At 41.3% G+C, this 122,018-nt stretch overlaps 5 protein-coding genes across 21 annotated transcripts; 3 read left to right on the top strand and 2 right to left on the bottom strand.

The window, feature by feature from the left end:
- The first annotated feature begins 4,229 nt into the window (after positions 1 to 4,229).
- pttg1ipb (PTTG1 interacting protein b) lies at positions 4,230 to 7,983 on the top strand. The gene is made up of 7 exons (XM_061724493.1): positions 4,230 to 4,417; positions 5,152 to 5,207; positions 5,301 to 5,409; positions 5,727 to 5,829; positions 6,387 to 6,452; positions 6,751 to 6,797; positions 7,343 to 7,983. The coding sequence occupies exons 1-7, from the start codon at positions 4,300 to 4,302 to the stop codon at positions 7,384 to 7,386; spliced, it is 543 nt and encodes a 180-aa protein (XP_061580477.1). The 5' UTR covers positions 4,230 to 4,299; the 3' UTR covers positions 7,387 to 7,983.
- A 1,817-nt stretch (positions 7,984 to 9,800) lies between these two features.
- Positions 9,801 to 17,068, top strand: sumo3b (small ubiquitin like modifier 3b). Its single transcript, XM_061723648.1, has 4 exons — positions 9,801 to 9,935; positions 12,768 to 12,896; positions 13,039 to 13,110; positions 15,930 to 17,068. Exons 1-4 carry the CDS (start codon positions 9,915 to 9,917, stop codon positions 15,990 to 15,992), a joined length of 285 nt encoding a protein of 94 aa, XP_061579632.1. The 5' UTR covers positions 9,801 to 9,914; the 3' UTR covers positions 15,993 to 17,068.
- Positions 17,069 to 21,625: 4,557 nt separating this feature from the next.
- On the bottom strand, positions 21,626 to 22,466 carry LOC133446464 (gamma-crystallin M3-like). Its single transcript, XM_061724491.1, has 3 exons — positions 22,374 to 22,466; positions 22,036 to 22,275; positions 21,626 to 21,944 (listed from the first exon to the last, which is right to left on the bottom strand). Exons 1-3 carry the CDS (start codon positions 22,404 to 22,406, stop codon positions 21,672 to 21,674), a joined length of 546 nt encoding a protein of 181 aa, XP_061580475.1. The 5' UTR covers positions 22,407 to 22,466; the 3' UTR covers positions 21,626 to 21,671.
- A 6,978-nt stretch (positions 22,467 to 29,444) lies between these two features.
- fmnl2a (formin-like 2a) lies at positions 29,445 to 92,378 on the top strand. 14 transcript variants are annotated; one of them, XM_061723634.1, is made up of 30 exons: positions 29,445 to 30,063; positions 47,500 to 47,583; positions 52,493 to 52,573; positions 59,777 to 59,853; positions 64,235 to 64,318; positions 66,915 to 67,070; positions 68,107 to 68,142; positions 69,497 to 69,526; positions 70,971 to 71,079; positions 72,665 to 72,741; positions 73,371 to 73,464; positions 74,583 to 74,657; positions 75,489 to 75,599; positions 75,798 to 75,947; positions 76,895 to 76,996; positions 77,114 to 77,414; positions 77,509 to 77,691; positions 79,499 to 79,519; positions 80,531 to 80,655; positions 81,600 to 81,802; positions 81,978 to 82,212; positions 82,303 to 82,371; positions 82,459 to 82,539; positions 82,630 to 82,759; positions 82,870 to 83,033; positions 84,664 to 84,765; positions 84,836 to 84,931; positions 85,342 to 85,462; positions 90,141 to 90,187; positions 90,585 to 92,378. In XM_061723634.1, the coding sequence occupies exons 1-30, from the start codon at positions 29,950 to 29,952 to the stop codon at positions 90,588 to 90,590; spliced, it is 3,264 nt and encodes a 1,087-aa protein (XP_061579618.1). In that variant the 5' UTR covers positions 29,445 to 29,949; the 3' UTR covers positions 90,591 to 92,378. The 14 variants fall into 14 exon arrangements, with proteins under 14 accessions (XP_061579618.1, XP_061579614.1, XP_061579613.1 ...); XM_061723630.1 differs by lacking the exon at positions 90,141 to 90,187 and adding an exon at positions 88,799 to 88,908 and having other exon boundaries at positions 90,585 to 90,710; XM_061723629.1 differs by having other exon boundaries at positions 90,141 to 90,240; positions 90,585 to 90,706.
- Positions 92,379 to 93,456: 1,078 nt separating this feature from the next.
- prpf40a (PRP40 pre-mRNA processing factor 40 homolog A) lies at positions 93,457 to 109,717 on the bottom strand. 4 transcript variants are annotated; one of them, XM_061723623.1, is made up of 26 exons: positions 109,664 to 109,717; positions 107,456 to 107,599; positions 105,506 to 105,589; positions 104,954 to 104,972; positions 104,843 to 104,862; positions 103,189 to 103,230; positions 102,927 to 103,037; positions 102,442 to 102,562; positions 102,147 to 102,171; positions 101,800 to 102,048; positions 99,655 to 99,760; positions 98,531 to 98,595; positions 98,267 to 98,431; positions 97,299 to 97,407; positions 97,062 to 97,212; positions 96,792 to 96,925; positions 96,566 to 96,680; positions 96,189 to 96,280; positions 95,584 to 95,712; positions 94,982 to 95,119; positions 94,802 to 94,897; positions 94,632 to 94,718; positions 94,437 to 94,527; positions 94,283 to 94,344; positions 94,039 to 94,194; positions 93,457 to 93,940 (listed from the first exon to the last, which is right to left on the bottom strand). In XM_061723623.1, the coding sequence occupies exons 1-26, from the start codon at positions 109,664 to 109,666 to the stop codon at positions 93,851 to 93,853; spliced, it is 2,604 nt and encodes an 867-aa protein (XP_061579607.1). In that variant the 5' UTR covers positions 109,667 to 109,717; the 3' UTR covers positions 93,457 to 93,850. The 4 variants fall into 4 exon arrangements, with proteins under 4 accessions (XP_061579607.1, XP_061579608.1, XP_061579609.1 ...); XM_061723624.1 differs by having other exon boundaries at positions 95,596 to 95,712; XM_061723625.1 differs by having other exon boundaries at positions 101,800 to 102,015.
- Between the last annotated feature and the right edge of the window lie 12,301 nt (positions 109,718 to 122,018).

Genomic DNA, 122,018 nt, shown 5'->3' with positions numbered 1-122,018 from the left:
ATCCATGGCATCACAGGTGCTTATTAAGGAAAATGACGGCCTTTCACATCCTTCATCCATCTATCTATCTATCTATCTATCTATCTATCTATCTATCTATCTATCTATCTATCTATCTATCTATCTATCTATCTATCTATCTATCTATCTATCTATCTATCTATACATCTATACATCTATACATCTATACATACATCTATACATCTATACATACATCTATACATTTATACATCTATTAAAACAACCAGGGATGACCAAATTGTTTAGATTAGTCAGATTTGAATTGAGGCGGGTCACTGAGGGCCCGTAACTCGGGGAAACGTGATCCAGAGTTTGGGACTACTGCAAAAGAGCGATCACCCCACTTTTTCAATCTCATCCATGAAACCTCTAGCAAGTGCTGGCTTGCTGAACGCAAAGTTCTGCTGGGTTGACAGAAATTTAAAACATCCCAAAGGTATGAGGGAGCGAAGCCATTTATAGCACTTAAAACAAACAAACAAAAGCTTGAAATGAATTCTAAATTCGACGGGAGCCGGTGTGAGGAATATAGGACAGCTGGGATGTGGTCGTGTTTCCACGTACTTGTCAGCAGGCGGGCAGCAGTGTTCTAAACCAGAAACAAACGATGCAGTAAAGTTTGGTTAATGCCAAAGTAAAGGGCATGACAATCATCAAGCTGGGTACGGTACTAATGAAAGTATGAACGGCTTTCTCAAGGGCTCACGAATGGCTTTACTTTTGCCTGGAGCCGAAGTTGCCAGAAGCTCTTCCAAAAAACAGAGTTGATCTGATTGTCAAATTTTTAAATGTTACCAAAAGCTACAGCCATATTTCTGACTACCTGTGTAAAGTTAGGGACAAGGGCATCAAGACCTGGGACAAATGAAGATACTGTACAACTGGAGGGCTTGGAAGCATCAAATACAATGCATTCAGTTCTCATTTAAACAGAGGAAGTTTGAGACACCCAGAGTTTAAATTATCTAGGCATCTGTGGATGGATTCCAGGGCATTTGATGAACCAGGATTCATTGGCAGACAGATCTGCAGATAATCTGCATACAGATGAAGAGAGATATTATGGTTGGAAATGATTGACCCTAATGGCAGCATGCATAATAAAAATAGCACAGGCCCCTAAATGGAACCCTGTGGCACGCCAGAAGTCAAAGGGCCTGAGGATGAGAAGAGGTCATTAATCATACCTGTTAGAACTGTTAGATAGGATTTGAACCACTGCAGAACAAGACCCTACAGGCCAACCTGCTGGTCCAGATGTTTCAGGAAGACTGAATGGTCAACAGTGTTGAATGCTGCAGTGAGGCCCAGCATCACCAGTTTAGCATCCAGAGACAGGAGGATGTCATTCTGGCCCTTCAATAGAGAAGATTCAGTGCTATGTTGTGTTCTAAATCCTGACTTTTTCTAAAACCATGGGTAAAAAGGGTAAATGAGACACTGGTCTAAAATCGGAGAGGAATGTAGGATCAAGATTAGATCACAACAGCTTCCTTAGATCCTGAACCAAGACAGCTGTTCAGGAACGAGAGGAAACAAGGATCTACTTTGTGAAAAACCTGTTTTAGGAGTCGAGGTGGAATAGTGTTGGTCTCAACTGTTGGACCACTTCAGAAAGGTTAAATACAGCAGAAGACGCAGGAAAAAAACCTGTATCGGCTGTGAGAAGTATTATTAATATTTAAACTAACAGAAGACACTTTATCAATAAAATACTGCAGAGAGTGATCACTGGTGGATTTTGACAAATTTTTTAGGACATTAGAGAATGGATTTGTAACGCAGGCTGAATTTTGTGAAATAACACCCGACGCCAGCTAGAGCTGGGGGAAATGATGTTTGCCAGATATATTGCCACTTGGCTTCTCTAGGATAATTTTGATCATTAGAAAGACTGTCCTTAAGTATGGCCAGTGATACATGTAACTTGTACTTTTTCCACCTGCGCTCAGCCAGTCTCCAGCGCTGCCTGAGAGCACAGGTGGTGTCATTGATCCAGATGCTTTGTACTTGAAAAAGTACAAATCGGTGAGGAGGTGGAATGGGAAGAAGAGATCGAATCTTCAGGGCACAGAGGGGAAACAAGGTCATCCTGAATGAAAAAAGCTGGTGTTCACAAAAGCAGCAGAAAACAGAGCAGCAGAAAGCTATGACAGGGAAGTGGTATCACACATTTCTACTATATGATCCGGGAGTCCCTGGGAGATTATAAACTCAAGTACATGATTATGGGGACCACTCTTTTCTCATTTGGATGGACGACTCCACACTTCAGCATATTGATTTGGTATAGGTTTTATGTCTGATGCACTTCTTAGAACACTAGATCAAAACTGAGGTGCTCAAAAGGGACAAGACCACCAAGAGCAGCTTTTGTAATGAAATACTTTTACAACAAAGCCATGCTGCTGTGATACATGTAGAATATGGTGTAGCTCTGTATTACTAAAATAAACAAAGGCTTCCTGAATTGAATATTGTCTTGCTGACACTGTGACTTATTTTACAGAAAGTGAATCATCTTTTGAGTTTTTACGATTCATAAATAGTTGTATGTTTTACATGTGTTTATTTTGCAACAACAAAAAATGTGCATTACAATAGTACCCACAATAAGAGTACTCATCAAGCAGCACAAAATTGTGTGTTTAATGCAGTAATTGTCAGGGTTTGACACCCCCCCCCCCCCCCCCCCAGCCTTTCAGTTTCTGTTTAGCCCCGCCTGTGTCCCATCTGCCCTGATTGTCTGCACCTGTGTCTCGTCGTGTCTCGTTATCCCCTGTGTATATCTGGTCTTGTCATTCCCTTGTTCCCTGTCGGTCCGTACTGTTTTGTCCTCCATGTTTCCTGCCACGTTTTTCCTCCTCAAGTTTTTTGATCCCGGTTTAGTTTCTTTTGATCCTGCCAAGCAGCGCTTTGTTTCTGGTTTTCTGGAATAAATCCTGGTTTTTGCAACTCCTGCCTCCTGCTCTCCTGCGTTTGGGTCCACACCATACACCAGTCGTGACAGTAATAATAAAGTAAACTTGACCACCACCTTGATGCGACCACTGGTCAAAGTTTGGTTGCCCTATCCCTCTTACATATATGTTTAAAAAAAAAGATTAAAGAGATTAAGAAGAATAAACTGCATATATATGCTTCCGGTTTTACCAAACTTGGTATTAACCATTAATATAGGCAGTGGTGGACAGTAACGGAGTAAATTTACTTGAGTACTGTACTTAAGTACATATCCAGAGGATTTGTACTTTACTTGAGTATTAGATTTCTTTGGTACTTATTACTCTTACTTGAATACATTTCCAAGACAAATATTTTTACTTTTACTCGAGTAAATTTCTAGGAAGGCTGAAAAGTACTCGTTACTTTCAGGTCTGCTCTTTTTTCTTCTTCCCTAAAATCCTATAGGACACAAGCTGTTTTTGTCAAAGGAGGAGACCTATCACAGTGCACGCTCTCCACTGGGATGTACGTAAAGCGGAAATACGTCAAGCCTCCTCAAAGCGATACCACCAAAGTAGCCTGCGTTTGTCAAGACAGAGCCGCAACAAGTCAAGACATACTGTAGCCGCAACAATTAATTTAGAAAAAATATAGTAATTTACTGATGTGGAAAATAAGAAATTTACTCTTACTCTTACTCTTACTTTTACTTAAAGTAAATTTAAAAGCATTTACTTTTGGATACTTAAGTACCTTTAAAAGCAAGTACTTTTCTACTCTTACTCGAGTAATATTTTGACTGAGCTACTTTTACTTGTAACGGAGTAAATTTTGACCAGTAGTACTCTTACTCAAGTTCTGGGGTCGAGTACTCTGTCCACCTCTTAATATAGGCTATGCAGACAAGATGTGGAAAAAAAAAAAAGAAAAAAAAATGTTTAGTTGCTTTGCTGCTGACCAGAGGAGTTTAAGGACTCTAAATGGTTATAAAGTCCTAAAGTCTGAATAGAACTGGTAGTTATCATTGTTGTTTTTGAAATTGAGTGAAGTAAAACGGAAAATAAGCCTTATGCTGACCCCGTAAAACACCCCTCCCGGACAGATGTGTCAAGGCTGATTTATGGTCCTGCGTTACACCAACGCAGAGCCTACGCTGTAGACTGCGTCGGTTTAACGCGGAACCATAAATCAGGCTTCAGTCTGCGGCCGCTACTTGGCGCAGGCGTCAGGGGTCCGTGACGTCACTCCTCGTAAAGCAGAGGTCCAGCCTTCACTTGGAGAGCCTTCACATAGTTTTTTTTTTTCCTCTCCTCGCAGTATCGGATTTTCACCATGTTCAGATTATCCACACCGTCCTCCTCTCGTCGGGCCCTTATATGTTACTGTGTTCTTCTTGTTGTTATTATTAATGCAGCAGACGCGCAGACTCCCACTCCCTCTCCGGCTCCGGGTAAGTTTCAGATGTTCTGCTTTGTTTTATGCGCTCACAGTCGGATCAGGAGTTTGTCACATGACATCAACTCTAACCCTCACCAAAAAAATCAAAGATAAATCAATTTCGATTCAGGATTCGCCCAATTAGTCTAATAAACCAACATTTGTCCCACATAACTGTACTTTTGCCATATTTTCCATGCGCGTTTCTCACTCACTGTAAACTCACACTGCAAAAACTCAAAATCTTAACAAGAATATTTGTCTTATTTCTAGTTAAAATGTCTCATTTTTAGTCAAAAAAATCTCATTACACTTAAAACAAGACTCATCACTGAAAAAAACAACAATTTTCACCTCTTTCAAGTAGATTTTCACTTAAAATAAGTAGAAAAATCTGCCAGTGGAACAAGAATGTTTTGCTTGTAATGAGAAGATAAATCTTGTCCCACTGGCAAATTTTTCTACTACTTTATTTCAAGTGAAAATTTACTTGAAACAGGTGAAAATTGTCAAATATTATATGTTATTTTTCTGGTAATGACTCTTGTTTTAAGTGTGATGAGATTTTTTTTGACTAAAAATGAGACATTTTAAGAATTAAGACAAATATTTCTGGTAAGATTTTGAGTTTTTGCAGTGCATATCTAAAAATCAGGGCTGCATTTAATAATTATGGGGGGGAAAGGTAAGATTTAACAATTTTGGTTAAATTATTGTATCTACATTTATACAAAACCTCTGTTTCAGCTCCTTGTGCCCTGAAATCCAACAGAAGTTGCGCTGAATGTCTGGAGGATGTGGCCGTAAGTTTTCTCCACACGCGACTCACGCGCTTTTGTGCCGTTCAGTGATCATAAATACCAAAAGAAAAGTGCTCGTGTCTGCATTTGTTGCAGTGTTTGTGGTGCATCCCGACCAAACAATGCCTGGACTACCCGGTGAGGAACATCCTGCCCCCCAGCAGTGTCTGCCCCCTGAGTGATGCACGATGGGGGGTTTGTTGGGGTAAAACACCAAACTGTGATTTTAACATTTACACTTGGTAGCCTACATGTTTGGGTGAGATTAAAGGGCAAATATATCAGTTAAATAGGAACTGTAAATATGCCAATGGTTTGTAGTCTTTTTTACTAGATAAAAGAATAAATTATTAGATGTAAGCGCTTATGAGAAGACTTTTTCAAGGTAAAACATAAATCTACAGAATGGAACTATCATTAATGTTGGTTACATGTACTATGTCAGATGCTCCTAAGAAGATTTGATGATGATTCAGACATTTCTTGCATGCATTTCCACCTGTTTATTTTCCCCCCTTACAGTCGACTTCCAGATATTGATCATCACGATGTCGGTGCTCGCGGGTATCGTCATCGTTGCAGTTCTCATTTGCTGCTTCTGCTGCTGCAAGTGTGAAAGGAAAGGGTAAGCGTTGAGTCACATGAAGCGCCTAGAGTGAAATCTGGTTCACCATGGCAGTAGGAGGAGGAGAAGGAGGAGGACGTCACAATGGCTTGTTATTCTGTAAAGCCAAGCTGATACCGCTATCCCCAAAGGCCTGCCAGAGTTTAGCTTTGACAAAAGCCTTCTTTGCGCCTTCCATATACATTTAAGTTTCTTTTGAAAAGATTACGGTAAAAGAAACAACAACCTCCTAAAAACATGAGGGTTTTCTGATTGACTGGTTACATTTTTTTTATGATCACCGAAACCTTTCTTTGTGAACTTTGGATGCAGATAAAAACACATGACAAACGCTGGAGAGCTTAAGCCTTTGGCTTTCATTGTAAAATCTGTAAAATCATGAGTATGCTCTTGAAAAGCTTAAATTACATTAGACTTGAAAGGATAAATGTGCATATTGTCATCCTGTGTAAAGGCTATCTTTAGAAGCAGTGCTTTCTATTTAACGGAAAAATGTTCTGTGTACAAACATATATTTGTGATTAGTTTTGACATGAAGGCATGATCCTATTCTCCAGGAACAAGAAAGAGGATGCACAGGTGGCGCGACAAACCCGAGCGAGGAAGTCTCGTCAGAAAGCGAGGTGAATGCCTGTTGAGTACGTGTCTACCAAGAAGAGTCACATTAAATATGCATTTTTCTTACTTTGTCCCTGTCGTAATAGAAACAGCTGAGAAGTGAACAGCGTCATTTCTTTTTTGACAGGACTAGGAATTAAAGGCATATTCAGATTGAGTATGAAATTAGGAATTTGTGGATACAGCGACACATCAAAGCGGAACTTTATGTCCATCCTTGGGCTTTAGTTCAAATACGATAGGCACGAGTGCTGCCATTGTTCTCTGCTGTGAAACAACATGTCTTTGTTTTCTCTCACTCAGGAGCACAGAGATGCAACTGAGACATGATGAAATCAGACAGAAATATGGTGAGACCCGTCTCTCGGATGTGTGGTTTAAAGTTTGTTCTGTTGTTGTTTTTGTTTGTTTAAAATCCACATCTGGATTATGTAAGAATGTTGTTGTAATGTTGCTGTTTTATCCGAGTAGTGACCACACAGGAACAAAAGGGAAAACTTTTATTGGATTTTAGAATCTAATAAAGTAAACTGTAATTATTTAATAAATATAAAGTTGAAACATGGATTCAAATATCATATATATGTATATATATATATATATATATATATATATATATATATATATATATATATATATATATATATATATATATATATATATATATATATATATATATATCTTTATATAAATACATAAACAAACCCAAAACCTGATCACTAGTGCCACCTCCTGGAGTAAAGTTGAACAACACTGGCTCTGATTTCAATATTATTTTCCTTACATTTTTGAACTATTTAACCACCAAAATCGACTCATCAGAATAACTTGTATTCCTAGTTGCTGTTTCAATTTTCTAAAAATGACATAATTTGTTCTGTATCGTTTTTTTCAGGTATGGCGAAGGATAATCCATATGCCCGTATGGATGATCGTTAGGAAGTAACTCGGTGATGACTACTAAGATGAAGTGGATGCAAGTAACAGAGATGTGGTTAATCTTATGTTATACAGCGATGTTCTGGATTCAAAATGTTTCTGTTTCTTAGGTAAATGATGCTCTCTGCTGTGATTGTAGCTTAATAGTTCTAACACTTTGATTGGATTGAAATGACATCGCAGCTAACACGTTTTTCTGTCTTCAAATGAAATTTGATGTTAGGACAAACATGTCAAAGCATATTGTCTCACATGATAAGCATCCTTTTTTTCTGTCAACATACAGTGTTGTCACATAACAAAACCCACAGTTGAATGAAACATGCAGCGCTTCTTTTGCAGTTCACTGTTTCATTTTCACTCTGCCGTGGGAATACTGGTTTAATTTTAAAGTTTATCCCTTTCTCCTTTTTTCAGTATTAGTGTAACATATGTTTATTTTTATGATTTTTAACTTTTTTAGTTTTAGTTTCACAACTTTGTAGGATATGGGGGAAGATGTTATTGAATTACACATGAATCGTAAAAACTTTTTCAGGAGCTGTTAAAAACAAGTTGTGATCTTATATTTGAATAATAAATAAGAAAAAAATGTCATTTATTTCCATTTGTGAAACACATACATATTAGCTTTCTATGTTTCATTAAAAAAAAAATCAAATAAAAAAAAACTTTCCAAGTACACAACTTCCCCAAACTTGGACAGTATCATCATCACACTTTGAAAAAAAAAACACATAAAGCCTATTATTTAAATTCATGTTTAAACTGTAGTCACACATCAAAAATGAACTTCTTTCATTACTGCAAAGCAGATATGTTTCTGTTAATGCTGCTTCTGGTTCAGTCCATCAGTGATAAATAACTACTATACGTTAGTAGATAAAATAACTACTATACTAGGGTAAAATGAGGAGGTAACTTGGTTTATTATTTTCTTGGGCTACCTTTATACTTGATTACACCCTCACACTGACATCGTTCTGATAAATTCACACAATTGTCGCTGTCTTGATCCTGCATTGTTGATACTGTATGAGTGTCTGACTGACTTGAGTGTTCTCAGTTGGATTAATGTCTGGACTCTGTGGTGGCCAATCAGTGTGTGAAAAAAAGGAGCCTTGTGAGCCTGATGAATCTTGTCATTGTTATAACAGTACGCCAAAACCTCCAGACATAGAGACAGTTTCTTCCCCCAAGCTGTTGCTCTGATGAACTCTCATCACTCATAGAGGCTCAGAGTAATCAACCACTGTGCAATAATAATAATAATAACCACAATCATATGCTGTAAGAATACACCTTTCAATAACCATGTCTACCTCATACTGCTGCAACTTTCAATGTTTTTTCTAAATTGTATAGATGTTAATAAGAGCTGCCATTTGTCTATTTACTGTAGAGTGAGCGGAAATAACCAGAGTCAAATTCCCTGTCTTGGCCAAATAAACATGATTCTGATTCTGATTCTGATAAAGCATTATGATCTAGGGTTGCTCCCAGTGATTGAAGCAACCCCAGATCATAATACTGCCCCTGCATGCTTTGATGTTAAGCACTAGGCATGATGGGTAAATCAATCCATCCGGTGTTCCTCTTACGCTCACCCAAACTGTAATAGTTTCAATAAAGTCTTTTTGTTTTTATTTTTTAACATCTTCTCAAGAGAATGCTGTCTATGGAGGTAGATTTGTGTCTTTATTATTCAATCAAAAAAAAGATTGCAAAGATTGGGAAAGAAGGCCTTCAGGTATGCTGCGCCTTCCTCCTGGAACCAGCTGCAAAACACCTTGAATCTCAGAGAGCTGGTCTCACTTAATGCTTTTAAATCGCTCCTGACGGATCTTGAGATGTCCAATTCTGCCTGCAAATGCTATGAGTAATGCCACCATTGTTTTGTTTTGTTATGTGTCGTGTCATATGTCATGTTACTTTGTTGCTGCGTGTCTTGGCCAGGACCCTCTTGTAAAAGAGATTTTTAATCTCAACGTTTTTTGTTTTTTTGTTTCCTGGTGAAATAAAGGTTAAATAAAATAAAAAAATAAAATTGCCTCAATCAAAACATATATTTTCAATAAAAAAAATGTTCACTTCAATCAAAAAAACATTTCCAATCAAAGAAAAACAGTGTTCAAATGCATTTTTTTGAGTCTCAAATATTTTTTTTGCATTCAAACACTTTTTTTCTTTGATTGAAATCATTTTTTTTTTATTGAAGTTAATTCTTTTTTAATTGAAAATATATTTTTCGATACTAGCAATCTTTTTTTTTTGATTGAATAATCAAGACACAAATCTACCTCCATAGCTGTCTCTTCTAACATGGTTGTCGAGGGGAATCGCGGGAGTGCGCGGCCCCGCAGGATAGTGTCGTCACGTGACCCTCCCGGGTCCAATCAGATTTCGTATTTCAGGACCCGTGCGCGCTCCCGCTCCAAACGAAAGAGCCGGAGGAACCTGAGAAATCCCGCTCCAGCAGCAACAACCCCGCACCACGCTGCCAGCAGACGCCGCACAAAAGTAGGAGAATGTCGGAAGAAAAGCCGAAGGTCAGTCCTGGGTTTCCCCACATTGCGGCTTGTGTCACTCCCGTCCGTCGTTACGACGTTTCAGTTTGAAGTTAGCGCTGTTGCTAAGCTAACCCCGCTCCCAGGCGTTTGAGCGCGTAACCGGGATAACAAAAGGTTTGCGGATAGTTCCCTTTAAATGCCCGGTTTGGTGCGTTTAAAACTCTTACGTGATAAATATCACGTCCTGCTACGGGAAACGTTCATTTGTTTAGGTTGAGAGAGGTTTCCAGTGAAATTAATGATGTTTTTCTTACGATGGTTTGCGCCATTATGGCTCTGTGCGCCATTATGGCTGATTTATGGTTCTGCGTTAAATCGACGCAGAGCCTACGGCGTCGATTTAACGCAGAACCATAAATCAGCCTTTACGGCTCTGTGCGCCAGTTTCATTATCAGGGGTCTGCAATGCAAAATGTTTTAGAGCCATATTGGGCTAAAAACACAAACTAATATGTCTGGAGCCGCACAAAATGAAAAGTCTTGTATGAGCCTTAGAATGAAGGCAGCACATGCTGCATGTTTATATATTAGAACTGGGGGAAGATTTTTTTTTTCATTATGCACTTCGAGAAAAAAGTCGAAATGTCAAGATTAATGTTGAAGTACAATCTCGAGAAAAAAGAAGAAATGTTGAGAAAAAAGTCGAAATTTCGGGAAAACAGTCGAAATGTCGAGATTAAAAAGGAAAGGAAGAAAAAAAAGGGAATAAAAGAAGAAAAAAAAGGTCAAACATTTTTGAAAAAGCTCCAGGAGCCACTAGGGCGGCGCTAAAGAGCCGCATGCGGCTCTTAATGTTGAAAGAGCCATATTGGACTAAAAACACAAAAAACAAATATGTCTGGAGCCGCAAAAAATTAAAAGTCTTGTAGCCTTAGAATGAAGGCAACACATGCTGCATGTTTCTATATTATTAGTTATAACTGGGTCCTCGGCTGCAAATGTAGCATTCTAAAATAAAGGATATATCTTATCTTATCTTCTAATGTCTTTCCACTTTACTCTTTTTGTTACGCAAATCTATGGAAGAGTATTAGGGCCAGACAGGAGAAAAGTCAAAATAATATTTTAGAGGAGGAAGATTTTTTTTTCAATATGCACTTTGAGAAAAAATAAAAGTAGAAATCTTGAGAAAAAAGGCAAAGTTTTGACTTTATTCTTGAAATTGTATTTCAACATTAATCTTGACATTTTTACATTTTTCTCGAAGTGAACAATGAAAAAAAATCTTCCCCTCTCAAATATTTTTTCTCCTGCATGGCCCTGATACTACTCCGTACAAATCTTCGTTAACAGAAATGTTGAAATATAATATTTCGACACATTTTTACAGCATTGGAAAACGTTAAGGATGTTTGTGTCATGTTTGTCCTCCTACAGAAACCACATTAAAACCAAACATATATTTCTCTCCCCATCTATTTCCATTTTCAAACATTTTTGAAAAAGCTCCAGGAGCCACTAGGGCGGCGCTAAAGAGCTGCGGGTTGCCAACCCTTGGGCTGTATTATACCTGACAAGTTTGGGATTTAAAAATACGGGACATTTTCCACCACCAGCCCAACCGAGGTCCAGTATCTTACATTTTAAGACAGATTTACGAAAAATCTTAAATAACTACCTGTCAACCACTTACAAACTTACTCAGAATCTGATAGGCCGACCTTTTGTTGACTGAAATGCTGTGGACATTCCTATGTATGTGATTCCTGTAATAGAGCCTAAATGAAAACACAAAAGTGGATTAAAGCACATTTATTTATTTGAAATATTTTCATTTTATATACACTAATTGTCTTCAAGTGAAACATTTACATTTTCTTTTAAGTTGTCATTTTCACTCATGTGGCTCTCAGACCCATTGTTTCTGCATCTCCTCTTTAGGAAAGTAAATTTGGTTTCCCATTTTTAGAGATATTTACACAGTCTTCTTTTTTGTGCAGAAATCTCTTCTCTCTCGTTACATCCATCCATCTCTCTGATTTGATGTTCCGAGTTCGCTCCCGTCGTCGCCACTAATCTCACGATAACTACCACCCAGGCTACAGCAGGTGGCAATTCTCGTGAGACTAGTGACAATTCAGTTTGCAGTTTAAAAATAATTATATTATAAAACTGGAAAGAGGGGTCAAATACGGTAGTTTCCCGGCCGAAACGGGGGACTTGACAGGTATGGTCTAAAGTAGGGTTGCCAACTCCCTGAAAAATAAGTAAGGGTCAGCCAACCCTTTCTGGCGTGGTGATTATTTTATTTTTTTTAAGCCCCTTTTTTATAAGTGAAACGATTTTTAACTATTTGACTCGAACCTGAATTAGATGCATATTTTTGAATGCCATGAACACATGGAAAACAAATTATTATCCAGCAATTCACTTATACAAAATAACAAAATGAACTGAATAAAATAAGTATCTCTCTTAAACAGAAACTTGTCCTGCTTAACTTAAAATTGTATAAATTAATATAAAATAGAAAAAAAGCAGAACATCCATTCTGTAATAGTGCAATAACAAAAGTGCAAACAGAAAGTCTGTCGAAAACCTGTAAACATATTTTTTGCCTCAAAGGCCATGACTGTAGGCTACAGTTTTAGTAAAACAGAACAAATAACCAACTCAACAGCTCAATGCCATTTTCCATTGGCATTTTATGACTATTTTTTGACTGTCAAAGTAATACGGGATGCGTAATTTAGTTTATAAATACGGGACGATTCCGTTTTTCAGGGGACGGTTGGCAACCCTAGTCTAAAGTGAAGTTGTTCCCTTTTAACTTGACAAGTGTCCTCCTAACGGATCTTTGTTTTGTTGCAGGAAGGGGTGAAGACAGAAAACGACCATATTAACCTGAAGGTGGCCGGCCAGGACGGATCGGTGGTGCAGTTTAAAATAAAGAGACATACTCCGCTCAGCAAACTAATGAAAGCGTACTGCGAGAGACAGGCAAGGACCATCCTGGGACCGAGACCGACCGATCATTTCCGGGGGGCGCTATGTCAACAAACCTTGTTGATGCAGCTGTGTTGACTGTAGCCGATACTCCGTGTCACTAAACTGCAATTTATTTTCATTCTGTCTTTTACAGGGTTTGTCAATTCGCCAGATAAGATTTAGATTTGATGGGCAGCCAATTAATGAAACAGACACACCTGCACAGGTTGGTTCATTCTGCACTGAAGACTGATTTACTCTTGTGTCATCCTCACAATAATATTTACTACTTTTTTTTCATATGCTGTAACAATGCACCTTTCAATAACCATGTCTACCTCATACTGCTGCACCTTTCACTTTTTTTAAAATTGTATACATGTTAATAAGAGCTGTCATTTGTCTATTTACTGTACAGTGAGCGAAACAACCCAAGTCAAATTCCCCATCTTTTTTGACCTGTCTTGGCCAAATAAACCTGATTCTGATGTAGTACTAGACTGTAATCTGAATTAAACATGGCTGAGCTTCAGCACAAGTGTGCTTGATTTAAAAACCAGAATAAGCACATTTAAGAGTGGTGGTGTGTATGAAGTCCTCAATCGTTTATTCATACTTGTATCAAAATACAAATCTCTTTTGAGTTGGCCCATGCTTCCCCAGTGGTACATTTTAAAGAAGAAAATAAAAGTCCCAGTGTAAATCAAATTCCAGTCCCAGAGGACCACGGTCCTGCATGTTTTAGATGATCGGATCCTCATCTGTTTGTCATCAAGGTCTGCATGAGTCTGTTAATGACAGACATTTGTATCAGGTGTATTGAAGCGAGCAGTAGCCACTGAACCAACCTCATATCCGTCTTTATGGAGATGTTTTTGTGATGACTGTCATCAATTACCTTACTGAAGATGACAATTTTGTCTATTTATTTGCATATGATATGCATCCTCATCTTTCAAAATAAAACCCTTTGTAAAAATAGGAGGGTTTTATCTAACTAAATTATAGGGTCTAATTTGATGTGGTACAAAAACAGTCATTGGTAGAACTGGCTTAATGACGTAAGTTTAAACACTTTCTGCAAAGATGTAAAGTATGTGGATGGATGATTAGTTGATGATTAGTTGATTACAGTTATGGAAAACGTGTATTTTAGCAGAATGTAATCAGAATAAATTGTAATGCCACATTAATATTACAAGGAGATAAACAAGTAGGAGTTTGTTCTGCATGGAAAGTTGTCAGTTTTGTGAAAATGCAGTTAAAAGATCTAAATTACATTCTGTGCAAGTACATAACTATACATTTTCCCTAATATTAATACAAGTTCTAACTAAATGTTTCAGTTGGGAGTATTACTGATATATCAAATGTAGATTCATTTCACTGTCGGGCTAAAAACCTACTAACCCGTTCACCCAACTTTTAACAAACAGTGAAGGGTCTCTGAAAACCACTGCAATGGTGAAAAACTTTTAAGTTCTCTCCGGGTAAATCCTGTAAACCTGCAGAGGGCAAGGGGAAAGCTTGAAAGAAGGCAGTTTGGTGCATCTAATATAACAGAAATGTTTTTACTTGTATACATATGCATAATGTAGGAAATGCATTGTAAAAAAAAAAAAAGGCCTGTGATACCAGTAAGAATGGGGATGTTAAATATGTAGCCCAGGGGTCGGCAACCCAAAATGTTGAAAGAGCCCTATTGGACCAAAAACACAAAAAACAAATATGTCTGGAGCCGCAAAAAATGAAAAGTCTTGTATAAGCTTTAGAATGAAGGCAACACATGCTGCATGTTTCTATATTAGTTATAACTGGGGGAAGATTTGTTTTTCATTACGCACTTCGAGAAAAAAGTTGAAATGTTGAGAAAAAAGTCAAAATTTCGAGGAAAAAAGTTGAAATGTCGAGAAAAAAGTCGAAATTTCGAGGAAAAAAGTTGAAATGTCGAGAAAAAAGTCGAAATGTTGAGATGAAAAGGGGAAAAAAGAGAATGAAAAAAAGTTTTAAAAAGAAGAAAAAAAGGTCAAACATTTTTGAAAAAGCTCTAGGAGCCACTAGGGCGGCACTAAAGAGCCGCATGCGGCTCTAGAGCCGTGGGTTGCCGACCCCTGATGTAGCCAGTTCCAAACAAGAAATAGCTGTACTTACTGGAGATCCTCTTCACGCTGCCTCCACCCTCCGGCTGTGCATTCACAGTGATCCCATGAAGGCACAGTAAAACCCTCCCCAGTGTGCTCTTTCACACAAAAAATTATGGAGTTCCACGTTCTGAAGATGGTCTTGTTCCTCTAGTTTGTATCCACGTTCATCAGTCTAATGTCTCTGGCTAATGACCACTTTATTCAGCCTGTGCTTAAAAAGATACATTTGCTGCAAGAAGTCCAAGCGTCATAGGCTGCTGTGCCCTTGATGCATTTTCATTCTTGCCAGAATAATGATGGACCTAGTGCTGAGTTTGACTCCTTAGAAACTTCAGTTCCACCGGTCCATGGACAAGGTCTCCATCATCAGCCCTGCATCCATGATGCTGTTTAGTGTCTGATCTGTTCACTTGTAGAGAAAAAAAAAGATACATTTGAAAACGGTTCCTACCTGGTTGTTTCCTGTGGGACACACACTGGACCTGGTTTCCTCGTAGCTGCTGGCTATACGGCAGGAGGGAGACGTCGGTCCGACTGTAGTTGGGGGAGATCTGCGTTGCCTGGCACAGCAGCAGGGTTTGGCCAATAGCTAGTTCATCAAGTTGAGCAGCAAAGTATCGGGGTACGATTGGGTGTCTGGAGTTACTAAAAGCACAAACTTATGTATGGCAGTTTAACGTATTATTAATGACATATTCACTCTGTTTATGGTCACCTAAGACAAAATATGTTAGTAGTTTTATATTTATTGAGCTCTTCAACCTCAGCCCTGGTAGAATAATGCATCTTCCTCTTTGACTTTACTAAGTTTTAATGTTTTTCATTGGTAGTTTAAAGTATTCTATGCATCACTAAAAGAAAACATTTATTTTAATGTTAAAAATCTTTTTTTCTGTTCCAGTTGGAGATGGAGGATGAGGACACAATTGATGTATTTCAGCAACAAACAGGAGGAGTCTGTTAGGTGGCATCTGGACTGTTAGGTCACTTTTTTTTTTTTACTTTTTCCCCCCCCTATGTTTGACTTTTGTTTTCCTCATTGATTGGCTAAATGTCAGGCTCCCACGACCTACGTTTGCCTGTTGTGGGCCAAATCTCAACTCTCAGATGCAGGTTAACTCTTTTAAACAGGTTATTCATGTATGGATGATTTTTTTTTTTTTTTTTTTTTTTTTTTTTGTTGTTTAAATTATCCAAGGCAGGGACACTTCTTGAACCACGACAGTCTTTGGATGCAATGTCAACCTGCATGCCTCATAACTTATAAGCTGAATGACTTTGATATTTTTTTTTTCCTTGAAGTTTTTCAAATTATTGTAAGCATTTGAATTCACAATAGGCTGAACAATTTTAATTGTCATTTTTAGGATTGTTTATATGGACTGCTCCCTTGGTCATCTGTCCATAGATGAGACATTTTGATATGCTGTTTTTTTTCTTTATATAAAGCAACATTCATAAATACTTTGTCCATTCCCCATTTACTTTAAATTTGCAAAGTGATCATTTAACAAAACAATTTCTCTTATGGCAGATTTAACTGAATGGTAAATAAAATACAAGGTTTCTGGACCAAAAATGCTCTAAAAGGGTTCTTTTTTTTATAGAAATGTAGATGTAAAAGTTACTGTGTATTAGTGATTCATGCTATTGCAGTGTGGACTTCCTTCTACATGTGAAAATGGATTTCTTGACACACCATATCAGGATCTTTTGTAGGTGTGTTCAAAAAAAAAAAATCAACAACTTTCAGGTAATCACCTACATCTTAAAAGGTTGAATATTTCAGTGGCTGTATCCATACAGTTATAAATGCTGTGTTGCCAATTTTTAATACGTTTGTAAAAAGTCTATGAAATTGTCTACGTATTTTTGTTCGCGGCTTGTGTGTCAGTAGAAATTTTAACGTGGATGTTCGCTGGTTTTCTGAAAATGTAAACTTGTAGGACATCGTGGTGACATTGGCATTTTTTTCTCTTTATTTGTACGTTATTTGTTGTCCCTATTCTGTACAATAAATATAGTTTGATACCTCTTGAATTGTCAGTTGGTTTCAGTTTGTGTGAATTAATACGTGTGCAAAGGAATTATTGAAACATCTTCTGGATGTTATTTTTAGGTTATATATGTTAAGTTTTTGTTTCAACACTCTTGTATATAAAAACACTATAGTTTTAAAGAGTTGCATCTACATTAGGGGGCGCTATTAATCTGGAGATGGAAAAATTACTCCTTATGGTAAATCAAAATTTCCACTTGCTTCAGTCATTGAATTCTCCACTCGTACTAAAATACAAAGAAACATTTGTTCCAATCGGCCCTGTGAGGGTCAAAACTTCATGATCTTCTTTAAATGAACTTGATTTCACAGATGTTACCGAACCGAGCAGCCAAGTGAACTCCCTGCGAGGCTTCTCTCACAGTGATCCGATTGTGCCGTCTTTATTTTTGGCACCAACTTTGCATTTCATATTTCCTCGCGGAGATATCAGAAGTCGGTCATATTTCCCCAGACTGCTGAGAAACAGCTGCAAGGCGTCCCCTCCGCCCATACGTTTCACCTCCTGCTGGTGTCTACAGTCCCTTGAAAGGATATATGTTGCGTTTTGTGAAACGCAGACCTACTTTAATGCACTGATTGTTGTTGGAAGAAAAATATACATTTGCTGGTCCATCTTAAGATATGGGTATCCTAAATTATTATCCCCCGCTATCTGAGAACAGCTACCAACCCCCAGCAACGAGTCCTGATAACCTTTGTGACCCTTTATCAGAGCTACGTAGCAGAGTACCTTCTGAAAGTCTGTGTAGAAGTTAATTGAGTGATGTGTACTGTAACTAGACCAAACATCTAATGCAGACAACAGCTACAGCGATGCTGAAGAAACTGGCTTTTAGAAGCAGTTTCACTGATGAATGCTGGAAACTAAGATCCAGGCATGACAAAGAGAAGAAAGGCAGCTTTCAGAGGAATGGAAACATGCAATGGAGGAAAAACCTCCAAAGAAATACAGGAAGACCTGAGGTCATAATGACTGAAGACAAATGAATGGATTAATCATTAGCATGAAGGCAAGGTCTGTACAAGTCTGGGTCAGTCTTCCCTGAAACATCCAGGATACCAGACCCCGAGGACCGGAATTGAAGACCCCTTCCGTTCACGCTTAAGAAACTAGTTGTAGTCATATGAATGAATGAATGAATGAATGAATGAATAAAGTTTATTCAGTCATTACAACACAACACACCCAAAAACATTGTGCACAGCATTAACATTTCACACAAAACCAATAATCATGTGTTTAACCATGACTGAAAAGGCATAGGCTGAAGCAAACTACTTATAAAAGCCTATCCTACATTATCAACTTTCTTTTTTTGGCTACCGACCTCCAGAAAACCAAAAAGAGAATAGAAAAGCAAAGAAACAACAAAAGGCAAAGAAACATTAACAGATAGTCAATCGCACTTATAAGCTTCAAAAATAGCTTTACAAACCATTTTCTTAAAAACCAAAAGAGAATGACATGTTTTTAAATGTATGTTGGCATCATTCCAGAATTTAACTCCAGTAATGGAGACACATCTCCTTTTCATACCTTTTTTAGTTTTTTGTACAGTAAAATTGCAGACACCTCTAAGATTATAACGAGTCTTGTGAATTGAAAAGAACCTCTGTATTGAGTCAGGGAGCATTTTTGATTTTGCTCTGAACATAATTTGCATGATTTTATAATAAAACAAATCACAAAATTTCATAACATGAGAATTTAGAAAAAGTGGCTCTGTGTGAAGTTTTATTATTGAATTTAAGGTGGTTTTAAAGGTGGATCCCCACAATTCCACACAGTAAGATAAATAGGGAACAATCAATGAGTGGTAGATCAAATGCAAGGCCTTGGAATTCAGTACATTTCTGGATTTATACAGGATTGCGAGTGATTTTGAAATTTTCCCTTTAATGTATTCAATGTGTTGTTTCCATGTTAACTTTTGGTCGATGACAACCCCAACAAATTTAGTCTCAAAAACCCTTTCAATATCAACATTACAGATTTTTAATTTAATATTACCATCACTTTCATTTTGATTCCCAAAAACCATGAATTTTGTTTTCTTAATATTTAAAGATAATTTATTAACATCAAACCAAGTCTTGAGATTTTCCAGCTCCCTTTCTACACAACACAAAAGTTCCCTTAAATTTGTACCAGAGCAAAACAAATTGGTATCATCTGCAAATATTACATATCTAAAAAAATCTTTTACATTGCAGATGTCATTGCTATAAAGAATAAACAGTATTGGACCAATCACTGATCCTTGAGGTACACCACAAGTAATCTTTCTAAATGCTGACATAGTATCATTAATTTGTACACACTGTTGTCTATTACTTAAATAACTTTCCAGCCAAGAGTGAGCAACCCACTCAAGACATAGTGGCAAAAATAATCACGCTACTAACAGATGGGACCCAAACCGAGAGTGGTTGACTCCATTCTTATGTTGAAAGATCATAAGAGAGCAACATCGTCCAATAATAACCCGCCCCTGCACAGCGTAGAAGCTCCATAGCAGCCAAGGTCAGTCGGCACGTGGCGTGATCCGCTGGCGGAGTACGACCAGGGACCAGAAGAGAGCTGGGAGAGCACTTTTAGCCAAGCACTTGCTAATGCCCTTATGACTGGTAAATCTGACGCTACTGATGATAACTAATTAAGAGTCGTGGCAATATTTACACTGCAAAAGGACCCCCTCTAGAAATAGGTCTAATATCCATAAATCAAGTCAAAATGGTCTTATTTTAAGCAAAAACATCTCTGCTAATGGGAGTAAGGAAATCTGTATGGGATCCCTCCCAAGGACGCCTTGCTATGGAGGTTTTCCAGGCGTGTCCCACCGGGAGGAGACCCCGGGAGGAGACCCCAGGGAAGACCCGGGACACGCTGGAGAGACAATGTCCCTCGGCTGGCCTGGGAACGCCCGGGAATCCCCCGGAAGAGCTGGAGGAAGTGTCTGGGATGAGGGAAGTCTGGACATCTCCGCTCAGACTGCTGCGCCTGCAGGTCCCAGATCAAGCGGATGAGAACGGATGTAAGGGATGGATACTGGATATGCTTTTTCCCATCAACTATTATCTGTGTTGTTTCACCCATTTAAAAGAAAAACAAACCTTTTGTAATATCAGTAAATGTAACCCATGTCTTACCAATGGATCCAAGGTTTTTTATTCTGGGTATATACCCAACTACGCCAAAATTACAAAATAAAGAATCTAGACTTGTAGATATGTGTATATTACAAGCGAAACGTATCATTTCCCTTAATTGGAAAAATGTTGATGGACCAAGAATTGGAAGGTGGATTAAAGAGATGGCTTTAAACATGACAATGGAAAAGATAACTTATATTATTAGACGGAGGCAACATGTCTTTTATATGTTTTTTAAGACATGATACTAATGTTGGTAACTTACTTCAGCAGGAGGAGGCTTAGAGGGAGTAGAATATCCATGTGGGGTGATATAATGGCCTGAAAATGTTCTTGAAATACATCAATGTCATAATTGATTTCAATATTTGTATGCATGTATTTGTATGTACCGTATTTTCTGGACTATAAGCCGCTATTTTTTTCATAGGTTTTGAACCGTGCGGCTTATACAAAGGTGCGGCTATTCTGTGGATTTTTCTTCCACTGCTCGGGGCGCTCTAAACGGAATTAGAATAAAAACTAAGACAAAATAAATGCAAAGAAGAATACGCTACTTTTTTCTTTAGCAGATAGAAGTAGGTAGAAGTAGATTTCAAACAGATAAATATATAAATAAATAGCGGTTATTTTCTCTTGGTTCTGTCCCGTTTTAATCAGCAAAGTTGCTGCCGTGTTAAAAGACACTGTTAGGAAAGGATCTATTTAGGTACAAACATGTACATCATTTACAGTTCAAAATCCTGATGTACATGTAGTAAATATCTAATCTAACAACATAAATATCTGCGGCTTGCACACCTTTTTTTTTTAATAGAGTGGATGCGGCTTATATACAGGTGTATATCTTTTTTCTTTATTATTTTTTTTAAAATAGAGCAGGTGCGGCTTATGTACAGGTGCGGCTTATAGTCCAGAAAATACGGTATGTCTGTATTCACACAGGCATGCGTATACTGTATATCACATCCAGGGTACTTATTTAGTGGATATCTATGTTTAAGGGTTTCTTAATCAATACTATATCCATTAATGTTTTTCCCCCTTTTGCTCTATTATTATTATTATTATTATTATTTAATTTTTTAATTTATTAATTTATTTTAATTTTTTTTAATTTTTTTATTATTATTCTAACCCATTTTTCTTATTCTTTCTAGGGGACGAGGGGATGGGAGGGTGAACGGGGAGAAAAAGTTTGCTTTGTTGCCTGTAACAGTGACTGATGTTTGTCTTGTTGGATACTGCAAACAAAAATCTAATAAATACATTTAAAAAAAAAAAATGTAACCCATGTCCGTATAAAATATGTATGCTTGACACAAGGTCAGCGACTCAGTCATCTACTGAAACACACAAAATTGGCTGAAGCGGCAACAAACTTTTGTTAAAAAGTTTTATTTGGTTTGGTTACATTGATGTTGGTTTTTACATGTCCATGATGCGCTTCATGCTCATGAACCTCATGTTGCTCATGCCCATGTCCCTGAAGCTGCGGTACTCTCCGGGCCTCATGTACATCATCTTGCCTCTGAAGTGGGGCTGCTCGTACATCAGCCAGTGGCCGTCCATCACGTTGGCGGACATGCAGTCGGACATGCTGTAACGGTCCATGATGTTGTCGCAGTCGTCCATCAGCTCATGACTCATGCCCTGGAAGTTCTCCCTCTCGAAGATCTTCATCCTGAACTGGCCTCTGTGCTGTTTTTGGAAGAAGATCAGAATAATGAACTTCCAAAAAACTGCGATCGGAGTTGTGTTGGAACATCGGGACCTTTTGTGTTGAACCTACCTGGGGGATCATACGGCAAGACCTGATGCCACTCATTCCCATCATGCTCATGTAGTCGGAGTACTCGCCCATCCTCATGAGGTGCTGGTTTCCCATGAAGTTGGGGCGGTCGTAGACCATGAAGCGGCCGCTCTCCACCCTGCAGGAGTGACACCTGTTCAGGTAGGAGGACATGTCGGAGCAGTCGCTCATGCACTCGTAGGAACGGCCCTGGAAGTTCCTCTCCTCGTAGAAGATGATCTAGAGGAAGAACATGTTGCATTGATTAAAAAAAAGTGGTCAATTTACAAATGTAAATTATCTTTATCACATAAAGATTTATTTTCTTTTTTTTTTACCTTGCCCCTCATGTTCATGCCGGTGTTGGTCATGTTGGCTGTTGGTGAGTTGATGCTGTTGCTCCTGAACTGCTTGCCTACCTGCTTTAACCGTTTCCTTTTATACCTGACTGAACGTAAAGAACTGCGGCGCCCCCCATCCCGAAAGCCCTAACTCAGCAGCTTACCATTGAGCTCCACAGAATGACAATGTTACGTCCATTTCTTTCAGTCTTTAGAAAGGCCTTTCATGACATACAGCACTTTCAACAGTGCCTGTATTGTATGTCGTGAAAAGGCTGGACCATGTGTGTTTGTGACCCGCTTGGTTCATATGTTTACCCAATTTCTCTAGAAATAGGTCTAATATCCGTAAATCAAGTCAAAAATGTCTTATTTTAAGCAAAATACATCTGGTAATGGGATTAAGAAACAATTTTCTGACTAAAACTAACAGAATAGTCTAAAATAATCTAATTTTCTTGAAAAAAAAAACACTTTTGACTTTCATAGCAATGAGTTTTGTAGTGTATTCTCAAACTTCACGGTGGGACAGTGTCTTGAAAATGATGGATGTGTCAAAATTTTGTTTGTGACTGTCATACCGTCTTTAATCCGATTACCACACAGTGAACAAGGAGACGCGGGGGATTCCAGCGGAAGAATACTGCCGTTTTATTGTGGGACTTTACACTGAGTTACTCCAGAAACACCACATAAACGCTCCAAGTCCTACATGATTTTCTTATCACTCGCTAGTTTGTATTATAGCAATAGTATAGTACTATAGTATGTTATGTGCAACGATTCACATGTCACAAACAAATGTAGGGCATTGTTTGGATATTCACACAACCCCCCCCACGTTTCTTAAGTTTTACACCTCGTGACCACTTGAAAAGTAGGACATGAGTGGAAATGTTTCATGGTCCCGTATAGTTTGGACGTATTACAGGGGGGTTGGGACTGATCTTTAGGATCTTGTATAGTAGGAGGATACTTAATGTATAATCAATTTTAAAAAGAATGCTACAATGGCCAACTCACTGTCTGTAAGTGAAATCCATTAAGTGGATAAAATGTGGTACAAAGGCAGGGGGGAGGGGGTTCCCAGACAGGACAAATCAACTTAACCGGGAACACATAACGATCGCACGAGGCCTGTCAGCTGTGTTTAGCATCCTCGCTGTGTCCCAGAAGTTAACCTCGGATGCAACACCCTCTCCTATGGAATCTGTCCAGAGTGTGTGTGTGTGTGTGTGTGTGTGTGTGTGTGTGTAGGGGGTGATAACCTCTGGATTACCTCCGGAGCTGTGCTGTGATGTCACGTTCTTCTGCATAATACTGTCCTCATCCCACAGAGGCCAGATTTCTTGGTGATGCATTGTGCAGATCTTAAAGGAGGAGTGAAAGCAATTACTGTCACTGGAATCGTTCAGTAAGTGCAGCAACGGATGTCTAGAGGTTCTCAGAGGAGCTTCCTGAAGGTTCAAAACTTGAGCCAAAAGAGAAATATTACCAAGGATGAGAAATGGGAATAAATCATCACCAACAACAGACCTTTTTTGTGTGTATGTGTGTTTTTTACTTATTTTAAGGTGTCACTTTTCAAACAACGGCACAAACAATTGTTTTCTTTAACAGATTATTTAGATATTTAGGTTATTGATTAAATGTCGGACTTTTCAGTTAATTTGTAACAGATGAAGTCTAAACTTTTCACTTTTCATGGAATAGAAAGAAAGACATTTTTTCGTGCGGGCAGTTTCGATGGAACTTTTAAAATTAATATGTTTATAATGAACGGGTCTACGTGTGTTAGATAAAAGGAAAGTGTAAACACATTTTATACGAGTAACTTGATTGTGTCCCCCTGTCTTATTTTACAATAGAGACATTTTAAACTTAATCTAGATTCTTACCCAGTGTGTCATTTCCCACCCTGTTGGATTGTTAAGAGTCGTTGTTACTTGTTGATCGCGTAGCTTCATCGGTCATCATGTGGAAACAGTCACATGAATTAAGGTGAGGATGGGAATAAGAGCGCCTGGGGAGGTTCTCAAGGCTCAGTTTAAGTCCTGATAAGCGATGAAGGCCACCGCCTCTGTTTACAGATGTTTCCTCGGTCGCTCGGTGTGTTGTGAGTGACTCCCACCAGAATGTAAACATCTCTTACTCCCACAAGTGGAGGAATAGTCTTTTCTTTGGTTGCACAAGTTCACTATAAGTTCATTTAAATAGAGTTCAAAACAAGTCAATCTAGCTTAGTAGTTATCCTGAGTATTCACAGGGATCCAGGCAGGGGCGGATGGAGGGAGGACGGAAACAACGAATACTAAATCATTAGGTTAGGGATACCCCTGATGGGGAAATAAAACCAACAAGGTTAATGTAAACCATGACGACCAGAGACTGTATAAGAAGAACTGGACAAACCTGCTGCGAGGTCGTCAACAGGCTTCCTGAAGAGTACTGTTGAAAAACTGCGTGGTACCATGTTGCAAATGAGCAGAATGGGGAGGTCTGGGAAACTTTGGGACACGCCCACCTCACTTCAGTCATAGTAAGCAATTTTAGCTTGGATGACTTAGCTTATCTTCACCTATGATGCAAATTAATGGTATTTTACACTCGTTTTGATCAAATCTGTCCAAACATCCTCAGCTTAGCTTCCAAGCTAACCAACATTGGCTAAACACCACCAAATCTATATTTGATATGGTGGGGGGGGGTCCCATTGAAAATGTTCACCGGCGGTTCTGCAGCTCGGTGGGGATTGGTCAAGGGAGCTGGAAGCTATGGCAGATCATTTTGGGAGCCTTCCAAGCAGACATCTGCTGGGATCTGTAGTATATCAGCCCCCAGTCGTAGGATCAAACCCTGCTAGCCGTGAGCTAAGAGACTACAGGTCCCAGTGGAGCGCTGTCCGTCCTCATGGCATGTCTGGTTACACGGAATAAAGGATGCTTGAATTATGCCATGACGTGAAAAATAGTTTCAAAATATATGAAATATTTTCACAGCACCAGCACACTCCTCAAAACATATTATTTTAACAAACTACGTATAAAACGAACACGCAAAACGCGCACAGTCCACACACAGGGGACAGTGTGTGCATGAATAAACCTGTTTCTCTTGATTTTGTCTACATTTATTGGGTTTATAGCAGGGGTATTCAACTAGATTTGGCCGGGGGCCACATCTGCAAAAGGACTGCATGGAGAGGGCCGCACAATTTGAAAATGTGGGGGTTTTCAAAATGTATTTTGCACTCAAAGACGAAGACTTATGTAAATATAATACATTTGTATTATACATTTGAATATATCTAGTTTACATATGAATTATGTATTAATTGTCTCCAGATTTAGTAATTGTGAATGTTAAATATAATATTCAGATAAAGAAATATTATTTTAAATGCAAGTTAATTTTGAAACCATGCATTGTGCAAACTTAATGAAATTGATATTGACCTACTTTTAATAAAACACGCCATAATGACAAAGCACCACTTTCCACCAAGATTTCCTTATTTGAATATTATATTAAGCATTGAGCACAAGCATTTCAGTCCATAGTAGCCAGTTATACAAATATTATAAAAAAAAAAAAAATAAAAAAAAAAATGTTTTCAACAAACACCCCCTTTTTTGAAATATGACCAGGGGCCACATAAAAGCTCCTGGCGGGCCGCATGTGGCCCGCGGGACGCCAATTGAATATCCCTGGTTTATAGTATTATTATGTTTGTAATTGCTTAATTTGTGTGTGTGTTTTTATATATAATAATAGTTTTAGATTTTTTTTATTGTAGTGATGTCAGAGCTGAGGTGGATCTGCTTCAGCAGCTGCTGGTTGCGCCGTTGAGGAACGGCGTTGGCTATAACTCTTTATTTGTGACAGTAATTTCAGATCAGGCTACGAAATCAATTTGTATCCATTTGTATGAGAAAAATATGACATCGTAGGTCCACCAACTGTGTCAGTGGACTCCCGGGGGGTCCCACTCAGTGCTGGAGCGGCCTACTGTGGCGGTCCGGGGTATAAGTGCTCAGAGCTCCTGTCTATTTTATTTCAATGACCTTTGTGAAATTGCGAAACACACATATTTAGGAGTCATGGAGTGACAGATTTTGTTTAGACACGTTTTTCCACGTAATAAAACCCCTAACCGTTCGTGAGACCGCCTCTGGGGTTCTGCAAAACAACATACCACATTTACTGTGTAATGATTTCAAGTGTAGCTGTTTTTATTTACTGTGTAACAGCGTTCTTTGCTGTCAGTGCAGTAATGTTCTGTGTAACAGGTTTCTTTTTGTTTTTTAATTGCGTAACAATATATTCAACATTGCGATCAATACATATGTCAAAAAATGCCTCTCAGTGCAAAATGTGTTCAAAAACAGGAACAACTCCCTGTCAGACAAGCCCTGTCAAACACCTGGCCATTATAGCAGGAATGTGCAAGCATTCATTTTTTCATTCATTCTTACCAGCCCCTGCAATGGCCCTCTAGGGGGCGTGGGAACCACTGTGGCAACCTGTAGTCTTTACTGATTTCCCCACCAAAATGACATTTGAAACAGGATATTTTGCTAAAAAACTATTTCCGTGGATTGGTTGAAGGAGTTTGATTGACATAAGCAATCAAACTCCTTCGGACCGCCACAGTAGGCCGCTCCAACACTGAGTGGGACACCCGGGTCCACTGACACGGCTGGTGGACCTACGATGTCATGACATTATTTTTCTCATACAAATGGATACAAATTGATTTTGTAGCCTGATCTGAAATTACCGCCACAAATAAAGAATTATAGCCAACGTTGTTCCTCTCAACGGCGCAACCAGCAGCTGCTGAAGCGGATCCACTTCAGCACTGACACCACTACAATAAAAAAATCTAAAACTATTATTATATATAAAAACACAAACACAAATTAAGCAATGTTCATTTACATGGCTTCCTGCACCCTGAGGAGAAAGGCTTCAAAACTACTTCTCAGAAAAAGGTGTGGATGACATTGGGGGGTTGTTTGGTTCTTCTTATGTCACTCCTTGTGCCATTTTGCCTATTTAAAACTGCTAATACAATCTTTATCAGAATCAGAATCAGAAAGAAGTTTATTGCCAAGTAGTTTAACACACACACGGAATTTGTTGTGGTGATGGGTGCAATACAAAAGAACAAATAATATTAAAACAAAAATGTACAATATACCCCTAGGACTGTTTTAACTATGACCCCCCCCCCCCCTTAATTCACTTCATGCAGTCTCTCAATCGTATGAGGGGTCCTTGAGGTGTATTTGAGTTGAGTTTTAAGGTAAGGTAAGGTAGACTTAAGGTAGACCCGAGAGGAAATTCATTTGTCACAGGAGCACGACACAGAACAGAAATAAACAGGACAGACGAATAATAAATAAATGACATAAAAAACATAGAAAGACTGTACTCTGCTTGCTGGATAAAAAAACATAAAAAATGCTCAGTCAAAAAAAAAAGGGTATTAAAAACAGTAAAAGTGCAGTGGTTTAAAGTGCTTTTTTTTGCAGTATGTCATGCGACTGTCACTAGATAATGACAGCAACAACAACAACAGTAAAAACTACATGGAACTGTTAAAAAGCCTGACTGCCATTGGGATTTATGACTTATTATCTGTTTCAGACTCTTCCTTCTGGCAGGAGGCTGCGGTCCATCAGGACCAAAACCTCACGCCATAAAAAACAGTTTCTTCCCGACTGCAGCTGTCCTCGTCAACACGGCCCCGGACCCCCCTCTCCCCGTCTACCACACACTGTCCCCCCACCTCACTCTACGTTACATTAACGTAAAGACTCCACTCCTGACCTTATGCTTCACATTAACGCACATCCTACTCCTGTAGGTCACCTTTGTACAGACTCGTTATTCCAGCACTTTAAAACCAACATGTTGTACATTTTTTCTTTTAATATTACTTGTTCTTTTGTATTGCACCAATCACCACAACAAATTCCTTGTGTGTGTTAAACTACTGAGCAATAAACTTCTTTCTGATTCTGATTATTGTAAGTTTTAACTAAGGCTCTGTGGCACTCTGAGATTCTTGGATGAAGAGTGCCCTACAAATAGAATGCATTATTATCTCAACTCATACTACCACTTGTTGATTATGCAGATATCGTTTATCAAAATACTCCAGATACCCATCTTAAACCTCTGACTGTATTATTTAATTCATTATGTAGATTTGTGTTACGTTGTCCTTTCAGAACACATCTTGTTTTATGTTTGATTCATTGAACTGGTTGCAACCCAAATCTAGATGGCAATTTCTTTTTAAATGTGTTTATTTTCACTGTCCTCCATATTTAAAAGAACTAATGATTACATATAGCTCTCCATACTCACTCAGACATATGAATTTTCCTTTTTTCTTGGTTCCTAGAATTTCAAAAAAGGTTGGTAAAAGATCATTTCATTTTAAAGGTCCTTCCTCTCTTTTTGCGTTCTATTACCTCTTTTCATTGTTTAAATTTGTCATTATACTCTCATCTTAAAACAAATTGCCTATGTTTTTAATTTATTTATGTATTTTTTGTCCTTTTTTTTCTATTTATTTATTTTTTCTCTCTGTTATTTTATATAAATTTTATTGTTCCGGTTATTTGTCTATTTTGTAACTAGACTTATGTGGGTAGGGGTGGTGTGTGGGAGGGGGTGAGCAAGATGTCTGTGTTTGTTTTATGTTATGTATGTCTATACTGTAATGTGATATATATATATATGTTTTCTTGGGACCCCCTTAAAAATGAGATGGCACATCTCAAGGGGCTATCCTTTAATAAATTCTAAAATTATTATTATTATTATTATTATTATTATTATTATTATTATTATTATTATTATTATTATTATTATTACTAGAGGGGCCCCTGCAGCTGGACTCAAACTACCATAATGCAACACTGCCTACATCTCATCTCTTTTAGCTACGGGGTTTTGGGAGCAACGCCCCAAGAAAGAAGTGGGAGGTTTGCCCCTGAAAGGGCCCGTTAAGTGTGTGTGAGTTTGCGTGTGTGTGTGTGTGTGTGAGGGAGAGAGAGAGAACCCCCCCTCTCTCCCTCTCTCTCCAGCAGACTGATCAGCAGCGCAGGGATTAAGCAGCTCCGCTCACTCACTCCACTACAAACAGACGCGGGCTTGCAACAAGCGTGAATCATGCCCGTCGTCACCGCAGCCGGCTGGGAGTGGAGCCGAAATTGTGCAAGATACGGATAATAACCCCGCGGAGGAGAGGAGAGGAGAGGTCCGCCTGCACGTTTGTCCCGTGAACATGCCTGATCTGCGGCTCCGCCGCTCGGACCCGCCGCCCCGCGTCCCCTCCCTCATGCGCCCGCACTGAGCTGGATACAGACCTACGAGGAGCCGAGGGCGCAAAGCCAACCAAAAAGGGCGTGTGGGATACATTTCTTTCCATTTTTTTTTATTTTGTTTTTTTTTTCTCCGATTTGGCTCAAGTTAAAAACGAAGTGGGATTTAAAAAAAAAAACAGCAACAAAACAGCAAAGTTTGTGCAGCCTGCTGGTGTGAGCAGGAGCCAAACATGGGGAACGCAGGGAGCATGGACCAGCACCCCGACTTCAGGGGCCACAACATGCCCCTGAAGCTGCCCATGCCGGAGCCGGGGGAGCTGGAGGAGAGATTTGCCATCGTTTTGGTAAGAAAGAGAGAGGGAAAGAGGGAGAGAAAAAAGTTGTGTCCATGCGTTTCCTCTTTGTTCCCCTGCACGCCGCGGCGTCCCAGGACGGAACAGCTGTGTGTAGGTCGGATGTCTGTCCGTCCAGCCGGACACCTTCTTTGTTGTTGATGGGTCCTAAACCCCATACGAAAAGCGGTGAAACTTCACCACTTGTGTCTGAAGTACGTCGATCTGTTGACGTATTGATGTTTGATCCCTTTTTCTGTCTCTTGAAAGTGGATCTTAAGTTTTTTTTTCTTCTCTTTAGTAGGACGCTGGAAGTTTGAACTCCAGCAGCCATTTCAGTCATTTTTCACACAAGTTTCTCACTCCAGTCTGACAATAAAAAGTATCATATAACTTAATCCCACATCACACACACACAAAAAAGGCTCTAAAAGTTGCAACTTCATGAGGTGGCCTGAGTAAATTTCCAAGAGATGCCTCCCATAAAACCGCTGGTTCTGATGCCATGCTGCTCTAATGAGCCCCTGGACTTTACTGAAGTTTCAGTGTCCAACTTGGAAACCTCTTGCGGCCTCATGAAGTGTGTGGACGGATCTGTCAACAAGTGTGTTACTGGGTTGGGAGGGATCCCTGATCACTCCTGATGAACGATCCTCCAAGTGCTGAGGGAGGAGAGGACATCACCTAGTTTTTATCTAATTAGTTCTGAGTGGCCACAACAAAAGCCTCAAAAAGACTCCGTTCAGCTGTTGATGCACTTTGGTCGGAGAGTGTCTCTTGCTCTAAGGCTTTATGATTATTTACACCATTATTACAGCTGAGAGTTTGGCAGTTGCTTCCCAGTACGATGCTCCCAGGTCCCCAATAAAGACCTGCAGTGAAGAACCGTGAGGTGAAATCTGAGAGCTGGCAAAATGTGGGTCAGACATGACTGTTGCCTGGCCTCATGCTCGCACGTATAAACTACCTAGGAGAACGATCTGACTGAGCAAACTGGTTTTTACTGGTACATAATTCTGTTTTATACCCAGTAAATTTACTTTAAAATAATTTATTTATTTAGTTTCAGCTACAAACCCTCCCTTCCCTTTTTTTTTTTTTGGTATTACATTTGGTGGCCCAGATTGCTTCAGCCAGTAAGCCTGTTAGGAAGGTCTGATAGGTGGAGGTCGGGTGTGATTGCTGCTTGTCAGACACTGACGGATGAGTCCCATTCAGCGCTGGAGGCTTTTGGGGGTAAGAAAGGTTTGACGTCACGCCGCTGAAGGATTTGGGCCGTCGTCTTAATCACATCTGTTGGCGGCGTTACCTTATGCCAACATCCTTTTTTTATTTTAGAGCACTGAAGTCCAAAGTTCTCCTCTCATATATGGGGTTAAATCATTAAATCATTAGGATCCATAAAGTTTAGCTCAGTACCTGAGGATTTCCTGAGATCCTCTCCTCAGGAAAACTCCCATGCTGCCTCTCTTCATCCACCCTGCTGCCAGCATGATGCCTCAGCTCTCTGCTATTATCAGTGCATTTGGTGGAAATTTGCCACATTTACACCCGAATGCATCTCAGCTGTGGCAGATCCCCGTTGTCTCTGGAGTGGCCCCGTGTGACTCTACGACCTCGCCTCATCTTGAGTAGCAGATGATTAGCACAGTCCCTCTTAGGCTTCTTTGTACCCTGAGAGGTTACCAGTGCTGATGAGTCAACTTGGCTGCTCATCTGTAGCTCTTTTGACCTGCTCATTAATCATTTCCTGTCCCCCAGACACCCACCGGGTTTGATTTATCCCCATCTGCCGCGTTAACAGTTCTGTTGTACCCCGTTCTTTCGCTCTGCATAATCTCAACGTCCCGATCAAAGAATTGCCGCAGGACTGTTTACTTGCCACTCTTAATAGGTCTGATCAACAGGAAAGCTCGGCATCGCAGCAGGGAACCACTCGGATTAAAGACTTGTGCTGCGGGCGACCACGTTCAGGCAGCCGTCTAAATTTCTTATCAAGGACACGGTGTGTTTGGGATTCCTTGCTGCGTGCTACGAAAAAAGCCTCTTTTTCAAATATTGACTCTGATCGCAGGAGACCACATCTGTGTGTGTGTGTGTGTGTGTGTGTGTGTGTGTGTGTGTGTGTGTGTGTGTGTGTGTGTGTGTGTGTGTTTGTAGCCACACATCTGAAATAAAGCTGATCCTTGGCTCGTGGTGTACAGAAATTGGCTCTGCACAGAAATGGAGCTGTCAAAAATGAAGCCGAAAAGCTCCAGGCTTTTTCTTCTAGCTCACTTTAACAATTTAATGACGGCTCCAGAAACGCGTATACAACAAAAAAACACTTGGTGTCAACTTGTTATGAATTTCTAAAATCATTTAAGGGAGTAAGGAAATGCAATTTAAGAGGCTTCGGGTTCCTCAAAGCCGGAGCAAGTTAAATTTTAACCCGCCCTATCAGGGATAAAGTCGTTTGAGTCTGCAGATTCCTCTAAATAAAAGCTCCCATTGAAGTCTGTCTCACCAATCCCCAGAGCCGAGGCTCGATCTTTGAAACAGACTTATGCTAATTGTAATGTAATTCCTCTAATGGGACTGCCCCATTCACATGCAGCCTTGACCATGAAGTGAGGCGGAGGGATAACCCAAATATTTGGCACTTTTAAAGTACTGAAGGAGGCGTAAACAGCGCAAACAGAAACTCTTTTCCCTCAGTGAAGTAAACCGAAGTCTGCTTTAAATGGCTCATCATCAGTCATGTCATGTCGGCTGTCTGAGAACAAGTTCCTTTTAAAAAAAAAAAAATGCACTTTGGACTTTGGGCATTTTCAGCACGTATGAGAAACGCTACAAAACAGACAATGAAAGTAGAACTATGAGCAGAGTAAAGTCCTTAAACGGGACATGACTCTCCTCCAGGCCTGTGCTGTTGGTAGTTTGGACCGGCCGCAGTGTCCAGGGTAAAATGTCTCCATAATTGGACTTGGAAGATCTTTTTGCCAGTCTGCTTCTCTTCTGATTTGCTTCAGCATTTATGACGCAAGTCTTCCGCGGTCGGGTTGTACATGATTATGAGTTAGCTGGCCTCTTAGTGTTTGTTCTGCAGCGGACCACAGCTTCGTCATCCCAGCGAATTTACCAAAGACATTAGTGTCCAGGTGGATCAGTTTTATGCTGCACTTACTGCCGCGTGTGCATGTATGTATGTATGAGCGTGGTTCTCGAGAGTATATACGCTCAACACTGAACCGAAGGAAGATGACTGCAGCAGGAATGAACCTCCGCTCTAGCCAACCACAGGCCTGACGTCCAATTAAATTGCACCCACATCAGATGAAGCGTCCACATGGATCTCTTTGCCTTGGTTTGGTTGATATCATGACCGCGGTTGGGGAGGTAGACAGGTTACCCTTTTCAATGCCATATGGGGGACTGGAGGCTTAGCTGCTGCTGTTGTTGTTGGTGCTCCTCTCAGTCTGCCAGATTACATCTAAGCTGCTTTGTTTAAAGGCTGCCGGAGCGCTACGAGCTGCTGCTGTTATTATTTGTGTTGTGGGGTACTGCATATGAAATGTAGTCTTCAGAATAATCACGAGAGTAGCCTTCGTGATAGAGCGGAGTGGAAGTTGCCACGCTTCAGAGGCGGAGGGCTGTGTGTCTGCACACCAGTGTAAGCGTAAGCTCTTCCCAGCCGTATTTAGCTCCACCGAACATCACCTAATGACTGTTGTAGCATCTCTTCAGCATTTCTGTCAAACGTAACCACAGAATAAGCCCATATTCTGACCCCTGATTATGTTCTGTCTCTCCTGATTAACATTGTTTCGTGTGACTTTGTTGGCATGATCTGCTATAAAGGTGAAAAGTTGCACGTGTCTGTATTTTAGTGAGCACAAAATGAGATTAAATGAATAAGCAAATATCTTAAATTGTAAGGTAATGAAGTCATAAATAGATGTAATAAATTAGATCAGTCATCCACTGGTGCGAAGACACAGTTCTGTCTTCTACACCCCTTCATGGAATCCAGGAAGTGACTAAGCTAACCCTTCTCTTTTTTTTTCTTTTTTCCATTTGGACTCTTCTTCATTAAAAAGCACAACAATGAGTATTGTCTGAGTCGCAGTGGCTGAATCCCGTGTGTCAGGCCCACTGAACAGAGCTGCTCTTTATTCTGTAGGGTGCCCAGGACGGAGCCTGGCACTGGACCCAGACCCAGCAGGCCGCAGAGGACCACCACACTTACCCATATGTGTGTGTGATGTTATGCAAGCATGCGGGTTTGTGCTGTGTCGGAGCTCCAGGGTGCTCACCCACAAATTAGCCACAGCATAGCTTGACATGAAATGCTTGTGGAGCTGTGACATCCGGTGGTTGGCGTTTTGGCCTTTGCAGGATGTTGGACAGGGATGTGACAGTGTTCAATGATAATGTCCTGTTTTGAAATCCGGAGCATCTTTCCTGGCAGAGGTTCAGCTCATTATGTGGGTACGGGGGATTTTGGCTCAGCTGAGTTGAAGCAAGTGATGCTTTCAACATCGTTGTTGCTCTTCGTCCTGTTTTAGCATCTGACTTTTGCATTTCGTGCGCGAACAAGTTGATCCCGCTCAGAGGACCAACCAAACATGACGGTGGTGACTCGAGCATAGCTTCCAGTTTAAACATACCTGGTTACAACTCGTGATAATGTTTGTTTGAGTCTTGCGTCAATACAATCTCAGGTGTCCGATTACAGGATAATAAAGCATCAAAGCTTTCAGCTGAGCTGTGTGCTCTTTATTTCTTGAAGAAGAAGAAAACAGAAATGTCCTTGCAGCTTTGACGTTCATCTGAAGCCCTTGTGTTTTGACTTGCCCACAATTATCTTTGCTGTAGTTCTTCCTGCAGGTGGATTAGGATGAAGGGCCTGAAAAGGCCCCGTCTGGTCCACTGCCAGTGTTCCCCAGCGGGACCGGTTCAGACTCGCACAAAAGAGCGTCAGAATCCCATCTCTGTGGAGAAGTGTATTATGGTCAGGATCTGTCCGGGCTCCAAAGTGGCAGCTGTGCTGCAAAGCTGGACTGCTCGGCCAAAGTGCAGCACAAGAGACGCCGTTTTTTGTCATGAACTCTTCAAGGAATCATTCGATACTCGTGCGCCGTGAATTTTATCAGAAAAACAAGTCTAGCGCGGCCCTCAGTCGTCTGTGTCACTGCGACAAACACGATTGCTTGTTGTGGCCTCAGGGTCAGCTTTATCTTGTGGCATTGAGGCTGTTTTCATTCTTGTTTTTAAGGGCCTTGAGCTTCATTAAGGGTGTTTTTATGGTTTAATTTTAGATCGTCACAGTGGAAATTCGTTGGTAATCTTATTCACTCACCATTTTGAGCTAATTTAAAGACTTCCTGGTCTACCAGACTGCACTTTGGATATATTGAACTACAGTATTTTCATTCTCACACTTTCTCAGCGCTGTCCCATTCCTTCCGTGGAAAACATACCACACAGTACAACATTTCATCTTCAACTCATAAGAATCTGGCCCAGTACTGTTCCTTCTTTTTTTAAATTAGCATGTTTTTTTCTAAAAGGTTTTTTTTAAACATATGCTGTCAGACTGTAAAAGGCAGGTTTGTCGGTTCAGAACTTGCCAGAGTTCACATCTGCGGTGCAGAATTGGGAGGTTCTGCCAGAGTTTAATGCAGAACCCATCAGGCCCAGAGAGGCTGTAGCCGTAAACAGCGTAGGCTTGATTGGACGGATGACGCGCCTCTGACTCAGGAGCCCTCGCATGAAGCTAAAGCTGAGGATTTAGATTAAATACTTCCCAGCAAACCTCAAAAGCCAAAGCAGGGATTTAACAAAATATACTATTGAAATTAGCAGGACCACGCCACCTCTGTTGGTTTTAATGGACCAGTTTAATCTTATTTCTGCTGCAGGACCCTCTAAGTGCCATTTGGATTAAGAAAAAAAAAATCCTCTGATAATGAAATTAATAAAACAGCAGATAATAAAGTTAGATGAAAAGCTGATTTACAATGAAAAGTATTCAATTGCATCTTTACGAGTCTCTTTAGGGGATTAACAAATAGAAGTTGGTGAATAGTTCATGCTTGAGGATTTGTGTTTAAGAGCCGTTTTGTATTTGTTGACATATCGAAGGGAACGTCATCGGTGGTTTTCAAGCTTCCCATCAGCTTTCTGTAGACGATGCACAGGCACATTTATGTGGTGGGTAGAGGCGTGCATCATTTCTCTAAAAGTAGCGACCTCAATGCTCTCTGTGATGGGTGCAGTGTTTCGAGGTAGGACGGCCAGCGTGAGGCGAAATCTCTCCGTGATTGCATTTAAAGTTTACTGTACATCTGTGTTCGGAGGCTTTCATTTTGCATCCATTTTCCTGTAAGAATTGAGTTATTGTCAAGAGCCCAGATGAAGTGAAGCAGAAACATATCCCGCGGTGCCAGACGTGAGTCAGTAATGTGTTGAAGCTACTGACTCTGCAAACTGGCACTGGTTTAATTTGATACCTCCAAACACAGTAAAAATAAACCATACGCACACGGCTTTGAGGATTTACCCAGAAGTTTAGAGTCATTACAGACCGGTACCGTGTTCAGGTCGAGTTTGAGCCTCGTGTCTGCACAAAAATGACGTTTCCAGACTGCTGAAACACAATATTTGAGATTTGTATCAAACTTTTATTTGTTTTCCTTGAGCTCTTTTTAAGTCACTGTTTTAACTAAACAACTTTTGTGATTCATATTTATTCTGTTGCGGAGCTGGAGCTCAATATGGACTCCACCTCAGAGCAGACTGTTTCGCAACCTCGCACCATCTGGTCTGGTCCTCTGTGTCCATGTATCACTTATTTTATTTGGACAGCGCCCTGCTGCTCCAAAACAACTCCATAATGCTTGTTCCGGTGCCTCGATGACATCCAGCACATGATGCTGTTTTATCAAGCCGAAGGGATTTATACTGTCAGTATAAACATTGCACCCACCTGCAGCTGCTGTAAATGGTTTGACTGTTTCATTCAGCATGGGTCTGTTTTTAATGCTTTCAGACGGGCACATTTCTGCTGATATGGGATCTTCTCTCAGGATAGCTGCAACAGAGCCTAAGAATACAACTCATCGCACTGCTAAATGTGTGAAAATCCATAGGAGTGCGTACGGGGATGAATAAAAAGAGCGGCAGGGACATTTGAACTCACCATTTGCTCTCCGGCATTCCAGGGAACAGCTTCACAAACATTAATGCTACTGCTGTCAGGTCGGGGGTGGGGATTACAAAGCTAATCTAGGGGCAGACAGGGGACACCTGTGCCCCCAAAGGACGGCGGGGATTACGCAGCCATGCTGCGCTAATGTGGGGAGGACGGTTCGTTGTGGTTAACGGGTGGCTCGAGGCTGCCAGACTCCTTTCTCCCTTAAGTAGGCCCTTGTTTCCCCCTGACGATCTGAACCATGAGCATGATGGATCATTGGTCAGTAGTGTCACCTTCGGTAGGGGGGGTCATCCTCAACAGGTGGATGACCCGACCCTCGCTCCCCTACATGTTGAAATAGGTGTGGACCATCCATCATTTATTCGCAAATGCTCGACACAAGGAGGAGGGACAGCTGATGTGTAACGTGTATTTGCAGCTCTTGAGTAATGTTTTTATAGCCTGCAGCCCTGTTCTCGTTATTAGTTTTAAAGACGTGAAACACCCCGTTGGTAGAGAACAGTACAGAGTTTAGTCATTTCCGGAGTATGGAGCAATGGTGTGACGAGTTGATAATCACTGATGTAATCGAAAGTTTTCTTGTTGATGCATGCTTTGGCGTCCAAAAAAAGACAAATCCGGTTGGAACGCTGATTTGGGGAGCTCCAACAAAACAGTTTACGAGAGAGAGAGAGATGTCCTCAGCTGAGGCCATGGGTTGAATTTTTTTCTATTCTGCTAACAAGAGCTTGGATGATTTGAAACGATGATTTGAAATATTCTCCATCTGTTGGCAGGAGTTAATTTTGATGGTGGGATGTTGGCAGCGAGGGGAAAAAAAAACTTAAAAAAGAAGAAACGGCACGGGTGTGTCTCAAACTCAAAGCAGCCTACGTCCCAGTGGACAACTGCGTGCTGCTCTGAGGAGAAATCTGGCTGTGAATAATTTTTATAGATCTTATAAGGGCAGAAAAACCAACTCTTTCTGTCATATAGCTTATTTAACCACAGAATGAGTGAACAAAAGAAAAAGGCCACTGTAAGCTTTGATGACATCACACATTTGTCACGGCATCAGTTTGAAAAGCTCATGCAATGTCAAAACATTTATTTCAATACTGGGTAGCATCCCCACCTAGATCTTGTAGACATGTGAGTTGGATGCTCTTCGTTCATACGAAGTCTGAGAATTTACATCCCAAAATTCTCAGTGGGATTCTGGCAGCTAATCAATAAGTGAAAATTGTGTTATAGAACAGGAAAATAGCTGAAAAGGGAACGGATCAAAGTGTTTCAACGGTCCGGGCAAACTCCAGACCTCAGCATGACTTGTTGATGTGGCCAGACTTCAAGAGAGCTGATAGGATGAAGTTGAGCAAGGTCGTAGAGAAACCCCCCCCACAATGATGTCTCTAACGCAACTGTAGAGGTTTGTATGTTATTTATGCCTCTACATTGAAACAACAATGTACGTCTGCTGTAGCGGGCAACCCCACATCATTACCTCCACACAGTAGCCTGACAACCACGACCCCTGATGTGTAACTACACCTCAGGGTAATGCAGAGCACAGTTAATGTGATTGGTCCACTTGGCAGCCTCGTCTGTCCTTGTACGTCCTTATTTTGGCACCTTCAAATTAGCTAGGAAGCTAGATTGCTACAGCATCAGTAAAAATGGCTGGGGCTCAACAGTTTTCAACTTCAGCTCAATCTGCTTTGTTTATGTCATTACCCGATTTGAGTCACACATGCGCAGTCGCGTCAACATCGTCGGCCATCTTGGAAAGCAACATACGGCAACACCACTTGGACAAACTACAGTTACGTCGCCAGACTTGATAGACAAGATCTAAACACACGCTTGTTTTGATATACACTACTCACAATAAGTTAGGGATATTATTATTTACATGACTGCTTTTCCTATTTGGTCTGAATTTTAATGAAATAAGTAAAGGTTCCCTTTGATATTACTAATGATGAATGAGAAGAAACACCATTTTCATTAGTTTAATATTACCCCAAAAATGTAGACAATAAAATTAGTCTCTCACAATATCCCTAACTTTGTGTGTGTGTGTGTGTGTGTGTGTGTGTGTGTGTGTGTGTGTGTGTGTGTGTGTGTGTGTGTGTGTGTGTGTGTGTGTGTGTGTGTGTGTGTGTGTGTGTGTGTGTGTGTGTGTGTGTGTGTGTGTGTGTGTGTGTGTGTGTGTGTTTTAACGCTCATTTTAATCAATAATCGGGTAATGACAACACTACTCTACTCTCCACTGACTGACTGATTTCCTGCTGAAATGCACAGCGAAAAGTGGTGCATGTGCGGTAGCGACTCACATCGGGTAATGACAGTTTGTCCAAGTGGTGTTGCCGTATGTTGCTTTCCAAGATGGCCAATGATGTTGGACGCGACTGCGCATGTGTCACTCAAATCGGGTAGTGACTCACATCGGGTAATGACAGTTTGCTCCGTTAACATGTAAAGGAAGTCAAGAAAAGGAAGCTCAGCGCTGCAGAGAGAAACCTACACCGCCACCTAGGGGTTGGTGGTGTAATCACAGAGCGACACAGACAACAGAAATTCTTTTTATGCCGTCTGTGTTATACATCCCAACCATGCCATAGGTCCGCTATATAGGCGGCGTGCATAAATGATGCGTAGAACCATAAATCACACTTGCACAAGATTTCCATGCTTTTCCATACTACCAATTAAGTTCTGGAGGGCTTTTTTTAAACATTGTAAATCACAACTGCCGTCAAAGAAGACGGATATTAAATATGAAGCGTCTCTTACATTATATCCAGACCACGTACAGTCATCGCATTGCCTTTTAGCTTTTCCATAATTGACGTGGGTTCCCGGCTGAAGCGGGCCCTTCATGTGGGCGGCGCGTTTGCGTTGCCAGCCAGCTGGGATGTGAAGGATGTGGCCCTGCACTGGAGACCTCCTGTAAAGTCGCGGGTGTGTAGTGGACCTTGAGACTGTCTATTTTTACCTTTTTTTTTATTACTGGTGCTGCCTAATGAGAGGATAGATGGACATTAATAACGTTTCTCTATTTTTACCAACTGTGAGACCTGATGTGAATTAAACATCGACTTAAGTTGATGTCATGGCAGGTTAGTTGCTGGTTGAAGTTGACATTCTTCTTTTCTGACTGGTTTAGTGTTGTACACACATTTTGTGGGCTTTGGAAGTTTGCTGGTACTGAGGACTGATCCAATACTGGTGTCAAGTTTAATTCGATTTTTCTTTTACCAAACAAAAATCCGCCATGTTAGCTGTTTTGTAATAATAATAATGATGATAATAGGAACATGGAACCTAAGGTCGCTTTATAATGGTCATATATTATTCATTCACTCCTCATTCATACTTGGTGGTAAACTACACATGTAGCCACAGCTGGTCTGGGGCAGACTGACGAAAACATGGCAGCCAATCCGTGCCAACTGCCTCCCCGCTAATCCTTGGTTCATTGGACGACCCGCTCTATTAACTAAGCCACTGCTGCCCCAGGAGGGCTACAGGAGGCTCCCTCCTGTATGTATTGTCACTTTGAGATTGGTTCAGTCTGGGAATGGGATGGGTACCAGACCCGTTTCAGGACAATTTTTGCAGTGAAACAGTATGGGCTATGGGCTAGGAATACTAATATTGATTACCGGTAGTTAAAAGAAAATCATTCCTGCACGTGACGATAATGGGATGTAACTGTCATCACATGCTTCATGTCCTGAGAGATTTCTTTTTTATTTAGCAGTAGACACATTTTAAGTGTCATGTCACATGTTCAGAACCCCTTTTCCAATAAAAGTAGTTGAGTTTGACAACTGTAGAAGAAATTTCTGATTCTTCAGTCAGATTTTGTTAAATAATTTGTAGCATGGCAAATACAACTTTTCCATCCCGGTCGGTCACTTATCTCTTCCTTGTAAAAAGCATTCAGATCCAAAATTCAACACAAACTATCACAGATTGGATCACTGCTAAATTTGAAAACCTGAGGTTAGTCTGGCAGGAAGGCCGTGACACCGATATGACGGATCCCGGGTGGAAAAAACCCCTCGATCAACTTCTGGGGTTGTTTAGACTGAAGCTACCATGAAACTGTGAAAACAACTAAAACTTTTTATGCTGGGTGTTTGTTGTTGGCTCAGAGACTCCAACTGGAAACCAAAATTCCCAACAATCTCGCAGAAGTGCTAGGAAATGACGCATGCTTATTTGGAGACGATTACATTATCACTCAAGGGAGATTTGAATGAATCCCATAAGGTATCGCAACATGTTATTGATTACCGAAAACAGGGAAAAATAAATGAATCCACCACACCCACAATGGTTTGTCCATGTTTCTGCATTTAGCACCTGCTTTTTAATCTTTTTTTTTTTTACTTTTTTTTCACTCTTCAAATTTTTCACAGCACGTACAAAACAAATGGACATAACAAGTGCATCATGACTTTATAGTACTTAAAAAAACAACCAAATAGAATAATACAATTTTTTTAATTGTTAATGAAAACAGAATGCAGTGACAACATGTTAACCCCATATTTGATTTAAAAAAGGCCAAATGAAATTATAAAATGTTGCACAACCTTTTAAAACGTCTGTTTTATTGCTCCATTTCAACTTTTTATAAATATTTTACTCGATTAAAATTCAATGTGAGCATATTCCGTTTAAAAGCTTGCAAGACACTATCCTTGTAGCATTTTTGATTAAATTATAGATTATGTGATTAGCAAATTACTTATGCTCCCAATCCCCCCCCTCCCTCCGTCAAATTGGTATTGACACACAGTATTGGATCATGTCATCCCCGCTCCGGTTAATCCGTGTAATATTTTGACTCGAGGCTGTTCTGTGGTATTTGAATGTCTGACAATGTCAATTATTACTGTTTTTTTAAATATCTATTTGTTCTTAAACTTCTGTGAAGCACTTTGGTCAACCTTGGTTGTTTTAAATGTGCTATACAAATAAAGATTGATTGAGGGAGTTACTCATTGGTCAAATTTAGGTGTGTGTGTATGTGACACTTCATCAGGTGTAGGTGACAAGCTGCCCAACCCTCAACGGCACCCCATCAGTAACACGGCCGCACGGATGGTGTGCTCGTAGATGTGGGGGTAACCTGACCCCGGCGAGCTGAGAGGCTGTCACAGCTCATTAGCGCTGGGATGAAATGAACAGGCTGGTAGAAGTGGCTCTTTGCTTTAGTTGGAGGCTCACCAGGCAGGAAGCCCACAGCTCGGTGCACCCACGGCAACTCTGCAAACCACCCAGGCACCCAGGCCAGCAGCCCTTACACCCAAACAAAATAAAGCAGAAGTCTGCATCCAATTTCACACTGTTGCCCCCACTGTGTTCCAGGTTTCTACTGTCTGCGAAGATGAAATAAGCTCATCTCTTCTTAGTTTTATGCAACTTAAGTGAGTGTCTGAAGAAGTGCTGAAATGTGTTTAAAATGTTAAGGGATGGAAAGGTGGTGCAAAATTTAGTCATTTTGGTGAGCAGCCAGTTTGAGTTAATAGAGCCCCTCTGAGTCGCAGCTCCCTGCAGTCGGCACAGCAGCGACGGCTTGGCCGGCGGCCGCTGCTGAATACTAATTTGATTTCCCATTCGATTTTTGTAGAGACTCCTGCGAGGGACAGAACCAACCTTTCTCTACTTAATACGTCCTAACTCCTAACTTTTATTTGAGTCATTTTTGACCATAAAACCACCAAACCTCCGTCTAGTTTATATTCAAAATAGTTTTTCTTGGATTGGGATTAACTTTTACAGGTTTAGTTTATGTGAAAGAAATCGGTTCAGCCTTGTAAATGTCAAGTTAGGGGAAACAAAAGAGACGTATCGACAAACCGTGACAGGATGAAATAAAATCCTACTAACGCGTTTCCTTTTTACAGACGAACGTCGTTTGTTTAGTCCCGTCTCATTATAGCTGTTAGTGAAATGCAAAGATGTGTCAAAGCCGTGTCCCTGAGCCTCCGGAGCGCCTCATTGATTTTCCTCTTACAAATGCACCCTTTCAAGATGAAAATGGTTTCACAGATCAATGAACTTGGGATAATATAAAACACTGGAGTATAAAAAGATTACTTCAGAGCATCTCAAACGGTAATAAAGCCGTGTTAGATGCTCAGGACGGGGCTGCTTGGGGCAGGGCTTCTCGGTCTGCGGCTGTTGGTCTGGGGCCGTCCGGTCTGGGGCCGTCCGGTCTGGGACTGTCCGGTCTAGGGCCGTTCGGTCTGGGATAGTGCTGGGCGGTATACCGGTCCATACCGAATACCAGTGTTTATTTTTCTTATGATATGAATTTTTCATATACCGTAATACCGGTGAGTATGTACAGTAGCGCACACAACGTTGGGAACGCCGCGCTACGTTCCGCTGCGCCGCGCGCCAGACCGTAGGGCCGCTGGACAGTGTTTCCCCTACCACTGTATGGGCCTGGCGGGGTATATTATTATACATTATGTATAAAAAAAAAAAATCAATGATCATTTACATTTAGGAGCGGCTCTGCAGCGCTGTTCTGCAACGGGAGTCAACCTGCTTCGTTGCCTAGTAAAGCCTGAATTACGTAGGGTACGGCGTAGGGTACACGGTGACGTGCACCGTACGGCGGCTCGCTGCGTACCCTACGCCGTAGGATCTGCGTTGGTGTAAGGCGGACCATAAATCAGCCTTAACGATGCGAGTACCACTGCTGAGAGCGCGGGCATATTATTATACATTATGGGATGTATAGAGTTTGTAGCTAGCCAACTATGGCGCCGGTCAAAAAAAGAAAAAATATTGCGGGCGACAGACAACATGATATAAAGAAATCTTTCTGCCAGGTACGTGTGTTTGTGTTTGCATGTGACGCTGCAGGGAAGCATGAAGGAAAACACAGCCCGACGACACACCATGCGTCCGCGGGGTCCTAGCGCCAGGCACACGTCAGGTCATGCAAACCTGTATTTATACTAGTGTGGACATTAATGTTTTTCCACAATATTTCCTCCTCATGACAGTAAAATAGGCCATTCTAAGCCAATTTACTGCAGCAATTCCTTTCCAAATAATTAGAAAATGTGGTTAACACCCAGTTGTGCATGAAAAAAAAAATACCGTGATATACCGTGAAACCGATGTAATTTTGAAAAATACTGTGATATACATTTTTGGTCATACCGCCCAGCACTAGTCTGGGACTCTCCGGTCTGGGACTGTTCGGTCTAGGGCCGTCCGGTCTAGAGCCTTCCGGTCTGGGACTGTCCGGTCTGGGGCCGTCCGGACTGGTACTGTCCGGTCTGGGACTGTTCGGTCTGGGACTGTCCGGTCTGGGGCTGTCCGGTCTGGGGCTGTCCGGTCTGGGGCTTCCCGGTTTGCTTCATCTTTGTGTTACTAGCTCTTGGAAATGAGTCTGATCTCGGGGTATTCCTCATCCATCTTCCTCTCACACCCCCTCTGAGTTGTTCTGGAAAAAACCATGGGAGGAAAAGTGAAGGCTGAAGGTTGAACGCACATTGATGGATGATCCAGCCCTTCGCATGAGGAGGGGAAAAAGAAACCCCAAACTAAGCAACGCCCGCTTCTCTCCCCAATCTCACAGGAACTGAAACTTTTTTTTTTTTTTTACAAAACCACTTAATAATATATATATTTTTTTAAATCTGTCATCTGATTTGTTTATGCCCACTCTTCTTTGGTGCCACTCTTCCTGTAGGTGTTACAGTAAACTGCCGGTAGATTGCTTGAAGCCTTAAGTCTCATGAGGGTGGGGTGAATCATGCTCGTGCTGCGAAGGCCTACTTAGATAAGTGCAGAGGTGTTTGTACATGAAGCAGATGTTGATGGAGCAAAGCAGGAGAAAGGAAGGAGTTGCGCAACATTTTTAGTTTTTTGTATGACCGCGGGCTGTTTTTCAGTCTCCATAATATTCCCCAGCACAAAAACAGCATTACATTCATGTGAGAAACTCTCCGCTGATCATCATCAAGCAGGAATATGTTCTCCATCACAATCGGGTGAATTGAAAAGTACAATTCTGCCAATTCTTGCCCTCTCTCTCGATCGGCGCCGAACTCGATCATCTGCTCCTCAGACTGAAAGTGGGCTCTGGAAAACAGGCGCAGACGTTTCTCCTTTTCTGCAGCAGTGTCATGACCCGACATTGATTAAAGAGAAACATCTTTTCCCCAGACATGTTGTTCTATTACTAAAGGTTTTTTTCAACGGTTCTTCTCGTTAGTGTGTCTGCCGTGCAACAAGATCGAAAGGTAATGGAAAAAGATGAGGGAAAGATGTTTTGATCAGAAACTGTTTGAGTTGTGGCAGGTTTGACATTTAAATCCAGGACTTTTTTTTTTTCCTCCCTGTTGTCTTTCCAAAAAACCCATCACCAAATCCAGAGGCTCATTCTGCAGTTTAAATGATAAGGATCTGGATCAGGACCAAGACTTAGCAGACTCTTCCTCTGCACATCATCACATTCCGCCTGCTCATTTCTGCGTTGATGCGCTGACAGACGTGCACATGGCAGCAAGCGCACACATTTTGAGGAGATGCTTGGCAGGTGTTTCAGATGGAGCGACACGAACCAGCACTCTGCTCCACGTGCACAGCTCATCAGGGTCGCACCTGAAACTGAACCGGGCACTGATTGATCCACATGTCTCTGTTTTTATCACACGTGGGTAGCTCAGGCTGAGTTTACACATAGCCGGGTATTTACAAAAACGGACATTTCCCCCTCTACATTTTGAAAAATACCATCATTTACATCAGATCGTTTTCAAAATCTCTTAATTTACACAAATCCGCATAAATATGCTGTTAATGGGAGCTATGAGCATGCCAAACCTAAAGGCGGCAGTGTAACGAGAACCATAAAGTCATGCTAGCCGATCGGAATCCTGGAAAAAAACATCAACAAATGACACGAGTAACTACAGTGGCCAAACAAATTGTAAACACAGGCCGGACACATGGCGCTGGTGACGTTTCTGTTGCATAATGTGACGTTCTGAAGCATAAATGTCCGTTTCCCTCTGTTTACAAGCAAGCGTGAAGACAGAGTTTTTGCAAATCTCCACTTTGCCCAGAGTTTTCAGAAATTATTATTTTTGGTGACTTTGAGCTTAGTTTTTTGTGTAAACGAGCAGCCGAAATGCATGAAAAAGACACAATTTTTGTTACGTGTAAACGGGGCCTCAGAGCCAGGCAGGATGGATCCTATTCAGGGAGCCTCCCCTGTACCCCCTCCCATGGACGTTTTCTGAAAAGTAATGTGCTGATTCCTGTTTTCGATCACACTTCTGTAATCAACTACCAACAGTAACACAATGGGGAAGATAGCGGCTGGCTTTGTGCTCTAATAGCTTTATATGTAGTCTCTTAGCCTCAATTAGCCTCGTAGCCTTGTGCTCTTTTTAAGTGTGGATTAAGGGTTATTTTTACAGTGCCGCTTGTACAAATGGCCTACTGATGTTTCCGTGCTCACAGTGAACAATATCCACATTAAATATACCTTTACCAACCCGTGTCACGGTGAATTTACCGACTTGATTAGCAAACCACGCATTTTGACTTTGGTCTTCTTTCTAACTCTTTTTCTGTTTTTTTTTTTTTTTGTTTTTTTAAATTGTTCACATATACACTGAAAAAATGTAAAAGAAAGAAAAAGACAAAGCTTTTAGTCTTGTTGTTTTCAGTCTCATCACTCTAAAGGTTTTCGACTGTATGCATGTAAACAATTCACTTAAAAAATACTTTATTAATCCCTGAGGGAAGATTAATGACAAAAATCATCTGATAAGGGAAATACTGTACAATAAATACATTTTCAGGAACCAAAAAGATTTAGCACCTCAGTGTTTTTTTTTAAATGAATGAATCAGCATCCAGACATTTATAAGCGGCCAGAATGATACGTTTTAGTCCAGAAACCTGTTATTACGTATTAGGACATTTTTGAACCCCAGAAGTATTTACTGATGCTCCAAATTGGTTCCTCAGTCCTAAATTCGATCTGTTTGTGTGCGTTTGCTGGAGAAACATTACCATAATGAGTGGGAATAATATGTGATGCTACTGGAGACAGTGAAACGATCAGTTGGTCTTTCACCAGGAAAAGTCTGAAGAAGCGTGCGTCTTACCAGTTATGGTTGGTTGTTATTTTAAGATACCCATCCCTCTGCTGTTTGGCTCATAATTATAGTTTATTTTGCATGTCCAGTTAACTCCGAACTTCTCATCTCTTTCAGAACTCGATGAATCTTCCCCCAGACAAGGCCAGGCTGTTGCGGCAGTATGACAACGAGAAGAAGTGGGAACTAATCTGTGATCAGGTGGGCTTAATTTTTCATTACCATGCATCTGCTGAACATCTCACATTGTTCAACTCACATGATTATTATTTTTTTTGCTACAAAAATAATGTAAGTATTTACTGGATATGTATTTCTGGGAACGGTCCTTCCCGCTGGATTGCAGACACACCTCATGTTATAGTCGCGTTGTTCTGCCCTAACCCTGCGAGTCTCCCTCCATCCTGACCCGTCTCCCTAGTAGTAGCAGTTAAAGGGGACCTATTATTAAAAACATGTTTTTTCTTGCTTTAACATATATAAAGTGGTCTCCCCTCAGCCTGCCAACTCAGAGAAGGAGGAAAGCAACCAAATTCTGCAGTGTCTGTACAGCCGCCCGGATGATCCATCCAGTGTGATGTGACTTCTATGAGCCGTTCAGATTCTTCTCCCGTCGTTACGTAACGATGGGAGCGATTTACATAAGTTGGCCTCCGATGCGTGAAACCACGCCCACAACTAACTCCGCCGACCGGAGCTTCCGCCATTTTTTCGTAGCGGTGTATCGCGTCATTCAGGCAGCCAATCAGCACAGTGCCTCATTATCATAGCCTCCCCGCCCACTCAGAATCCTGCATAGATAATGAGGTTAGAGAATGGGAAGATAAAGACTTTGGCTCAGAGGCTGAATTTCTAATTTATTTAGCAAAAACAATCAAAAGCTTGTTTTTAAGACATTCAAGGCCTGTTTAAAATAGGTATTAGATGCTATAATAGGTCCCCTTTAAAGAAACCAACCCGGGCCTGTTGCTGGCGTCAGTGCCTCCACCCTGACCCGTCTCCCTCCACCCTGACTCGTCTCCCTCCATCCTGACCAGTCTCCCTCCACCCTGACCAGTCTCCCTCCACCCTGACCCGTCTCCCTCCACCCTGACCCGTCTCCCTCCACCCTGACCAGTCTCCCTCCACCCTGACCAGTCTCCCTCCATCTTGACCAGTCTCCCTGACTCCTGTCCAGTGGGTTAAGTGGCAAAGTCGGGAGCACGCATCAGTTAAGGCTGAATTATGCTTCTGCGTCAAAATGGCGCTGTGCCTACGGCGTGTGGTTTGGATCGACGCAGAGGACACGCCGTCACCTGCGCCGTCACCGACGTGCACCTCCCGAAAATTGTAACTACGCGTCGAGGAGACGCAGACCACACGCAGACCGAGAGGGCTGTGATTGGTTCACTTGGAAGCAACGCATTTCCGGTTTACGGTTTGAATCAGTAGTGAACTTTCAGCGCTCTTTTCTTCGTTTATGTGTGATTTTTTTTGTTTTTGTTTTTTGCACAATAGTTGTCCTTATTTCTTTGATTTACTGTGACCGGAAAAAGTTGGATAAACCATTCAGAAAAAGATTGCTAACTAGTGGCCGCGGGGGGTACTGCACCGCGACCAAATGGAGAGACGGAGAAGTCCGAAGGGTTCAGCACGGCGTCACGGCTGCGGCGTGTGCTCTGCATTGGTGTGACGCAGAAGCATATTTCAGCCTTTAGCCAGTTAAAGAAACCAACCAGAGCCTGTTGCTGGTGTCAGTGCTGCGTGTAGGAAATGACAGAGGCTGCATGTTGTGCAGCGAGCAGCGGTCCAAGAGATCCACTCAGCCCACAACCTCGACATTTGGAGACTTTCAGAGCTTTTCTGCCTCTTTGAGCAGCGGAGAAAGGCGAAGACTAGATCAAGACCACCACCTACTCAAGCTGTATTGACGGCTACTGACCCTGAATGGGAACTGTGCCAAAGGGAGCCTGTCGGGCTGCTGCCCAGCGGTCGGATATCATCCCAACCGTCAGAGTGAAACTGCTGAAAATAGCTGGTTCCTTTTTCAGCGTAACAGAAGCAGCTTTCAGATAATTTCCCTGTAATTTAACTCCTCAGCTTCCCGATATTCATCCGCCTTTAACCTGAGGAAGTACAGTTTCTCATCTCACCTTTTACTTGTTTTTCTGCATCTTCCTCAACAACCAATGACCGAATCTGAAGTCTCTCAGAACTTTTATACCTCCTTTTGTTTTGCTTGTTCCTCCTCATAACAAGCGTTATACCCATGACAGAGCAAGGCAGCTCTGGGAGTAGCATACTATCTGTGTCATAGCTACAGCGATTCTCCCTTAATGTAACTATGGCAACAGAGATGGAGAGTATGCAGGTACGTCCCCTCTGAAAACCACATGCCACCAGAGGTTGGACTATTAAACATTAATTCCTGCGATTATTACGATTTCTAAAACGTTGGCAGTGCTCTTGATGTGCAGACGAGTTTAAAGAATCTAAACTCCAAAGAAAGAGACAGGAAATCCAAATCCTTCCACTATGATGTCTTTCCAGCTTACATTTATTAATTTACTGTAGATCTGTCATTTTGATCTGCTTGGAACAGATTTTTCTCATCCTCAGATGAATTTAAACAAAAGAAACTAGAATAATTCTTTTGTTTTATTTAGTCTCCTGAAATCCAGATGTGTTCTTTTATAATTTAGTTTGCGTCTTTCTATATTCGTGACCTATTTGGAGTCCTCACATTTGTTTGAACACAACAGGAAGTATCCAGCACCTGAGAATGAATGCGTGATTTTGGAGGCTGACATGAGATTTTTAAGCAGTGAAGGATACCGGGTAGTGACAGATCACTGCTGTTGGCGGAGAGGTATGCATGTTATTGACGTGATGTCATCGATTTCATCTCGGTATTGACGCACAGTAGGCGGGCATCTTCATTTGTTTTTGTTTTTTTTTACAGAATGTATTCTACAACAGTTGGTAGGTACAGTTTGTTTGCGTAGAGTCATGTGAAGCCGCGCTTTCTGGACATGCATGAGTTGAACCAAGTGTGTAAAGTTGCGTTAAGCACGTCATGCCCCAAGCCGCCACATCAAGCAGGTAGATTCTTTTCCTAATTCTTTTCCTCTTGAATACAAAGGTTAGTCCGGTTCCTCTGGATTTGGTAGACGGTACCAGCTGGCCCAGAACAAACTGCCTCTGGATAGGTGTCCAACCTGTCAGAAGCAATAAAGCGTGGGACGAGGGCAGAGCGACACCCAGACTAGTATCAATAACGGACATCTAAAATGAAGTTAGGTGGAGGAGGAGCAGCGGTGACGGCCTGTTGATGGATTTGCTGTAAAAACTTGTTGACCCAAGGCATCACTAGCAAAGCTGCAGCCATCTCTGTTGTTTTTGAAGAGTGGCTCTCTCAACACTCCAGTATGCATGGTCACAGAAGTCCTGCCTTGCTTTGATTGGTTCGGTATGTTCTGTACCAGTGGAAATAGGTGTGAATGGGAGGGGCACCAGACATATTTCAGCCCCCACTGGCCTCACTGGATTGGTGAAGTGGTGCTTCCTAAAGCAGCAGCTGAAGTTAACTGATAGTTAACTATATTTTGTTAGTTAGTTAATTACCATTCTCACCATTTTTTTCCCTCTTTATTTCTAAACTCTAAGCCATGTTTTAGTTTAGATTTTGTGATTTTGGTGCCTTTGAATACCAACTTTTTGCATCAAATCTGACAAAAAAATGTTTAAAACAATTTTTTTTTTAAAATATATTCCCCGATTTGAACCCAGGATCTTCTTGCTGTGAGACGGCTGCGCCACCGTGCCCCTATTGTTTTTTTTTTTTAAGGGTGTAAACACCGATATTTAAAAAAAAAAAACGGTTTGTAGAGATGTAATTGGTCAGCTATTGAAAAACTAAGATCCCTCAAAATGAACAGTTTGGAAAATTAAACATCAGAGGCGAATTGTGGAAAATGACAGAAAAATTGGTGTAAATGGTAGAAATATGAATGAAATAGAAATATAGTCCCATCCAGCTGTTTCCATCAAGGTGAACGAGGACCATAAAATGTAAAATGATTCGGCTTAGTTCAGAACTCAGGACTGGGGGATTATGTAATAGTTGCAGGATTTCTGACCATCAGTTTAATTTCTTGCAACATGTTAAAAATGGAGATGAACTTTTTATTTGAAGTGTGACGCAACGGTTTATCTTGATAACTCGTGAACTTCAGAATACGGTGAGACAACAACTACTGCAGATGATGGTAAAGTCTGACTGAATGCCTTGTTTTGCGACATGCTGCAACCTGTAACCTGAACAGTCTCATTTCAAGGCCGTGTTTGCAAACAAGAACTAAAAGATTGGCATATTGGGCCTTGAAGAATGTGTCTTATACATGTCCAAAATTGTAAAAAAAAAAAGAAAAGGAAAAAAAGAAGATGTCTCATACAATGAAACGCTGTGGTTCCTAAGTGGATTAATTCACGCTGCTGTGCTGTGGTTCTGAGCCAGATCCAAATGCAGTTTCCCACTCAACACACTGATCCAAATCCTGCACTAATCTCTTGTATTTATATCCAGAGCGTAAGGATGTGACCTAAAACCTGTTGCTGGTTGAACTTGGGTTACGTTTTGTACGTACACAACCACACAGGTGACAATATGGCAGAAGTCTTTTTGTAATTGAGTGTGTCTCCCTTAAAAAAAAATAAATAAATAAACATATTTTTAAAGTTGTTTTTTATACAGAATGGAAAAAGCGGAATCACATGAAGGTTTTCCCAGCTGAAGCAAGTTCTGAATATGAAATTGATCATTTTCTTTAAACTGAACATATTCTAAGATTATTATCATTAAAAGAGGATGATTGTGCGCAAAAAGCGTGTCAACCTGTTGAGATTTGGCATTAACGCTCTCTGGGGACATGCAAGATTCCCATTCTTGTTTCTCATGATACCATGTTCGGTCATGTGACTTGACATCAGGTATAAAGCTTTGGAGCTGCCATTTTCAATGTAATCGTCATTCCTATAACTACAACATTTTCCTGTTTCATTCTTGTCTCTCTCTCTTCAGATTTCCTGTCCTCACCATTGTTTTTCTTTATTATTATTCTTCTTTTGACAGGAGCGATTCCAAGTGAAAAACCCGCCGCACACATACCTCCAGAAGCTGAGGAGTTATCTGGACCCAGCAGTCACCAGAAAGGTGAGCGCCTCATCTAACCCGCCATCCTGTTCCACAGGCCCGGCTTCTCCAGTGTGGCTGCTTTTCCTTCCGCTCTGAGCTTCGGTCTCTTGTCCAGGATGTGCCCACAGCTGAGGAAAAGATTGCATGCAGTGTTTTTAGGGGAGATGGCTCAGGAACTTTAGTCTGCATAGGGACTTGCGCCCAGATTGGAGAAATCTTGGCCAATCTAGTAGTGGTGGTCTGCAGCAGAGAGAGCAACCGAGTGTAGAAACTGAGTTATTTGAAGGAAGATTACTGCAAACGTATTGCTCCATTGACAAAAAAAAGAAACAAAAGAAAAGACTTTTGTCATCTTAGCAGCCAATTCTGGCTGTTTTTCTTGTCTGTGGGGAAAGGAGCAGAGCAGGGGAGGAGGAGCTAGATGAAGACGGGTATCAGCCAGCACCCACGCTCTGCCAAAATTATGTCTTGTTGGCCTCGATGTGCAGGCTGCGGGGGAATGCTGGGAGACCGGCCCCTGTGATAAACAAATTAACCAACAAACTCTGGCAGAATAACAACAAAATCGCTGAATAATTCAATTTGCAACCGACTGGACTTAAAGTTTGAAACCACAGCGAGCCAGACGGAGCAGCAAAAATAAATTCAAGTGATAGTGAAAGTGACGAAAAGGAGAACAGCACTTTCATTATTATGCAAAAGAAAAAAAGAAAATGCAGTGCGTTACATGTTCTGTGACCTGAATAACTGTGCAACCAACGTTATCGGTTCATTATAGGTTTGGGGAGATATGAATAAGAGCAGTCTCTCAGGAGTAAATACTGGCTGGGGGGTGGAGGGTGGTGTTAGCAGGGTTATCACTGTTTAATGTGTCTCTGTCCACTGTCCTAACCTTGGTAGGGTTGGGAATTTAATCACTGAATCTGAGCAGCAAAACACCGTGTTTTTTATCCTCAGAAGTCCTCTAGCCTATTTTGAACTTTTATGCCATCAGGTTTCCATGTTAAATAAAACCCTGTCCTCATGACACTTTGGTTGCATATTTTCAACTTGTTTTTACTTTGAAGGCCGTCAAACCGTCTTTGATCGTGTTGGATTTATTTAACTAACTGGATTTATTTAACTACGGTAACTTGATGTTTTGCTGCACTAAATTACTGGATGTGTTTTTTTTTTGTATTTTACCTCACCGGAGTGCCGTATGTTTTAAATAGTGGCAGGAGAAGCAGCAGTTCGTAAAGGAACTAAAACAAGCGTGTTTTTTCTTTGGGTTTCTAGATTCAACAGATCTCAGTTTGCATATCTCTGAGAGTAAAGAAAACCGAGGCACCAGCCAGAAGCGTATTTAATATTTAACTGAGTTTATTAAGATTTATACTCTTTATTTTTAAGCTTTTTGAACAAAATTACAGTAACTTAAAAATGCAGTATGAAAATGAGTGCTTACCATGTGACTTTGACGACACTGCAAAAGCTAGAATATCAAGTAGGAGAAGAAGATGAACAACAAAAAAGGAACCGGAAGAACGCAAAAGTGCGCCACCTGGCATCGCGGAGTTGAACGCACCTCGTTCAATAATCGATTGTCTTCTCGCGCATGAATCTTGGATTTCTCGGAAACTCCAGTTTAATCCTTAGCTAGATTGTTGCCAATACCTTGATTTAGATGCATGTAACCACACTGACTGTTTCCCAGCCCTGGTCCTCGAGCACCGTGTCCTGCATGTTTGAGACGTTTCTCTGCTTCAACACACCCTGATAGACACGACTGTCATTCACAGACCTTTGCAGACCTTGATGACAAGCTAATGACTATTAATTGGACTTGAGTGTGTTGAAACAGGGAAACATCTAAAACATACAGGACAGCGATACTCCCAACATTGGTTGAGAGGTTACAATAGAGCTGCTGGATTTATTATCAAAAATCATGATCACAATTATCGAGGTCAACAATAAAATCTGTTATTTTAAAGAATTATCGACAGGCCTATGAAGCTCTTGAAATAAAAATGTAAAAATTTCCACTAAACTTAAATTATGAGATGTGGCAAAATATTATTTTGTCGTTATATCGGGGAAATATTGTTGACAGAAGACAACCTTTTTAGCATACTTAAATGTTTTTATAAACAACTACAAACTGCTTGAAAATTGAGCTAGCTTAAAAGTTTTCAAAACATTTTTTAGGTGAATATAGTTACAGTTGTTTTCCCCTTAAAATGAGGATACTTACCGGTAATCTTCTTGGTCCCCCAATTTCTGACAATGGGGAAGATCGTCTGAAAGCTAAAGGAGTGGATGTGGATTAGCTTTACAAATATTTGTTTTAAAAAAACATCCTAATTTTGCATCCTACAAAATACCGAAACACACATGTTTGAATTCAAAGGTTTCAATGAAAAGATATGTTCAATAACAGAAGTAGCAGATAAGTGGTTAAAATACTGACAGTTTTGTTTTGTGAATGAGTCAGCAATAATTCAAAACATAGGATTTAAGATTTTTTTATTTTTTCCATTTCTCAGCAACCATATTTTGAACATGCCATGCGTTGATAAAGAGCTAGTTTAGTCCACCCAGACTTGGTTATCATCCGTCTGACGCCTAATGTAATATCTGAGACGTTACACATACAGGAGATCTGATAAAGACGGGAAACGAGTGGCTGATGGACGGTAAGAGCGTAGACACAACAACGTAGCAACGGAGAAGCTCTTTGTGCTGGTCCTGCATGCAGGCCTGAAAGTCTTGTTGGTTTAATTGCAACCCTTTTATCATTTCTGTAGCTTTAGATTAGCTTATCATAACACTGGCTAAACTAAGCTGGTTTAGCTGGATAGAAACTGTATTATTTATCCTCTGGGCCTCTTTCTAAAGGCTGAAAAACAACAACAAAATAAATCTGCCAACTAGATCGGTAATTAATCTTAATGTTCAGGCCTTCAGGCTCCAATACAGATATTTCAGTTTGCTTCTTTTTTTTCCCTAAGCATCAAGATTTATTTGAGCTCAGTATGAAGGATGTTAACCAGCCAGGCCTGTTTTTAAGGTTAAAGAAATGATAATAATTTAAAAAAAGCTTTGTAATGCACTTCTAATGGTAACCTGAGCTTTTAAGGTCTAAATTTTCCCCCTTTTTTACAGAAGAAACAAAAAAAGGAAGCGTTTCTTGTACATTTCTTGGTTTAATTCTGACCAAAGTGAATAATAGTATTTTCCTTTATGCTCGATGTTCCTTGTTGGCACTGGTATTAAGTTTTCGTGAACTGGAACTGATCCCAGTGAGACGGTCTGCCCGCTGAACGGTCAATACGGTCATATTTATTTTCCCCTCGTACTCTGAATGAGACTTAAAGTCTGATTCATACCTTCCCATTTACATCCAAACTTGTGTTTATTTTCATAGACATGTTTTTTTCTTGTGAAATCAGTGTTGTGCCTTTTCTCTGCTTTGATTGAGAACTCGAAGGACACAGAGACCCGGGAATAAAATAAATTGGTGGAGTTACAAGGGCAATGGAGAGGGAGGGAAGGAGGGATACTGAAGGATAAAGAGTGAGTTAAGGGGAGGGAGAAAGAGATGGACAGAGAACGACGGAGAGACAAAAAAGAGGCACAAGAGAGCACCGAGGAAAAGAGAGTTATGGGCTCTTTTTCTACATTCCTGCTCCATCCCCCTTTTCTTCTGACTCAAACAATTGCCACTTTGTGCCACTGAGAGAGAGCTGGAGGTCATTGCCTCTGCTTTCCATAGGCAGGCTCCGGTGCATTCCTCCGAGCAGCTCCCAGCCAATCCACGGCCAAGGAGGAAGAGCTCCAGTCCAACTAGTCCCCAAGAATGCATCAGCCGTTGATTTGTTTCCAGGATGACCCCTCCTGAGCTCGCACCTCCTTTTTTCTCCTTTCCCCTCGCGCCGTCTCCTCTCCCTTCCAGCTTTCCCTGTGATGCAGCTGGTAGCACTTAAAGTGTGGAGCGTGGGGTGTTTTTGGTGGGAGCTCTGGGAGTCTGCGCAGTACCCCGAAATATGCTGCGCTTTCCACACATGCACAGAAATGACTCCGCCCTAATAAAAACACTCTGTTTCTCATCTCCTCGTGTTCCAAACACAAGCTGCCCGAGCCCACAGACGTACACTAGAGAGAACGAGCTGTGGGAACAGCTTTCTTCTCTGTGGTTGTTAATAATAGGTTAACGCAGGGCTGAGCCCTGTTTCCTCCCCGATACAAACGCATCATGGAAACTGACCAGGGTGGACCTCTTCTCTTCTCTCTTCTCCTCCTCACAGACTATAAATGGTTGTACTGAATGTTTTTAAAGTTGGATCTAATCATTAGTCTAAAAGTCAAAGATATCGAGGGGCAGATTTGCTATTTAAATTAGTTTGTGGTTGCAAATCAGAAAGGCCACCTGTGGGAGTGTCCGGTTTTGCAGGTGATATCCTGAAGCCGTCCGGGTCTACAAACACAGATGCAACCAGCTCATTTCACTTCTGACCAAGGCAGTCTAGCAGGAGCAATGCAAATCAGTGCGGAGCTGCAAACAAGCAGATCTGTAGACGACAGAGGCGCAGCTTGTTTCTTGTAGCAACACAGCCTGTATAAACCTCCAACTGATAAGATTATGATCAATGTCCTGTAATTACATGGCACCTTTTTAACCTTTTATTATCTTTGGTTGCAAGTCATTGTATAAACTACCTGGCAAAAAAAAAGAAAAAAGTCACAACTGAATATTTTAGACTTCTTGCTTTGATTATGCAAATCTGCCATGCCATTGCTAGCATAAGCTTATTCTTTGTCACAACATATAGTACCATCTGGAGTTGTTGTTCCTGCCAAGTTCCCCTGTTAGTGATAGGAGAGATGAATTGATGAGGAAAACCTTGTCTGGTCCGTTCCAGAGGTTCTCAGTGGGGGTTCGGAGCTGCAGTTGGAGACCAGACGTTGTGAAAAACCGTCTCATGGCTCCAGAACCACTCTTTCACAGTTTGAGCCTGATGAATCCTGACATCTCTATATCGGGATAAGCCTCTGCTATCAGAAAGTAAAATGTCCATTGATTTGATAATCCTGCTCTTTCAGTTTATTACCTGACCTAACGTTGTGGGTGAATATTCTTCTGAACTAACTGAAGCCATCCCATATCATAATACTGCCACCGCAGGGGAGTCACAAGGCATGATTCACTTCTTTCCATAAACCCAGAGGGGACTGAACTCATGAGTATTTTACTTTGCTGCAGTCCAATCTTTATGCCCCTTTCAGGTTCAAGACTTTTTTTTCTTTTTTTTTTGTCTTTAGCTTCACTGATGTTTTTTTTTACACAGCAAAAGGTTTCTTGACGGTGTACACTTGAAACTGCTCTTACTTTCACTACACATTTATTATCATCTCCTAAGAGATTCAAGTTTATTTTCTGTTTTCTGAGTACATTTTGATTTAAAGATGATGGTTCAACCCTATTCATCCAGGTTTGAATAATGCACTGGACAGTCCTTAACAAGATTTTAGCGGTTTCAAGGAATGAGAAGATGGGCATCATTTATAGTTGATTAAGTTGTTGACGACATATCTATCACTGCGGTACCTTAAGTTTCAAATGAGCTGTGCCTCTGTGCTCGGCAGCTACATCGGCCATGTCAAGAGCCAAATTTAAGATGTTTTCTTTTTTGATTTCCCAGCTGTAAATGTTAGCACGTTTAGCAGTGAGCTGCCTGTGCAAAGCTTAGTAAATCAGTTTTTCATGGTTGATTTTAACGGATAGCCTCCCCCAATTTTATGCTATGACAGGCAAGATCCCATAAAGACGTATGCAACAGGTGCAAGGATCCCTGCGTGAAACTGACTCACCACTGCATCACTTTACCCGGCATCAACAGTTTTTTTTCTTTTTTTTTTTAAGAGTTCTTGCCAAGTGTAAAGAGATGAAGTGGAGAGCTGTGGCTTAAATCACTGACTCTTATCATGCTGTTTAACCTGCCAGCCTGTTGACTACAAAGTTTATATAATTATGACAAGACTGGAGCTGGGGGGGTCATGTTCTAAATCTCATAAAGATTCAGAACCTTGTGCCAGTTTATGTTCAAAGAGCATTTATTTATTAGAGTGATCAGTTTTTATGGTCAAGTTTATTGTCATGTTTTGAACAACTAAATGCAGATAGAGCTGTGTTACACGTGCAGTTTTCTCCTCTTCTCGTCTTTCCTTTGATGTAGCCGTTTCACTATCTGTCATCAGGGATTCCCCTCATCCCCCCCGCCCCCCGTCACACTGTGAGCCCGTTTGATCACGGCTGGTCATTCACTTGGCTTCTTTTGTTCTCGCGGTTTTATAACAGTATGAATGGCCTTGCTTGCTGCGTGCTTTTGGTTTTGCAGATAGTTCCCCGTCGGGATGAAAGCAAAGGGGAACCTGCTCGACTCTTTTGTTTTCCCATATCATTCATTCGTTGGTTCACACCTTCACGGCCTGCATGCCATTCACACAGTTTGTTCTTGTAGCTGTAGCCACGGTAATGTGGCCGTGTGTGTGTGTGTGTGTGTGTGTGTGTGTGTGTGTGTGTGTGTGTGTGTGTGTGTGTGTGTGTGTGTGTGTGTGTGTGTGTGTGTGTGTGTGTGTGTGTGTGTGTGTGTGTGTGTGTGTGTGTGTGTGTGTGTGTGTGTGTGTGTGTGTGTGTGTGTGTGTGTGTGTGTGAGTGAGTGTGTGTGTTGACTTAGCTGCCTGGTGTCCTGGCTGGGCTTGTGAGATAGCCGACAGGGCGACCTGATCTTATCATGCTACTTTAAGGAGGAATTGGAGCTATTTAAAGAATCGGGGCTCCAGGTGTGGCTAAACATGCATGGAAAAGCAGCTTTAAGATCATGTTTAAGAGCTGAAGAGGAGCAAAAAAAAAAAAAGAAATACTGCATTTTCACAGTTTCCAATGAGTCAGCCAGTCTGCCATTTTCCTATAAAAGGCCTATTTAAGAAAAAAAAACATTTTACAGAACAACTCATCTCCATTTAAAAAAAGAAAAAAAAAATCCTTTTTATTGTCTGACCAGAGCAAACTACACCGCCTACTCACTTCAAAATGTCTTCATGGTTGCTTTTGTCTGTATTTTGTCAGAAAAAGTTTGTCTCTAGTCAAAACATCTCTCATTTCTTTGCTGCCACATGTTGATTTACAAGTTATGATGAAATATAACCACCTCCTCTTTTTTTTTATTCTTTCTTTAGAAATTCAGACGAAGGGTACAGGAGTCCACCCAAGTCCTGAGAGAACTGGAAATTTCCTTACGGACCAATCATATAGGGTGAGTCATTGCAGGACTGCGTGAAGCTTGAGCACCGTTGCATGCCTTGGACCTGATTATATTAGATTTAAGGGGAAAAGTCTGGCATTCCAGACACTCGGAGACACAGACGTTGACACTAAACACCACCATGTCTCATTCCTATCAGTGCTCTGACCTAATATTACACCAAAAGCCAAGTGGCGATGAAGCGAAGATGAATCGGTGGATTGTTTGGACCAGCTGACACATGAACAGGAGGGAAAGCACATTTTTCCGGCTCTAGAAGAGCTGCACAGCTTCAGTGTTTCAGCATGCCACCCTGAGAAGATATTATTAAAGAGTGGCTCAAGAGACCATCGTTTCACAGCTGATAAACTCTTCTGGTGTGAAGAGTGAGTTATTTAAGGATAACAAGTCTAAACCTGTGGCAGCTGATGCTGATTTGGTGCTGTAGGGTCGACTTCAGAGAAAGATCAATATCATGAAAACTCAGACGACATCGCAGTGTTTTTAATCTTGCTTCAGATCATGCTCGACGTCACTAACCAAACCCAAAGCCTTCTGGGATCTGTAGTATCTGATGGTCTTTTATTGTGGTGAGAAAAAAAAAAGCCTTTACACCAAATGAACTCTGGGCATAGTGGGACGTCTGTTTTTAGTCAACAGAAAAGATACTTTGCTCAGATAATTATTTAATTCCTCATTCACTTGTTGTGAGAATTTAAAATATAATTCATATCCACTTCAGCACGGGTGGGATTCTTACCTCATCATTGCAGTGGGGCATAAAAATAAAACCGTCTGTCAGGAAAACAAGAACTTGTGCTCTAAAAGGATGACCGTTTCACTGTGGAAACGTTTAACTGAGCCCAGAATTTGAATCGTTTTTTGGACTAAACCCGACCAATAAGTGCTAATGTGTGCAGGATTTCAAGAAATCGGTCTCTGTGGCCTTTTAGTGCAATTTGTGGTTGAGGCTTGTTGGGTACCTCAACCAAGGTGCTACCAGCGTGAGAGCGAGTAAAGTCCAGTTGAGCTGGACCATGCTGTGGAAATGAGACTAGAAGCATATTATTCTGTTAGTAAAAAGGTCGCTCTGAAAGACTCCTGAGATTTGATGTAATCCCACCCCCAGATAAGGTTTTCTGAAGGTCACGTAAGATGATTACATCTCACACTGTACAACTTGCATCTGATTAAAATGGACTGCTTGGCTTTGATGGTTGTAGAACAGTGCCATCAGCGAAAATGTTTCGTTACAAGGAAACACATTTTCTCTGTTGAAATCAGCTCATTTTAAATGTCAAGATTTGTCCTAAAAGTAAGTTAAAACCTGAACAACCCCCGGTGGCAGAAAGAAAGAACCTGATAAAATGTCTGGTACTGGTTAGGGCTAAAGAGCGCAAGTTGGAGCCCTTAAACACAGCACTTTGAAGGCGGGGCATTCGCACCGATGGCTGACTTACGTTGACTTTAACTACTATAATATGGAGCCAAATCAAGGCCAAAAGTTTTGCTAATTTGAAAATAAAATTTGAACCGGAAAATTCTTTTTTACAGTTTCATTTTTATTTTTTTCAGTATCAGATCTTTTTTTCAGTTTCAAATCTTTTTATTTCAGTTTAAAAAAAAAAAAGATGTGAAACTGAAAAAAAAGACGTGAAACTCAAAAAAAAGATGTGAAACTGAAAAAAAAAAATTGAAACTGAAAAAAAGATTTGAAACTGAAATAAAAAGATTTGAAACTGAAAAAAAGATCTGATACTGAAAAAAATAAAATTGAAACTGTAATAAAGAATTTTCAGGTTCAAATTTTATTTTCAAATTAGAAAAACTTTTGGCCTTGATTTGGCTCCATACTATGTCATATGATCAAGAACAGACGGACAATAACAATTTAATCCACTTGCTGGGTCTCCATGACGGCGACAAGCAGGTTTTTGGTGCTCTGATGTCGACGTTAGGTGCTAAGTCTTTCAGTAGCTTTCAGCAGCTACAGATTGACGCAGCACAGATTTGAAGAAAAAGAAAAAGCACAACTGAGACGGACGGTTCGAAAACGGAGATGGTTTTAGAAACGATGGCGAGAAAAGAAAAGTACGACCCAGAAAGATGATGCTTGAAGGGTTTGCACTTTTGGTTAGAGATATTAATGTCTTGGTTTCAGATTTTGGATTTAGTATTCTCAGATTTTGAGTTTTTGTCTGCAACAGATTTGTTGAGCTGAAGCCATACACCCCTGTTCTGCCTTAGGAGGTATTAATAGAGCAAAAAAGATCCGCTTGCCCTCTCACCACACTTGCCCTCAATGTTCCTGCAACACACGCATTGGGTATGTGATTGGATTAAAATAATATCTTTGTTCTCCTGCATTTACGTAGAGGATGATGCGATGCAAAACGGAAAAGCCAAAACAGGAAGATTAAATACTGCACATAATAAGTCCAACACCGTCACAGTATTTGAGGGGACTTTGTAAGAAATAATTTCATGATGACTATTAAAAGATAACAAAGGAAGCACACACTTTCAGTGATAAAACAGCTTTTATAAATATCCCTTGCACTTACATGGCCAACAGTTGAAGTGCAGGTATCTGCCAACACTTTTACTTCTTGTGCATGACTCTTTTGATAAGTGGGACGTTTCTCGTCCAAATGAAAGTGTTAATGCTTGAAGTGGTAAACTGGGTTCAGTGTGAGAACGACAGTTTCTAGAAGTCTAGAGCTGTGTCGCAAGTGGGTGGTCACAGTAGACGTGGAGGTCGTGCCAGAGATGGGAGGAGCCATCAATGAGGCCGTCCGGCGGCCGCAGACTATTACGAGAGCAAAATTACTGTACAATGTGAACTATGTCTCCCAATCTCTCTGGTTTTTCTCTTTTCCACACATACACACTACTAGACTTCAGTCTGAACGCTTAGCCAACACTTGCACAAATTATCTCGTGTGTCTGACAACACCGTCTCTCTCACTCCCACACACTGTTTACACACCGATCTGATTCTGCGCTTTCAACCAAAACACAGTCCGGGCCGCAGCCCCGAGACCACGTCCGTCCGTCTGGCAGTTGAGTCATTGTTTACAGGGATCAACTCCTTCAAGGACCTCGCGTAGGTAAACTAGATTACGCAAATAATCTAGCAAATCTAGATTAGACGATGAGACTGGGAGGGCGGCAGCTGCTGCTGATGGTGACGCACTCGGGCGCTGGATAGTTATTGCTGCTTTTCAGAGGTGAAACAGAATTTTATCAATCATGTAGGCCGAGGATAATAGGCACTTTTGTGCTCTGGGAGCTCGGCTGCTGCTAACCCCTGCTCCCTGGTGCGTCTGACATGTTGCGCCGTGGCCACCGACATGTGGTGAATGGGCGGATTGTCAGTTAGTTGGCGTCCTGTGATAATGATTACCATGTGGCCCGCTGACGCCGCACCTCCAACCCCCCCTTTTCTAAAGCACAACCGGGCCCCACCAGGCACCTCTTTAGCTGGACGTCCTGGTCGCCCTGATTCAGCGCCGGGGAGATGATAAAGAAGCAGCCAGAGGATTTTGTTTCATTTCTTTTCCTAAAGCCTTCCATCTCCACGAGTGCAGTGCCACTCAAAAGCCCGCCTGTGTGTCATTATCTTCATGTCTTGCAAATGTCTTTTAATCACTGACGATTCAGGCTTGAAGCAGCATTTGTGGCAGTAATAAAATAAAAAGAAGAAATGTCACCTCCATAGAATAGGGTGCGGTTTAAATAGAGACTCTGGGTGATTCAGCTAACGGCGCTTATAGACATAAAAGGAAAGCAGCAAACGCCGAAGGAAGCAGGAGCTTTCTGGTAAAAGGCCGGGCTTTTCAGTGCAGGATGAAAAAAAAGAAAAAAGTATGTGAACTGCTGAATGGATGGCCCACTTCAGTGCCTGTAAGGAAAGTTTAAAAAAAAAGAGGAAAAAAAAGGGCTTTTGATCATTTCCTCGGGTTTGTCCTGGCCGGTGTTGGGAACTACTGTACGTGTGTGTGGTTGAGACTCAGACAAAAGAAAGGGAGAATCGTAATGAGATTCTGCTCAAGCGTTTGGGGATGCCTCTACTTCTGCAAACTCATACATGTTTGATGTGTTTGCTGCGCTGCACCAGGAAGCTTTGAAGTTCGTCAGATGGGTAATTACAAAGCGGGAGAAGAGGCCGAATAATCTAAAAACGTCTGTAAGGTCAGATATGGTCATGGGGAAAAAATAGCACGTATTGTATGAATAAATATTTTGTTCAGAGCAGAAATATCTTATCCCCTCTTTTTTTTTTTTTTTGATTGTGGTCCTGTTTTTAACTAGGCTGCTCACTAAATCAAAAAGTTTTTCTTCAGTTTTTTAATTATTTTTTATTATCCTTTTAACCCCTTTCTCTCCTCAGGTGGGTGAGAGAGTTCCTGAATGAAGAAAACAAAGGGCTGGATGTGCTGGTGGAGTACCTTTCCTTTGCACAGTACGCCGTCACGTAAGTCGCCGCGCTCTCCGTTTCCCCGTACCAGCGCGCCGTACGTCCCGCCAACAGAACGGTGCTGGCACCACCGTCACTGCTGCCCGGGCCCTCAGAAGCGCTGAGTCACCCGGGGTTCATTGCTCACACACTGTGTATTGTACCAGCCATACGGTGCCATTCATGAACTGCCTGCGTGATTATTAGTCACTCATAAAGCCCCCGTTCAGGGCCTCGCAGTTGCAATTTTTCTTTAATTCACCCCCTTCAGTACACCATATATTCTACCGTCTGTCCACGCTCTTGGTGAGCTGTAAAACTGTGTTTATGCAGTGCTACGGCAGCACATAAAGGTCGTGGAAGAAAGCCAGACTAGAAGCTGAAATGGATCATAACAGGTATGCCTCAACGGCTGCCAAGAAGGGCAAAACACGAGCTTTGTTCCTAGATGTTCATACGTTGACGCTAGCTGTTACTAATTGGAGTTCTTATAGTCACACAAGCATCAGATTTGGGGGTTTATTGCACGCATTTTGCTTAAAACGAGTATTGCATCAGATCTGCACCCAGCGTGAAAGCAGCTGCCGCTATTTTGTGTTTCAATTAAAAGAACAAGTTGAGGTTATAAACTGCTAAATAATATCAGCTCTCCCACCCGCTGACTTAGTTTAGTCAGTTACCCTGGAGTTAATAGTGATTGTAAAGGGTTAGTTGCCATGAATGCATATGTGGAGTAAACATGCTGTTACCACAGAACTGATTCAATCAGAGACTATTTACAATAAAGGTGGAACTTTGTAGAAAAAATTAATAAATATGGTGTAATGCAACACTTCCCTTCCAAAGTTTTGGGCTTTTTCAACGCTTTTTTAAAAATGCTCACCTTTTAATGAAAGCAGCCGTAGCTCGAAGGGTTTGTTTTTAAGGGGCTAACACATTTCAGCTGTGGGTTTCCTGCATTTTGAGTTCTTACATGTTGGGTAGACTGGACATTAAATCTTTGGAAGTGTAGTTTTGTCACACAGCCTACACAAACTATGGGACATGCTTCAGCTGCATTTATTTATTCATGCCCGAGTTCGCTTCATGACACAATTTTTTCATGTGTGCCCCCGTCTCATCACAGCTGCTGGACGTGGGTTTGATATTGTGTTTTATATCAAATTACAATTATTCCTGGAGTTTAACTTAAAGTGCTACCTGTGTCGGATATTAAAGTTGAAATGATGGATACATGCGGGCTGACATAAAACCTTGAGATCATTCAGAGGTGTTCAAAGCTGCAAGATTCCTCGAAATTACAGTCTCTGTCATTGTAGATACTGTAGATTGTTTCCCTTAAGAAATCTGTTTGGCTGCTGGTTCCTGAAGTGGAAATGGAGACTGTTGGAGAAAGTACCAATCACAAAGTGCTGGGAAAGTTTTCAGTGATTCTACTTGCATCTCTAAAACTGTGAAAGGAAACAACTCCATTTTTAAAGATTTCAATCTTTAGAAATTCCCTTATTTTGAAACTCTTGTTATATGTTATCTGTTTATTTGCAGCTGGATCTCCCATTTGAATTGTTTCAGTGGCAAAATCAGAAGTAACTGCTACTTTTAGTTGCTCGGTTAGCACAAGCTACCTGCTCTGACCCAAAAAAGCCAACAAACACCCAATCACAGCAGTCTGACAGCAAAATGATCAGCAAATCAAAACAATCTCTCTTGATGAATAAATGACTACGCTCTGTCAGGTCTTTATGGTTCTGCTCAGAAGTCAATACAAGTAGCTAAATGATAACAGCTGCACTGCAAAAACAGCTTTCCCAAAGGGGCACGAAAGATTTTCTTGATTAGTATTCTTAAAATGATCAAAAGAGTCTAGCTACTAGACAAAAGTGAGACTAATTTTCTTGAAACAGGCTTCTTTTTACGTTCATGGAAATGAGTTTTTGCAGTGTATTTATTGGCTGTGCCAGCCACCAATCAAGTCCATCTTTATGACTCTTTATTCCGTATCACAGCAGTAAAGAAGCGAGCTGTTCTGCAGAAACGACTGAATAACATCTTTTATCTACCTTTTTCTGCTTACCCAAGCAGTTTCGGCCCAAAAACGCCTGTGTCTGAAACCCCCAATCTCTTCCCTGTTTGGGTCATGCTGGAGTCCAAATCTTTTGTGCAGAGTCTTTTTGATAAACGTGCCATCCAGTTTATCCCCACTGGTGTTACGCTGCACCTTCCCGGTGTCTAACTGGTGTCATCAAATATTTGCTGTTCCCAGCCGCTCCTGCAGCTCTCCCACTTTTCTTATCAAGTTTCTTTACCCTGACCTTTACTCTACTTCCACTTTCAGCACATGTATGGCATCAGCCTTCGTGTTAGTAAAAGCAGGATAGTTTTATTTTATAATACACATATTTTTTTAGGAGGAAAATTATGCTACTCAGTGTATATGGAATGATAGTTTAGCTCCGCCGCAGTTTTATTGCCTATAAAGATTAAACAATTACAGACATGGCTGGTTGTTGTTCTCCTCATTGTAATGTTAGAATATCAGATTGTGTTATTCATAAAAAATGTAAACCAAAGTTAAATGTTTAATGACATATTTGGTGTTGCTATGGTAACGCAGGTATGATGGAGACGCTGTGGAGAACGGCATGGAGGCCCCGATGGACAAGTCTAAGCCCTGGAGCCGCTCCATCGAGGACCTGCACGGAGGAAGCACGCTGCCGTCTCCCATCACCGGGAACGGCATCTCCCGAGTCGGGCGACATTCGACGTTACGGTACGACAAACGCACGAGCTGAGTTGCATCTGGTAAACGGTTATCCTTGTGCTTGTTTCTTTTGTTGTTGCTTTTGTAGCATTTAACAAGTGACTTTTTCCGTCCATTCTTCTCTGTGGTTGGCCGAAGCAATGTGATTATTTTAAGAAGTCACACGTTTCATATGATGCCTCAGCTGCTGCCTTCTGTAGTCATGAGGTCTGTAAGGCTTTAAATGGCTTAAGACGCATGCGGGGGGGTGGGGGGGCGGGTTGCTTTTTGTCTGGATTTGTTTTTCCACTTCATATAGTTAATGTGACACATGGTTGACAACTTTTCATATGACAGAGGAAGAAGGGGGGCACAGAGGACAGGACAAACTTTTCAGGAGACGCATGTTTCTGCTCATTATTTATGTAACACCAGGGCCACTGTAACCCCTAAAATCCTACACTTCACCCGGTTCCACAGAAGTTGATTCATAAAGCTATGCTAATATGTGCTCTGGAGCGTAAATCCCTCTCATTCATGCATTATTTCTCTAATCCTCCCTCCCGTTCCGTTATTGTTTCGGTACTGCTCTCCCACTGACTTCTGCCGCCTCTAATCCTTTCATTAGAAAAGGTTAACCTGAACACATCGTGCTCCGAGGGCCTTATAGAGTCGTTCAGGCACATGTCATTTAAATACGACGCGCTTGCACGAGCATCGATTACTCGCCGATTGTTTGCATTTCAAAAGTAAATATCGGGGGGGGATGAATGTAGCACATGAAAATTGAGTGCTTAGTTTCAGTTTTTAATCCCAAATTGCTGACTGGGCTAGAACTAGTGCCTTCTGTGTTTTTAAAACCAAGCAGAGTTGGAAATCCGCCATAAGATCACGTTAGCTCCCCCTACTACAATTATCGATTTCTGCTTTGTATGATGCCATTCACACCAGCTCGTCACCGAGGGTGACGATCACGTTGCTCTCGAGCGTGTACTGTACGTGTAAACGCTCAGCGTCTTCAGCGAGACTAACTGCTCTTCTGTTCTGTCTCGGTCTTTGTCCATAGTCATCTGCTCTTTTGTTTACCACTCATCAACAGCAGGCAGGTCTCAGCTTCGCTCTGCTGGCTCGCAGTCACCTTCCTGCATCCCTGCTTGCACCCCTTCCCCCCCACGATGCAGACATGCTCACAATGACATGGGCAGGCACTTGCACAAGCATTCCCATACACGGCCCCCCCCCCCCCCTGCCGCTACCTCATTGTACTTTCTTACCTCCCTGCTAGAGCTGCCCAGTTTATTTCTCCCACTGTCTGTCGGGGATGTGAATTATTTGTACTCCCAGCCCGCACTCCCCCTCCTGCGCTTGACACCGAATTCTCCTTCCCTCAGAGCAAATGGGTTTTTCTGCCCTCATTGTCCCCCCTGTGCTGCTTGTGTGGCTCCCTAAATGCCATTCTGTGCAGAAGTTAGCCTAGTTCCTCCAGCAACTGTGCAAGCGCTGACCGCCGGGTCACAACCCGGCAGAGGTGTCAAAAGTATTCACATTCATTACTCAGGTAGAAGTATAGATACTAGAGTTGATACTTCAACTTCTACAGGAGTATCAAAGTTTCAAAAACTATTTAAAGTATAAAAGTAAAAGTAATGTAAGGGGAAAAAAAGCCATTAAGGACAAAAGCCATTTAAAATGAATGCATCTTAGTATAATGCAAATATATTAAAGAACCATATATGTGTACTATTGAGCATTAACATGTGTTTCAGAGAGCAGGAGATATGATGACTAGTTGCCTATAAGTACTGTAATGGTGCAAAAAGTCAAACTTCATGTTCATGTTATCATTTATCCTAACCTTTATTGGAATGCACATCCAAGTTTAGTTGCAGGAATCTGAGGGAACGGATGTAAGAACAAAACTGGACAAGAACATCTGAAACAACCACAACCAAATTCACTCTATCCGGATGGCGCAATTTAACTGGATAGTTTTTTTTTAAAGGCCGAAATGAAATAGAGTAACGAGGCTGTTTTTAAAATGTAAGGAGTAAAAAGTACAGATAATTGTGTCAAAATGTAAGGAGTAAAAGTAAAAAGTTGTCTGAAAAATAATTACTCCAGTGAAGTATAGATAACCAAAATTTCTACTTAAGTAAGGTAACGAAGTATTTGTACTTCGTTACTTGACACCTCTGCAACCCGGACTGATTAGAGTAGGTGGCTCCTTAAAATGTTCTGTATTTTGGATCTGGTGAACCGGCACGGTCGCATCCATGCTCATATATTCACACCTGGTTTTTATAATTCTTGATGACCCATTATACAGAATGTTTTGTATTATTTTTGTCTTGTTACTCTTTAGATGAGCCTAAGTCTCGTGAAAAATTGATAGCTATTGTACCTTGATGGCAAATAAAACTGTGTCTATGTTTCTTCTTCAAACTGTCGTCTTAAAGGACCTGTCCAAAGTGCTCGCAAATGAGACGGTATGTGTAGGAGTCAACTAGTGATGCATACTGTAGATGACCCCTAGTTTATAGCCTGTAGTTGTCCTTTTAGTGATCAGTGCTCCTCTGTGGTGCTGTTGAAGTTGTTTTTGTTTGTTTATTGTTGTATTGAATGAAGAAAAAGGACGGATATTTATTCTCCAGTCAGAGAATCAAACTTTTTCCAGGTTTGGATGAGTTAATCAGATTGGAGCCAGGTGAGCAGCCATCGATTCCTCTCTGCAGATCCAGAGATGAGCCCAGATCTTGAAGCAGTTTCACTGTCCAGCCTCACACCGGATTTACCAGATTTACCTCCACCTGTTCTCACCAAATTATTTTTGTATTTGCTTAAGATCAGGCTGCGTCTTTGGGTTTTGTTGTTTTTTGTTCTCTTCTTCGTCTTCTCTTAAGCACTTTAGATCCACTGTGGTGTTTTAATATCCCTCTTACGGTTCAGTTGAACCATTTCAGACGAGTCAAAGCAAGTCCAAAGCTCACATCTTGCTGTTGTTACATAGTCATTTAATCTCCTTCTGGTTTGAGATTATAAATACTGTCTTCTCATCTCCCCCTGATTCTGTTTGGATGCTGATTAATCAGGAGAGGGAAAAAGCCATGAATGGAAACCCAGCGCTCCAGTTCTGTCAGGAGGAATCCTCGTATACCTCCTGCCTTTACTTCAGGGGGTTTGTTTTGTTTTTTTTTCTTCTCAAGTCTAAAGTTAGTATAAACTCAAGGATTGGTCCTCTGTCTTGGACACTAATCTGGTGCCTCTTGCTTTAAAAAGATGATCAGATAGACACAGACACGCTCGTAGGCCGGGCTGTGACTCAGCGAGGAGTCACGGCCACGGTGGCTGACAGGAATCCACATGTCTAGTAGCCTCAAGATAGACATTTTTCCCCTGGACTTGTAATTGAACCTCGTGATGAAAGTGTGAAAATAAACTGCTTTGCTCCGACTGGCCACTGCTGCTCCAGCAGAAGCACTGAAGAGGCCTTGTTTTGCCCCTTTTAAGACAACTTTTTTTTTTTTTTTGTCCACATAAAACTGCGTCATCTCTACGCTGCATGCAAATGACTGGCCTCTATTGTGTTAGTGATATTTGTGTGAAGGACATTAAATGAAAACAATTGAAAGAAGCCATCTAGTGGCCCCATGCCTGGTTGTAGATTATCGTGTGTGTGTGTGTGTGTGTGTGTGTGTGTGTGTGTGTGTGTGTGTGTGTGTGTGTGTGTGTGAATGTAAAGGGGCCTGGCAGTTTAACAGCGTCCCTATGTGAACGGGATGGTCTGTTTTTGAGGACTTGTCTACAAATAGCATCTGTTTCCCCATTTATCCGGTCTCCCTCTGCACTCCTGTGTTCACACGCAGACTCCACACTTCAGTCAGTGAAACGGACCATGTTTCCCCAACTTGTTTTCTGCCTTTTATCTTTTAGCTGCAACACGCTGCCGAGCCGGAGGACGCTGAAAAACTCCAGACTGGTGTGCAAGAAAGACGACGTCCACGTCTGCATCATGTGTCTGCGTGCTATCATGAACTACCAGGTCAGACTTGTGCAGGTTTCTGCAAGGGGAACCCAGAGTGATTGCGTTTTAGCACGCAGTCATCAAACTGAAGTCCAACTTACCCTTTGTCAAGCCCCTGTTGCTCGGTTGGACAAAACTGTCATCTCTCCTCTCCACCTCCAGTGTAAACACAGAGATTTACATCATATTATTTTCCTAATTATTGTACCAAAGCAAATCAACAGCAACTAGATATGAATAAAAAGGAACACTTCAGTACCGTGGAGTGAGTTTTAAAAAAACTGAGGTTTTCGGTGAAAACAAGATATTTTGATTAGTTTAGCTGATAGTACGGTGACAGGGTTGAACTGTGAGTGTGGCGTCCACATAGCTTTATCCAAAGCAGACATTTTTTTAAATTTAACGTTGCTTTTGGGATTAAATGTAATGTATTCCTGTCATTCTCTCTGGGTAGCGGCTGTCACTTTTACAAGTGCCCCGAGCACACCGCTTAACCATTTTAAGATAAATAAATAAAACGCTTTTGCGGTTGTAGCTATATGTTGTAGCCTGCCGCCGAGGCGACTTTGTTTTGGTAGAACGGATCGGATTTCTGCCAGTTTGGGGATAAAAATATACTGCACCCTCACTACACTGTGTGCAGTGTGTTCCAAAGAATCCTTTTACTAATACAAAGTTTAAAAAAAAATAATCCCAGGATTTAAATTTTGATACAAGGCAAGTAATAACTACGCTTTTCCCACTGATGTGAACCAGAGAGACGGCTGTTTTGTCCCAGATGTAGTAGGGCTGGGCGATATATCGAGATTTTAATATATATCGATATATTTTCAAACGCGATATGGTACGAGACAATATCGTTTATATCGATATAGCTTTTTTTTTTTTAGGATTTTGATATAGCTTATTTTGTGACAAATTGACTTGAATGTTTTATTTGAGATTTGCACAAATGTTTTGTTATTTGCAACTGTCAACCTCAGTGGAAAAGTCTGCCTGTTACTGTCTACATTGTATTAATTGCACAGTGTATTTTAATTTAATTGTTATGCAGGAAAGGGATATTTGTTTTATTTTATTCAAGAAGCATTTTTATTCTATATATGCAGGCAGTTTATTTTTATTTCATTTGTTTTATACATTTTGATATTGTGCAGACCTCTGTTAATAAAGGTACCTGTGTGACATTTGGCACAAGGCTTTGTATTAAAACTGACTGTTTTTTTAAGGGTTTGCCTCAGAAAAAAATGAAGCTAACAGAGATGCTATGCTATAATGCTTTGGGGGAAACCCCAATTATGGCACAGAAAAAATATCGATATATATCGAGTATCGCCATTCAGCTAGAAAATATCGAGATATGACTTTTGGTCCATATCGCCCAGCCCTAAGATGTAGCAACGGAGGATGATTTTTCTGATTGGTCAGTCAGGGACCAATCAGAAGGCTGACAAAGGGTCAATTCAATTTCCTCGGCTGATGGGCCTGCCTGTTTCATTCCTCGTGTAGAGGAACACCCTCTCACTCAATCGGTGGCTCCTTCTTTCCGTTAATTGTCTTATTTATCTCCGTACCCTCCCTCTCCCCCCCTTTCCTCTTCCAGTACGGCTTCAACATGGTGATGTCACACCCGCACGCTGTGAATGAAATTGCACTAAGTCTCAACAATAAAAACCCCAGGTGAGTTTGAACCACATTTAAAAAAGAAATTCACACATTTGACCGTCTGATCCCCGTGAAGGGAGGAGCACGAGCGTGAGACGTGCACCTGCAGTCGGATCAGAGCGAGTGTCTCCGTTGTTTAAGCAGACACTCGTCCCGACAGACGGGTCAAGGCACGGCTCTCGCCGCGACGCCCCCTGCAGCTGCTCCACGAAACCCGGCCGCGTGTGTTTGCGTGTGCCTCATTGTGTTTTTCACTTCATGCCCGAGGGTTGAAACGTGCCCTGAAAAGCGGAAGGAGGACCACTTTGCCTCGCCTGTCACATTTAGTCTCTTCCAGACAGAAATAGTGTGTGAAGGAAGTGGAAGTGGGACGAGCTCTGAAACGCACTCTCACAACGAAGTACTACATTTATTCCTCCAGTAACCAACTACAGCTCATATTCTGGTGGATTTGTAGTCAAAGCTGTTTATGAAATGGGTATAAAGTATACTTAACTTATGAAACCATTAACTAAAATAAACATGATTGCCGTGCAGATCTGCTGTACACTAGCGGACTGAAATGACCCTGCTTAAATACTGGCTTGCTGCTGCACTTGTCATTTACTAACCATTCCTCCTATTACTTTCTCCCTGTTTCACAGAACCAAAGCTCTGGTTTTGGAGCTCCTGGCGGCAGTTTGTCTCGTGAGAGGAGGCCATGAAATTATTCTTTCTGCGTTCGACAACTTTAAAGAGGTACGATCTGCGCGGCGAGAGCCAGACCGGGGTCATCAGGAAACCAAAAATGTCTTTACATTTCAGCCATGCAGCTTGGAGCCCGGTGACTCAGCCCCGCAGGAATGCCCAGTCTTCATCAGCTTCAAAGGGATTGCCGTCTAGAAATTAGCCGTCCGTCAACAGATTAGACACCAGTTTCCCTGCATAACGCAGGACGGACCCGTGAAGCCGTGCGAGAGAGCGGTTGAGTTCCTGTTAACGGGTTTTGGCCGATGCATCAAAGCTTTAAAGGAAGAAAAAGGCCACACGTGTAACTGATAGTCTGTCCTGACCCCTCGTTTCTCTGGAAGCAGTCTTGTGGTTGTTGCGGAGCGGATTGGGGAAGTTTTATGATGGAGTGGGCGCTAACAGTGGCCCCATTTTGTTGCTCGCGACTCACAAACACGGGCCCAACTGCAGTTAATGTAATATTTACAGCGCTGAATGAAATATTGAGCTGTAGCTCTCAGCGACAGCAGCATTAGTGGGAGAATACGGCTTTGGGAGAGAGCGGCTTGTCTAATGAGATAAAAGCTGAGGATCGCTTCTGATAGATGAAACGGTAGGAGGATAGCTTTTTTTACAGTAGTGGAGGCAGATGTTGTTTATTTATTTTCCTCCCTAATGTTATTAGTTTTATCCATCCGAGTGTGATGCGTCGGTGAGGGAAAGGGGCTGCAGGCAGGAGCTGGAGGTTTTTGGAAAACCACACCTCCTCTTCCTTCTAAATACTTTATTACAGTCTGGTTGCCCTCCCAATGACCCGTCTGAACTGCAGAGCGTTGCCTTCTCCCCTCTTTTTTGTTTTTTTAATCTTTCTGACTCCCAAAGTCAAGTGATGGAAGAAGAGAGAAAAAAGAAAACCTGCAAGTTTTAGAAGGGTGTTTTTGGATTATGTCTCTATTAAATGAGACAGAAGCAGTAGTTTACATGTAAATTATCATTGTTATCATCACTTTTTTCTGGCATCCCAGAGAAAAGAAACAAAAGCTTCAATTTGAGAATATTTCCCCTCAGTTTCTGGTTGGTGCTCATCCTGAGGACCAGAGCGAGGCCAAACCTTCTCTTTAACGGTAAATATGTGGTTGGTTTTGCAGGTTTGTGTGGAGGAGCAGCGCTTTGAGAAGCTAATGGAGTACTTCAAGAATGAGGACAACAACATTGACTTCATGGTAAGTCCACACACACAAACACACACACTGATATTCCTTGGAAACTCCATCACCGGCCGGACCGCAGGGAGCTTGTGAGGCTCTCTGAGCTCCAGACTTGGTGTCTGTTGTAAATGATTCACATACCGTCGGGAGTTGTTGAGAAAAGCAGTGTGACCTGCGATCGCCGGGTTTACACGACTGCAAAGGCAACAACAAAAGAAACAGGTGCGGTGAAATGAAAACACGACCCACATGTGGCACCAGGTGCTCGCACGTACAAACATTTCAAACTGGACTGCAGGCAGTCTGACGAAAAAATGTAAACAAACTGAGCAGATAAACGTTCGTTTCACTTCTGAGATGGACTCCCATACGGACCTGTGGGGGGGCTTTAACAGACCGCCATATCTGTGCATGACCACTCTGAGACGCTGAAACCAGCAGATGGTGTGTTTGGAGAGCCTTCCCAAGAAGCACTAAGGCAAACAGTCGGTCACGTTGCCAAGTCACGTGGAGACAACAGAGCTGCTTTCGCAGGAACTTCATTAAAGCTTTGTCGGTTTGGAGAAGCGTGCATGGTCATGGACGCCCCAGGGAGATTAATCGGCCGATGCAAACTCCTAGAGGCGGCCAGTACCACCGGGCTGATTGATTTCTGTTCATTTCTAAATTATTTTGATCACAGATGAGCAGCTCTGCCCCTCGTTAATGAAGAGATGCAATTTCAACTTAAGTGATCCTTAAGGCCTCTAAAAAGCTGAATATACAAATATCCTAAAACCTTGTAGAAGGCCAACAGTATTTGCCGTGCCCGTTTTATTAACCGTGTCGTCTCTCCTTGTCCTCCAGGTGGCCTGCATGCAGTTCATCAACATCGTGGTGCACTCCGTGGAGGACATGAACTTCAGGGTGCACCTGCAGTACGACTTCACCAAGCTGTGTTTGGACGACTACTTAGACGTGAGTTGTTGCCCAAAAGCGTCCCGAAAATCAACAGGAAGACCTCACTTCAGCTGACGTTGTTGTTGCAGCCTCTCCGAAGTGGCTTTTCCATGACATCAGAGAAATCTTCACCCCCGTAGACCTTAGTCTCCATGTCGTATAAATAAAGCACTCCTCCTCCCTGACTGTTCGTGTGTGTGTGTGTGTGTTTCCCAGAAACTAAAGCACACAGAAAGCGACAAGCTGCAGGTCCAGATCCAGGCCTACCTGGACAACGTGTTTGACGTGGGAGCCCTGCTGGAGGATGCAGAGACCAAAAACGCCGCCCTGGAGCGCGTGGAGGAGCTGGAGGAGAACATGTCACATGTGAGAGCCCTCAACTCTCGTTTCACCTCTTTGCAGGAAGTTGATGTTGGAGGATCAGCCTGTTTTGGGGCGCTGTTGAGATCTCAGACATTTATGGCACTTTTCCACTAGTACCTACTCGGCTCGACTCAACTCGCCTAGTTTCTTTTCCATAACAATCCTGCACCTGGAGCAGAAGTAGGAGTGAAGTGCTGTGACGTATTTGATTGTGTGATCTAAACAGAGAAGACAACAACACTAAAGATGTAGAACATGGAGGAAATGATAAATGTGCAGCTGGGTCTGTGACTTGTGTTTGATATCAAGTTAAAAAATGAGAGTTAGAGAAGCTTCAACCGGCGATGCTTTTTAATTTTTTTTGTTCGTCTCGGCGCTGCTGAAAAGTCTGTTGATAGCCCTGAGCAGCTATGAAGTGACAGAGCTCCAGGTAGATCTGGTCTTTCCTTATCGCCCGTCTAGATCCCTTTTTAATTCTCTCCTCAGCCACCAGGTTTATGAACATCTGCACCTCGAGTTGGATCACGTAGCGGCGGTCAGAGTCGCTCTTTCGCTGATGTCACATCCTGACTCAGACGTCTGACTCCAACCCCCCGACCAATCGGTGGCCTGTAGTGTGATGATGTCAGATGCAGCTGACTCAGCAGCTTAGAACCTCGGCAGAGTAGTTACAGAAAAAGTATCTACGCGACACGGTTAGACCCCTAGTGGGAAAGCGCCAAACCGAGTGGAGTGGAGTTGAGGCGAGCCGGGCTGAGTAGGTACTAGTGGAAAAGTGCCATAAATAACACAGACGAACACTTCTTATCTATTAAAACAGAACCGTGAATCCGTTAAATGTTTCCTGTTGCTGTCCTCCTGGATCTCGTTGACATATTGAGTTGGATGTTGTCATTGCAACAAGTTCACATCACTGTGTGACCTTTTCCTCCTGCATCTCCGTCCCATAGATGACGGAGAAGCTGCAGGACATGGAGAATGAAGCCATGTCCAAGATTGTGGAGCTGGAGAAGCAGCTGATGCACCGGAACAAGGAGCTTGAATCCATCAGGGTCAGACTCGCCCTCCGCACACTGCCATCTATCCTTTAACTTCTTAACTGATATTTATGAAGTTTCTCAAGTTTTTCTACCTAAAAGATATCTGTTGTCTTGTCCTCCTGCGCACAGGAAGTCTACAAAGACACCAGCTCGCAGGTTCACTCGCTGCGGCAGATGCTGAAGGAGAAGGACGAGGCCATCCAGCGCCAGAGCAACCTGGAGAAGAAAATCCACGAGCTGGAGAAGCAGGGCACCATCAAGATCCACAAGAAGGGCGACGGCGACATCGCCATCCTGCCGTCGGTGCCCGCCGGGTCGGAGACGGGGGGGAAAGGGGTGACCGTCGGTCTGAACCACGTGGGAGTTGCAGGAGGCGCTCCGGCTCCGCCTCCACCGCCTCCACCACCTCCACTACCGATGAACGGCACATGTAGGTTACCGCGGCGACATTCGCTGGAAGAGCTAGAGGAGAATCCCAAATCACGCTTTATTACAGCAGCCTCCCATCGTCTCCTCTCTTCCAGTACCAAATGGGCCGTCGTCCGTTCCAGCGGCCGCTCCCCCTCCACCTCCGCCTCCCCCTCCACCCCCACCGCCTGGACTGGGCTCAGAGATCTCAGCTCATCTGCCGCCGCCTCCTCCTCCGCTGGCGCCCCCGCTGCCGGGATGCGGGACGCCCACTGTGATCATGAACTCCGGGTTGGCAGGTAACTTTTGGACTGAAACTGTTTAATCTTAGTTGCAGATCGTTCCGGTGACACCCGACGTGTCAGCGTCTCACCGAGACAGTTAATGTGACGTTTTCCTCCGTCAGCTGCTTAAACTTTCCCATCATGAGTGCACACTTTTTTTTTTGGTTCAAAGTTTTTTTTATTAGTTTTTTTTTTTAAACTGTACAAGATACAATTCGACATGCATTTCAATACATTTCAACACAACCCCACCCCATTACACCACCACACGTCCACATTACATCACAGGTTCAGCAGTAGATGTAGATTTTTTTTTTTTTAAACAAACAAACAAAACACAAATTAAGTTAACAAAACAAACAAAAACACAAAAATAAGAAGAAAGAAGAGGGGTTATATCTATACATTGGAAATGTATTGGAAAAGTCCGTTGGTGCAGAAGATCTCTGATCCATTGACTGAAAGTTGAAGGAGCTTTGTCTTTCCATTTAAGCAATATGAGCCTTCTAGCCGGTAACCTGGCAAAGGCTATCATGTTTTTGCCATGATGAGTGGGGCAGAAGTCCTGCGGTACTACACCAAATACTGCTATTATGGCAAGAGGTTCTATGGGTATTCCTAGCAGGTCAGAAGAGAACTTGAATATAGGTTGAATGAAAATGAATGAATGAAAAAAAATGTATTGGTCACCACCAAGCATGTACACTTAGGTCACGACCAAAGGGGCAGGGCTGAAGCCTCGGCTTATGAATGCCCCCCCTTCTTACATATAAATATAAATAAATACAACAAATGAATAATAGCTAACAACAACAAAAAACATATGCACATTTACATGCATACCTATCTACTTACGTACGTACATACGTACGTACGCACATATCCATACATGTACATACATACATATATACGAGCACATTACATATCCACATACATATGTACACTACACATGCTTACACTCAATGTACCCATCCTTTTGTTTCCTTTCTTTATGCCATCATTCCATTACCCAGGAACAAGTCTGTACTTATCCATCATCATGTCTTTATACATTTTTTTTCAATTCAACACATTTTTGCTATATTTTAATTCGTCCGGTAATGCATTCCATAACCTCACGCCACAGACAGAAATGCACCTACTTTTCGCAGCTGTATTCCAGATCGGTTGTTTCCAGTTGAATTGGTCTCTGAGGGCAAAAACTCTGGTTGCCAAAAACTCTGTTAATTTTGGCCAGAGCCAGAACAAATGTGATAAAGTGGCTGTTGCTGTTCCACAGCGGTCACAGTTAGGATCAATGTTAGGTGTTATCTTTGCCACTCTCGATTTAGACCAATGTAGCCCATGTACAATCTTGAACTGTATTACCTTATGTCTTAAGCAAATTGAGGATGAGAGTATCTAATGTGGAGTCCCATACATCCTCCTCAGTAAGTTCTAAGCCTAATTCTTCTTCCCATTGGCTTTTTAAACGTGTCCTAAATTACGGGTTCTAAATTATGGCTATTGAGTGACATGTAGATTATTCCAATAAGCCCTTTATGGTGGGAATGAGTGCACACTTTGATGAATGAAATCCCTTAATCTGGAGGCGTGATCCTGGTCACATGATCAGTGCTGTTAGATGACGATGAGGGAGCAGCTGAAAACCAGTCCGACCTCTCCCAGATGAAGGCGTGGGTTTGTTGCCCCGGGACACCTGAAGCCTCCAAGTAGCGCATTCAGCAGTTGTGATTTTTCTTTTTATGTGCATGTATTTTCACTAACTCTGCCAAACTCTTAATGATTTGTTTCTGAACTGTTTCTTTTCTCTGCCAACCAGAGGGACCCATCAAACTTTTCTGTAGGTTCTGCTTGTCACATTTGATGTTTTACCCCCTTCTTTGTTCCTCTCATTTCCCCCTGTAAGTTTGGAAAGTGGTATTTTCAGTGGAAATCAGGAGCAGACTCGTATCTTGCATTCAAACCGTTTTGTAATCACTTCTCCAGATGTGGAAAGGAGAAATGTGCATGGTTGCTGCATGTCGCTGGATCAGCTGTCGGAGATGTCAGCCGTCTCAGCACAAGTTTCAGCCAGGATAGAATGTTGTTCAGCCTAATAACTCGCCTCTTCCTGTTATGCATACCATGAAACCATTTTTTGAGATGATTATCTAGTAAATGACCGAGTAAAAACCTCCACGTCTCACCAGTTTGCCAGCATTTTGCACATTTGAATGTTGCAGTTAGATTTATTCCGAATCCTTTGACGTTTTAGGAACAACAACAATGAAAATACCTCTTTTCAAACTTCCGCATGCCCTGTTCTCACATCTTGCAGTAGTTTTGAGAATGTGTGTTTGTGTGTGTGCTTTTTGTAAGTCTTCACATGAATGAAGCAATGACGCGGTGACCTGCCGTGGCACGCAGGTGATTAAAGTGATAAGACTTGCACAGCGTTGGAATGCCGTTTCTTTCCCATGATACCCTTATCTCCGCGTCTCCGCCGACACGTTTGTCTGTGTGAAAAAAGCGGCGCGTTACCTCGGCAGCCAGCCTCAATGGAGCGGCTCAAGTGGCTACAAATAGCTTTAATCTGCCCAATAAATAGTCTGTCCTCTCTGGCCGGGCAGGTAATCCTCACGCTGTGCCCCATTGATTGAACTGGCCAGAGCCGAGTCTTCAGTTTTAAGCACTTTTGTGTGTGTTCAGGTGTTGGAAATGAGGTTGAGTTGTGTGTTTTTATAGATTAGGGAGTTGCATCCACATGTGCTTCCAGTCCCAGATGTCTGCCCCCCTCCTGCATGCAGATGTGTCTGTGAACAGTCTCCCAGTAACTTGCAGGGGTGTGCTGACTTGTCCGTGTCCCATTCAGCTGTAAAGATCAAGAAACCCATCAAGACAAAGTTCCGTATGCCCGTCTTCAACTGGGTGGCCCTGAAACCGAACCAGATCAACGGCACCGTCTTCAACGAGATCGATGACGAGAGGATTCTTGAGGTGAGACTCCTCTCCTGTTCTGAAAGACTTCTCGCTTCTGCCCTTTTTTATAATAATTTCATTTAATTTCATTTTTATTTATTCCGTATCATGGAAATAGTTCACATACATGTTCCATTCCATGATCGAAAAGGGGCAAGAAGAAGAAAGCCTTATATTACAAGCCCCTTTCTTAAAAAAAATAAAACAATTCGTATGAAGATGGTCGGTCCGTCTGTTCAACAGTCACTACTTATATAATACCAAAAAAAAGAAATAATGAAAAAACAAAACAAAAAAATAAGAAAACATACACACTAACTCACCAACAATACAAAAACAAAAAACAACAAAAGATATTTTACCCGTTAAATTCATATTGTCTGATTGTGTGGTCTTTATACAATTTCTTGAACTGGTGAATATTTTTACAGTCCTTTAAATCAGTTGTTAAGGAGTTCCATAATTTTACACCACATACTGAAATACACATTTGTTTTAAAGTAGTTCGTGCAAACGGATGTTTAAAATCAAATTTCCTCCTATGGTTCTTATCTTCTGAACTAAACACAAAAAAACGTTGTATATTTTCAGGCAATATTCTGCTTTTTGCCTTGAACATAACTAATAAACTCAACAATATCTTTAAGTTTAATTAATCCTGCATTAATAAAAAGTCCATTGGTGTGTTCTCTTGCCTCCTTTTTATGTATGATCCGCACTGCTCTCTTCTGTAAAATAAACAAAGGCTTGATATTTGTTGTGTATGTATTCCCCCAAACTTCGACACAATAACTAAAATAAGGCAAAATAAGTGAGCAATACAACATTTGCATTGTCTTATAATATAAAACATGTTTCACTTTGTTCAAAACAAAAATATTCTTTGATATCTTAGTTTTAACATCATTTAACTGAGATTTCCATGTGAGGTTTTCCATAATGAATCTTTTATCCTCTTTTAGGACTTAAACGTTGACGAGTTTGAGGAGATGTTCAAGACTAAAGCTCAGGGTCCGTCGCTCGACCTCACCATGAGCAAGCAGAAGGTCATCCAGAAGGGGCCCAACAAGGTGTCCCTGCTGGACTCCAACCGTGCAAAGAACCTGGCCATCACGCTGAGGAAGGTTGGGAAAACACCCGAGGAGATCTCCAAGGCCATTCAGCTGTAAGCCTTCAAAACAGGACACCGTTTCCCTGCTTGGGGTCTTTTTATAGTTTTAAAATGTTCTGATTTACCATCAAATGTTTGTCATAACTAGTCAGTCAGGTCAATCTTTAGCCAGCTATGTTCTGCTCCCGTACGCTTCACCTCAGTCCCGCGGCGTCTCCTCATCTTCCAGGTTCGACCTGCGGACTCTGCCCGTGGACTTCGTGGAGTGCCTGATGCGTTTCCAGCCCACCGAGATCGAGATCAAAGTCCTGCGGCAGTTCGAGAAGGAGCGCAAGCCCCTGGAGAGCTTGACGGACGAGGACCGCTTCATGATGCAGTTCAGCAAGATTGAGCGGCTCATGCAGAAGATGACCATCATGGCCTTCATCGGCAACTTCAGCGAAAGCGTGCAAATGCTCACGCCGGTGAGTAAAGAAGTTCTCCAGCTCCTTCTTCGCAGGTTTTGAGCTTCTAAGCAACTACTCTGACATGTCCCTCTCCTGGCTTCCCTGCAGCAACTTCACGCCGTCATTGCAGCATCCGTGTCCATCAAATCTTCACAGAAGCTGAAAAAGATCTTAGAGGTGACTGAACTACTCGTGTTTGGACTGGAGCCCACTGTTGAGAGCATGCACGGTTTTCCTTTTAACTTCTGATCCCGTGTTCTGCAGATCATCCTGGCACTTGGAAACTACATGAACAGTAGCAAACGAGGTGCTGTCTACGGATTCAAGCTGCAAAGTTTAGACCTGGTAAGCTGCTTCCTCCTACTTTTACAGCTGCACAGAAAAGCATTTTCTTCCTCTTCACATGTACTTTTATTTATTTTTTTTCCCTCGCAGCTACTCGATACCAAATCGACGGACCGCAAGTTAACACTGTTGCACTACATCGCCAACGTGGTGAGGGAGAAATACCCACAAGTCTCCCTCTTCTACAACGAGCTCCACTACGTGGAAAAAGCCGCAGCAGGTGAGCGTGAAAGTTCCCGGCACGGGCGAGACCCAGCTCTCCCATCTTCACCCCGTTGCACTTGTGTCCTACACTGTTTTGAGCCGCGGCTGCGCTCTCGATGTTCGCAGTGTCGCTGGAGAACGTCCTGCTGGATGTGAAGGAGCTGCAGCGAGGCCTGGAGCTGACCAAGCGAGAGTACAGCATGCACGGCCACAACACCATGCTCAAAGACTTCATCACGCACAACGAGAGCAAGCTGAAAAAGCTGCAGGACGATGCCAAGATTGCACAGGTGAGGAAAGCCACCTATTGTGCAAGTTCTCCCACTTAAAAAGATGAGAAAGACCTGTAATTTTCATCATAGGTACACTTCAACTATGAGAGACAGAATGGGGGGGAAAGGATCCAGGAAATCACGTTGTAGAATTTTTACTGAATTAATTGGTAAATTCCTCGGTAAAATAAGTATTTGGTCACCTACAAACAAGCAAGATTTCTGGCTTTCACAGACCTGTAACTTCTTCTTTAAGAGGCTCCTCTGTCCTCCACTCATTACCTGTATTAATGGCACCTGTTTTAACTGGTTATCCGTATAAAAGACACCTGTCCACAACCTCAAACAGTCACACTCCAAACTCCACTATGGCCAAAACCAAAGAGCTGTCAAAGGACGTGAAAAACAAAATTGTAGACCTGCTCCAGGCTGGGAAGACTGAATCTGCAAATAGGTCAGCAGCTTGGTTTGAAGAAATCAACTGTGGGAGCAATTATTAGAAAATGGAAGACATACAAGACACTGAAAATCTCCCTCAATCTGGGGCTCCACGCAAGATCTCACCCTGTGGGGTAAAAATGATCACAAGAACGGTGAGTAAAAATCCCAGAACAACGCGGGGGACCTAGTGAATGACCTGCAGAGAGCTGGGACCAAAGTAACAAAGGTTCCATCAGTAACACACTACGCCGCCACAGATTCAGATCCTGTAGGGCCAGACGTTTCCCCTGCTTAAACCAGTACATGTCCAGGCCCGTCTGAAGTTTGCTACAGAGCATTTGGATGATGCAGAAGAGGATTGGGAGAATGTTATATGTTCAGATGAAACCAAAATAGAACTTTTTGGTAGAAACACAACTTGTCGTGTTTGGAGGAGAAAGAAAGCTGAGTTGCATCCAAAGAACACCAAACCTACTGTGAAGCATGGGGGTGGAAACATCATGATCTAAGGAGGTTTTTCTGCAAAGGGACCAGGACGACTGATCTAAGGGCTACGACTGTGTAAGGGAAAGAATGAATGGGGCCATGTATCGTTAGATTCTGAGTGAAAACCTCCTTCCATCAGCAGGGCATGAAGATGAAACGTGGCTGGGTCTTTCAGCATGATAATGATCCCAAACACACCGCCCGGGCAACGAAGGACTGGCTTCCTAAGAAACATTTCCAGGTCCTGGAGTGGCCTAGCCAGTCTCCAGATCTCAACTCCATAGAAAATCTTTGGAGGGAGTTGAAAGTCCGTGTTGCCCAGCGACAGCCCCAAAACATCCCTGATCTAAAGGAGATCATGGAGGAATGAGCAAAATACCAGCAACAGTGTGTGAAAACCTTGTGAAGACTTACAGAAAACTTTTGACCTCTGTCATTGCCAACAAATATTATATAACAAAGTATTGAGATTAACTTTTGTTATTGATCAAATACTTATTTTCCACTGTAATTTACAAATACATTCTTTAAAAATCAGACAATGTGATTTTTCAGGATTATTTTTTCATTTTGTCTCACATAGTTGAGATATACATGTGATGAAAATTACAGGCCTCTCTTATCTTTTTAAGTGGGAGCACTTGTACAACTGGTGTCAGACTAAATACTGAGTCGGTCTGAAAGCTTTCTCAATAAAACTTTTCTCCCCCGTTTTTAAAAGGATGCCTTCGACGAGGCGGTGAAGTTCTACGGCGAGAACTGCAAGACGACACCGCCGTCTGTTTTCTTCCCCGTGTTCGTGCGGTTTGTTAGGGCGTACAGGGTAAGTTGCACGTGCAGCCTGACCGTTGTCGTTACCGAAACTCATTTGATTGAAGGTGTAATTTCGACAGCAAGCGGAGGAGGACAACGAGCAGAAGAAGAGACACGAGCAGATGCTGATGGAGAAGCTGCTAGAACAAGAAGCCATGATGCAGGAAGACCAGAAGGTAAGTTCAAGCTATCATCCTCCCCCTACTTCCTGAGGTGCTGCGCTCCCGGGAGGTGAGTGGGCTCCACTTCATCCCCTCTTCCTCCAGACTTGTGTTGGCGGGATTAGAGGCGCGGCGACTGCCTGCTGTGCACGCTTGTATCCAGCTCTTAAAGTCTGATGCCCTGCTGTGCAGCATCACATCAACTTAGCATCAGCGATTATTCAATTAACTCGCGCACTTAAAATGCCCGAATAAAGGGATGAGCTGGATGGGAACGTATTGAGCTAAAGGAAATTGGAGGTGGGCGAAACATTTGTCGATTATAATATCAGTGTGCTGTGTTTTTTGTTTTTTTTTTGTGCGTGCGTGCGTGCATGTGTGTGTGTGTGTGTGTGTGTGCGTGTGTGTGTGTGTGTGTGTGTCAGTCTCCTCATAAGAGCAAGCGGCAGCAGCAGGAGCTGATCCAGGAGTTGAGGAAGAAACAGGTGAAAGACAGCCGACACGTCTATGAGGGCAAAGATGGAGCAATCGAGGACATCATCACGGGTAACACACACACACACACACACACACACACACACACACACACACACACACACACACACACACACACACACACACACACACACACACACACACACACACACACACACACACACACACACACACACACACACACACACACACACACACACACACACACACACACACACACACACACACACACACACACACACACACACACACACACACACACACACACACACACACACACACACACACACACACACACACACACACACACACACACACACACACACACACACACACACACACACACACACTCTTTGCATGTAGGTTCTCTTTGACCTTTTAACAACAGGAATCTAAACCAACTAACTTTGACTTTGGCTTATTTTTTATTTCCAAATTCAGCTCTGAGAGCCAAAGTTTTTACCTGATGATTGCAAACATGCGCCGGTGCAAATGTCTCCGATCATTGCTCATCTTATCTGCTCTGTCTCTGCTTTGTAACACTTGTACTTAGGCGGCGCTGGGATATGACTGTCATCAGTGTTAATCCGTCCAAAAAGCAGTGCATTCACCTCTTAAATGAGGAGGAGAAAGCTCCTCTGGGCAGCGGTGCGCTAGAAAGGGACACTTTTTACATGCAAAACCTAAAATGCTTTAAATGTGTATTAGAAATGTGCTAACTGTATTCGCTGTAGGTTCATACTCAAGCAGTTGTAACGGTAAAATGCAAAGATGATTTAATAAAGTTAATTTTGTCCATGGCTTTACCATTTAATTTGCTGATTGTTTTCGTCAGACAACAATATTTGAGGTTTTTTAAATACCTAACATGTTTTGGCGATTACTTTGGTGACTGATGAAGTCGGAAGTAATCGCCGAGACATGTCAGGTATTTAAAAAATCTCAAATATTCTTGTCTGACGAAAACAATCAGCAAATCAAATGATAAAATGCAAAGTACTCATTAATATCTGAGTAAAAGCAGTACCATGGTCACAGATTTAATGTAATAATCAAAATTAAAGAGTTGCTGGTACATTAAAAAAAAAAGTCAATGATTATGAAAGAAGGAAAGAAGATATATAAAATATGGGAGTGAGTGATTTGTTTTTGAATAATATGTTTGCTTTGATTTTATGGGGGTAAAACGTGTCCAGAAATGTGTGAGAAGAGCATCCCGGACTCGTCAATGTGTACAAACGGTTCACCAGTTTATGAATATTAGTTCTCAACATAAACTTACCAATGACTCAGCAAATTCCCACGTCTGCAGTGCGTAGAAACAGCTAGGGACAGACTACAGAGACGTGTGTGCAGAAATGGGACAAAGCTGAAAAACCAATATTGAACGTCTGTGATCTTCGGCCCCGAGGTGTTACTCCATTAAAACAGGCGGAGCTGAAATGAACCGCACCAGTTGGGGGGGACGTTTCCGGAAACCCCCCCGTTAGGGGACACAGATCATAATTGATTCACCGAAAAATGGAACAGAAAAAACAAAGAAACAAGGAACCATGCACAGACGAGAGCTAGAAAACGCACCAACCTTTCCTGGTGGATGAAAATAGACTGTGGATCCGTGTAGTTTCAGAGTTCCTACCTGTGTTGTTGTGCACGCTAATCAACACCTGTAGAGGTATCAACAATGTGTGAACACTATGTTCATGTTTTTGAGCAGCGTATAATAAATAATAATAACCTTTTATTTGTCAGTATACATGGAAACACACCGAAATGTGTCCTCTGCTTTTAACCCACCACTAGTCAGACTAGTAGCAGAGGGCTGCCATTGTTCTGGCACCACGGGAGCAATTAGGGCCTTGCTCAGGGGCCCAAAGTGGTTTTGGTTGCCATTCTAGGCAACCAAAACCCAAGCCCACCTTTGTTACCACTAGACTACCCCTCGTCTGGAAGATCTTGCTTATTTCTGCAAGATGATGCCAAACCAGACTCTGCAGTTGTTATACAGAACCTTCACTTGTTCACCTTTTGACCTGCAGTAATCCCTCGTTTTTCAAAAAGAACCTATGATAGGTGAAATCTCTGAAGTAGTAACCTTTATTTATTTTTTTTACAATTATTATACAAGGGTTCAAATGCAGAATATTTTGTCAACATTATGGGTTTTGGAGAAAATTCACAAACTTAAATTCGGCAAGCTGTTTTACGTACATGTACGTATTAAATAGGGGTGGGACGATACGGGTAACTCACGATTCAATACTGTGGGATATGTGGCGCACGATAACAATAATATCACGATACACGATATCTACGATATGCGATATATTGTAAGAAATGTCATCATTGATATATCACGATCTATGTGACTGAAAAAGAAAAAATACCCATAAAAAGGAAAACGTCTGTAGTTATGCATTTATTCAATGCCAAAACTTCATACAATGTACAAAGAAAGGGCATTTGTATATTTGCCTCACTGCCTGCTAGGCTTGTAAATGTAAACACTATAGCTGGACAAATTAAAGTGCATGAATATTAATAACATGTTTTATATAAACCAGGACAGTGCGCTGCTTTGTTTCTAATACTGAAAAGTCAGTAACCTACTTAATTTTGCATAGTACCTCACTGCCTCCTAGGCTTGTAAATGTAAACACTGTACAGCTGGACAAATTGACATTGAAATGGACAAAGTGCATGAACAATAGTGCAGGGACAACAGCGTAAATCCATTATGTTTGTTGTAATAAAATATCGATATTTGATTTATCGATTATTGTGACAGAGAGCGCAACAATATATTGCAATATCGATTTTTTTCCCCCCACCACTAATATTAAACCGTAACATTATTGACACAGGAAGTGAATGAGTGGGGAGACCGTTTACCCAATCAGAATGCAGAACACAATGCAAATCCCTGAAGCAGCGAGACCGTGAAAGGGGAACCGCGTTATAGCGAGGGATTACTGTGTTTATGAAATATAAAACATATTGTTTTAAAAAAAAAAGAAATTTTTAAGCAGTTGAAATCCAACATAAAGCGAGAACTTGAGCTCCCAAATCCATGAGAATTGACACCTTGCCCCAACTAAACATGCAAAAACAGAAAACACACACCGATGTTGTCGTTTTAACATTCAGCATGTAAGGTTTTTAAGATTAGCTCATGATTGCATTCTGTCTCAAATGTGTGGCACTTTTGTCGGGAAATGCAGGTTGTGACTTTCACACTTTGAACGTTTCCCCCCCTCAGATCGTGATGACGTTGTCGGGGTGTTTTTGCTTCGTCCTAACCGGCGCTGAGCCCTGTAGAAATCTGCTTTTCTCATGATGTGTTTGTCATGTTTGTCCTGGCTGTTTTCCCTGTCGTTCTCAATGCAGTGCTGAAGAGCGCGCCCTTTACCGCCCGCACCGCCAAGCGCGGCTCTCGGTTCTTCAACGAGTCCACTCTCAATGAGGAGTACCATTACTAACTGTCTCTCTTCTCAAAGGTTGCTGGACAAAACGTTCTCCTTCTTTATGTCTTGCCCCCCCTCACTGCATGCCCTTTTTTTTTATGTTTTATTTAATCTAAACCGTCACACTGGAGTCTCCCACTGCGGACATGTGCTCGTAACGCCGAGGTTTCTGGGATTTCTTGTGTCTCCCCTCCCCGAGCATGACGGTGTGTCGGGCTAACGATTTTCCTCCGCCCACCTGCATGAAGTGTGACACCCATATTTATCACCACCATTATCTTTATCACCCCAGGCAAACCATAATGTCACAGAAAAACCAAACAAGAAGCAGCGTTTGAGGAGTACACTTCTCTCATTTTAGTAGGAAGGTGAAAAGTCAGGTTGGGTGCTGCCACCTAGTGGCCATGTATGTCACAAGTCTGGTCCAGGCTCTACTTTATACAGCAAAGATGATATAAAGTAGCAGGTTTACTTGAAACAAGCTTCTGTCAGTGACTAATGCTATTATGTGTAAGTGCCTGTGGCATTATAACTTGCTCTTTTTGTGTGTTTATGAATCAAAATGAGTGTTTTTGTGTGTTTTATTGTCACATCATCACTGTTGATACGCCAAGCTTTGCATGCTTGCTGCTTCCTGACCCCCCCGCCCTCTCTCCCAGTTGTCTCACGTGCTTTGCTTGCCCCTCACCCCCTCCCCGCCTCTCTGTCAGCTGACCGCCTCGCTCTAGCAGGGTGTCCTAACTTTCCAGCTGGTGCGAATGCATGTCCTGCCGTCACAGCCTGCCGCTCTATTCATCTATTCATCCGGGGCTGTTTCCCCGAGTCTCCATCATGTTTGTGCTCGTTTACTCTGTCGGAGCTCAGCGTTTTCCCTGGATGCTCGCATGCTTTTTTTCTTTAATGTGGTGATCTTGCTGTTAAACCTAACAAGCCTGCCGTCTCTGTTTGGGAGCATATTTTCAGTTGCTCTGAACCTTTTTTGGGATGGGGGTTTGAAATGGGCCAGTCTTCTGTTCTGCTGGTAGCCACTTTGCAAAGCAGTTTGAGTTAAATAACAGGAACAAAAAACCAGTTAACATCCTCTTAGCTCTGTCCTCTCTCACCTCTCTTGGGTGTGTCCCCCCCCCCCCGTGCAGCCTGCTACCAGCCTGCTTTGCTCTGGCAGCGCTCCTTTCCAGCAGAGCCGCGTGTGAACATGTCGGGCTGACGTTGCTCTAGTCGGCCTCCTCCATCGTTAACCTTCATTTTGTCTTCTCTTCATCCAGCCCTAAAGAAGAATAACATTACTAAATTTCCAAATGTCTACTTGAGGGTAAGGAAGTCCTCCAGTAGCACCCCTGTAGTGGTGGATGTGTCCTAAACATGGCAAGCATCCCTTTATTTCCTTTTACATTTTACTGCTTTTTTCATTTAGGATCCTTTCACCGACCTCCCTGTCCCTGCACTTCCTCCTCATTAGTATTTATGATAAAGAGCTTGTAGTTTCTTTATTTTTTATTTTATAAATGACGAGGCGCTTTGACCCGTCTTCCCTTCTTTTTAAATGAATACATTTTGTATTTTTCTGCGTAGAGCTCATACTGCTTTGTAAGATAGGCTGCCAGCACTCCTGAACATGTGGGCTCATCAGAACGCGCCGATGACATCACTGACCCCGTCTTTTATCCCCCCCCCCCCCCCCCCCCCGCCCGCCTTCCCTCCCTCCCCAGATTTGAGGAATCAGCCCTACAGGCGAGCCGACGCCGTGCGAAGGAGTGTCCGGAGACGTTACGACGATCAGAACCTGCGGCCGGTGAATAACGGCGAAGTAGTCATGTGACGAGGGGAGGAGTGCATGTTGCAGGGTGGGGGGGGGGGGTACGTGAGGAGGAAGGTCAGAGGTCAAAGGACAGAATGACAGCAAGTCTGGTGAAGAGCGGAGGACGACGATCATTCGTAGCAGCCCTCGTGATTAAATAAAGATGACACAATACTCCACGTCTGTGCTGTAAAAGCAGGATTTTGCAATGAAGGACTGGGACATGTGTGGAACTGAATTTTCATGTGTCTAAAAGGTTGAACCACCTTAGACGAGCCAAGTGCCTGAACTTAAGTGAAATTCTTTGTTGTTTTTTTTGTGAATCTGTTGTCTTTAGTTTATCTGATGACTGTTTTCTTAATAACTACATTTAAAGCAATACACCTTGACCTGGCTTTAATGACGAGATTTGTAAAACTGGACACGCGGTGGCCTTAAAAGCCGTGTGAGAAGACGTCACCCTGGAAAGTAGAATGTACGGGACGCCTTCCCTTTAGCTGTTACAAATATTTCACGTCTTAGAGGCGAGTTTGACGCTCGGTACTTTCCGGTGCTCTTGTCTATTACTTTTTATAATCGTATGCACAACATCCTCTTTTTTTTTTTAATTTGCATCTCATGATGTTTCTCAACTAATTAAAAGGGCTGATGATCTGACGAGAAGAAAAAAAAAGATCAAGACAACAAATGGAAAACTATATTTGTACTTTGAAAAGAAAAAAAAAAGCCTCTGGCAGAAAAGATGGAAATGATGGATTTGTAGTTTTGAATCCCCTCCAAAAAAAGAATAATTAAGGCTGTCTGCTTATTCCATTTAAAATCGTGTATTTATTGCAGCTGCACAGCTGTTTGTGGTTTTTGGGAACAAACAATGTAGAGAACAAGACTTCTTTTTTTTTTTGTGTTTGTTTTACATAAATGACGCACTAAAACTGCATGAGAGATGCAACAACACAAACTGGAAGCTGACTGAGCGTTGTGTGTAACCTGTGGTCTCCAGGTTGGTAATAATCCCGGCGACCGCCTCTACTCACTTTACTGTAATTATAATGTATAGTATTTAACCACTGAAAAGTACATTCGCTCATGTTTTCTTGTAATGTTTGTCGGAAGTCATTAAATTTGTCAAAAGTACATGACACAAAGGGTTTCTTTGTACAGATATTTTGCTACAAACTTTTTTTTTTTTTTTTACTTAAATCACATTACCACGATTAATATTGTACATATTGTTTAAACACGCTCTCATTGCCTTGTGCTATACAGCTGAATGTTATTTTAACTTATAGTTCTTTTTCTTCATTTGTGTATATTTAATTAAGCCAAATGCAGCCAGAGAACCACAGTAGTGTTTTAACTGTCGGGTGCAGGGGTCAAGGGGTCACCGCGCGTTTGTGGGCGTCGCAAGCGCCTCACATTTCTAACCCGAGGACTACACTAACCTTTGAAATTATGAGGTGATGCTCAGATGCAATTCCTCTCCCCCACCTGCCTTCGCTGAAGCGCGTCGTGCTTCATCGGCTTCTCTCACCTTCAGTTTGTAATTAACATGTCTCAACTGGATGAAACTGGCATGTTTTTTTTTTTTTGTTTTCCTCATCAAAAGTGTATTCTTGACAGTCTGTTCTCACTTCAAAATAACAAGCTTTTTATAACTAGGTGACATGAGATTTTCAACAAATATAATAAAACTATTTACACTGAATCTTGAATTGCGTGTTGTGAAATTTGCAGACTTTTAGAAACATTTTGGCTCATATCTGCAGTTAATTATGTTCGGCTTTCCGATTCCTGTTAAGTGTAGTGTCAGTGGTAAACAATAGGGTTTTAGAAAAAGCAATTACTTTTATTTTGCCTTCCTTCAGGCTCCAGTGCAATATTCTAAAGGATTTTATTTGCTGCAGACAGAAGTCCACCATCGTTTTGTCATGTAGCATCACCATGTTTCTACCACGGCCCTCGTTTAACAAACCGGGATTTTCCTGTTTTTAAGTTAACAGTTTCTGTAATTAAAAAAAAAGTATTTTGTCAAGGTGGGGGAAGTGGAGGCATAGTTGGTTGCAGTCTGCAACTTTGCCACTAGATGTCACTGCTGTGTACAACTTGATAAAGGAAATGGTCCCAGATTCTCATGAGTTACTGATAAAAGTACTTCCTATTATCAGATTGAAAGAGAGCTTTAAAATATATAAGGTAGTTGGGACTGTTTTGTCTTCCGTCTCGCAGGCTTCACACGTTAACAGTATATGATGATATAGAAAATTCAGGTGAATTGCATTGGCACCATTGCAGCTCTCCTTAAAGTATTAAGCCAGATAAATAACCAGTTGTGCTTTGTTCTGAATGCAGTTTTAAGGGCGGGAGGGATCAAGGGAGTGTCCAATATCAAAATAAATCAGGAAGCATTGAAGCTGCTTCAACATCTCAATTTGATCAGCTTTTATTGTGGCTGCCAGTTCTGGGTCATGAAGAAGAAGACGACCTCCAGATCCTCACCGGTTACCGCCGGTAACGGGTCTATCGGCTCAAACATGCCACGACCTCACGTTCAAAGTTCCTTACAGCTTAAAAGATTTCTGTTGGGACACACTAGACAACATTAAGTTGTCATTTAAAAAAAAAAGAAAAAAAAAAAAAAAAAAAGACTACGGTAATCTTGCAAATTCTTTGTGTAATTTCAGGATTTTGTAAAACAATCCAACATTTAACGTGAAAAAATTGATGTTACTTTGTGTATTACATTCCTAAACGCAGTGAAAAAGATGGCACTTTATCAAAAGAAATTAATGGAAACAATATTTTATTACTTTCTAACTAACTGGTTACAGTCTATTAAAAAAAGAAGAGCAATTAATACATTTTTCAGTTTTTTTTCGTAAAGACAAAATGACTAGATTTGCCTTTACCGGTAATTGAAATAAAAAGAACTGACGAATGGAGAACGTACAACTACAGCCAACTAAAGAAAAGAACTGAAGCTTCCAACAAACAGCTGGATATCTTCCAAGTGATCAGGCGTTCTGATATCAAATTACTCAATAATTGTTAGGACAGTGGAGCACATTCCCATAAAAGCCAGTGAGCAGTGTTTTCTCAGTCCGGAGCCACCGCAGAGTCACGTGGGCCTGCGGGGAATGCGTGCTTGGAGAACTGAAGGACCAGAAATAACAGTGGGCATCAAGGTGCATCCAGCTGCTCCAGTAAAGTTCTTCTTCTTTTCTCCAGCTCTCCTTCGCTCAGCTCGCTGCCTGATGTATCCCAGCCGCCCTAGTCGTAAACACAGATCAATGAAGACACAGAACAACTCAGAACCACCTCTCATCGTTCATCTACTCTATTAGAAAGTGGCACTAATGACAACTAACCTCCTCTTTGGCCGATTTCCTTTTAGGAGATTTCTGTTTAGAGTCTGAGCGAGATTTCCCTCGAGATTTGTCGTTCTCTTTGTCCTTCTCCGCATCCTTTTCGCGCCTCCCATCACGCTCTCGGCCTTTCTTCTCATTATCAGAGTCTGGCGATGCCTGTTTGTCACAGTTATAAATGAGTAACAAATATTGCACACCACTAAAATTAGAGCCCACATGCTCCCCGCTCCCTCCGCATACGTACAGACTTGTGGCGCCGTTTCTTGCCTTTCTTCTTGTGCTTCTTGGACTTCTTATAGCTTCTCTCTGGTTTTAGTCAGAAAACACATGAATGCATATAGATCTGCACTTCTTCCATGCAGCGATTCATTGATCCATTAATGATTAAAAACACTCACCGGACTCTCCACTAGTTGAGCGGTCTGAGGGAGATTTGGACTGCGACCTCTTCTTCTTCTTGTGGTACTCATCATCTTCAGACTCGGAGCCCTGTTAAAACAAATGAGTAATTCAGAGATTAGCTGGTTTTACAGAATAGAAATGCCTTAATCGTTTGTCCAAAGTGATGATCAAAGAGGTGACGAGCTACTGACTGATCGAGAGCGGGATCGTTTCCTGTGGTGCTTCTTGGACTTCTTGGAGTGCTTCTTCGTCTTAGAATGGTGATGTTGGCATTCGTGCTGTAATAGATAAAAAATAAATACATAAGTTTGACATCATCAACGTCAAGATTGACAAATGATGGATGTTATGAAAGCCTTACCTCCAGGACATGTATGAAATCTTTGAATATTCTCTTCCTCTCCGACTCCAGAGTCACATCTTCAAAGGCAGCTTCCTTTAAGAATCTGTCTCTGACCTGAAATAGTCAGATGTTGTACATCACAAACCACTTAAGAGAAATCAGAAGTGAACGGTGGAGAGATTAGCCGCCGGTACGTACGCCCTCCCACGTAGACTCCGGCTCCAGCGGCGGCGTGGCCTGCTTCAGCATGTTCTTGAACGCCGCTTCTTTTCTCTTCATCTTGCGGGCTTCCTCCTTCTCTCGCTCCCTCTCTCTGGCTTCAGCCTTCTCCAGTAACTGCGCAGAGAAGGTTGTAATCCAGTTAATCTTTTTCTTTCCTTTTAAATTCCCTCAGGAATAGTGGAGACAAGTTATGATTGAAGGACTGACATGTTGTCAGCAGCGACCCAGAGGCCTGCACATCCACAAGGACACATTTACATATATTTAAAGACATATCTATCTGTTTTCAGTTTGTAGCAGCAGGAGAACCAGTCACTTAGATCTTTACTAGATACATGCTCAAAACCTTGTGTCCATCTGCCTCTGGTGATGAGAGACTCATTCAAAAAAAAATGCACCTGATGCGACCAAAAACCAAATTCTAGGAAAACAAACAAAACTGCAAGGTGCATTAAGATGCATCATCTAAAATATGAGCAACCTCTCTGTGTTACTCCAGCTGTGTAGATACACGCTCCACTTTATGAGGTATTACACCATACAGTGGGGGTGCGTTTTTGTAAAATCAAGAGTCTTACAAAGAGTCTTACGCTGTTGAAAGCCAGCTTTATATTTCCCGTGTCCAGCGTGGTGGCTCTCTTGTCTGAGCTGATGACCGACCCGAAGTCATCAAAGGTGGTGTTCACCTCCACCAGAAATCCTTTGTCCTGGACAGAGAGAGACGCAAAGGGACCAATTACATAAATAATATCAATTTACCAGGTTTGGTAAATACAGGGTTTATACAGCAATCCTTATGTTAAATTTAATACCAATTTAATACCTTTTTCACTACCTTCAGATTTTTTTTAAAAACTGTCACAACATTAAGTGTTAATCATGGACCTTTTAACATTAATACAGATTTTGACCTATAGAACACTATACAGAACAGATTTATAGACTCATTGATGTTGAATAGATGTTTCACATTTATTTCACTTTGTGAATGACAATAAAATAGACTGATTAAAATGTAAAAGGTAAAAAATAATACCAATTTAAAAAAAATAATACCTCTGACAGTGAATTTAACACTTTTAATGGCCTTAAATTTGGCAATTTTCATTTATCACTTTTTAAAACCCCGCGGAAACCCTGAAATATTAAATGCCCAATATCAATTTCCTTTTCACAATCTTACCTTCAAAATATCTTTGATTATTCGTTTTTCGTCATGGTAACGGGCTTTCAAGTCCTCCACATAGAATTTAAAAAGGTCCAAAGGAGTAGAACCTGTAAAAGAGATGATGTTCATGTTAACTATAAACAAAGCCCAAGTCATGAGATCACAACAAAACATGTCAAAAACAGATTAAATAAATATATATCGGGGCAAATACGTGTATCATTGGTGATTGTGTGAGATGTATAAAGCACAGCAAGGTATTTAGACAGCATGAATGTCTGCTGCTGTGCATGTTTGAGCTGTGAGTTCATGTCCTGCTGCAGTGTGCATGTCACATCCACGTGCTCGGTGCAGACATGTGTGAGCACATGTGCGGCGGCCCGCGCTCCTACCAGGCTGGCCCAGCATGTTGGCGAAGCGCATGTCTGAGCTCAGGGTCGGGTACATCTCCATCCAGGAAGACATGGAGTGAAGCTGGCCGTGGTCGTGGAGCTCATCCAGAAATTTCTGATGCACAAAAGAAGGCATCAGCGATTATTATTAAACAGCATGAGACGCACATTTAGGATATTTTAGTGTTTTTTTTTAATGCACATCCTTTGTCCTTAGTCCGCTCACCTGGAAGGACTCTCTGTTCTTGCGCTGCCGTCTTCTCTCCCTGAGAAGAGTCTTCTGTTTCTCCTCTTCCTCCTCTTTTTCCAGTGCACGTATGTGCTCTTCGAAACAAATGAGGGCATCCTCTTTGTCCATATCTGCCAGCACGGGAGGACACATTTTAGACACGTTCACAGAGACCTGAACCTGTGGCTCTCACAGTAAAGGTGAGGTCAAAACTGTGTTTTCGCTTCAACAGTGAAAGAATAAAAAGACAACAATAGTCTCTCATACTCTGCAGCTCCTCGTCCTCTGCAAAGGTAGGGTTGTCAAGCAGGTACTGCTGAGCCTCGGACCAGGTGGTGCGGTACGTGACGTTGGCCATGTTGTCCAGAATGTTTTTCAGCGCCTCCCAGTTTCTCTTTCTCAGCTGCTTGGCTTGTTCCTGGGTAAATTTAAAAAAGTCAGTGTATTGATCTCATATTGTTGTGATGGATAAATTGTTTGGTTCACTGTAAAACAGAGCCTCACCTTCTCTTTTTTAGCAAGGTAGAACAAAACATCTTCATAGATCTCCAGTCTGTCTCTTTCAGGAACACAACTCCACACCTCAAGTTCACTGAACATCTGCTCGGCTTTCCTGGAGCAGGTACACACACACACACGCACACACACACACACACAGATGAATACACGTGCCAGTCTGGAATATTTCCACACGTCAACACGGTCAGCCACAAGAGGGCAGCATTTCACAGGCTGAAAACACATTGGTTGTTTCTGCACTGTGTAAGTCACCACATGAACACAAAATCAATCTGATTAAACACACAACAACTCTGATAAAAGCTTTCGTGATGTCTGCTGGAAACATTTCATTTGGGAAGCCAATGTAAGGAGGCGCGTCATCACAAGCCCTGCCATCCCTCTCCAACTGCCTGTTGTGTTTCATCCCAGATTACCGGCCGGTGCCAGCAGAACTCTGGAACCGGCTCGCTGTCAAGGTCGCCAGTACATCGTCCGTCATGGTGACTTTCACCCGTATGTTCAACCAAAAGAGCTGATGAATACGATTATTACACACTGCACCAATCCGGCTGCCATAAATACTGTATTTAAAACAGTAACAACCTATTTCCGAAGGTAAAAGTCCTTGCTGTGTTTTTACGGGTGAAAACAAAAACCTGAGCTATTTCTAAATTTGAGTCAGACATAAAAGCTGTTCGCTGCAAAAAGAAATCAAACTTTCAAACCACAATTTCCCAAACGTATGGAGACTAAATGCTTATGTGAACTTCAGCAGCTTGACAGGATCTAACAGATCAGATAACCCGGTTAAGTGGAACGCTGCACTGCTGTGGCTGCACGATGGCCAACAAAGACCGGGGATGACCCGTCACTGATCCGGCCCCAATAATCAAACTGACAGTTCAGAGAAACACAAAAATCAATCAATCATGGCACAAACGAGCATTTATTAAGATCTCTCTTGTACTTACTTGTATCTGGTGGTGGACGTCATCTTGTCGTGGTTCTCCAGGAATCTCTGAAACGTCTCTTTGGACTCCTTGTATTTGATCCTGGCCTCCTCCTTCTCTTCTTTCTCGGTTTGGACTTTGTAGGCGTTGAAGGCCTGTTTCTTTTCACTCAGTTTAGGAAGTGCACTGTTGACAACGTGAGCAGTTGGTTAACAGAGACGAGCGCTGCCATCGCCTGCTGCTGCAGTGTCTACAAGCCGAACCTGTCCCTATAGATTATTTTACCTGTAGCGAGGATCATTGATGATCAATTTCATGGCCTGCTCCCAGGAGGAGTTGGATGACACACCCTGCAGAGAACAGCATCATAACATGACAACGTCAACAAAACGTTTCTTTTGTATACCGACTATTCCAACACATTTAAAAAATAATCAGTGTAACTTTAATGCATAGATGGTTTTTGCTGGAAAAGTCCAAAAAATGAGAAGATGAACAATAAGCTATGCTGCTGTGGTTCCTTTACAGTCAACATATTTTCTTAATTACTAATGGGTGCTGGGTTAAGAGGTGTGGAGTGGCAATAATTCAAGAAGTGCCACTAAGGACTTATATAAGCGCCCTTTCAGCCACTTGCCTCTCTCAGGGAGCAACTGCTTCATCTATTATGAACCGATTCCACCGCACGCCTCAGTCTTGTCAGTTGCCACAGTTATTCTGACTCACTGAGGCATGCCACTTTCTCTCAGTGTCTTAATCCCAGCCAACCCTGTGCCTGTGATCCAATAAAGCTAATCATAAAGACGGAGCCATTAAGATCTTGAAGGAAATGGCAAGCAATCTCGGAGGAGAGCTCTGTGCACAAAATTAAAAAGCACCTAAATATAGCAGCATTCAAGGTGGCTGTTGCTTTGCCGCCTTGCAAGCAAACGCACAATATATCCCCAGCAACAAGACGTTGAAGCTCAGACCTCCCGAGGGCTTAAGAGGGGAGGGAGAGGGATTAGATCAAGATCCAAATGCAAAAATGTGATAATAAACACCATCAGAGACTGAGATGGTTCAAGTAGCCATAAAAACACACCTTGCTTGTCGTACACAACAGAATAACACAGTAATTCAAAGAAACATTTCCTTTAAAGCAAATGAGGCTGAAAGTGTGGACGTTTGTGGCTTGCGTGCAAATTAGACAAAAAAACTAATTAAAATCTTGTAGGATACTTAATTTCATCCCAATACCCAACTCACTGATGAATCCAATTTTATACACTAAAACAAAGATTTCAAATAGTTCAACATATGACGTAAAAAGCGGCTTTATGCAGAGACCTAATCAAAACAGAAATGAACATGATTGCTGATTGGTGTCCTGCAGGGACACGGCAGCACGAGCCGACGGCCTGACTCACCTTCTCCTTCAGCAGCTCCTTGAACGCCTGCTTAGCCTCCTCTTTTGTGTTCCATTTGTACGTTTTCTTCTGAATCTCAGGCAGCTCTTCCTTTATGACTTTCACACTGGAAGAAAAAACAAAAAACAAAAACTGAACCCGAGCTGCCCTTGTGTGAAGCATTAGAGATGGTTAACATCCATCCCATCCAGTGACCTGCATGAAGACACATTAAACACTGAAATATACATTTTCTCGTTTACAAGTGTATTAAATTATTAATATAACTAACTGCAAGAACATAAATCCAAAGCAGCTCCGACGTCACTGTCTGACTTTAAAATTCTTGTTGCCAATCTTTGTGTACTATTTCCTTGCAGCGGAGATTGCGATTCATTCAAATACAGACATTATCTAGGAAAAATTGACTTTTAATTCATGAATCTGCTTTACTGACCTCTATGAAGCCCGCACAAGCATCTACCTGGAGGATCACTACATCGATTTAACACGGTGTAAAAACCTAGAAATGACTAATTGATATAACTGACATGATTGTCAGTCCTCACCCTCGAATGAAACAATTTATTTTCAGTTGATCAAGTGTCTGCTTTCATCTGAAAACAAAGGCACATATATATATATATATATTGATGCATCTGGAGGTTTAATGTAAGAAGCACTGTTCTGGGGGACAGTGTCATTAACTACAACCACTCACTGCTTTTACCTGGGAGACACCTGGCAGCGACAGAGCAAATGTATCCAACTTTTACCACTGGTCTAGACTCATTTGGCATCTTGTCGCTCAGGATCACCCTCCCGGTTTACAATTTTTTTTCTTTGGGGGGAAAAGTTTTAGGCAAATGTTTTACTCCTGTAATGGATTTTGACAGAGATGCAGGGACCTGGTCTGATGGAAGCATTTCTGATGTGAGGGGACAAGGCAGATCCAAAACTCAAATAACTTGAGTGATGTGGTCAAATAAGGACTTCATTTTTTAATTATTTATTAAGTTTGGACATTGAAGTACTAATTTAACAGAAACTCTACTTTTTGCATCCAGCAGCAAATTAGCAGAGTAATATGCGCACTCTGCACTCCTCTGGACGACTAATTTTCCGTAGAAGCTGCTTAAATTGGTTGAACTGTTGTTGTGATGCATCACTCTGATTGACAAAGCAGCTTCAGATCAATGCTGCCAGTAATATAAATGGAAAAGAGTGGATTCATTAATCATCTCTCCCATAGATTTATATTTCAGTTCATTTAACATTTCTGCACTACGCAATGAACCACAACAGAGGTCTAAATGGAAAAGGTCAAGCCCCCTTTCATTTGTTGTCCTGTTGAAGGGACAACTCCTCCCCCCTGAATATAACTGAACCAGACAGCACTCAGTCTGTGGTGTCTAAAGCATCAAAAATACATTTGAAAAGCTCGATATCACTGTCTCAGACAGAAATCATGACTATTTTCAGTCTAGCAAATTAAAAATGCCAACCACATCACTGCACAAAGCCAAGCGTTCTCCTTGTGACTAAACATTAAAGACGTACTCCTCGACTGAACTGCAGTTGGCTATAAAACAAATTAGAAACATCGAACTAAGAGACGAGTCACTGAAACTCATCTTACTCTGTGCACATAAAAAAGAACTGCGATAGATGGGCACAGCCGAACCCTGGATTGAATTACAGCTGACGGTGTTCAGTCCTCACTGACTTTTGTTGGTAACCTAGGGCAACCAGTGCCCTCAATGAATAAAAATCGGGTGCGTTTTTACCAAATGGCCAGAAATGTCAGTTGGGTGTCGTCTTTTTTTTTTTTTTTTTTAAATGCCATCTGTGGAGGACACCTCAGGTGACACAGTAACTTTATCACAGGCTCCTGTTTGCATAACAGAGGAGAATTTCGTTGGCATTTTCCGTTCAGGTGTTCTGGATGTTCCCCCTCACGTACCAAACATGACTGAAATCCACAGGAATAGATGATCATTATGTCAAGATACACATTTTCTTCTGTGCAATGTGAAGTTAATGGTTTTACCGTCATGAAACTAAGTAACTAATAAGATCTCAAACCAAAGAAACAATAAGTGGTTCAAGTTTTTCTTTAAAATGAGCCCCATAATTCTATTATCATTTTTTAATGTATCTTTTTACCTGGGTGCGCTCTCTGTGACAACTGAGCTCTCGGTGGAAACCGCAGGTGCATCCTCTGTCTTGACCTCAGCTGTCTGATGCACAGTCGCCTGGGACTGGTGTTCCTCTGAGACCGCTGCCGCTGTCTCCGCCTCCAATACTGTCACCATAGTAGCTGTATTATCTACTTGCACCACAGGAGCTGCAGTAGTCCCTGGGGCTGCTGTCTCTGCCGTTCTGGAATCAAACCATGACAATAAAGCCGTGGTTCTTGATCATATGAATATCATGGAAAGAGTTAATTTTATAAAAACTCAAATGTATTTTTGTTTTTCATAAATGTTGACAATGCAGAAAGTAACTCCTACCCATTCTCCTCTGCTTTGATCAGAGCTGAAACAGACAAAAAGAGATCACCATGAGGACTCACATTTCCATTTAAAAACGAGCGAGACCAAATGAGATCAATCAACTTATGAGGCCAACATGTGTTCATTTGTGCTTCTGGTGATGCCCGGACTCACTCATGCGTGGAGTCATTCACTAAACGTGCCAGCAGATGGCCGTTCATCATGCTCTTAAAAGGTTCATGCAAGGCTGACTGCTGAACATCAGCCCCGCTTTCACACACAGATTTGACATCATGAGCAGCAGCTCTTTTACCTTCCAGATCCTCCAGCTCTTTGGGTTTGGTCCATCTAGACTCCTTCGTCTGAGAGTTGTAATAATAAGGCTTCCCAGTGTCTGACTTGTATTCCTTCCAGGGGCATTTAGACAGCATTTGCTGAAGGGGTTAAAAAAAATGATAGGAAAGTCAGATATGAGCGACTTGCTGAACATAGAGAACTACTGCTATTTTAGCATATGTATGTATATATATATATATATATATATATATATATATATATATATATATACATACATACATACATACATACACACCTATGAAAATACCTATCAAAAATGCTATATTTCTTGTTTGACTTTTTTCTTTGACCTTAATATACAAGACTGCCTTACACTTAACCACCAAATACAAAGTATTTCTCAGCCGACAGCATATTTCAATATGAAATTGATGGGGGAAAAATGATGCAGAGTCACAGGTCTATTACCAGAAGTTAAATATGTTTCATAAAGGTTTGTACCTCTGCAGGAGACTTGAGTTCATCTGGTTTCTCCCATGTGGACTGCTTGGTCTCCGTGTTGTAATAATAGGTCTTCCCATCCAGTGATTTGTGTTCTGTCCACAAGGACTTCTGAGGCAGGAAAAAAACAACAGGCACTCTAACTCAACTGTTTTGGTGTAAAACTACTTTACTTACTGGAATTATTGTTAAAGTTTCATAGTTCCTGCAAGACTGTCTGGAGTCATCAAGTTTTCCTGTTGTAAATATGCACTAAACAAACCTTCTTTGTCTGTTCTTCTTGTGGAGATCCATTTGTAGTAGTCTGCCGGCACAGAAGGAAAGAAAAATTCACCAAGTGCAGTAGACGTCAAGAGAGAAGACAAGGCAAGTTTATTTTTAGAGCACAGTTCAACAACAAGGTGATTGAAAGTGCTTTAAGCCTGAATTATGGTTCTGCGTTAAATCAACGCAGAGCCTACGACGTAGGGTACGCGTCTACGCGGGAGGCTCTCCGTAGCCTAAGCCGTCACTGACGTGCACCTCCCAAAAATTGTAACTACGCGTCGAGGCGACGCAGACCCAACGCAGAACGAGAGGGCTGTGATTGGTTTGCTTGGTAGCAATGCATTTCTGGTTTGTGAAGCAGTCGTGAACTTTCAGGGCTCTTTTCTTCGTGTGTATGAGATTTTTTTTTTTGGGGTTGCTTTGGTTTTTTGCACAATAGTATCTTTGATTCACTGTGACCGGAAAAGCCGGAAGCTAAACAAAGTATCAACTAGCGCTCTGGGGGGGTATTGCACTGCGGCGAAATGGAGTGACGGAGAAGTCCGAAGGGTTCACGACGGCGTCACGGCAACGGCGTAGGCTCTGGTTGGTTTAACGGATGAACTTTAAATCAGGCTTTACAAAGACATTACAACATAAATAAAGAGCATGATTTTAAAATTTTAAGAAAACGTTTTGAGAAGTACCAGTGCATCTCTTGAGCTTTACTCAAAGGCTGCTGAGAACAGGTGAGTCTTCAGCCTGGATTTAAATACACTGAGTGTTTCAGCTGATCTGAAGCTTTCTGGGAGTTTGTTCCAGACATGTGGAGCATAGAAGCTGAATGCAGCTTCTACATGTCTGGTTCTGACTCTGGGACCGGATCCAGATGACCTGAGGGGTCTGGGACGTTTATACTGGGTCAGGAGGTAACTGATGGATTTTGGTCCTAGAACATTCAGAGCTTTATAGACCAGCATCAGATCTTTAAAGTCTGTCCTCTGACGGTCAGGCAGCCAGTGTAAAGACCTCAGAGCTGGACTGATGTGGTCCACTTTGTTGGTGTTAGTGAGGACTCGAGCAGCAGAGTTCTGAATGAGCTGCAGTTGTCTAACGGATTTTTCAGGTAAACCTGTAAAGATGCTGTTACAATAATCAAGCTACTGCATGGATTACTTTTTCCAGGTCCTGCTGAGACATCAGATATTTTAACCTTGATAAGGTGATAGTAGGTTGACTTTGTTATTGCCTTAATGTGTTTTTCCAAATTTGGGTCAGAGTCCATCATGAACCCCGGATTTCTGGCCTGGTTGGTGGTTTTTAGGTGTATAGATTGAAGCTCTGTGTGACCTGTAATCATTTCTCTTTGGCTCCAAAGACAATTACATCAGTTTTGCTTTTGGTTTAGCTGGAGAAGGTTCTGGCACACCCAGTCATTAATCTCCTCAAATCATTTACCCAGAGCCTGTACAGGGCCTCATTCTCCTGGTGACATTGTAATATATACCTGTGTGTCATCTACATAGCTATGGTAATTTATTTTGTTGCTCTTCATAATCTGTGCCAGTGGGAGCATGTAGATGTTAAACAGAAGAAGTCCCAGGATGGAACCCCTTATAACATCACGATTAATACATGTGAAGCAAAAATAAACAAACTGAAGCACTTACAGATGTTCCAGGGGCAGGTGCTGTGAGGATAAAGACAAAAATAAATCAAAACCTGAACTTGAAATAAACATAAAAGAGAATGAATGATTTGTCTCAAATTTAAAATCTTACCTGCTGAGTCAACACCAGGCTGTAAAATAATAAAACAGAAGAGACCAATCCATTGGTGACTTATTTAAATAAGAAACATTAAATAAATCAGTACCACAGAAAGATGTACAGGACACCTTATCCACAAAGGATAGAAAATGCTAAAGGGTTCCAACAAAATATATGACCTTGTACTTTAAGACAACAACGAGAACAGACTCCTAACTCTTTTTTATCCAAAAATCCCATCCATGGTCCATTATACTCAATGGTATACACATTACTCAATACTTTTTTAGGAAAAAACATAAGTTATAAAAAGGTAAAGGACACAAGTGCACACTTTCATTCACAGTAACATGCAGCAAAACAAACATGAAACACATTAATGTCACTCAGCAGACATTTTGAACTGGATTTGACCTACTATATTTATGTTTTTAAACTACATCAAATCAGGGATTCAAATGTGCTTTTTTAACACCAGTTAAATTATTGGTTGTGGAAACAGTTTATTAAGCTTCTAACAGCTTGTGGTGCATTTCAATAAAAGTGAGGAGAGATGAGAATTACCGGTCCTGTTGGTTGTACATTTGCAGCGGGGATGCGAGGGGGTATCATCATCCCTGGTATCATGGGTGGCATCATACCAGGCATCTAATAAAAGAAACAACATGAAATATTCATTTGACATTTTCATGCAACCTGAAGCAAACGCAAGTATTAAGACACAAAATGAGAAATGGTGATGGTGTGAAGCTGGCGTGTAAACAGGGAGAAGGTGATGATGCAGCAACTTGTGATCTGTGCAGCAACGGCATACAAGACTACAGCCACTCATCTCCATTTCTGTTGCTAGCCCTCGGTACAAAAAACACTTTCAAACTTACTTAAAATGTAAACAAATATCTGTCAATGGGGGGAAAAAATTATTAAGAAGATAAGCTATCTTTAATCAATTATCATCTCTTTAAAACTAATGAGTGAGAAGATAAAGTACAACTTTATTTGGGCCTAAGATCAAAGTAAACAATTAATTCCTTCAGAGGACAGATTTATAACAACTAAAACATGAACCAGACCATAAAATGAAAACACACTTCTGTCATTTCCATACTGAGACACAAAGCTAAACAGGTTGGAATGGGAGTTTAAAGAAATTTCCTTAGTCGTCATTTGGGGAAATTAATGACCAATTATTGCCAGAAAAAACTGTTTAAAGTGTAAAATGACCTACTTCGTTTAAACAAGGAAAACTAGAGAGACTCCGAGCTAAACCTAAACCAACTCTGTCAGCCCCATGAACCTTGCTTTATTCACTTTCAATCAAGACGTGGGTGGGTGGGGGGACGGCTCCCACTCTCATACGGTTATTCATTTCTGTTTCATTGTGAATGTCACGTTGTGTAGAGCAGGGTTCTTCATGCACGTTGTAGATTTTGCTATAATCTAACTCTGGCTGAAATTAGTGGACCATTGACAGACTTGTGTAGACCTCGTTGACAAGACGACAGCGATCCAATCATCTGAATCAGGAGTGTGGTGGAGCTGGAGGAGCTGGCAACATCTATAACATGCAGGACAGTTGGCCCTGAGGACCAGGGGGGAAGAACACTGGTGTTGAACGTTGCTCCTCAAATAGTAGTGCCATAGCTGAGGGTTGGGCAGCTGTAACTCCAGTGTTTGCACTCCCTGCTCAATTTTTGGTTGCCTCACCTCCTGCAGCGTTTCTTTACTTCCTCACACCACCAATCTCAGTACAACTAGCTTTGCTTTGCTTTTGGAACTAATCCAAGTTCCAGGTGGACGGAACCACCTGCAGCTCAATATCTTGAAGACGAAGGAACTGGTGGTGGACTACTACAAGTATCTGGGTGTCCACATAGACAATAGACTGCACCATAAACACAGATGCTGTGTTTAAGAAGGGTCAGAGCCGACTGTACCCCTTCAAGAGGTTCAGATCTGTAAACGTCTGCAGACGCATGCTGTAGATGTTCTATCACTTGGTGGTCTCCAGCGTCATCTTCTATGCTGTACTGTTCTGGGGAAGCAGGCTGAAGGCAGCTAACACGAACAGACCACAATTTCATCAGGAGAGCGGGCTCCATCCTGGGTGTTGAGCTGGACTCGTGGTGGAGGTGTCAGAGAGGAGGATGCTGAGGAAGCTGCTCAGTATCATCAACACCTCTCACCTCCTCTAATGCCACAATGACGTCCTGTCAAAGCACCTGCTGGTGGTGGTGGACTGAAATCACCAAGATGCACCAAGGAATGCCACAGGAGGTCTTTCCTACCTGTGGTAATCAAACTGTATAATTACTCCCCCCATTTGCAGGAAGGATATATAATTAACGGATTTATTCAATTTCATGTACAATATTATCGGACTAAAAGGATTGCACTCCCTGATGGACACTTTTGCAAAGCGGAAATCACAAAAAAAAAAAAATCCAGTAATTATGCACATCCCTACCAACATGATTTACAGGAGAAAGAACTATGAACTCTGAGCAGGCATACCTGTCCCATTGGTGGTGCCGCCATTGGCGGCATGATGCCTGGAGGAATTATACCAGGTGGCAACGGAGTCATGCTGGGAGGTCGCTGTCCCATAGGAGGCATTCCCATGGGAGGAAAGTGAGGCGGTATTCCCGGTGGTCCCATCTAGTCAAAAGAAAAAAAAAATCAAGTCAAATTAAAGTTGAAATAAAAATCTAATAAAACGAAATCCATCAAACAGTTGTAGTTCTACCTGGTGTTGGAACTGAAAAAGACTGAAAAGCTAATTTTCATGAACATCTCTGTCACTGACTTACAAAAGGGGGCGGTATGGTTGAGGGCGGTACACCTGGATAAGGTGGCGCTTGGCTTGGGGCACTATTAGCCTCCGATGAAGACTGTGATAAATAAGAAACACCACATAGAGTTAGTGTAATCACAGGCGTCACTAGTAAGGGCTGTGGTCTAATGTGGTTAAATAAGATTTTATTTCTACAGTTTTACAGTCATCATACTTGAGATTAAAAAAAAAAAAAGAATCTTCTTAAATCACGATAAAGTATATCTACAGTAATAGTCTGGATGAGAAGGAACCAAATACATTTCGCATAGTTATTAAAATCCAAAGGGCTGCGTGAACAACTTCTCAATAATTTATTAAATGCATTATTCCAACATGGCAATAAAAGCATACTGGATAAAGTTCTATCAATATGCCTCAAGACAAGCGTAATATAAGACCATGAACTGCAGCCAGCATGGAGCAATTCATCAACCAATACCACTCCAGTTCATGGACAATTTCTGTTAATATAAACAAGTTACATCCTTTATCAAGTTCATAGGCCTTTATAAATTCCTAGCGCTCTATTTCATGCGATTATCGGGTGACTGCTAAGTCAGCATTCAAACTTTAGTGATAATTTTTCTCTTTACTTTTCTTCTTACATCTTCCGACATTTATCAGCATCCAAGTAGTTCATCATTGCATATTCAATCACCATGTCTACCTTCAATAACAATGTCTACCTTATACTGCTTCACCTTTTTTTTTTTTTTTTTTTTTTTTTTTTTTTTTTTTTTTTTTTTTTAAATTGTATACATGTTAATAAGAGCTGTCATTTGTCTATTAACTGTACAGTGAGCGAAACAACCGGAGTCAAAGTCCCTGTCTTGTTTGACCCGACTTGGCCAATAAACCCGATTCTGATATAAAATATCACCCCTATTAATAGGAAAGAATGTATAGGAAAAGTTGGATTTCCAGGAAGATTATTTTCATACTGGAATGCATTAAAAAGTTGTAATTAGTGACGACTCTAGTGTGTATGAGAGAAACTTCATTGTCAACCTAGTGTCAACACCTGCACAAGGAGGGGGGGGATACATGCATACAAGTATCTACTACACCATGGTAAATAAATAAAAAAATAATGAAATAAATAAATTTTTCCCTTAGTAATCCCACAATGGGGAAATTTTAGTTTTTTGATTGATTGATTGAAGAATTTATTAGAAGAATTGCATAGGATCAGGTACAGTTTCATGACAGTACAGATTCGCTGATACAAAGTCAATTAAAAGGCATTATTCCAAGAAAGCATTACACTTGGAGACCTTTTTTAATTCATATAACATTGAATGACATACAGGAAAGAAGCAAGTACTTTGTAGGGAAGATTGTAAAAAAAAAAGAAAAGGGGGGAATTACTGTTATTTTGCACCGAAATAATAATATATCGTATTAAGTAATACATCATTACTATTATGAAGTTATGAAGACGAAAACAACCCTAAATATTTAGTCTAAAGTCATAATGTTCCTGTCTCCACAGTGACACTGTTAGTAATGGAGGATCGGGCTCCGTCTAAACTCTGAGACAGAAATGTAAAATATAAAGCCAGTCTATCCAGATAGCAAACTACGCCTTTAAAAAATCCAACCCTAGTCCTATTTAAAAAGTATAACACCTTATATTTCATTCATTTTGGAGTTTTAAATGAACATTTTGTTCCAGGTCATAGTCTGTACCGAGAGTGTGAGTGTATGCCGCTGTATTAGCTCGATGCTAACACATGCTAACCCGCGCTCCAGGACACGAAATCTGTTTCTCCCGGAGGAGAACGAAAAGAGAGAGCTGCTCGAGAAGTTGGTGACTTAAATATTTGTGTTATTGTTTCCCGTGTGGTTATTGCTGGTGCGTTATTCTTTTGAGGGACCACACTCACCATGTTGACGAGCAGTCAGACTCTCCGAGAGCGTCGAGCACCTCGCAACAACGAGCCACGCGATTGGCTCAAATCGCTCCGGCGCTCAGAGGTCAAGGGTCAGGGTTCAAGAGCGTCACTCCGCGTTACAAATGCGCAATCCTGCGCAGTCTCCAGAGGACGGGACGTCACTGCTCCATGAGCAGAGCTGGGTAGAGTAGCCAAAAGTTATGTGAATTACTAGCTATAAAAGATTGTTGTCTTGACTCAATTTCCAATATTCAAATTAAAAAATCGGTCACCTACTTGGGTATCAGCATAGAAAAAAATGAGTCCCAGAGATGTTCTAATAACTTCAATCCAATAATAGAAAAAAACAAAAAAGAAGTTTAATCTATGGCTTTTATGTGATTTATCTTTAAAAGGCAGGATCCTTCTCTCAAAGGCTGAAGGAATATCTAGATTAATTTATGCTGCACTGTCTTTAGGTGTAGATAATCCTGTGTGTAAAACGATAGACAAAATATTATTTGATTTTGTTTGGAAAAACCGTACGCATTATTTGAAAAAATCTGTTTTAATGAATGAGTACAGTAAAGGTGGTCTTAATTTTTTAGATTTCACCACACTAAACCACACCTTTAAAATTAATTGGATTAGACACTACCTCAAATGTCCAACCTCCCTGTGGAATTTCATTCCTCATTATATCTTCTCTGCAATTGGTGGTCTTAACTTTCTATTGCTCTGCACTTACAATGTGGACAAAATTCCTCTCAAACTCTTCATTTCATAAGCAAATGTTACTGGCTTGGTGTCTAATCTACAAACATAATTTCTCGCCTCACACATTTTTTATCTGGAACAATAGATATATTCTATATAAAAACAAGTCTATTTTTCTCAAACAGTGGTTAGTTAATAATATTTTGCTTTTGAGTCAATTGTTTAATCAACATGGGCATCTCTATAATTATGTTGAATTCATTCAACATTATGGAATCCCTGTTACACCCAAGGACTTCTCTGTTGTTTTTGATGCTGTCCCCTCGGGGGTTATTTCACTTTTTAAAGATCTCAAACTAAATAACAATTGCCCTGTATTACTGAATGTAATTGAAACTACTGTTGGAAAAATTTGTTTTTCTTGGAACACTAAGAACAAAAACAATATGGCCGGGTTTCCCAGATCCAACCTCTCTTAAGGATTTAAGAGAGGTTCAAAGAAGGTTTGAACTAAGAGAGAACCCTAAGATACGGGTGTTTCCCAGATGACTTCTTAACACCGTTCTTTAGTTTCGCTCTTTCAGACGCTCTTTGGAGCAGCTGTCCGGTTCTGAAACCAAATGAATCGATGCCAGGCAAATCGATCACCGATCACTATCAGCGCATTTTCACACGCAGCACTGCTGCCTAACGCACTAATTCCCTGCTGCCTGTGCGTTATAATAAAAAATTAAGATGATAAATATAATTCAATGACCCTTTTTCATCCAAACGGTGCGTTACTCCGTTATTTCTGGCTACAGTGAGGCTTTTTTTCCCCACACGCAGAAACCGGGAGGAAACGGGGTGGGCGTGTGTGTGCGTTCAAAAACATGAGCCAAGAGAAGGCGAGTTTCGCAAATCGCAACGTGGAATTACAGCAATCCCTGGTTTTTCGCAGGGGTTATGTTCCAAAAAGAACCCGTGATAAGTGAAATTCTTTTTACAATTATAGAGGGCTTCAGATTGCAGAGATCATCCCCGCCTCGCACGTATTCCTCCTCTTCTGAATGATGCGGCATCCCGACTCGCGCTGTATACAGCGCGAGTCGGCAGGTGGGTTTTTTCAAGAGAAGAAAATAGTTATGGGTCGTTGTCTTCGCTCTTTTTTCTTCTGGGCAAAAAGATTCTTTAATATAAACCGACACCATTGATTATATTTGAGACTGTAATGAACGATTCATCAAAGGATCTCGTTCTTCAGCTGCTGCTTCCCTGTCATCACATAGGTGCGCTCGGGCTCGGGCACGGCGCAGGTGTCACGGCTGCCTGACAGCCCGGTCCGACAGCACGTCCAGGGGATTGAAGTGCTGACGCACGAATGCGTTCATAAAAACAGTTCTGCTTCGCGCACGGCGATGCGGTTGATTTGCAGCGAGAACATGCTGTATAGCAGCCAAATTATCAAATAAATGATATTCATGATGATCGTTTTATTTGTGCGTAAAGCATAAAGCATATACAGGAACACACTTGTTATTCCTTATTTTTCTTTTTTTTCCCCCTTTGCTGTCACCAATAAATGCAAAACAATATAAATCTAAAGTATAAAATAGATCAAAATTTGTGCGGGGTGCATTGTTTTAATATCTCATTGCTTGGTGTGATATTGTTTTGCCTGACGCGGCTGGATCTGTGAGTCTTTGTTCACTAAGATGGTTGTAAAGACTGGGTCAGAAGCATCTTTCATTTCCTTCTTAATGAAAGAGATACTTAAGCTAAGAGCGACTCTGGGAAACGCGATTTTCTTTCACAGGCTCCTTAAGAAGGTTTGAAAGAAGTCTTTCGCTGTTAAGAACTACTTAACTGATCTGGGAAACCCGGCCGATCAGTACACCTTCTTCACTATCTTACTGGTCTTCTTTTGTTGGAAACATTAATTGGGAAAAAGTCTGGCTATTACCACAGAAGTTTTTCCTAACTAATAAAGTCAAAGAGATTTCCTTTAAAATGCTAAACAGATTCTATCCTACCAATCATTATTTACAGAGACTTAAGAAAGACATTGATGTGAGTTGTACTTTTTGTGGTTTTCCCAATGAAACACTGATTAATTTATTTTGGTCTTGCCTGTACACAAAAAAACTGTGGAGTAAATTGTCCCGCTTTATTTTAGATCACATCTACCCCCAATTTAATTTGTGCTGGAGAAATATATTGTTTGGATATATTGAATTTGACAGGAATCTCAACTGTAAATTTTATTTGATCAATTTGCTCGTTATTTTAACTAAATTCTATATCCACAGATCCAAATTTTTAAATAAAAAGCCGAATTTTCCGGAGCTGTCCGCATATATCAAACAATACATATTCTCCATATCTGATTCTGTAAATAAAAAAGCTGTTAAAACTTATGACCTTTGTAAGCTATATAAGATATTTGTTTAATTTTTTTTTCTTTGTCAATGACTAATTCCCCTGGCGTATTTGTGACTGTATAATTGTGTAGTTTATGTTGTATACACATGTCTGATGTTGCTCTCAATTCAGTGTATACTTATGTCTTTTGCTTCAATAAAGTTGAGAAAAAAAAAAGAGTAGCCAAAAGTTGTACTCAAGTAAAAGTTCTGTTACTTCAGAATAATATGACTCAAGTAAAAGTAAAAAGTAGTCATCCAAATAATTACTTGAGTAAAAGTAAAAAAGTTCTTGGTGAAAAAACTACTCAAGTACTGAGTAATTGTTGAGTAACATCTGACTCATTCAAACAAAAGTACAAAATAATCATCTTCAGGCAAATCAATCAAATAAATTAAAATTAATAAAAAATAGCTTAAATTAAAATAATCTTAAAGTAAATTCAAGTACTTTAATAAATAATAAAATAAATAACAGAATAAAAAAATAAATTATGCACAAGTAGCACAAAATTTCGAGCCTTTGTACTTTTCTTTTTTAACCAGGCTCCGCAGGCAGAAATAGAACAAGCCCATGAACTCATATAAACTCTGTGTGTGTGTTTGAGTCTGTGTATATGTGACAAAACGTGCAAAAACAAACATTTTTCCCGAAGAATCAGTCAGTGATGTCATGAGATTGACGCGTACATGGATAAAAGGGATAGAAGAAAAGTAATGATCTCAATGTAGCCTAATGTAGCGGAGTAAGAGTAACAGTTTCTTCTTCACAAATCTACTCAAGTAAAAGTAAAAAGTATAGTGATTCAAAAATACTCCTAAAAGTACAAAATTTCCCAAAACTTACTCAAGTAAATGTAACGGAGTAAATGTAACTCGCTACTACCCACCTCTGTCCATGAGTTTCACATAATATAAATGATAAAAATTCCCACATCTATTTGGAATTTTATTTCTTGCCACGTATTCTCAAATTTAGGTGGTTTCCTGCTGCTCTGTAATTATATATATGTATATATATATATATATATATATATATATATATATATATATATATATATATATATATATATATTATTATGACTGTTACCTTCATTATCCATATTATGACTTCTTATTCATACTAGATATTGTGCTGTTCCACACTATTGTATACCTTGTTGGTATTTGTACAGCAAGATTTGCTAATAAAGTTAAAATAAATAAATAAATTATAAAAATGTACTTTTCCCCACACAAAGCCATAATATGGAATAATGAAGACATTACTGTCAGGAAAAAAAATCAATATTTAAACAAAAATGGATTGATAAGGACTTTATTTTCATATGTGACCTTTTTGATTGTTATGGTATAATGCTTAGTTATGAATGTTTTCTTTGTCTTAAATCCTTTCCCGTTACAAGCAAAGTTAATTACGTAACTAAAACAATCCTTACTGGTCTTTCTCTCCTGATGAGAAGTCACTATCAATATGATAATGACAATAATAAATAAAGCTGCAAGCAGCGATGAACGGGCCCTCGCACCCTTGTGCACATTCAGGCGTGCTGTAGTGGAAGCGCTTGTATGACTTGTAGATTCTTCAGGCCTGGACATTTAGCGGATGACACCACCCACGACTCTCTGTATCAAACCATTCAAAAGTTATGGCAGAAAGTAGGAACTATCAGATATCGACCAATCAGAAGAAGGGGCAGGGCTAATTCATGCCAAAGAAGGTCAAGTACTCAATACCAAGTACAATGACACCACTCACATGTCTTTATCACAACCCGTTCAAAAGTTATGGCAGAGAATAAGGACTATCAAATATTGACCAATCAGAAGAAGGGGCGGGGCTACTTTGCACCAATTATGTTCAAGGACTCAAAACTGAGTCCGATGACACCGCCCACTACTCTTTATATCAAACCATTTAAAAGTTATGGCAGAAAGTAGGAACTATCAAAAATGGACCAATCAGATGAAGGGGGGGGTGCGCTTTTTGGCATCTATCGTCGCCACGGTAACGCTTTTGAATGAGAAAAGTAGCAGGATGGAGACGCACATTTTGATGTATAAGACACCTGGGTGCTAGTTACGGTTCAGGCCGTATTAACTGCCGAAGGAATGGCATAAATTGCGCCAAAATTACACGATTAATTGAAAATGGCCGACTTCCTGTTTGGTTTCGGCCAGGGCGCCAAGAGACTTTTCTTTAAGTTGCGACATGATACAGGTGTATACCGTTTTTCGTGCATGTACGTCAAACCGTATTGAGGGACTTGTGGCACAAAGTTTTCTAGGGGGCGCTGTTGAGCCATTAGGCCACGCCCATTAATGAAAACCATTACGGTAAATAACAAATTGTTCGCCAGGCCTGGCTTGCGTGCAAAATTTGGTGACTTTTGGGGCACGTTTAGGGGGGCAAAAAGGCCCTCCTTTCGTTGGAAAAATAAATAAAGAAAGAAAGAAAGAAAGAAAGAAAGAAAGAAAGAAAGAAAGAAAGAAAGAAAGAAAGAAAGAAAGAAAGAAAGAAAGAAAGAAAGAAAGAAAGAAAGAAAGAAAGAAAGAAAGAAAGAAAGGAAGAAAGGAAGAAAGAAGAAAGAAAAATTCCTGCAGATACAATAGGGCCTTCGCATTGTAAGTGCTCGGGCCCTAATGATAAATGGACTTGATATATTGGATTTAAAGTGCAACAACAAACATATACATAATACATTTTATAAAAAGAGGAAAATAACTCCTTGAGGGAAGGCATTTTGGGATAACATCTGATAAAAATTTGTAAATAGATAAAATAAAATAAAAAATCTGTAAGTGAACCCTGAGAGAAGTTAATCAAACCGAATGAAACGGTAAGATTGTATGTACCCAATACTGTAAATACAATTTAAATGCTTTTCTTGAACCTACTACTACTACTACTACTACTACTACTACTGTCATTTAGCTTTTATCCAAAGCAACTTACATCTGAGAGAACAACACAATCACAAAATCACATAGGAACATAGGAAGTCAACCTAACTATGAATCCAATATTTTAATTGAATGAATGAATAAATAAATAAATAAATAAATAAATAAATAAATACAGTTAATTAATTAATTAACAAACAAACAAAACCCCCCTGCACAGATGGTCCACTCATTTATATAATTACAGCTCTGCAGTTCCCCTCCTGATTCACAAGAGCAGGGAATTCTGTACATTCTTTACAATGTTACAGCAACATATTTTCTCCCCACTAATTTTAGACTTCATTGCAGGAGTCTATTTCAGAAGCTGGGATTGCTTCTGTTCAGACATAGCAAAATTACCTTGGTGTATTGGGGGTTATTTGGAGAACCAGCTGCGATTTTCCAATTATTGGCTTCTGTGACACAGCTCTCTTGGTTCTATAGGAGCTTTAATGACAGAGGGAATTATAAAATGGCCATGCTTTTACTGTATGAGCATTTTGCAAGTCTGTGGTCCTGACTTTTGCAGTTTGTCTTATCCCCTGTGTTCTAGTTATATGTTTTCTGCTTAAAGCAGAGTTAAGTAGTAAAGATAAAGATGGCTATTCAATTATAAAGTGTGACAAACTATCAAATACACTGATTTGTATTTACTGTATTGGTCTTTCCATAGAGAAAAACCATACACATCAGTTAACATCTTGAAAGATCAGTGTGGGAATCGAATATACATAAATAATCATTTGGAGCTCATCCATATGCCTCTCGATGGAGTTGTTTCCTGGAGTTGATCCTTGGATTTTAAAGTGCTAAGGAGGTGTGAAGGATACAACAAAGAGTTGGGAGACAGATGAGTCCTCACTCGAGGCAGACTGCAATAAACGCTGATGCATTTCCTGACATGTGTGGGAAAAATCCCTATCCATTCTCTTAACAAGACACTAAAAAAAGGAAAAGAAGAAGAAACAAAAACCACAAAGAGACAGAGATGGATCACACTTGAGTATAATGATGGGAGTCGGTCATCCATGATACATCAAACATAAACACAAAGCAAAGCAATGTGGTGCATATATAGTTGTAGAGACAGATAGATCTCCACAATTATTGGTAGAGATGGGGGGGGGAAATGGAAAGTTTTTAGATAGCCAAGTCAGTCGCCTGAGTTCAACCCATCAGAGCAGATGTTTCAGTTACTGCAGACATCGACCCAGAAACAAGAAGCAACTGAGGGTGACTGCAGTGAAGAGCTGGCAAAACATCTACAGGAAGGAAACCCAGACACCGGTGATGTCCATGATTTCAGGCAGTCGTTGACTGTAAAGGGCTTTCATCCAAATATTAAAAATGATGGTTATATTCACAATTATGTCACTTTGTCCAAATGCTTTCGAGCCCTTGAAAATAGAAGTACTTTGCCTGAAATGACTTTCATTCATAAGCAGTAAATTCTATTTCTTTTTGAAGCCTCTAAAATTAGTACTCAATTGTTTTATTTCCAATCCAAAGAGATAAATATTAAAGGTAAAAGCATAAAACTATGTAAATGTCCAAATACATCAGAATCTGACTTTAAAGAAAGTATAGAAAGTATAGAGCTATAACTTAAATTTACTGTGAAAACAAGTACTGTATATTTTAAGTGAATATGTAAAACAATGCAAAAAATGTAAATAGTAAAACTGCTTCACATATTTCACTTATTGATGTTTTCTTTTTTTCTTAAGTGGATGCCCTGTCACCATCTGTGTAGCTGATACCATATCTACACCGCACTGCAGACTACAAATCCTAAAAGATTTTTCAGTCAGAAATCAATGGAAGACGTCTTTAACAAATCAAACGTGACCCCAGCTTTAAGCTGCTTTAAGGATGGCTGATCATTTGTATGTCATCACATTTTATTCATCATTCATTTTCTGTTTTTTTTTTTATGAATAATGTCTAACTGGTGCTTAATTCCCTTCTCAATGTGGTATACAGTGTTTATTTATGTGCTCTGGAGTTCTCTTCGGATTGTCTCTCATTGTTGTTTGTATTATTGATTCACAACATATGAGGTGGTCAATGTTTGCTTCGAGCCATTTTACCCAGTGAGCTCGGAGTCCAGCGCTGCTGACCTGCCTCACAGGCACTCTGGTCTCATCTGACAATTGGCTTCCTGTCAGCCCTGCTCACATTAGCAATCAACAAAGTGCAATATTACATTTGAAGCCGGCCTGATGAGAATAAAAGACCACAGGACCTTTTTTCTATTATTATTCTTTTTAATATACAGAGCTTTTAAAGCCAGATACATTTAGTATTTTTTCGAACAATGTTGCTCCCTGTATTTGTTCTATTTATTTATTAAATCTGTTTTAAAATTTGATTCACATGGTCAGTCACGGGCTGATAATCAAAGTGCCATGGAGTCTATACAATTGTGAACAATGTATTGGACAATACAGCATATAATATTGATCAGTGCCCCACCAAAAGGCTCCACATATTATCCAACTTTGCCTCAGTTTTAGATGGAAAAAAACCCCAAAACAAAATCAAGACTTAATTCCATGTGATTCCAAATTCCACACTGGTGAAAAATGAAAAAAGAGAGTGTTGGAAAGCTGAGCGCAAATGAAGAAAAACAAATCTCCAGGTTTATTATGACATCTATAAAGAGAAATGTCACTCTTATAATTTACAACTGAGGAATGCAAGGAAGTCCTGCTTCTCTGACATCATCACCAAAAACCATCATAATGCTCAGGCTTTATTTGCTACAATCGACTGAACTTCATCCCACCATGGCATGCAATGACTTTGCCAAATTCTTCACAGACAAAATCCAAAATATTAGACAAGTAGTTGGAACATCAGCAGCAGGTTCAGCATATGTACCATGTCCACTGGAAACCGGTTCAAACACCCTGACACAGTTTCATCCCATTAACAGCAAAGACCTGGAAGACATCTTACATCAACTGAACTTCTCGTCTGGCTGTTTAGACATCCTGACCACAGGCTTTTTTAAAAAAGGTCTCAAAGATTTTGGATTCAGATCTGTTACTGATCGTGAACTAACTTTTTTGTTTTAAACCAAAAAGTGGACCATATTGCTCCAGCTCTGAGGTCTTTACACTGGCTGCCTGTCCATCAGAGGATAGACTTTAAAGATCTGATGCTGGTCTATAAAGCTTTGAATGTTCTAGGACCAAAATCCATCAGTTACCTCCTGACCCAGTATAAACGTCCCAGACCCCTCAGGTCATCTGGATCCGTTTTTTTTTTTTATCAGTTCCCAGAGTCAGAACCAGACATGTAGAAGCTGCATTCAGCTTCTATGCTCCACATGTCTGGAACAAACTCCCAGAAAGCTTCAGATCAGCAGAAACACTCATTTGAATAAAGCTCCAGATCTGGTAAATGCAATATAAAAGATTAATGATTGGATGTGGCACAATTTTCTCCAGCTAAACAAAAAAAAAGATACTTTTAAGCTTGAGTTTCAAAATCTCATAATATTTTCCCCGCTGTTTTATCCATTTCTCTTTTTAATTTCTTTCGTTTTTGTTTAAGTTTTAAATCAAGCTTTTAATTTTCTGCTTTGTGATGAAGTTTTAGTGTCTCTGTAAAGCCCTTTGAATCACCCTGTTGTTGAATTGTGCTATATAAGTAAAATGTGCTTTGCCATTACAACTTTCACAGGTGGTAAAGCAGCAGCTAGCACTATCACCTCAGTGCAATGTGAGGTGAGGAAACCCACTGTGTTTCAGCTCCTGCTGGGCCCAACTGGCTGGAGGTGAGGGAGTGTATGGCCGTCCAGACCTTTTACAGACTGGTAATCTAACTACGCGTCTGTATCTGCATTCTGCTTCGTCTGTGACTTTACATGGAACTGCTTCTATCAAATCATTAGATCCCAAAAGTGAACCAAATTTTCACCCAGCACCTGCTTTGCATATCAAATTGATTGCAGGAGTTGGAGAAACTATTTTTGGGTCGATTCGTCGCCGGGTTGCTGTTATCGCAGGCAACACACAAAGCTGTTGATTGCTGAGGACAAGCTATTCACAGGCTCTTCTTCTGAGAGAGTTGCTGATTTCACATCATTTAGGTCAAATGGTCCACTGTACCTCCCATTTTAAGAGCTCCCTATCCAACCACACACACAACTGTTTTCTCTGATGAAAATGACTGAAAACTCTTGAACATGAAGACATGAATCCGTACTGAATGCCGCTGTAAATGTCAAATACCATCAATTAATTTATACCCCCAAAAAATAAAAAAAAATCTCTGGGACAATTTGTCTCCGGAGGAACACGATGGCTCAGGACGACCTTCCCTCGTCATAAACCTGACGGTATGGTCAGCACTTCTGCACTTCTGCTGAATGTTAAGATATATTATATGTGATCTGATGCACCGACATCTGAAAATTGTGGTGGTCAGGCTTTTAGAGCTAGTTGCCATTTAGAGAAAGACAGAGCCTGTAAGAGAAGATGGGCTGGGAGAGAGCGAGTGTTTCACACACTTACACACCATTAGGCACTACATGGCTGATCTAATGGGGCACCAACAGCAACGTATAATAATACACTCCAATTTCTCACTTACGTGCCGTAAATTGTTGGATTGACCAAGAATGTGGAAAATATTTTACATCATCCTCGAAATAATTGTTTGCCATGTCAGAAATCTTTCTGAAGCTGCGTGATTCCTGCGTGAGTTTGTGTTTGAATCACCAGCGAATCATCAGCCTGAGCAGACAATATGGAAATAAAGGGAAGCAGCTGCCTTGGCTCGAAGAAGAAAAAGAAGAAAGTGAATATGTTGTTTTGCTCTCTGACGTGAGCTAGATTAGAAACATTGTATGTGTCGGGACTGCTGCCAGACGGGCAAGCTGTTAGCGCTGACTGCCACCCCTTTTGTTAAGAAAACAGTCTGATTTATTTCACGGCCTTAGAAAAGAAGAGTTGTCAGAAGAGAGATGATGTATTTCCAGCCCAGCAGTCAGGCGTATACGGCTTGTCAATTCTGCGAACCATCTATTTTAGTGCATTAGTAAAAGCGCGAGTTTAATTAAGTGACTGGCGTCAGACATGTAATGACCCTTGGTTATTGCTTGTCTGAAACACATTCCCTCATAATATCATGCACTTTATTCGCCTGTCATTCAGCACGCACAATGTCTCTGGCTGGCTTCATTAAGGAATCCGCGTCTGAAATAACCTGCCGTAGGAAGGAAGGTGGCGAGTTGTTTTCATTTGAGGACTGATGTCCAGCTGTGGACGCTCTCTGGCTGAGGCGTCTGTGACCTATATTGAGAGAAAATGGCTGGAGAAAAAGTGGGTAGCAGTGTGCGCACAAAGAGACTGCCGGGGGATTTAGGCGTTAAGAGCAGGCAGTGAAATGGACCTTTATGCTCTATGTCCCCCATTTCACATTTCCTACAGCATATTCTGCTGCTGCAAAATGCTTCCAGGGCCGTGCTGGTGGAGGGTTTGTCACGATTGCGCGGTCGTTGGAGGAAGCGATGCCGTATCTGAAAGCAATATCGCTGCTGCTTTTTGAGGTCTCTTAGAAAGCTCATAAAAATACCACTCTTCAGGGTCAGGCTGGTTTCTGAGGGCTTCTTTGACTGTTCAAACAAGCCTTCTTGCCTGAATGAATTATTGTGCCGGTGAATTTATTTTAAATGTCACATTTTCATACAATGATAAGAGGGGGAAGTTCCATTTGGCATAGCTGACTAAGATTTGAATGTTTTAATATACATGTGTTAACGTAGAATATATGAATCAGAATTTAATGCAAGGTCATTCTTTGTGGCTGCTTACATGCAGCATATGCTTTTAGCAACTAATGCTAATGCTTGTTTGCCCCGTCATAATGAAAAAAACTGTGATGTAATTACATGTTCATGAGTGCAATCTCATTCCTCCTATGGTGCATTTTAAATCACCTCTGTTCCTCCATGTGGAATGAAAAGCACTTAACTTAAATGTGTAGCAACATATTACAGCTTTGTAAACACCACAGGCTTAATGAAAACACGAGCCCTCCACCGAGTCAGCGCCGCGTTTGCAGCGTTACGTACGTTTACAGTCACGAGAACCTGAATGATACGAGACTTTTAGTGCCAGAGGACTTTTTTTTTTCCTTCTTTAGCTTATCTCAATGAAGAGCGAAGTGGTTACAGTGTAATCTGTGGATCAGATATGGCTTTTAACTGCACTCCCCACGCCGCTCTTACAAGATTGCTTTCAAATACAGGCTGCTTTCAAGAGAGTAGACGATCTAAATCCATCTAATATTGG

Source organism: Cololabis saira, chromosome 6 (genome assembly GCF_033807715.1).
Source record: "Cololabis saira isolate AMF1-May2022 chromosome 6, fColSai1.1, whole genome shotgun sequence".
NCBI lineage: Eukaryota > Metazoa > Chordata > Actinopteri > Beloniformes > Belonidae > Cololabis > Cololabis saira.
Note: the sequence above shows the minus strand (reverse complement) of the source record. Positions and strands in the feature narration are given on the sequence as shown.

Excerpts from the sequence above, each read along its gene's own strand:
- pttg1ipb (XM_061724493.1), top strand. The coding sequence starts at position 4,300 with ATGTTCAGATTATCCACACCGTCCTCCTCTCGTCGGGCCCTTATATGT. Across the intron at positions 6,453-6,750 it reads AAGTCTCGTCAGAAAGCGAG|GAGCACAGAGATGCAACTGA; the intron begins GTGAATGCCTGT and ends TCTCTCACTCAG. Across the intron at positions 6,798-7,342 it reads TGAAATCAGACAGAAATATG|GTATGGCGAAGGATAATCCA; the intron begins GTGAGACCCGTC and ends CGTTTTTTTCAG.
- sumo3b (XM_061723648.1), top strand. The coding sequence starts at position 9,915 with ATGTCGGAAGAAAAGCCGAAG. Across the intron at positions 9,936-12,767 it reads TGTCGGAAGAAAAGCCGAAG|GAAGGGGTGAAGACAGAAAA; the intron begins GTCAGTCCTGGG and ends GTTTTGTTGCAG. Across the intron at positions 12,897-13,038 it reads AAGCGTACTGCGAGAGACAG|GGTTTGTCAATTCGCCAGAT; the intron begins GCAAGGACCATC and ends TGTCTTTTACAG.
- LOC133446464 (XM_061724491.1), bottom strand. The coding sequence starts at position 22,406 with ATGACCAACACCGGCATGAACATGAGGGGCAAG. Across the intron at positions 22,276-22,373 it reads GCATGAACATGAGGGGCAAG|ATCATCTTCTACGAGGAGAG; the intron begins GTAAAAAAAAAA and ends TTCTTCCTCTAG. Across the intron at positions 21,945-22,035 it reads CTTGCCGTATGATCCCCCAG|CACAGAGGCCAGTTCAGGAT; the intron begins GTAGGTTCAACA and ends TTCCAAAAACAG.
- fmnl2a (XM_061723628.1), top strand. The coding sequence starts at position 29,950 with ATGGGGAACGCAGGGAGCATGGACCAGCACCCCGACTTCAGGGGCCAC. Across the intron at positions 71,080-72,664 it reads GTGCTATCATGAACTACCAG|TACGGCTTCAACATGGTGAT; the intron begins GTCAGACTTGTG and ends TTCCTCTTCCAG. Across the intron at positions 82,372-82,458 it reads AGCTGAAAAAGATCTTAGAG|ATCATCCTGGCACTTGGAAA; the intron begins GTGACTGAACTA and ends CGTGTTCTGCAG.
- prpf40a (XM_061723623.1), bottom strand. Across the intron at positions 103,038-103,188 it reads AAGAAGAACAGACAAAGAAG|AAGTCCTTGTGGACAGAACA; the intron begins GTTTGTTTAGTG and ends TTCCTGCCTCAG. Across the intron at positions 96,681-96,791 it reads AGAACAGAGAGTCCTTCCAG|AAATTTCTGGATGAGCTCCA; the intron begins GTGAGCGGACTA and ends TTTGTGCATCAG.